The 144,179-nt window shown below is 43.7% G+C and overlaps 2 protein-coding genes across 2 annotated transcripts; one reads left to right on the forward strand and one right to left on the reverse strand.

Annotated features, from left to right (window-relative positions):
• Positions 1–1,933: 1,933 nt before the first annotated feature.
• Positions 1,934–84,605, reverse strand: LOC130042606 (NUT family member 2G-like; the record flags this gene model as incomplete). The annotated part of the gene is made up of 6 exons (XM_056134763.1): positions 84,585–84,605; positions 4,225–4,382; positions 3,640–3,768; positions 3,136–3,268; positions 2,433–2,633; positions 1,934–2,035 (listed from the first exon to the last, which is right to left on the reverse strand). Coding segments are annotated over exons 1-6 (744 nt in total), but the record flags the coding sequence as incomplete, so codon positions are not given.
• Positions 84,606–108,804: 24,199 nt separating this feature from the next.
• Positions 108,805–110,022, forward strand: LOC130042608 (transmembrane protein 184C-like). The gene has a single exon (XM_056134764.1). The coding sequence runs from the start codon at positions 108,805–108,807 to the stop codon at positions 110,020–110,022; it is 1,218 nt and encodes a 405-aa protein (XP_055990739.1).
• The last annotated feature ends 34,157 nt before the right edge of the window (positions 110,023–144,179 follow it).

The following is a 144,179-nucleotide window of genomic DNA, read 5'->3' on the forward strand; positions in this document are numbered from 1 at the left end:
AACCATTTTGTGTGACACTAAAACAAATCAAATTGAATGTTGAGAATTGGGAAAATTGTATACACATTAAGGTGCTTGTGTTGCATGTGCACAGCCCTCGTTCTACTGATGTCTAGCACCACGTTGTCCCCTGAGCTATACCAGGAGTGAGTCCTAGAGCAAGGAGCTCTGTAGAGCAGTCACTGTTGGGTGTGACCCACGAACTCAGGGAAGAAATAGAAAGAGTCTGTCTCCCACATCTGTGAGAGCTCCTTTGTGTTGCTCTCTCCCATGCTGTGATTTTTCCCAGCGTGTTGCCCTCAATCTTTGATGTGCTTTTTGATGCATTCCAAGGAAAAGGCAGCAAACGTGAGCCACGGCTATGTCCACAGAATTGGGTGGGTCTGCTGAAACTGAGCACATCTCCCAATGGGTGGGGAGGACTCCTCCCTGCTCCAGGGAGCACAATGTCTCACAGGACCCAAACCCTGTAACGCCCTTACCTGTTTTCATCTCAGAATTATCCAAGGAGCATGAGCGACAGGAGATACCAAGAGTGTTTTCAATGAAATGAAATTTATTAACTATTTACACAATTACACAAAGGGGCTGCTCCAGCACAACCCCACCACTGGGCCCGCCAAATTATACAGAGAAGTCCTAGCTGGATGAAGATCAGGTGGAAGACAAGTCTGCTAGGGGCAGCCAGGCTCAGGAGGGAGCCCCCCGGTGACCTACTGGATGCTGTACCCATCCTGTACTGTACTCCTCTGGGCTACAGCAGGCTGGAACCTTCTCTTTGGGGGCAGGGAAGGGCCCACCAGCTCCACAGTCAAGGCTGAGCCCCCAGACACCCTGGGGTGCTCCCCAGGGAAGGGGTTCTTCTCACTAGTGCCCAGTCCTGCGCTCCCACACAGAGGACGCTTCCTGGAAGGGGCAGTAGCAGGGGCAGCAGGATTGCAGGCCCTTCTTTGAGTGGGTTGGGTCTGAGAAACCCCCCAGGCCCTCGGGCAGCGGGGGCCAGTGTCTGAGCCAGGGCTCATGGGGAAGCCCCAGGGCAGAAGGCTGTGTTGAGAGGCCTGGAGGAAGCCCAGGCTGGGCAGCTCCTCCTCCTCCTCACTGGAGCCCTCTGCTGCCACATGTGGCCCCTGGCCAGGAGGGACCTCTCCCAGAATGAGGGAGACCCTGCTGTCCAGAGTAGGGGCAGCGAGGCCGGGACAGGGGGCCTGTTCTGCCTGAAGGGATGGGGATTCCAGGCTCCCCAAAGAGAGGACAGAGGCTCGAGGTGCCATCCCAGTGGCCTCAGCCTGCACAGGCCTTGAGGCGTGTCCAAAGTCAGTCTCAGGGGGACAGGATTCAGCGCTGGCCCCTGGCTTATGGCCCCAGGTAGGAGTTGGGTTGCAGTGACCTGCGGCACTCTCAGATGGACTTGAGTCCTTTGGAGTCAGCTGGTGTTGGGGACAAGCCTTCTGGACCTCCTTGTCCAGCGCAGTCTGTAGACGCTTTTCCACAATCTGAAGGGAGGAAGGAGAGTGTGGGCATGTGGGGGTGCAGGGAGGGACAGAGAGTGACCGCGACTCCTCCCAGAGTAGAAAACCCAGATCTCTGTCCCACTAAGGGCCCTCACCCCCACCAACCCTTCCCTCACCCCATATTCACGTCCTCATCTTCCCTGAGGACTCAAAGGGTGGCCTCTGGCCATGGCCTGGGCAGGGAGGGCATCAAGTGACTAGGCCCCAGTGCTAGGCGCCCCTCCCTGACTCATGACCCACCTGCTGCTCTGAGTGCCTTGGGACCTGTCCCCTGTGTCCCCTGCAGGGACTCTTTTCCAGCAATCACATGCAAAATGCCTCCGTGGGCCACTACCCATTGCCTTACAGGAAACCCTCACATAATTCCCCTGGGTCCTGCATGGATCCCAGAGACCTATGTGCCTCACCTGTGTGGGGGTGAGTCCTTCCTCCTCCTCGAGCTCCTCAGCCAGGTCCAGGAGATCCAGCTGGGATTCTGGGGAGAGCAGGTGCGCCAGGAAGCTGGGGTGAATGACTGCCTCGACCTGGGAGGGGGAAGCGGGTGTGAGGGTTCTCATACGGACTAGGAAGGAATTAAGATACAAACACACCCGTTCTCAGCACAGTGCAGGGTCTTGGACGGTTTCACATAGTCTCTGTCATGTACACACATGACACAAAGACACACACTCTTCCACCTCTAGGCACATGTACATGTATCCACACGTTTCTGCGCAGAGCCCACACAGTACACAGATGGAAACACACAGATGTTCACACATCCACCAAACCCAGAAATTCACAAACTAGGGCCAATGTTTGTACACAGGGAGACACATGTGCACACATACACACAAACACAAGTAGAAATATGTCACTACCAAGCCCTGGACAGAAGCAACCCTGCGCCCTCCCCACCCTACAGCAGCGCCCAAAACCCACCTTGGTAACAAAGGCCTCCTGGGAGCACAGCTCGTACACATAGCTCAGGAGCCCCGGGTCAGGGCATGTCCCGGCCTCCACCTGCTGCTCCTTACTGCCCGCTGCCCTTCGGCCAAGGGGCGCCCCGCAGACTGTATCGGGGGCCTTTAGCTGCTCGTCCATGATATCCATGTTCTCCTGAATGGTCTCAGGGGGGATCTCCTTGGGGGCCTTGATTTTGGGGGCCCGCTGTGATTTGTGCGTCTTGGGGCAGGCTGCCCGAGCCCGGGGTCTGGATTTCTTAGGGACACAGGCTGAGGAGGAAGAAGGGGAGTGGGACGTGAGGGGACCCCGCGTCCATTGCCCTTAGACACACAGCACTGAGCACAGAAATGGGGACGGATACCTGTGGGAAGTGTCAGGTCAGGTGTGTGTCTACATCTGTGTGTAATAGAATCCCATAACTGCGTGAGGGATGAGGGGACCCTCAAAGGGAGGAGGGGTCAACCGTGTCCCCAGGGTCTCCAAACCCACTTCAAAGGTGAGTCTGACGCCCTCAGGCAGTGTGCTGTGTTCAGGGAGAGGGAGAAACCCAGGAACAGGGCGCCGCTGAGCATAGGCCTGGGTGTCCCCAGGAGAGTGAAGGCTCCCTGGCAGGGCAGGAACCCTAGCACCTTCCTGGACCTATGAAAATTAGCTGGGGAACAGGGTCGGTACCTGGCTGCTGGCCTAGCGGTGGGCCTGGAGCCCCCTGAGGCTCAGGCCTGGGTGGGGCAGGGGTTGGCAGGCCCTGTACTCCGTTCATCCACTGCAGCTTCTGCGCTTCCATCTCTTCCTCACCCTCAAACTCCATGAACCTGGTATGGGGAGCACAAACCCCATTGAGTTGGGCTGGCCTGGACCACACTGGATGAGGCAGGGACAGGGAACACTCACGGCCAAGACCTCAGGAGGGTGGAGAATGGGTGGGCACAGACCCCAGCGCCCCCAGTGATTCCCCATATCAACCTTTTGAGGGTCACAGAAAATAAGGGACTGTGACCCTCAGAATGTGGTCAGGAGCCCCAGAGTGGGGTGGGGAGAAGTGTCCCGGCCCCAGGAGGGACAAGCTTCCACAGGGGAAGGGCCTCCGGGGATTCCAAGGACGCCTTGGCCATCTGGGAGCAGCCCCTGAAGGCCAGTCCTGCAGCCAGCCCCAACCCCCACTCTCTGCCCAGGACTGACTTACTTGGCAGCCATGTCGTAGTAGATCATGCGGTCAAAATTGCTCGTGCCCTCCCATTCCCGCAGGGCCCGGCGCAGGCCTTCCTCCAGGCTCATGGTGGGCTTCAGGCGGGCCAGGGTGCGCAGAACCGGGCTGCAAGGAGAGGCTCGGTCAGGGTCTGTATCTGCCGGGAGCCCCCGCTGCCCTACACCCATGCCTAGACCCCCGATGGCGGCCTGGTCTCCCCGCGCAGAGTTGACTCTGCCTCCCAGACCCCAGCTAAGTGGCCATGCTGGTGTGATCCCTCAGCTCTGGGGATACGTCATGAGATGCCAAGGCCGAGCAGCCATGGCCTGTCTGAACCCTGTTGCATCTGTGCTTTGTCTGGTCTTAGGAACAGAATGTCTCTCCTACAGACCACAGGTCAGGTCCAACCCTGATGAGCAGACTGAGTTGAAGCTTTAGGGCATGACTGGTCACTATGGGATTTGAGCCTAAATTCCGGGGTGACATTCCTGAGGTCACGCTGTCATGGACCCTACCTTGGGGGGTCACCCCTGTCCCTTCCTGTGAAGCTCCCATTAGGTCTAGGACACCCGAGGGACTTACATGAGGAAGCAGGAAACAGCCTCAGTGTCCGGAGTCTGAGGAAGGTACCTCCGGGTCAGGGCCTTGAATTTCTGCCAGCGCCGAAAGTTCTCGTAGACGCTACTGGGCCTGCTGGAGGTTTCAGGTGATGCCTGGTTCCGGGTGGTGGCTGGACCAGTCTCCCCACAAACCCACTGGGGCAGTGATCCACCACTGGATGGGAGGATGATGGGAACCACCTGGGCCACTGGCAGTGGAGCCTGAGGAGGATGGTCTCCTGTCCCAGCCTGGGTGACAGTAGTAGCTGGGGTCGGCATAACGGTCTCTGGCACAGATGACACCAAGTAGACGGGTGCAGGATGCCCATTCACGGCAGATGGAACTTCTGGGCCCCCCCAGTTGAGTGAAGCCTGTGTCAGGATGACAGGCTGGTTCTGGGCTGATTCCACAAGCCCCACCTCAGGGCTGACCTGGATGATGACCTTGCAAGGTTCAGGAACGCGGGGACCATGGCTTGCAGCTCCTGTCATCACAGGCACCATGGGGAAAGGTGACAGTACCAGAGGGTTGCCAGGAGCAATGGCCGAGGTCACCAGAGGGGGCATCTGGATGGGCTCCCAGGGTGGTGGCTGGGGGAGCCCTGGATTGAGAAAGGGCAAGACCCGGAAAGCAGAGCCGGAGACCCCAAGGTTCATGGTCATCTCTGGGAGCAGCACAGGAGACACTGTGGAGAGGAGGGAGGGGAGTGAGAGGGAGACGGTGTGGGGGGTCTCACTGGCCCAACCATCTCTAGATCAGGCCCTTTGAAAGGAATGAGGTGGTGTGCCCTGTCTCAGCCCTGAGTCCCGGGCACAGGCCATCCCTCCCCTCCAGCTGGGTTATACTTCGTGGAGATCCTAAGGCTAGGGTTCTTGTGTTCTGGGAGAGTTCCATCAGGGATGGCAGCAGGTGTGGAAATGGCCAGAGATTTCACCAGTCAGACACTTGGGGATGTTTCCAGAGTTCTGGAGCTGCTGATCATGTTAGATTGAAAATTGGTAACATCTTCTAAATAATCTAAGACTTTATCCCAGAGACAGATACAGGATAATTAACATCAGGCACAAACCAGGTGCCAGGAAAGAAAATTGTCTGCCACTATCGTTACTCAGGTGGAATTCACACAGAGACTCGCACTAGAGATGACCCAGAGCCTGTGTGCATCATGCTCAGGACAGAGGCCCTGATGTCTCCAACTGCTCTGACGATGCTCTTTCTGCCTCAGTACACTCCACCTCTCCTCAAGGAACAGACATTCACAGACTTTTCTCAGGAAAACCCCACATATCACACACACACACACACACAGAAACACACACTCATTCTCACAAACTCACACATAGACTCACACATCCATTTATTCCTTGTCTGTGAGGGAAGTATCCAATTCTCAATCAATCTTCACCTCAGAGCCGAAATGCTTGCTGGGGCTGCACCATGAGATGCCAGACCATGGAAGAACAAACTTCACCAAAAGGAGAACAATCCAGAACAACTCAGGAAGCTGAGTCGTAACTACGCTGAAGTCACATGTCTCCCAACCTGCTGACCCAAGGAAGCTGCTGGGCTCAGCCAGCAGAGAGTTTAAGTCTGCAGAAGTGTCAGGCTCTGACTGTGGCAGTTAGTCACTTGCAGCCCAGCTCTGTGGAGGACTCATCATGGCAAAATTACACACAGACAGCCTCACTCAACAAGGTTCAGGCTGAACCATCTGTGCTGAGCTGTCCACCTCAGGTTGAGCTCAGCCCAAGTCTAATTACTTCTAAACTTATTCTAGAGCACAGGAGGAGACATGGACTCAGCATGCCTGGGTCTTTCCTGTGCCACCACAAAACAGTCCCTCCAGACACATGACAAATGGCCCTGTTCCTCCATCCACCAGCAGGACACTCACATATAAAACAGCCATATGCCTGCTGCCTCCCTCTGTCCATACCAATGACCTTCCCCCAGGTAATTTGACACAACTCCAAAGATGCCCTCCCAGACCCCTCAGGTTCTCCTGGGCTCCCTTTGCTGTACAGGTGAGCTATCTATGGAGCCCAGGTCTTTCTCCTCGTTCACCCACTCAAAACATGTTGTTCCCAGTCAGGGTAACTATGAACCCAAATGATTTCAGTGTGACAGAGACTTTATCACATACACAGACACCCTCACAGGCTTACCTCCTCCTGACGCCATCGCCATAGACGAGGCCAGAGGCTACTGCAGTTTATCAGCCTTCACAACAGCAAAACTCAGGACTAGGATCAGAGAGTGAACTGCTCACGCAGACGCTCAGGATCCGAGTGGGTGAGGGTGAAGTTTGAATTCAAACCTCAGAATCTTGGGCTCAAGACATTCTGCAGTGGGGGAGGGGAGGGCCAGGAGGGCCTGGCTGGGGAAACATTCCATGAAGGGCTCTGATTGGACGGCCAGAACCAGAACTTTCCTTCAAACTGCTCAATGGCAGAGCAGCTCACATGGCCTCTTCCAGCCACTTAGACAAAGTTTCCCAATTCTCAGCACACAGGTTGGCTTGGTCTTCACTGTATCTCAATACTTTATCCACCAGTCTAGTTGTGTGCCCCTCAGATCTCTCTCCTTCCTCTCTTCCTGTTGACCTCCTTCAACAGAGTCTACGCTTTCTTTGCAATATTCAGTCATTTGTGACTTGTGAACCAATGGAGGTCAAAAATTAAAAGGAGTTTTCCCAAGCAAATGCAGTGGGTTTTGCTTTTTTGTTTCTTTGTTTTGCTGATCCTTCATTAGGGTCCAATCCCTAGGACTGAAAGTAATGTAGATTTGTCTAACATGTTTGACTAGCTTTTTCAAAGTTTCTTTCTACTGGAAGCTCTTATCCTTCCTGGAATAGCAAAGAAGTTTCATGTTAAAACAGCTACGAAGATCAAACTTACTTCTTTGCATTTGCAATACATTTTATGGATGATTTGCCTCCTAAATATAATGTTGAATTGAGGAATATCTTTAGTGGTTCAAAGCTAAGTTTTGCCAAAGGCTCAGTGATGTGTTTTTAATGCATAGCTGCGTGTTCCCTTCAACTTCGCCTTGTAATACAATGCTCTCTCCCACACCATACTGGTTTTCTGTTGTTAACATATTTCTATACATGTACTATGAACTGAAACCCCTAAGGATCTCATTTTTATGAACTCATAACTGATTTCCACTCTGGTTAAAAGTATATGTACGTTCTACCAGCTGGCATGTGTAGTGATTTCTTTATATTGGTCAAACGGCTTCTGTCCTGTTCAGGAGACTCCATCCCCACAGCATGAACTTCTGCAGTCCCTAACTGAATCCTTATTATGCCTGAAAAGCCACCAATCTCGTGCATGACTGGCCGACATTTGCATCACTGCAGCCTGTAGGTGCGCGCGCATTGGGGCTGTCCTGGCTCAGTTCTAAGCAGTTAGAGGTAACGGACACGCACGCGCACCTGCATCTCTCGCGGGGTCTGCAACTGCCAACGTCCTACAAGCTATGGGTGTAATGACTCCTCTTTGGGATAGTTGCACCCATTCCTATGTCAGGCTCAACAGAGGGGTATGTGGCACTTTCCAGCCTTCTGGGGGCGCGTCTCCTCCAGGCTCTGGCAGCGCCGCACACCTGTGCCAGATCGGTTCCGGATCTGGACGCTGAGAGCTAGGGTGGTAAAGGACTCCTGGGACCATTCAGACTGCTACTTGGGGTCGGAGCGAATGTGCAGCGGGGGAGGGCCATTGCCTTGCATATGGCCAACCTGGCTTCCATCCTCTTCATCCCAGATGGTACCCTGAGTACCGCCAGAGTAATTCCTGAGTGCAAAGGAATTCCTCAGCACAGCCAGTGTGGATTCAAACCAAAACAAAAGAATCCCAAAATACAACAGCAATAAAACAGCAGGAGCAAACGAAGTCCTACTACCATGTGGACCTTTTGTGTAGGATGCAAAAGCAAACACAAAGTTTTTCCTTATTGAAAACTTTAGCCCTTGAACATGAAAAAAGTCAGGTCATTCCTAAATGGGGAAAATGGGAAGCTCTGACATACATAGAAAATACATACATAGAAACGCTTCACCTTTGTTTCCCAAAACGTTTTAGAAACCAACAGTTAGGTTCCATCACTATTTCTTTGTCAATAATTGAAACAGTTTTCTTCACTTAAAATATTGAAACAATCATAATCTGACATCCAATTGTTGTGCAATTGGTAGCCTGTTTGGCAGGAGATGCAAGAATTAAGCAAATATCGACAGAGATAAGTAAGGTTCAGTTAAGCTTACAAAATTGACAGTGAAACTATGTTTTTGTATATTGTAATGCCTTAAAAACCTCTTAAATGTGTGTTCATCATCTGTAGTATTTTTGGACACAGACACTTCATTTATAGAGAACAGCTAGAGGTGTCCAGCCATTGTCAGCTCCCAAGTACATGGGTGTAATGCTGCAATCCCAGATCTGTTTGAGTTTATGCATGGTGATTACCAGTTGCAAGAAAGCAGTATGATGGCCAGATGACAGAGACAGGGATTTCAGATTGTTTACTTCAGGAAGCAGCTAGTGAAATTTTTGGCCCAGCAGAGCAAGCTTAGCTTGATGACCCCTCAAATATGAGGAACCTGTGGTGGTGGTGGTGGTTCTGGTATCATGGCTACACTAATTCAGTTGCCTTTATTCCACGAAGAATTTGTTTGGACGAGAAATATCTGCTTTAGAAAGGGGAGAGCAAAGAGCAATTGGAAAGAATCTTGAGAAATTCCAGAGCGAAGGAGGATGGTGTACTGGGCAGACAAGGCAGCAGCTTATTGAGTGTGTCCAATCTCTCCTGGGAGTAGCGAGTCATGGAAGCTCTTATGGATTCTTTCCCAGGGCACAGAATGAGGGGTGTTCTTCACCCTGAGTTGTGAAGGTCCAGTGTTGATGTGTTTGCAAAGTTAGGCACAGGTGTAGTGGTCATGGGATGTGGTTTTCTGCATGTTATATGTGCATCGCACAACTAAGGTCATATATGTTGTCATCAGTAACTCTCGACCTGGGTGCCTTTCCCCACCATTGTCCTCAGATCACTTTCAGTCTGCTTCTTCCTTGACTGAGGTTTGTTTTGTAATCAAAAGTCAAGACATCTTTTCATTCAGGAGTTTTTAATTACTTTCCTTTGTTTATATAGCATGCTGAGATCCTACAATATTTGTCCTTTCTCTGGATTCTTTTGCTTGTCTGCATGCCCTCCTTCCATCCAATTTGCAGGAGTCTGCAAGATTTTACCTTTTCTTGTAGCTGAGTAGTGCTCTGTTCTGCGTGTTTATACTACAACTTTATCTGTTTATGTGTCCACTTGGGGTTTTCCTGAGTATTGTACTTAGCACGGCAGTGAATATAGGAGTGCATATATCATTTTGATTTTTCTATCAAGGGGTTTTGGTGGGAACATGCAAATGTGAAGTCACTAGGTCTTTTGGAACCTATATTCTTGCTCCACTACCCAACTGCTGCAACACTCCATGCTGCTTTCCACACACTTGGGCCGAGCCTCACATACGAGTGAACATATTCGTGGCCACAACCCTACCCATTTTCCATCATTACCACACCATATTTGATGGGTTTCAGACAGTAGGCAACAAATGATAAGTAAAGTAAGTAAAGGCCCTCCCGTTGATCATCGATTTCCTCAAGTGGGCCCAGTAACGTCTCCATTGGACACTTTGTTGTTACTGTGTTTGGCATATCGAATAAATCCCGGGTAACTTGCCAGGCTCTGCCATGTAGGCGAGATACTCTCGGTAGCTTGCCGGGCTCTCTAAGAGGGGTGGAGGAATCGATCTCGGGTCGGCCCTGTGGGTTGCCTGCAAGGCAAATACCCTACCGCTGTGCTATCGCTCCAGCCCACAAGTAAATATATAATATTACATATATTACATTTATATTTTATATAAATATGTATTATATTTATTTAATTCAGAGAGTGCAGTAATCTACTGAGAGTATCCTGCCCACACTCCAACTTAGGCTATTCATCTTTGGATATTTTTTTCTTGTCAATTTTCTTTATTCTTCCAGAACCAACTGGTGAATTGGCTAATTTTTCCTTTCATTTGAGAATTTTCTTATTTCTTATTTTTAATTTTATTTTTATAAAATAGTTCACAATATTTGATTACATTTTATATTTGATCGCCAATCCCAACACCATTACACATTCCCACTACCATATTTCGGATGTTTTCATCCCAAACCCCCACCTCTGCCCCATAGCAGAATGAAAATAATTTATTTTGCATTATTTGTTATGAATAAAATGCTAAAAATGCTCCAAAATGTTTCTTTAGAGAAAAGTGTATGAAGATTGTTGTGTTTCACGCATTAACCACTAAACCCTTCTATAAGAGATTATGAGCATGTTGTTAAAGGTTCAGCCCTTTGTGCATAGATATTGGGCTGGAGCAATAGCACAGGGGTAGGGCGTTTGCCTTGCATGCGGCCGACCCGGGTTCAATTCCTTTGTCCCGCTCAAAGACCCTGCAAGCTACTGAGAGTATCTCGCCCGCAAGGCAAAGCCTGGCAAGCTACCCGTGATTTATTCGATATTCCAAAGAAAGTAACAACAAGTCACAAAATGGAGACGTTACTGGGGTGCTCAATCAAATCCATGAACAATGGGAGGACAGTAACAGTGATATACATATATATACATACATATATATGTAAAGATATATTTCCCTCGAGAATTGGTTGCCTTCATCAAATGTGGTGTGACACTCTTGGAAGATGGGTTGTGTCAGGTATGAAATGCAGCCGCAGGGTCGAGGAATAGGTTCAGTCATGGGTGAGGCTCTGCCTGAACATGTGAAGAGCAGCCGTGACCATGGCAGCGGTTGAATTCTGGAGGGTTTTGGCTGCCAGGTCTTGACGTAGGCCTTCAGTGCTGTGAAATTTCTCATAACTCTGCAGCATGTCACGTGTATTAGAAAGATGTGTTTCCTTTCTTATTTGTCTCTTTTTTTCCCCTCTAATTTCCACTTAACTTTCATTCTCGTACCATTGGCTGTTCAGTTTTTTTTTATTTTCATGCATATATGTAGTTCTAATTTTTCTTTATGATTAATTTTTACTTTCTTGCAATTGTGTTCACATTAGTTACTTGGCATGTTTTAGATATTCTTGAAATTGCTAAGAAAATTTTTGTGGTCTAACAAATGATCAGTCCTAGCAAATATCCCATGTGCACTTAGGAAGATTGTGATGCATTTATTGCTTTATATTTGTATAGTAAATAAGTATGCATGTATATTTTTCCTTCATTGCTTTGAATTTGATTTCTGATTCTCTGGCTCTGCTGTGTTGGTTGTGTTCTGGGTTATTTGCACTCCGACTCTATAGGTGGAGACCCCAGATAGATTGTTGTGTTCCCTTCCACCCATTCCGGGCTTGAATGAGCCCTAAATACACCAGGAGACCAGCACCCACTGCCATCTAGCTCCCAAGTGGGTTGAACACCAAAGGAGTTTATGGATGTCTAAGATGGTTAAAATAATAAGCCTGTGTGCATAGTTTGGGTCATGTGACAGCAAGAGAGAATTTTTCTCATTGCAAACCATCACTACTTCAGTCGGTAGCATTTCAAGTCCTCCTAAATGAGGATGATGAGTGACAGGCGTAAGGTTAATCTTTGCAGGTCATGTGTGCCTTCCCTGTTAACTTAGAATTAATAACCAACAGTTCTAACCACTGCTTTGTTGGGGGAACAGTATTTATTCTTACAGTTATTGCAGTTCATCCCACCAAAATGCACAAGACTTTCCACCACTATCCATGTGCTACTTCCAGCTTCACGTCTTGTTTTATCCCACTCCTCCCCCAAGTGTATGGTAATCTCAGGTTTGGAATTCAAGGATAAGGGGTTGCCATATTTGACACTTTCTATTTCGTTGTTTTCTGACTCCCAGTATCACACACGAGAGAGATTGTGTGAGTTTTGTCTTAATCTCTCTTACTTATTTCAACTAACTTACTTATTGAAATTAAGACTTTTGTCTTAATCCCTCTGATTTATTCCAGCTCCAGTCAGAGATTTCATTATTTTGTAATAGCTTAGTAAAATTCCATTGTGTACATCTGCATGTGTGCATGTGTGTCCTAACTTCTTTATTCATCCATCATTGATGTTTGGGTTGTCTCCATATCCTGGCTATTCTAATTAGGCTTCGATGAACACAGGTATTCATATATTTTTTCAAATTAATATTTTCTGTTTTAGTGGGGCAATGCCAACAAATGAAATCTCTGAAACATATGAAAATTATATTTTTATTGTTTTGGTGAAATCTCTGGAGTGTTTTCCCTAGAAGTTGAACGAGTTCAGTTTCCCAGTGAGGTTTCCTTTTTTACATTCCTGCCAACAGTAGTTGTTTCTACTCTTTGTGAAATATGCATTTTCACTGGTGGGTGATAATATCTCATTGTTTTGATTTGCAAAATCCTCGGGATAGTTGATACTGAACATGTTTTCATACACTTATTGATCATTTGTATGTCCTCTTTGTGGATGGGTCTCACTTCTCTCCTATTTGATGTGATGATTTGGGTTGTGTTGAGCTTTTTCATGCTTTATACATCTTGATATTGGTCCTTTATTTGTTATATGTTTGAAAATATTTTCTCCCACGCAGTAGGGCAGTTTTAAAATTTTATCTCAAGTTTCATTTGTTCTGTAATCACTTGTACATTTGCTTTAATCCCCTTTGTATTTTTATTTCTTTTACCAGTGAAATCAAACCATTGCACAGACCTATGAGGTTCCTTTCCTAGACAGGTCTGTATATGCTTTCAAAAATGTATTGTATGGATTATGGTCCTATATCAAAGCCTATAATCCACTTTGAATTAACTTTGGGTGGATATGAGATACGTATTTCCTTCTCTTTTTTTACATTTTATTTTCCAGTTTTCCCCACATGTTAGTTGAAGAGGACTTGCCTGCCCCACTTTATGTACCTAGCAACTTTGTCATAGATTTTTCAATAAATATGTGCGTTATATCTGTGTGCTGTCAATTCTACCCCATGGCCCTGAGAGTTTGCTTTTTTTTCAATAGATCATAATTTTGATTACTATATTGTGCAACGTTGCTTCTGACCTTATCTTTAATGCGCCCCCTTCCAATCTTGATTCTTCCAATATCTTCCTATCTTATTGGTTAACCCTATAGTCTTAACCTATCCCCACCACCACCACCGCCAGTTAACTAGTTTTCACCCATGGCCCTTTTGGGTATTTCTGGGGTCTCACTGACAGCCATACATCCTAAGAAGAGAAAATTTACTATAGTACAATATTAAGCCAGGAAATGCAATACTTCCCTCCTTTTTTCTTAAAATTGCTTTTAGTTCTCAGGGAGTTTTATGATTCTGTATTAATTTCACTAAAAGTTTTTCTAAATTGTTGATGAATGTCATCAGAATCTTGAACAACTGCATTAAATATGTATAATTTGGGTATTATCATTTGGGCAATGTTAATTTTTCATACCCATAAACATGTAATATTTTCCGATTTCTGGGGTTCCTTTCCTTTTCCTTTGTAAAATGACTGATAAAACTCATGTAGTTTTTTACATTTGTTGTGAATATTAGTTTGATTTCTAGGTTTTTGTTATTTTGCATCACTCCCAGAGGAGCTCAGGTCTTACTGCTGACTCAGTGATTGTGAGTGACACCCAGGGGGCTTGGGAAAACATGTGGGTGCTGAGGATCTAATTTGTCTTGGCTGTGTGTTAGTGAATCCATTTTGGATCTGTACTTTTGCTTGGGCAGGTTTTTTACTGATTTTTTTTTCATTCTAATTTTTGTTTGGGGTCTACACTAGCAGTGCTCAGGGATTACTCCTGGCTCTGTACACAGAGATCACTCCTGGTGGGACTTGGAGGATTCTGGGTGATATTGAATATTGGATCCAAGTCAGCGTCATTCAAGAAAGTACGTTACTCACTACACTATTGCATTTGTTTCTTTACTGCCCTTCTAGAAATTCTATAATTCAGTGATTTTTCTCTTCTGTTGTCAGTTAAATAGCTTACATTATTTATTTAAAAATTTTCTTTTCTAGACCTCTTTTTTATTTGTTTGTGAGCCACATCCACTGGTGCTTGGGCTTATCATGGCTCTGCATGCAGAGAACAATCCTGGCTGGCTAAGCAGACCACATGGGGAACAAGGGATCAAACAGATCAGTCATGTGCAAGTAAGTGCCCTACCTGGTTTGCTATCTTTCTGGTCTCTGTCTCTTGCTTATTGATGAGGACATGTGTACTGTCTTTTTAAAAAAAATTATTGAATCACTGTGAGACAGTTACAAAGCTTCCCTGTTTGAGTTTCAGTCATACAAGGATCAAAAACCCATCCCTCCACCAATGCACATCTTCCACCACCAATGTCCCCAGTATCCCTACCGTCCCACCCCTCCCCCTGCCTCTATGGCAGACAGTCTCCCCTATGCTCCTTTTTAAATTCCTTGTTGTGATTCACATAAGATGTCTCCTGGTCACAAGTGCCTTAGCGTGCTCTTGGAATTCTAACATTCTAGATAAGTCGGGTGTGTAAAATCTCTGCAGCAAGCTACTCGATTTGAGATTCTTTTGTGTGTCTGGATCATGGCCATTAAGAAGCTTAAGTAGCAGCCAGAGGCAGTTTGTGGGCATGACATCCAGGGTCCTATGGGGATGGGGGAAGAGAGGGACCCTACCATCCCCTATCCCTTGATAAGAGACAACAAGGAGTTTGTTGTCTCTGAACCCTCTTACCTGCACTTCTCTCTGGGTTCTGAAAGTTGGCAACCTCCAGGGAGGTGGGGCTTAGGGGGCAGGTGGAGGGACATTGCCTTCCGCCCCCCCCAAATCTGGGCATGTCAGTGAAGTTGGTCTGGCTTGAATTCTGGTGGCATCTCTGCAGTAAGCTGCTCTGTTTGAGACTCTTTTGTTTCTCTAGATCATGGCCCTTGTTTCCATCTTTTCCAGAGAAATTGGCATATGCCATGCAGGGCAAGCCTGCTCTCCCACAGTGCACCACCGGCCTTAACTATAGCTTTTGTTCTCTTTCAAAATTTATTGGCCTCTGAAAATAAGGCCAAGAAATGAGCCTGTATAGCTGAGCCAGCGGTGGTTTTTCTGTGTGGCTCCCACATATGTAACTTTTGTTGGTTTACTTTCCTGGTACACTTGGACCCAAGTTTTTGGGCTCCCACCAAAGGCACAGCAGCATTGAAGACACCAGCAGGCTGCTGATGCGCTCACCCTGAAGGAAAAGTTTGAACTTCTGGCAGAATCATATTCCCCCCACCCACCGCCAAGTGTGTCACTGATTCAATTTTGGCTTGTTCCATTCTAATACTGAGTCCTACTATTGTATTCTTTACCTCTTCTGTTCAATTACTTATTGTTTCTTCCCTCAGTCTATTTGTAGGTTCATTGACACTTGTGATGCTTTAGTAGTTCAGTGGTTATGAAGAGCATTTTGTTGCTTTAGGTCATGTGAGTCAGTGTCAGAATTTATGAAGCACTTGAGAAGTGTTCTGGGCTTCTGTCTCTGTCCAAAGAATGGTGAAATTTCTTAATTTTTTTCATTATTACTAGTGCTTCATGTGAGTTTTTGGTTTAACTCTGGGTTCAAGGTGGTCTGAGCAGTGATGTACTGTTCCCATTGGTGTCTCAGGCTATTTTGATATGTAAGGGTTAAATTGTACTTTTGCTCTACTTCTGCTGTACCACTTGAATTAAGAAATACCTTCTCATGATGTATTGCTATAGTGACAGCAAAGTTAGAAATGTGAGCGGGAGCTAAGCAAAGGCAACCAGGAGACAGCCAGAGGCAGGAACTCTGAGTGGCTCATTCTAGGAACCTAGCAGAGAAGAATAGGTCATCAGTAATAAGTCTTGGTTCAGAATGGAGCAGAAGGACCCAAACCCACCTGTTACCCGGGCGGAGAAGTAGGCAAGGGTCACAGAAACAATTATTCAATTAATAGATGTCTCTATGGGACCTAAAACAATGTGTCCATAACAAAGATTTCCAGCAACAGGTACCACAACTAAGACCCTTCCTGCTTCAGTGTAACTTGGTGTATTGTCAAAACACAACCAATTGAGAAACCCCATTTATTTGCTCCTTTTCTCTGCCCCCAGTGAGTGGTTTCAGGAATGTTCCTATGTCAAGTGCTCAGTGCTCCTGTCTGGCTACAATTCCAGCAGATTGCCTGGTTGCGGTCAGTCTTGACATGAAATAATTCACTCTCATTGCTTAATGTCCTAAAGTTTGTTTTGCTGTGATGGATTAATCGAACTATTACATTTGAAGGCCCTGGTACGATACTAAGACAACTTGGAATTCCTGGCTTTGTGGCTTAAATGAGACCTGGATCCTAATAGAAGGTGTCTAAGGGTACCAGCCTTCCTTAGCAGCCCACAGACTCCAGGAGAAGTTGGCCAGGCAGGCAAGGGATCAATTAGATTCACGGACAACAGGTACCTTCCCTAACACCTTCTTACCTGGACAGATTTCCAGGAAAACCCTTAGCTCCTCTCCCAGGGAGAGTTTGGATTCTGAGTCCTTTTCAGAATGTGGGGTGTGAGTTTCCCTTCTGGATGGAGTTTGATTCTCAGGTGCCAGGACTGGCCTGAAACGGACCACAGAGTGCTGTCTGTTCTGAACATTGCTTTCACAGTGGTTCTCACTCAGGTGCCTGGGAGAGACTGATCACCTACCTACTCAGTGTGGGGAAGGGTTAATCAGTCACCCATGTGTAGTGTTTGTCTTTTTCTTTTGGGGAATTCCCGAGGATCTGGTATTCATTTCCCTGCTCACCATCTTTTTCTCTTTCCTGTTACCACACTTCATCTGGTGAGCTGGGGCTTTCTTTTCGTATTACTCTGCTGTGGAGGAGTGAGCAACTTTTCTGTCTTAGGAGGCTGGGAGGAAATATTTTGGAGTTACTCGTCTTTCTTACCTATCCTCAGAAACTCACCGTTATTTTACCAAGATTTCCATTCCCCAGGAAGCAAGGGGTTAATAGCTTCCCTGGAATAAAGCATAAGGGGTCCCTGACACTTTGTTTTTTAGTGGCAAGAGAACCAGAACTCCTCCTCTCTGTTGGCGTCATCCAAGTTGCTTTGGTCGTTTCTCTGAAACTTGTTAGCTCACAGGTTCCTACATGGAACACTGAGAAATTCTTTTTCATTATAATTTTTTTAATTTTATAAGGTAGTTCACAATAAATGATTATATTTAATATTCAAACACCAATTCCACCACAATTACAACTTTCCACCACTCAATTTGGGATGTTTCCATCCCAAGCCCCAGCCCCTGTCCCAAAACAGGGTCACGGTCCTCCCATTGTTCATCGATTTGCTCAAGCGGCGGGCCCAGTAACGTGTCCATCGTGAGACTTGTATTTACTGTGACTGGCATATTGAATATATATTATATTCAATCTTGCCAGTGTGTACGAGATACTCTCGGTAGATTGCCAGCCTCTCCAAGAGGGGCTGAGTAATCGAACCCTGCTTGCACACGGGCTGGCTATGTGCAAGGCAAACACCCTACCTGCTGTGCTATCTCTCCAGCCCAAAACACAACTGAAATAATATATTTTGTATTGTCTGTTTTGAAAAACCACTGAAAATGCTACAAAAAGTCTCCAAAGAGGAAACAGTGTGAAGATCGTTCTAATTTTGCAGTGGCCATTAAAACATACATTAGGATATCACTAACATGTTATTAAAGGTTCAGTGATATGAGCTTTCGTTTATATATCTGAAAATATGTATATATGCATATATATATATATATATTTCACTCTGTGATTTTGTTTCCTATTTGTACCCCATCAAATGTGGTGTGGTACTTATTGAGAATGGGTAGGGAGTGTCTTATGATGTGTCACGTGGTCCAGGAATATGTTCATTAGTCTGCCTGAGCATGTGGGGAGCAGCCTTGAGTGTGGTGGCAATTGGGTTGGAGGCTTTCGGTTGTCGGGGCTTGGTCCCAGCTTTTTCTCCCTGAAGGGAGTAACATGACGCATGACATAGCCATGCCACCAGACTCTGCACCAGGCTGTTTTACTCAGGGCGTCCCAAGGGGAGCGGTGAAAGCCCTCCCTGCCCAAGGAACATTGAGAAATTCTTACTTTACACTTCTTATTCTCAAAATATATGGACTTATAGGGCTAATACAACACTTGAGCTTTTGAGCTTTTGGGTTTGTTTTGTTTGAAACACTGATACAGACCCAAGAAATAGGGTAAAAATGAGCTAATCTGAGACATGAGATAAGAGAACTACTTTTTGGCTTCCTCTCTCTGGAGAGAGAGGCGTCTATTTTTTTTTTTTTTAATTTTATTGAATGACCATGAGATAGTTACAAGCTTTCATGCTTGGATTACAATCACACAATGATCAAACACCCATCCCTCCACCAGTGCACATTTCCCAGCACCAATATCCCTGGTATACCCCCCCCCCCCTTCGCACCCTCTCCCTGCCTCCATGGTGTCAGTGGTGCACTGCCCTCCTTCCTTTTCAGCAGTCTGCAGCACCTCCGCCTTTGCACTTAAGCTGCAGAAAGACTGCCACCTGGAGTCTCCTTGTTTGCTGAGAAAATGTCTCTCTCAGAACTAGAAAAGCTGAGAATGCTTATGTACCACTGTAGTGGTAGTCACTTATTCATAATTTATCTTTGCCAATTTGATGCCAAGAGAGCACTTTTATGAACTGTTTCTCTAAGAGACAGACAGGGCAGAGGGGCATTTGTAGGTGAATGGTGTCTGAAGGGACACTGGATGGTCTCAGTAGGCCAGTAGGGCTCCATTTGCCCTGGGGAACACCCTGTCTTTCTTGGTCTACCCTGAAGTCCTCTGGCCATTTGGGGGGGATGGGCGGGGAGGGATCAGAGAAATAGCAAACTCATTCAATCTACTGTGAGTATGCATGTGTGTGCATGTTAGTTTGCACATGTTTGCAGTCAGTTTGTCCAACTGTCTGTTTGTAAAAGGCTTTAAAGTTAGAGCGAGATTGAAAGCAGTAGAAGCCCTCAAGGAAAGGTGCATCATTAATAAAGCTCAGCCTGTGAAGACATGAGTATCAGTAGCTTCTAATTTAGATTGAAGAAAATAAAGTAGACCAAAATGTTTAAAATATTTAGAATTATGTCAGGTTTTTGGAAACTTAAAATTTAATGACTCCAGGTTTACTGGATTAAGACTCAACTTTGATGTTTAGTGTTTTAATGGAGAAAAATATATACTCTGAGGACTTCTGTGTTGAAATAAATAAGTAGCTATTATTTTGTGGTAACTTTTGGAAAACAGGGCTTCCAGAACTAAACTCTAAAGAAAAATTTGAATTGGAAGAAAATAAAAGGGGGGGAGAGTCTGAGAAGAGTTTCTAACACAATCCATGAAATTTGCTATTTATAAATTCAGACGTGTTTGGAGTTTCATGGGAGGCATTGCCTTTTGGGGGAGAGTTTAGAATTATATAGCTATAAAATAAAGTTATGTGTTAACTAATTTCAGTCAGTTTCACTTAGTTGAAAGGCAAATGTCTACACCAAAATTGACCACACTTAGGAATAGTTTATTTTTGAGATTTTCTTGTAGTTTAAATTTTAGTTTTATTGAGTAAATTTAGAAGTAGCTCCGTTCTGTACTTCTCTCCCCTCCTGGCTAGAGAAAGTCTCCAGCTCAGGAATTCATTGTTTGCTAATTAAAACAGAAAAAAAGTAGTGACCTTTTTAAGCTCATTAATGACCATGATCCAGAGACTCACAAATAAATTTTGGAAGAGAGCCAACATGCTACAGAGATGCTTCCAAACTGCAAACTACCATCCAGTTAAAAATTTAACTTCAACTCTGGCGCCATATATAAAATTTTAGAATTCCTGGGCATTTCATACTGTTAGCCACTGATAAAACAAGAGTAGCACACCACATTTGATGGATTTAAGGTAGAAGGCAATTGATCTTGACAAAAAAAATAATTATATATATAAATTAGTGTACAATGCTCAACCTGTAACAACATGTTACTGATATACTACAGCATTGTAGCACTGTCCTCCCAAGAAGAGAATTTTCTCAAACGGGCGCCAGTAATGTTTCCATTGTGAGACCTATTGTTACTGTTTTTGGCTTATCAAATACACCTCGCAGAGTTTCCTAGGCTCTGCCATGCGGTCAGGATACTCTCGGTAGCTTGCCAGGCTAATAGGGAACCTAGAAAGGTAAGCAGAAGTATCAGGAAAAAAGATTTTAGTCACTAGGAAAGATAGATTAAGTCAGTCTCAAGAAAAAAATAAACACATTGCCGTGGGCTGAGTTCACAAAAAGGTGCAGAGTCTGGGTCTAGCCCTAGTTCCCTGAATGCTTCCTCCAGTTCCAGGGCTTCTCTGCTTCTCTTACCAGGAGAAACCTTATAGTCAACCTGATATCCACTTTCCCAAAACTCACTTACGTTTCTTCCCCTGCTTCCCTGAAACCAAAAACATCCCTCAAGCAAGGGAAGACCTGAAGGCTTACCTTTGACTATCACTACTATCATGAATAAAAGTGTTTAAACTTTTGGTCAGTCATCCAACTTTTTCAAAATATACTTTGTTATTGATAATTAAAGTTTTCCAAGATGTCTGGAAATAGTTTAGCTGGGATGGAATCTGTAAGACGAGAGATAGATATAGATAGATAGATAGATAGATAGATAGATAGATAGATAGATATCAGTGGTATATATGTGATTCCTGAAACTATGGGTGATATACATTTGACTAATTAGTATTTTTTCATTATTTTATAAGAAATAGGTATATTCTGGAATTTTTTAAAGCTGTATTTTATTGCCATTTAAAAGATTAGATGGGGACAGATGGACAGTAGAGGTTAAGGTGCATGCCTTATATGTGCCCAACCCTAGTTCGATCCCTGATAAGACATGGTCCCCAAAACAGGGCTGAATTATCTCAAGTCCTCATATTGTACTACCAGCCTACTTGTTACTCAGTGATATACATGAGTATATATGAATGATATACATGCTTGCAATGTATGAGGTACTGAGTTCTTTCCTTGGTAATCCCAGCTTCTCTCAAAAAATAATTAATTAAGAAGTTGAGGGGCCGGTCAGGCATATTAAAAAAAAGTAGATAGGGCATTTGCATTGAACACAACCAACCCTAGTTTGATCCCTAACACCATATATGGAAGCACAACATCGTGAGCACTGCCAGGAGTGATCCCTTGAGGAAAGTACCTAGAGTTGGGATAGAGGAGGATCCACTATGACAATGATAGTTGTAAATGATTACTCCGATAAGAACTGAGTGCTAAAAGTAGGTAAAGGAACAAATACAATAACCTCTCAATATTTCTATTGCAAACCATAATGTGTATGTGTGTGTGTATGAGAGAGAGAGAGAGAGAGAGAGAGAGAGAGAGTAAAACTGTCTACAATAGAGGTAGGCTGGGAGTTGACGGTGCAGTAAGAAACTGGGGGACACTGGAGGTGGAAGATATACACTGGTGGAGGGATGGTGGTCAGAACATTGTATGACTGAAACTGGGTCATGAACCGCTTTGTAACTTTGTATCTCATGGTGATTTAATTTAAAAATCATAGTAGTAAATCTTAAGCACTACTGGATATGATCCAAAAACCCAAATACCACCCCAACCACTGTCAAAAAAAAAATGTTGACTAACAGGTAAAATACAAAAATGAGTTCTTGCGTTGGAGAAATGGATCCAGTAGTAGAGAACATGCCTTGCACGTGGGAGGCCTGTGCTCATTCCCAACACCTCCTGACACCACACACTGCAGGGCCAACAGGTACCTCCAGCACAGGGTTGAGTACCACTAGGTACCTGGGCAATGCCAGGGACAGTACCCATAAACATACTGGTTATCACCAGCCATATCTATATCTTTCACCACATTATTTTGCCCTTTGTAGTTTAATTTCCTTGTGCATTTAAAGAAAATCATTTATTCTATCTAGAGGAACTAGAGAAATAAGGAAACGGGCCAAAGTTCATAACAAAAGGAACCACAAACTACAAATGAATACTAGCAAATCACCAATGGCCACAAAACCTGCATGTAAATAGAGGTCTCAATAAAGGAGAAGCCAGGGAGAATAAAAGGCTGCATCTGATAGGGTTTGCCACACCTTTCAAAAAGGAACTTTAATGAAAAATACAACCAGCAAATTAGAGAATAGTTTTTGGCACTGAAACGAGTGTACCCATGTCATGATGACATAAGAAATAGGCAGGATTAGAAAGACTCAAAAGAGGTGGTCTAGTCTAGTTCATGATCAGTCAAAAGTGACCTACCAAAGATCCCTCCCAGACCAGGGCCCACATGCAAAGTAAAAGTGCTAAGGATAAAAAAAATTGAATAGGATGGGGGGAATAAAAACAAAGAGAAGGCCCACAACAAACTATATGAAGAAAAAGAATGAGAGCATTTCAGAAAGCATCATTTCTAATACTCAAAAAACCCCACTAAATTGGGAAGCTTACCTAAACCTCGTCTCATTCTCAAAATTTAGTGCAAATCACCTCCCATAAATATAAGAAAGGATCATTAGGGAGATGGCTAAGAGGACTGTTGTGCATGTTTTACATATGTGAGCCCTCGGTTCTGTCCTTAGCAACACATGGTTCCCCAATCACCTGAACACTGAGCCAAGTAGCATCAGTTATCATTCCAATAAATAAAGAACTCAGAGATTTACATTTGATGGGATGTAAGGTAGAAGGCAAATGATCTGTACATATATATATATATATATATATATATATACAGAAGACTCAACCTGTAACAACATGTTAGTGATTTCCTATACAGGGCCTTAATGGCTGCTGGTGAGATACAACAAATTTCACACCCTTTCCTCTAAGGAAGTCTTTTTGGATAACTTTAAGTCTATATAATAATTTCAATTATTTATAATAATCAATACAATACATCTTATTATCTCATTCCTACTTTGGACAAACTGGCAGGCTACCAAAGGTAGCCTGTCCACACAGCAGAGTCTTGCAAACTCCCCGTGGCATACCCAATATGCCAAATACCAGTAACAATAATGGGTCTCATTTTCCTAAAGAGCCTTGAATATAATCTCAAGGCTAGGATGAAGGAGACGTTACTGGGGCCTGCTCGAGGCAATCGACGAATAACAGGATGGTCGTGATTCGTGACTCGTGAAGCAATACAAAATCAATTACTTAGCCTCTGCCTTTGGGGCAGGCTTGGGTAGGGGTGGGAAAATTCGAAATAATGATGGTGGGAAGTTGTAATGGTGGTGGGATTGGTGTTGAAATAGTGAATGTATGTAATATTGTGAACAACTTTATAAATATAAAATTTTTAAAAAATAATTGAGCAAGAACTGTGGGAACCTATTTTAATCAGTGTTAAAGATGATATTGCTAATTATTTTGCAAAGTACCTGAAAGTGCGATATATGAAGATGATTTTATTATGTGTCAGCTTTGTTACCATGTCCAAAACTAGTCTTGGTTTTTTTATTTTGTTTTCTTTTGTAGTTTTTCTTTTAATGTGTTTTTGGTTTTGTTTTTCCTAGCTTTTTGGATCACCTGGTATTGCTCAGGGTTACTCCTGACTCTGCACTCAGGAATTACTCCTGGCATTGCTCAGGGGACCATATGGGGTTCCAGAGATCCAACCCGGGCAGCCACATGCAAGGCAAATGTCCTGCTGCTGTACTATAGCTCTGGCCCAAAAGTCTTGCTTGTTTATAATCATCTACGTGAATGATTTATTAAACCCTTTAATATTTGTCTTCCTAGAAATTAAATTTCGAAGGCTGGAGAGTGTATCCCGGTTAATTTGCAATACAGAGCAGACTTTCTGCCTAGTTTACTCTGTATCATAAGATATTTAATTGTAAGTAAAATCGCTGATCCTTTGCAAAATTTATTGTACCTGTGTTTCAGATTTTAGCTTTTTACATTGGAAACTTGGTTTTGTTTCTTTTGCTTTACCACAATGTTGTCTTGTCTGTTCATGTGTTAGAATTTGAGAAAAGGTGGTTTTTAAAACAGGTTTCTAAATACCTTTACTATTTTACTATTAGAACTATGTTGCAAATATCTAGTAAATGCATGAGAGAACTTGTGACCAGGTTTTCATGTTATTTCATAACAACATTGCATGCGCTCATGTGGAAGGAGTTGCACTGCATGAGTAGAACGGGACACAACATTGTCCTGTAGCAAGCATTCTGCTACCCTGTCTTCGACATTAGATGGCCTACTCACCCACAAGAGATAAATTTTTTTCTACAAAGTTCTATTATAGAACATCTATGTAGTGTAGAACACAAGAAACCTCAGCAATAGCAAGTATTTTTACAGAGCCAAAAGAGATTCTTACAAATATCTGCAAAGATTATTCTTATGGCATTTGTAGTTTTATACTTGATAAAACAGTTTAAACAGATAAAAAATTGAAAAATTAAAGCAGAGCTTTTATGTTAGAAATACAATGGTACATAATTTAATCCTTACTAAATGTGTTCAGTAAGAAAGTGAAGATATTTTTTAAATTTTATAAGTTAGTTCACAATATTTGATTACATTTATTATTCAAACTGGCAAACTCCTCGTTGCATACCCAATATGCCAAATACCAGTAACAATGATGGGTCTCATTCCCCTAAACCTGAAAGGGCCTTGAATGTGGCACTTTTTCGAATCTCAGGGCTAGGACATAGGAGAAGTTACTGGTGCCTGCTCGAGGCAATCTATGAACAACAGGATGATCGTGATCGTGAATATTCAAACACCCATCCCACCACCATTACATCTTACCACCACCAAATTCAGGATGTTTCCATCCAAAGCCCCAAGCCCTGTCCCAAACACAACTGAAATAATATATTTCATATTGTCTGTTATGTAGTACTGTTGAACATGCTTACAAAAATTATTCATATAGGAAACTGTGAAGAAATATATATATACATATATATTTCCCTCTATGATTTGTTGCTACTATCTGAACCCCATCAAATGTGGTGTGGTAATTATGGAGACTGGGCAGGGGGTGTTTAATGATGTTTCCAGGAATATGTTCACTCATGTGAGAGACTCCGCTTGAGCACGTGGGGAATGACCCCACAGCGTCGTGGCGGTAGGGTGGTAGGGTTGTGGAGATTTTGGCTGTCAGAGCTGGGTCTCTTGGGGCAGGGAGGGCTCTCACATGCCCCCCTCTGAAGTGCTCCTTGTGAAACAGCCTGGTGCGGAGTCCAGTGGCATGGTTATGGGGGTCTCAAGTAATGCTCCTTTTCAGGAGAAGCAGCCTTTCGATCTGGCAGTGGCTGATGAAAGTGGAGATATTTATCTTCCCAAGTGACTCAGTTATTTTTATTCCCAGATAACTAATAGTTGATTCTCTCTCTACTACTGCTTTGATTCTCTTTCTACTACTGCTTCGTTGTCTGTCATGAGAACTCTTGTCTTCTGAATACTTGTCTGCTGAAGTAATATAATTTGTCAAGAGCACAATCATGGAACAGATTCTGACCCAAAGGAAACAAGTGACAAGACATTAAGGGACAGGAAAAGCTTAAACGAAACTGTCCTGAAGGTCTCTTGTATGGGAATATGATGGGATGTCCCCAGAAAAAATCACCCTGCTCTAAACTTTTACGTTGAGTCCAAAGAAACTAAGTTTTAGATGAAAGGAATTTGTGTATTTCTTAATGTGTTGATGCAAATAAGTGGCACTATTTATCAGAAGTAAACGTAATCCATTACTTTTTGGATTATTTCGTGAATTACTAGTAGAGGAGAAGAGAAAGCAATGTTTCAGTCATTTCCCTTTTTGTCATATTTAGAACTTGCATTCACCAAGTGTGTGAGTGTGTCTTAGTAGGTTTACTTCAAGGAAACCAGCAGACTCACCACTCAGGTTGAAAAAGCTACTCCTGAGGATTTCCAGGGACCGAAAAGATCTAGCGCTACCCCAGTCACATCCTGGGAACTATCTGGCCAGCAGTGGAGAAGCTGAGGAATGCCACGTTGACCGGAGGTCGAAGTCTGTTATCTCTGTGCAGTGAGCTGACACTGACTTTGGCTGTTGCATTAGCCCTGTAGCTAGCACAGAGCTGGTGGCCACTGCTCCTGAGGATTTGACTGGACAGAAAATGCTTTATTAGAGGCCTTATTTATTTGGTACCCTAATTTTCAATAGGTTTTGACTGGATTAGCACGATCCTTATTTCTTAGGTTCTTAATCAATGCTAGCTCATTGGTCAGTGGTGCATATTTCGCAAGTGCTGAACATGACTTTGATGTGGGCACTGCTTCACCCCTCCCTCAACACTGGGAGATAAATAGACTTAAGAGTCCCCTGGCCACCTCAAGGTGAGATGCTGGAGGCCCCAAGAGCACTAGAGCACTCACTGGGTGGACTGGTGGTCCCCAGCATCATAAAGACTGAACAATCCTGCACTTGGACGTGGAAAAAGCAAACACTGTGTTTTAAATCCCCGAAGGCAGGATGGAATGTCTCACAAGGGTTTAGACATTTCCCTGGCATGTCACCAGCTGCAGTTGATTCCCAGGCACCACATATGCTCCCTGGAGATTGCTCCCAAGCACAGAGCCAGGAGTACCACCTAAGCAAGGTGGGAGTGGACCCAACACCACCCACCTAAAAAAACTGAACTAGATACAGAGGAATTCAATACAAGAATAATAGTAGGTATAGTTAAGTTGGCATGTTGTAAAATGAGCAATTATTTTAGACAGCAAATTCAATATTAAAAAAAATTTTAAATATTTAGTGTTAAATTTTAGTTTAGTACTGTTTGATAATTTTACAATATTTTTCAACAGCAATGTTTCATACATAGAAAATTCTAACACATATCAACACATCCCCCCAATAATGTCTCATTTTCTTCATTTCTCTTTTTTAGTTTTTTGTTTAATATTAGTGAGACAGATATTGCAAAGCTGTTCATGATTGGATTTTAGTCATACAATGATATAACACCCACCTCTCTACAATTATACATTTCCACCACCAATATGCCCTGTTTGCCTCCCACTATCTGCCAATATATACCCCCTCCAGCCCTCCAGCTTCCCTCTATGGCAGACACTTTTCTTCTCTCTCTCCCTCTCCTTTTGTGCAATATGGTTTGCAATACATGTACTGAGGTCATCGTGTTTGTTCAGCGCATTTGGTATTTTTATTGGGAAGGTAAGGCTGGATTAGCTTTTTTATTTAATTTTTAAAAAATTTGTTAGTGAAACACCATGAGGTACTGTTGTAGACTTAAAACTTTTGTACTTGGGTTTCAGTTATACAATGTTCGAGTACCCATCCCTCTACCAGTGCTCATTTTCCACCATCACTGATCCCAGTATTCCTGCCACCCACCATCCCCCCATCCCACCCAGTCTCTGGCAGGGCATTCCCTTTTGTTATATCTCTCCTTTTGGGTGTTGTGGTTTGTAAAAGAGGCATTCAGTGGAAATCATATTGGGTCTATAATCTCTTTTCAGCATGCATCTCCCATCCTGGGAGGATCCTCCCAACACCCTTTACTTGGTGCTCCCGTCTATATATGAGCTGCCTTTTCCTCTAGCATGTGCGGCTGGCCTCCAAGCCATGGAGTGAACCTCCTGGTACCAATCTCGGCTATTCTTGTGTTTTAGTCTCCTGTAAATTTCATGACTTCATCTTTTCTAACAGCTACATAGTACTCCCATATGTAGATGTACCAAAGTATCTTTAACCAGTCATGTTCTCCAGCACTCAGGTTCTCTCCAGATTCCAGTATTGTAAACAGTAGCTGGAAGGAACAAACAAGTGCAGACATCACTTCGACTATACTTTTGTCCTCTCTGGGATATATGCCCAGGAATGATATTGCTGGGTCAAATGGGAGCTCAATCTAATTTTTGGAGAATCGTCCATACAGTTTTCCAAAAGGGATGAACCATTCAGCATTCCCACCAACAATGAAGGACGGTCCCTTTCTAGCCGCATCTGAGCCAACATCAGTTGCTTTTGTTCTTTTAGATGTGGGCCAGTCTCTGTCGTGTGAAATGATATCTCATTGTGGTTTTCATCTGCATCTCCCTGATGATTAATGATGTAGAGCATTTTCTCATGTGCCTTTTAGCCATTCAGATTTCTTCTTTGAGAAAGTTTCTGTTCATTTCCTCTCCCCATTTTTTGATGGGGTTGGGTGTTTTTTTCTTGTGTTGTTCAATCAGTACCTTGTATATCCTTGATATCAAACCCTTGAAGGATGTGTATTTGGCAAATATCCTTACCCATTCTGTAGACTGTCTTTGTATTTTGGTCACCGTTTTTTTTTTGAGGTGCAGAAGCTTCTTAGTTTAAGATAGTCCCATTTGTCTATCTCTGTTTTCACTTGCTTGGCCAGTGGTGTGGCATCTTTGAAGATACCATTAGCTTCCATATAATGGAGGGTTTTGCCAACTTTGTATTCAATGAACTTTATTGATTCCGGTCTGATATTGAGGTCATTAATCCATTTTGATCTTATTTTTGTATATGGTGTTAGGTAGAGTTCTGAGCCCACTGTTTTGCATATAGCCATCCAGTTTTGCCAGCACAATTTGTTAACGAGGCTTTCCCTGCTCCACTTCACATTCCTCGTCCCCTTATTAAAAATTAGATCATAATATGCTTGGGGGAATGTTGGAGTACAAGGAGCTTAGATTTATCAGGTTGCACCCATCACAGTGCTCCTGAGTCACTCCCGTTACTTTGTCTGTCTGTAATCACTTCTATGCTCTCTCCCCCAACCACTTTTTAAGGTCTCATCCTTCTAGGACACTGAACTTGTACCATAAGTTAATATTGCCTTTCTCCTCTCCTTATGTCTTTTGAATAGTTTACTTTAATATAATGTCCTTTTTGTATAGATACAGGAAGACCGTTAATATTATGCTTTGTAACTTAGGAGTTAATTGGCCTTGAATATTATTTACTCCTGGGCATCTGCCTTCTGAACTTAAGCCTCAGTTAACCTCACTTCCTAGCACTCCAAGGGCAGAGTCCCGACGTGGGACTGGATGGAACCAAGGGCAGGCCGGTAAGTTATGTGCTACCCTGGCATCGAGATGGGCCTGGCCAAGGTGCCACGATTCTTAACTATAACGTAAGAGTTTGATCATAGGCAAATGCTATCATGATCCAAAAGTAACGACGAGACTAGGACCCTGCTGCTAGGAATAGGATAGCTACCTGGCCTGAGCACTGCAGTCTGAGATTGAGATGGTCCTAGGAGAGCAATTCTATATGCTCAAAGTATTTCTTACTGTGTCCATACAAAATGATTTATATCATGTATGCTTATATGTTGGTCGGACAAGAAGAGGAGAAACACATCCAGGGAAATCTGTTCTAGGGGAGTTGATCTGCTAAATGAGAATCTGCCCTAGAAGCAGCTTTCCATTGTGTTCTGACTAGCTTTGGATGAGACTGAACTTTCTCCCCTTCAAAATGCCTTCAGTAAATGATTTCAGTATATTGAGGCAGTTTCTCTTATCTCACAGGAACCTAGCAGGCCTTAGGTATGCAGATTCCAGGTGCTAAGCCAGGCCTGATCTTTGGGATGTAGATGCCTGGCTCCAGGCTGGCTGATTTTGGAGATGTAGATTCCAAGCTCTAGCAGACTCATCTTTGATGTGCTAATCCCAGTGCTTGTATCTTGTAAAAGGTGAGGCCAGGTTTACTGGCCTGCAGATGTAAAGAAACAAAGCATGTTTTGCCACCTCAATGTTCTTTCTGTAACTCCTTTTGATGACATCACTATATTGTGCCCTTTAGAGGTACTATGATCTACATAAGGGAGATTTCAGGGCTCTCTGGGGGACACTGCATCAGAGAACCTGGGGAGATGAGGCTGAGGACAGAAGCTGAGAGAACAAAGGCGCAAGTACTTGAGAGATCCTGGGGCCTCCATGACATACATCTCTTCCATGTAATAAACCTTTGCTAAGACCACCCAGCCTGGCCCTCATTTCCTTCCTTCCCCTGACCATTGCCATCGACCTCCCAGGAGTGGGGAAACGGTCTGACCGCTGGCCTTTTTAGTTTTTGTGTGTTTACACAGGGGAAGATGTCAGTCTATTCAACTTTTTTCCATTGGTCTACAGCTCTGCCTTTGTTCCAGTGCCATGCTGTTTTAATTATTACTGCTTTATAGTAGAGTTTGAAGTTAGGGATGCTGATTCCTCCCATTTTCTTTTTCCCAAGAATTGCTTTAGCTATTCGTGGGGCCTTATTGTTCCATATAAATATCAGGAGTGTTTGCTCCATTTTTTTGAAGAATGTCATGGACATCCTTATAGGGATCGCATTGAATTTTTACAGTGCTTTGGGAAGTATTGCCATTTTGACAATGTTAATTCTCCCCATCCATGATCAGGGGATATTTTTTTAAAATTTTTATTAGTGAAACACAATGAGGTACAGTTGTAGATTTACAAATTTTTGTGCTTCGCTTTTGATTATGCAATGATCAAACACCCATCCCTCCACCAGTTCCCATTTTCCACCACCATGGATAATATCCCTCCTACCCACCATCCCCCCATCCCACCCAGCCTCTGGCAGGGCATTCCCTTTTGTTCTCTCTCTCCTTTTGGGTGTTGTGGTCTGCAGAAGAGGCATTGAGTGGCAAATATGTTCAGTCCATAGTCTGCTATCAACATGCATCTCCGCTCCTGTGAGGATTCTCCAAACACCCTTTATTTGGTGCTCCCTTCTCTATCTGAACTGCTCTTTCCCCTAGAATGCCTGGCTGGCCTCTAAGCTATGGAGTAATCCTCCTGGTGCTGATCTCAACTATTCATGGGTATTAATCTCATTGTTGGGATCCGGAGTTCCCTAGCCCTGGGAGGCGCGGAGAGACCAGATAGACACAATTCCTGCAGGAGTAAAAACGGGGTTTATTTAGACCAGCATGCTGGGGCTCCGCAGCATACCCCAAAAATGGGCAGTGGCTGAGAGCCCCGAACTTCTTCAAAGGGGATCTTATATAGGCCTTCACTGGCCGTTACAGCAAAGCCCGCGCATTTCATAGCCAATAGATTTGTAACAACATATACTTTCTTAACCAATCCATTTAAAAGTACCTCACTCCTTAGCCTATAGATTCAAAGATCAGCATTTACGTACATCGATTGTCAGCACAAGCAAGGTTATAGCTGGAATCATTAAGCCTTAGGTAATCTCCCTTGACCATCCTCATTTTGAGTTACCCAAGTCTGCAGGGTGCTTTAGTGAGACAATACATTCCAGGAAAGGGCAATTTCCCCCAACCACCAGCATCCTGAGTTGTCCTTTACCCAAATCTGCAGGGTGCTTTACTGAGACAATATATTTCAGGGACAGTAAATCACTTTCCAAGTCCCCTCTCCCCGAGGTGCAAAGCAGCCAAGCAGTTTTACAGAAAGCAATGTTGCAAGTTAGCTAAAGTACACAAAAATTTGATGCCCTAAGATGGATTCTTTCATTCCCCACTTCTTTTCATGAGCATCTCTAATCCTAGAGATCATGGGGAGGTCGGGGCCTAATTCGAGGACCCGTGGTTAAGAGTAGCTTTCCTCAGTGGGTAGAGTCCGGTATTGTTGCCCAGAATTAGGAGGATCTTCAAGACTCAAACCAATTCTCCCAGGCTTCTCCGACGTCGTTCAAGGCCTTCCCGTAGCTTGGCTATAGAGTCTCTGACAACCTCAGTGTGGTCTGCGTAGAAACAGCATCCCTCCACCAGATCAGAGCAAAGCCGTCTGTTCTTGAGGAAGAACAGGTCGAAGGTCGAGTCCTCTCAGGTTTTGGGAGACTATCTCGAACCGGGATGTGAGAGATTTCTCGATGAGGTCTTAAAAAGAGTTAAAGCAACAGAAACCAAAGCAACATAATGCCATACACATCTCTATCATTAAAACAATGAAAAGGATTAACTCTACAAACAGGTTTGGTTGATAATATAACTTCCTGTGTTCAGATTTTTCTAATGGTCACAGAAACACCAAGCCATACTCTGGCTTTCTCAGTACAGATTGGAAAAGCTTCTGCCCATATACTGAAGCTATCAATGAGAACCAACAGATATTTATACCTTGAACATATAAACATTTGATCATTTGTATAAGGTCAAGCTGCCAATTCACCTCTAAGTTCCTTGATGCTGAACAGGTGTTAGGAAAGGAGGCTCAGGATTTCCACTAGGTTCATTAATGGCACAGAAAGCACAGTTCTGAATTACTTCTACCTTACTTGCTGCTCAGTTCCTCCCAATGGAAGATGGTTCTCACTAGTGTTAAAACATAACCCTTTAATAATATTCCATTGCATTGGTCCAGGAGTTGTTAATCCCATGATGCAACAGAAATTAAGAGCTGATAATATTCTTGTTCTCTCCAAATGACTGTTCACAGAAAATGAGATGCAATAAAGTATAGAAAGAAAATTCACAGTATTTTAGAACTAGATATTAATCTACTCTAATTTAACCAGTTTAGATGCCTTTCTCGACACTTTGGCCAATTCAGACCGGGGGAAAGCAATTCTGCACTTTGAGATGAGCTTCACCCTAGTAAAGCTCTGGCTTTCAATGCTCGTATCAGATTAGTGACAGCATGTATAATATTGAGTTCCCTTTACAGATTAGGCTGTTTTACCTACAGACAGTAAACTAAGTTTTATCTAAATTTCCCCAAAGGGGGTACCTTTTAGATCAAGATTAGAATACATTTATTCAATCACCTCTGTAGAATTAGAATCTGATTCTTACAAAAAGCAAGTTACAGAAACATGGTTTTCTCTCCACCTTCATTTTAAAATGTTGCAAGATAGTTTAACAAACCTGGCTTGTTCTTTTGCATAAACACAGTAAGATTAGAGAACTCTCCATTTGGGATACCCAATTATTTACTGAGAAGTCCTGGGGATCAGCTAAAGACAGGAGACACAACAATAGTGGCATTAATCTTCATTAATCTTATCTGGCACGTCAGAGCTACCCAGGCCTGGCCAGAAGATGTCCGGCGATGTCTCGAGCCTTCGGGTTGTGGCTTTGGTCCTCGTTTTCCACAGAGATGTCCTGGCAGAAAGGAATCCATCCCTTCCCTTCTTCAGGGCTGGGAGAAATCCTGGTTTCTAGGTTTTTCCTTGACGCTGAGAGTAGGCCCAGACTGAGTTAGTCATTGCAGAGTCCTAGATTCCTCATTCTCCATAGCAGTGATGGTTTCCAGTCTTTTCTCGAGCCAGCCTGCCTCTAGGGTCGCCCTGAGGTTTGTAGGGTTCTTGAAACAGTACCTGTTAAATCCCTGCTCCTGTCATTTAGACAGATCCCCTGACTGTTTCCCTGGAAGAGGGCTTTGGGGTCCCATGGCTGGTTTTTCCTGTCTGCATGAGGGGTAGACCCTATTACAGAGAGGAAAGACTTATCTGGATTTATGCAAACCAACATAGTGCCATGAAACATTAAAAAAACATACTGAAGGTACAAAAGAAGAGAAAAGCAAGTATTTCACTGTACTCACAGAGATGTAATACGCCTGTTTGCTATGGGTCCTAGTCAGAGAAGCTAAAATCTGTAGAGATAAAGCATACCGTTTAACATGTTTTTAATCCCATGTCAAAACCCTTGATTTCCTGCAACTTTTGAAAAATTCAATGATCTTAAGAGCACTGTAACAGGAGTCCAGATGATCCATCAATCATCTTTTCCATAGATCTTACCACAAAGGTGCTAGAAGAATTCTGCATGTGATTTAAAGCGTTTCTTATAACAGTTTGACCAGTTCCTTTTCTTTAGAACAACCTCAAACCTTCTACACATACCTTTACATACATTCTGTAACTTTCATTCATTTAAAAATCAATTTCCACAGCCCCGAGACAGCCGGTTTTCAACCCCTGATCTGCGTGGGACGGGCACAGAGGCCCAGCTCTGGGCAACAAAGCTGAACGGCTCCAATTCCAACAGGTAAAGCCCGCCCCCAAGGGCCTGGGTTCCTCTCTGGGCACGCGCAGCTAGAAACAGCCCCGAGACAGCCGGTTTTCAACCCCTGATCCGCGTGGGACGGGCACAGAGGCCCAGCTCTGGGCAACAAAGCTGAACGGCTCCAATTCCAACAGGTACAGCCCGCCCCCAAGGGCCTGGGTTCCTCTCTGGGCACGCGCAGCTAGAAACAGCCCCGAGACAGCCGGTTTTCAACCCCTGATCTGCGTGGGACGGGCACAGAGGCCCAGCTCTGGGCAACAAAGCTGAACGGCTCCAATTCCAACAGGTAAAGCCCGCCCCCAAGGGCCTGGGTTCCTCTCTGGGCACGCGCAGCTAGAAACAGCCCCGAGACAGCCGGTTTTCAACCCCTGATCCGCGTGGGAAGGGCACAGAGGCGCAGCTCTGGGCAACAAAGCTGAACGGCTCCAATTCCAACAGGTACAGCCCGCCCCCAAGGGCCTGGGTTCCTCTCTGGGCACGCGCAGCTAGAAACAGCCCCGAGACAGCCGGTTTTCAACCCCTGATCCGCGTGGGACGGGCACAGAGGCCCAGCTCTGGGCAACAAAGCTGAACGGCTCCAATTCCAACAGGTACAGCCCGCCCCCAAGGGCCTGGGTTCCTCTCTGGGCACACGCAGCTAGAAACAGCCCCGAGACAGCCGGTTTTCAACCCCTGATCCGCGTGGGACGGGCACAGAGGCCCAGCTCTGGGCAACAAAGCTGAACGGCTCCAATTCCAACAGGTAAAGCCCGCCCCCAAGGGCCTGGGTTCCTCTCTGGGCACGCGCAGCTAGAAACAGCCCCGAGACAGCCGGTTTTCAACCCCTGATCCGCGTGGGACGGGCACAGAGGCCCAGCTCTGGGCAACAAAGCTGAACGGCTCCAATTCCAACAGGTACAGCCCGCCCCCAAGGGCCTGGGTTCCTCTCTGGGCACGCGCAGCTAGAAACAGCCCCGAGACAGCCGGTTTTCAACCCCTGATCTGCGTGGGACGGGCACAGAGGCCCAGCTCTGGGCAACAAAGCTGAAAGGCTCCAATTCCAACAGGTAAAGCCCGCCCCCAAGGGCCTGGGTTCCTCTCTGGGCACGCGCAGCTAGAAACAGCCCCGAGACAGCCGGTTTTCAACCCCTGATCCGCGTGGGACGGGCACAGAGGCCCAGCTCTGGGCAACAAAGCTGAACGGCTCCAATTCCAACAGGTACAGCCCGCCCCCAAGGGCCTGGGTTCCTCTCTGGGCACGCGCAGCTAGAAACAGCCCCGAGACAGCCGGTTTTCAACCCCTGATCTGCGTGGGACGGGCACAGAGGCCCAGCTCTGGGCAACAAAGCTGAACGGCTCCAATTCCAACAGGTAAAGCCCGCCCCCAAGGGCCTGGGTTCCTCTCTGGGCACGCGCAGCTAGAAACAGCCCCGAGACAGCCGGTTTTCAACCCCTGATCCGCGTGGGACGGGCACAGAGGCCCAGCTCTGGGCAACAAAGCTGAATGGCTCCAATTCCAACAGGTACAGCCCGCCCCCAAGGGCCTGGGTTCCTCTCTGGGCACGCGCAGCTAGAAACAGCCCCGAGACAGCCGGTTTTCAACCCCTGATCCGCGTGGGACGGGCACAGAGGCCCAGCTCTGGGCAACAAAGCTGAACGGCTCCAATTCCAACAGGTACAGCCCGCCCCCAAGGGCCTGGGTTCCTCTCTGGGCACGCGCAGCTAGAAACAGCCCCGAGACAGCCGGTTTTCAACCCCTGATCCGCGTGGGACGGGCACAGAGGCCCAGCTCTGGGCAACAAAGCTGAACGGCTCCAATTCCAACAGGTACAGCCCGCCCCCAAGGGCCTGGGTACCTCTCTGGGCACGCGCAGCTAGAAACAGCCCCGAGACAGCCGGTTTTCAACCCCTGATCTGCGTGGGACGGGCACAGAGGCCCAGCTCTGGGCAACAAAGCTGAACGGCTCCAATTCCAACAGGTAAAGCCCGCCCCCAAGGGCCTGGGTTCCTCTCTGGGCACGCGCAGCTAGAAACAGCCCCGAGACAGCCGGTTTTCAACCCCTGATCCGCGTGGGACGGGCACAGAGGCCCAGCTCTGGGCAACAAAGCTGAACGGCTCCAATTCCAACAGGTACAGCCCGCCCCCAAGGGCCTGGGTTCCTCTCTGGGCACGCGCAGCTAGAAACAGCCCCGAGACAGCCGGTTTTCAACCCCTGATCTGCGTGGGACGGGCACAGAGGCCCAGCTCTGGGCAACAAAGCTGAACGGCTCCAATTCCAACAGGTACAGCCCGCCCCCAAGGGCCTGGGTTCCTCTCTGGGCACGCGCAGCTAGAAACAGCCCCGAGACAGCCGGTTTTCAACCCCTGATCCGCGTGGGACGGGCACAGAGTCCCAGCTCTGGGCAACAAAGCTGAACGGCTCCAATTCCAACAGGTAAAGCCCGCCCCCAAGGGCCTGGGTTCCTCTCTGGGCACGCGCAGCTAGAAACAGCCCCGAGACAGCCGGTTTTCAACCCCTGATCCGCGTGGGAAGGGCACAGAGGCGCAGCTCTGGGCAACAAAGCTGAACGGCTCCAATTCCAACAGGTACAGCCCGCCCCCAAGGGCCTGGGTTCCTCTCTGGGCACGCGCAGCTAGAAACAGCCCCGAGACAGCCGGTTTTCAACCCCTGATCCGCGTGGGACGGGCACAGAGTCCCAGCTCTGGGCAACAAAGCTGAACGGCTCCAATTCCAACAGGTACAGCCCGCCCCCAAGGGCCTGGGTTCCTCTCTGGGCACACGCAGCTAGAAACAGCCCCGAGACAGCCGGTTTTCAACCCCTGATCCGCGTGGGACGGGCACAGAGGCCCAGCTCTGGGCAACAAAGCTGAACGGCTCCAATTCCAACAGGTAAAGCCCGCCCCCAAGGGCCTGGGTTCCTCTCTGGGCACGCGCAGCTAGAAACAGCCCCGAGACAGCCGGTTTTCAACCCCTGATCCGCGTGGGACGGGCACAGAGGCCCAGCTCTGGGCAACAAAGCTGAACGGCTCCAATTCCAACAGGTACAGCCCGCCCCCAAGGGCCTGGGTTCCTCTCTGGGCACGCGCAGCTAGAAACAGCCCCGAGACAGCCGGTTTTCAACCCCTGATCTGCGTGGGACGGGCACAGAGGCCCAGCTCTGGGCAACAAAGCTGAAAGGCTCCAATTCCAACAGGTAAAGCCCGCCCCCAAGGGCCTGGGTTCCTCTCTGGGCACGCGCAGCTAGAAACAGCCCCGAGACAGCCGGTTTTCAACCCCTGATCCGCGTGGGACGGGCACAGAGGCCCAGCTCTGGGCAACAAAGATGAACGGCTCCAATTCCAACAGGTACAGCCCTCCCCCAAGGGCCTGGGTTCCTCTCTGGGCACGCGCAGCTAGAAACAGCCCCGAGACAGCCGGTTTTCAACCCCTGATCTGCGTGGGACGGGCACAGAGGCCCAGCTCTGGGCAACAAAGCTGAGCAGCTCCAATTCCAACAGGTAAAGCCCGCCCCCAAGGGCCTGGGTTCCTCTCTGGGCACGCGCAGCTAGAAACAGCCCCGAGACAGCCGGTTTTCAACCCCTGATCCGCGTGGGACGGGCACAGAGGCCCAGCTCTGGGCAACAAAGCTGAATGGCTCCAATTCCAACAGGTACAGCCCGCCCCCAAGGGCCTGGGTTCCTCTCTGGGCACGAGCAGCTAGAAACAGCCCCGAGACAGCCGGTTTTCAACCCCTGATCTGCGTGGGACGGGCACAGAGGCCCAGCTCTGGGCAACAAAGCTGAACGGCTCCAATTCCAACAGGTAAAGCCCGCCCCCAAGGGCCTGGGTTCCTCTCTGGGCACGCGCAGCTAGAAACAGCCCCGAGACAGCCGGTTTTCAACCCCTGATCCGCGTGGGACGGGCACAGAGGCCCAGCTCTGGGCAACAAAGCTGAACGGCTCCAATTCCAACAGGTACAGCCCGCCCCCAAGGGCCTGGGTTCCTCTCTGGGCACGCGCAGCTAGAAACAGCCCCGAGACAGCCGGTTTTCAACCCCTGATCTGCGTGGGACGGGCACAGAGGCCCAGCTCTGGGCAACAAAGCTGAACGGCTCCAATTCCAACAGGTAAAGCCCGCCCCCAAGGGCCTGGGTTCCTCTCTGGGCACGCGCAGCTAGAAACAGCCCCGAGACAGCCGGTTTTCAACCCCTGATCCGCGTGGGACGGGCACAGAGGCCCAGCTCTGGGCAACAAAGCTGAATGGCTCCAATTCCAACAGGTACAGCCCGCCCCCAAGGGCCTGGGTTCCTCTCTGGGCACGCGCAGCTAGAAACAGCCCCGAGACAGCCGGTTTTCAACCCCTGATCTGCGTGGGACGGGCACAGAGGCCCAGCTCTGGGCAACAAAGCTGAACGGCTCCAATTCCAACAGGTAAAGCCCGCCCCCAAGGGCCTGGGTTCCTCTCTGGGCACGCGCAGCTAGAAACAGCCCCGAGACAGCCGGTTTTCAACCCCTGATCCGCGTGGGACGGGCACAGAGGCCCAGCTCTGGGCAACAAAGCTGAACGGCTCCAATTCCAACAGGTACAGCCCGCCCCTAAGGGCCTGGGTTCCTCTCTGGGCACGCGCAGCTAGAAACAGCCCCGAGACAGCCGGTTTTCAACCCCTGATCTGCGTGGGACGGGCACAGAGGCCCAGCTCTGGGCAACAAAGCTGAACGGCTCCAATTCCAACAGGTAAAGCCCGCCCCCAAGGGCCTGGGTTCCTCTCTGGGCACGCGCAGCTAGAAACAGCCCCGAGACAGCCGGTTTTCAACCCCTGATCCGCGTGGGACGGGCACAGAGGCCCAGCTCTGGGCAACAAAGCTGAATGGCTCCAATTCCAACAGGTACAGCCCGCCCCCAAGGGCCTGGGTTCCTCTCTGGGCACGCGCAGCTAGAAACAGCCCCGAGACAGCCGGTTTTCAACCCCTGATCTGCGTGGGACGGGCACAGAGGCCCAGCTCTGGGCAACAAAGCTGAACGGCTCCAATTCCAACAGGTACAGCCCGCCCCCAAGGGCCTGGGTTCCTCTCTGGGCACGCGCAGCTAGAAACAGCCCCGAGACAGCCGGTTTTCAACCCCTGATCTGCGTGGGACGGGCACAGAGGCCCAGCTCTGGGCAACAAAGCTGAAAGGCTCCAATTCCAACAGGTAAAGCCCGCCCCCAAGGGCCTGGGTTCCTCTCTGGGCACGCGCAGCTAGAAACAGCCCCGAGACAGCCGGTTTTCGACCCCTGATCCGCGTGTGACGGGCACAGAGGCCCAGCTCTGGGCAACAAAGATGAACGGCTCCAATTCCAACAGGTACAGCCCTCCCCCAAGGGCCTGGGTTCCTCTCTGGGCACGCGCAGCTAGAAACAGCCCCGAGACAGCCGGTTTTCAACCCCTGATCTGCGTGGGACGGGCACAGAGGCCCAGCTCTGGGCAACAAAGCTGAGCAGCTCCAATTCCAACAGGTAAAGCCCGCCCCCAAGGGCCTGGGTTCCTCTCTGGGCACGCGCAGCTAGAAACAGCCCCGAGACAGCCGGTTTTCAACCCCTGATCCGCGTGGGACGGGCACAGAGGCCCAGCTCTGGGCAACAAAGCTGAATGGCTCCAATTCCAACAGGTACAGCCCGCCCCCAAGGGCCTGGGTTCCTCTCTGGGCACGAGCAGCTAGAAACAGCCCCGAGACAGCCGGTTTTCAACCCCTGATCTGCGTGGGACGGGCACAGAGGCCCAGCTCTGGGCAACAAAGCTGAACGGCTCCAATTCCAACAGGTAAAGCCCGCCCCCAAGGGCCTGGGTTCCTCTCTGGGCACGCGCAGCTAGAAACAGCCCCGAGACAGCCGGTTTTCAACCCCTGATCCGCGTGGGACGGGCACAGAGGCCCAGCTCTGGGCAACAAAGCTGAACGGCTCCAATTCCAACAGGTACAGCCCGCCCCCAAGGGCCTGGGTTCCTCTCTGGGCACGCGCAGCTAGAAACAGCCCCGAGACAGCCGGTTTTCAACCCCTGATCTGCGTGGGACGGGCACAGAGGCCCAGCTCTGGGCAACAAAGCTGAACGGCTCCAATTCCAACAGGTAAAGCCCGCCCCCAAGGGCCTGGGTTCCTCTCTGGGCACGCGCAGCTAGAAACAGCCCCGAGACAGCCGGTTTTCAACCCCTGATCCGCGTGGGACGGGCACAGAGGCCCAGCTCTGGGCAACAAAGCTGAATGGCTCCAATTCCAACAGGTACAGCCCGCCCCCAAGGGCCTGGGTTCCTCTCTGGGCACGCGCAGCTAGAAACAGCCCCGAGACAGCCGGTTTTCAACCCCTGATCTGCGTGGGACGGGCACAGAGGCCCAGCTCTGGGCAACAAAGCTGAACGGCTCCAATTCCAACAGGTAAAGCCCGCCCCCAAGGGCCTGGGTTCCTCTCTGGGCACGCGCAGCTAGAAACAGCCCCGAGACAGCCGGTTTTCAACCCCTGATCCGCGTGGGACGGGCACAGAGGCCCAGCTCTGGGCAACAAAGCTGAACGGCTCCAATTCCAACAGGTACAGCCCGCCCCTAAGGGCCTGGGTTCCTCTCTGGGCACGCGCAGCTAGAAACAGCCCCGAGACAGCCGGTTTTCAACCCCTGATCTGCGTGGGACGGGCACAGAGGCCCAGCTCTGGGCAACAAAGCTGAACGGCTCCAATTCCAACAGGTAAAGCCCGCCCCCAAGGGCCTGGGTTCCTCTCTGGGCACGCGCAGCTAGAAACAGCCCCGAGACAGCCGGTTTTCAACCCCTGATCCGCGTGGGACGGGCACAGAGGCCCAGCTCTGGGCAACAAAGCTGAATGGCTCCAATTCCAACAGGTACAGCCCGCCCCCAAGGGCCTGGGTTCCTCTCTGGGCACGCGCAGCTAGAAACAGCCCCGAGACAGCCGGTTTTCAACCCCTGATCTGCGTGGGACGGGCACAGAGGCCCAGCTCTGGGCAACAAAGCTGAACGGCTCCAATTCCAAACAGGAGACATTCCCAACTCCTCGCCCAGTGCCAGGGACTCTTTCCGGAGCCGCGGCCGCTAACGCGGCCGCGAAATATTTTCCCACTACATATGCCATAGGAACCATAAGCTAACTTCTTAGATGGAAACTTCTCTATTTTAGCTCAGCCACTAGAAATACAGTTGCCAATAACTCATAAGCCTATCTTAACTCACACTGCATATCAAGCAGAATAGTAACACTGAACGTGAAGGACTAAACCACACCTCTCACAATGGTAAAGCAACGCAAAAAGCCCACCAAACATTCATATTGAAGAATCTAGCCCAGATGACACCAACAGTACTGTAGTGTTAGACAACCTCTCTGACAAGGAATTCAGAAGGGAGCTACTTAGGATGCTTAGGGAATTAAAAGAAACAATGGAAACCAATGCCAATAGAAGACAAGAGGATCTGAAGGCAGAAATGAGGAAAATGCAATCAGAAATGTCAGACCTGAAAAATCTCGTAGGCGAATTGAAAAGCTCAGTGGAAGGCCTCAGCAGCAGAGTAACAGCGGCTGAGAACAGAATCAGTGAGCTCGAAGATGAAGTTCAGAGACTCTCCCGAAAAGAGCAGAAAATGGAAAAGAGACTCACAATTCGGGAACAGATGGCAAGAGAAGATCGTGATGAAGCCAAGAGGGGTAACATAAGAATTATTGGAGTCCCAGAGGGACAGGAAGAAAACCTCGATGAAGAAGAAACTGTCAAAGACATCATTGCTACAACATTTCCAGAGCTGAAGAAAACTTGTGACCACATTCAGGAGGCCCGAAGGGTACCAGCTAGAAGAAATCCGAATAAAAATACCCCAAGACACATTCTGATCAAAATGACCAAAACCTTAGACAGAGACAAAATTCTGAAAGCAGCAAGATCGAAGAAAGAAATCTCTTACAAAGGAGCATCCTTAAAATTCACAGCTGATTTTTCTGATGAAACCCTCATGGCCCGAAAACAGTGGTGGGACATAGTAAAAAAACTCAATGAAATAAATGCCTCCCCCAAAATACTTTTCCCAGCAAGACTCTCATTCATAATAGAAGGAACAACACACAGTTTCACAGACAAACAACAGCTCAGGAACTTCATAGACTCAAAACCATGGTTACAAGAACAACTAAATGGGCTACATTAAGGCAAGAAAGGCCCCTCAAATACACCCAATTTTAACATAACAATGGGACAAAACCCCATAACAATAATCTCTCTCAATGTCAATGGGCTAAACGCACCAATTAAAAGACATAGAGTGGCAGGATGGATTAGAAAATTGAACCCAACATTCTGCTGCCTGCAAGAAACGCATCTCAATAGTCAAAGCAAACACAGACTCAGAGTCAAAGGCTGGAAAACAATCCTACAGGCAAACAGCTCCCATAAAAAAGCTGGGGTAGCCATCCTTATATCAGACCACATTGATTTCAGAGTGAGGAAGGTCATAAGAGACAGTGAAGGCCATTACTTATTGATCAGAGGATCTGTACAACAGGAAGAACTTACAATAATAAATGTATATGCACCTAATGAGAGACCAGCAAAGTACTTAAAACAACTTCTCATAGATTTGGAAAAAGACATCAATAGCAACACAATACTAGTGGGATACTTCAACACTGCTTTGTCACCTCTTGATAGATCAACCAGACTCAAGCTTAGCAAGGACATACTTCATTTGAGGGAAACAATGGAAGAAAGGGACTTAGTAGATATATACAGGACACTTCATCCACAAAAAGCTGAATACACATTCTTCTCAAGCGTACATGGAACATTCTCCAAGATAGACCACATGCTGAGCCACAAAACATGCCTCCATAAAATTAAGAAGGTAGAGATTGTATCAACAATCTTCTCAGACCATAATGCGCTGAAATTAGAAGTAAATCACACACAAAAACAGAAAACTAAATCAAACACCTGGAAATTAAACAGTGCACTATTGAACAACGAGTGGATTAGACAGGAAATCAAAGAGGAAATCAAAAGATTCCTAGAAACGAATGAAAATGAGAACACGAGTTACCAAAACTTATGGGACACAGCAAAGGCTGTGTTAAGAGGAAAGTTTATAGCTCTACAAGCATTCCTCAGAAAGGAGGAGCGAGCACACATAAGTAACCTAACCTCACAGCTTAAGAGCTTGGAGAAGGACCAAAAAAAGGAGCACAACCCGAACAGGAGAAAGGAAATAATAAAACTCAGAGCAGAGATTAACGAGATGGAAACCCAAAAAACAATCCGAAAGATCAATGAAACCAAGAGCTGGTTCTTTGAGAAAATTAACAAGATCGATAAGCCTCTAGCAAAACTCACAAAGAAAGGGAGAGAGAAAACCCTAATAAACCGAATCAGAAATGAAAGGGGGGTCATTACAACAGAAACCACAGAAATTCAGAGGATCCTCAGGGAGTACTTTGAGAAGCTTTATGCCACGGAACATCAAAACCTCGAGGAAATGGATAAATTCCTAGACTCCTACAGACTCCCAAGGCTGAACCAAGAAGACCTGGAATACCTGAACAGACCTATCACCATCAAGGAAATTGAAATGGTAATAAAAAGTCTCCCCAAGCACAAAAGTCCTGGCCCGGATGGATTCACTAGTGAATTCTTCCAAATCTTTAAAGAGGACTTACTCCCAATGCTCTTTAAGCTTTTCCACGAAATTGAAATATCAAAAACACTTCCAAACAGTTTCTACGAAGCAAATATCACACTGATACCAAAAGCAGACAGAGATACCACAAAGAAAGAGAATTACAGGCCGATATCCCTGATGAACACAGATGCAAAGATCCTCAACAAACTACTAGCAAATAGAATCCAACTACTCATCAAAAAGATCATACACCATGACCAAGTAGGATTCATCCCAGGGATGCAAGGATGGTTCAACATTCGGAAATCAATCAACATAATCCACCATATCAACAAAAGAAAAGATAAAAAGCATATGATCATATCAATAGATGCAGAGAAAGCATTTGATAAGATCCAGCACCCCTTTATGATGAAAACCCTAGCGAAAATGGGTATAGAGGGGACCTTCCTCAACATAATTAAAGCCATCTACCACAAGCCTACAGCAAGCATTATCCTCAATGGGGAAAAACTGAGAGCCTTCCCTCTAAGATCAGGGACGAGACAGGGATGCCCACTCTCTCCACTGCTGTTCAATATAGTACTGGAAGTACTTGCAATAGCGATTAGGCAGGAAAAAGATATTAAGGGCATTCATGTAGGAAAGGAAGAAATCAAGCTCTCACTATTCGCAGATGATATGATACTCTACTTAGAGAACCCAATAACTTCCACCAAAAAACTCTTAGAAACAATAGACTCGTATAGTAAAGTTGCAGGTTATAAAATCAATACCCAAAAGTCCATGGCTTTCCTATACGCAAACAGTGAGAGAGAAGAAAGCAACATGAAAAAAACAATCCCATTCACAATTGTGCCCCAGAAAATCAAGTACCTAGGAATCAGCTTAACTAAGGAAGTAAAGGACCTGTACAAAGAAAACTACAAAACGCTACTTCAGGAAATAAAAGAGGACATGAGGAAATGGAAAGATATCCCCTGCTCATGGGTCGGGAGACTTAACATTGTCAAAATGGCAATACTACCGAAAGCATTGTATAAATTCAATGCAATCCCTATAAGGATACCCATGACATTCTTCAAAGAAATGGAGCAAACACTCTTGAAATTTATATGGAACAATAAGCCCCCACGAATAGCTAAAGCAATTCTTGGGAAAAAGAAAATGGGAGGAATCAACCTCCCGAACTTCAAACTGTACTACAAAGCAGTAATAATTAAAACAGCATGGTACTGGAACAAAGGCAGAACTGCAGACCAATGGAACAGGGTTGAATACACTGACATCTCCCCTCAATCATATGCTCATCTAATCTTTGATAAAGGTGCAAGTAATGTGAAGTGGAGTAAGGAAAGCCTCTTTAATAAATTGTGTTGGCATCACTGGATGGCTACATGCAAAAAAATAGGCTCAGAACTCTGCCTAACACCATGTACAAAAGTAAGATCAAAATGGATGAAAGACCTCAACATCAGACCAGAAATCATAAGGTACATTGAAGATAAAGTTGGCAAAACCCTCCATGACATTGAAGCTAATGGTATCTTCAAAGATGCCACGCCACTGGCCGAGCAAGTGAAAACAGAGATAGATAAATGGGACTATCTTAAACTAAGAAGCTTCTGCACCTCCAAAGAAACAGTGACCAAAATACAAAAACAGTCTACAGAATGGGAAAGGATATTCACCGAATACACATCTGACAAGGGGTTGATATCCAGGATATACAAAATACTGGTTAAACTCCACAAGAAGAAAACATCCAACCCCATCCAAAAATGGGGCAATGAAATGAACAGAAACTTTCTCAAAGAAGAAATCCGAATGGCAAAAAAGCACATGAGAAAATGCTCTACATCATTAATCATCAGGGAGATGCAGATCAAAACCACAATGAGATACCATCTCACACCTCAGAGACTGGCCCACATTCAAAAGAACAAAAGCAACCGATGCTGGCGTGGATGTGGCGAGAAAGGGACACTCCTTCACTGTTGGTGGGAATGTCCACTGGTTCAGCCCTTCTGGAAAACAGTATGGACGATTCTCAAAAAATTAGAAATTGAGCTCCCATTTGACCCAGCAATACCACTCCTGGGAATATATCCCAGAGAGGCAAAAATGTATAGTCGAAGTGACATCTGCACTTGTTTGTTCATTGCAGCCCTCTTTACAATAGCCAGAAACTGGAAGAAACCTGAATGCCCAAGAACAGATGACTGGTTAAAGAAACTTTGGTACATCTACACAATGGAGTACTATGTAGCTCTTAGAAAAGATGAAGTCATGAAATTTACATACAAGTGGTACAATATGGAAAGTATCATGCTAAGCGAAATGAGTCAGAAAGAGAGGGATAGACATAGAAAGATTGCATTCATCTGGGGGATATAAAGTAACAAAGTATGAGATTAATACCCAAGAATAGCTGAGATCAGCACCAGGAGGATTACTCCATAACTTAGAGGCCAGCCGGGTATCCTAGAGGAAAGGGCTATTCAGATAGAGAAGGGAGCACCAAATAAAGGATGTTTGGAGGATCCTCCCAGGAGGGGAGATGCATGTCGAAAGTAGACTATGGACTGAACATGTTTGCCACTCAATGCCTCTTTTGCAGACCACAACACCCAAAAGGAGAGAGAGAACACAGGGGATTGCCCTGCCACAGAGACAGGGGGGATGGGGGGATGGGGGTGGGAGGGATATTATCCATGGTGGTGGAAAATGGGCACTGGTGGAGGGATGGGTATCTGATCATTGTATAATTGAAACCAAAGCACAAAAAATTGTAAATCTACAACTTTAAAAAAAATAAAATAAAATAAAGGGGAAAAAAAAATCAATTTCACTTTAACAGAATTCCTTTCCTTTCTTCCCACTGACGATATCTCCATCCATTATCTTTCTGACTTATGGCATACATCTATAGTAGTACAATGTACAATGTGATCTCCCAAATTTAGACACAAGTTACCAACCATCTCACTTAACATGACAAAACTGTACTCTGCAGTACTATTTCAAAAGCATTAGATCAGTTCCATAGATATTCAAAATGCCTTAAAAATGCTCACAATTAAAGCTCTTACAAGGAATATCCACTGGGCAAAAGATCACTTTACATTAGAAATTAACCAGGAGACATCTTAAAATTCTGATTTACAGGAAAACACAAAATACAAAAAGATTAAAACACTCATATATTACCATGAAACAGAAAGCATCTCAGGTCAGGGCTAGGTTGATACCTGGAGACAAAGCTTGGCATAAAATAAAATTATCAAAATAATAGCATGCACTTTCAAGCACTAGACAAGCAATGCTATGGCTTCAAATTGTCAGGCTGACATCTGAGACTAATTCAATACAACTTATTACTAAGTAGCCCTAGAAATTTTAGTTACCAAGAGTCTCAGAGATCAGATAGAGCACTGGTAGGACAAACTTTGTAACCAATTTTATAACTCTAGAAACTCATGATTAAACTAAACCATTACTTTTAAACCAGTTTTAATGTGTCATAGTTATTTTAACTCTTTCTAGGTCAAATATTCTAATCCAATGCAGATACAAATATGTACATTAACATAACAGCATAAGACCTATAAACAATCAATTTTTATAAAACATGATAAAACCTTCTTTGGCTTAATTTCAATAGTTCTTGTACCTTAATTATTTAAAATCATGAGCTTTCTACACCAGATACTTTTTAACAATTCCACAGAAATACAAACATGCTTTCAGACACAGAAAAAGCCCTTTGGATTTTTTTTTAACCAAACTTTGATATCAGCATAAGAAAATATTTGAATTGTTGTGTGAGCACAAAAAGGATGGCAACAATCTATCTTTCCCACCGCCAGCGTTCTGTAGTTTCCCCCACTCCAGGGAGGTAGATGGAGATGGGCAGGAAAAGGAAGGAAACCTTATGGCCAGGCTGCTTGATCTTAGTTGCAGTTTATTCCAATCCTCTCTCCACTCTCGTACCAAAGACTAGCCTGCCTAGAGCTGGGAATCTGCAACCCAAAGATCAGGCCTGGCTAGCACCTGAGATCTCCGTATCTAAGACCTGCTAGGTTCTGTGAGAAAAAGGGAAACTGCCTCTTACAAATTTTTCATAAAAGTTAGCTGAGGCTCGTAAGACAAGTTCTTGCTTTCTCTGAACTCTTATTTCACTTTAGTTTCAGGCTCTAGTTCCATAGCTCTTCTAGACAGTACAAGATTCTTAAGTTCAAAAAGGATTTCAACTGTTAATAATATAATCAATGTTCTTCTAACAAGAAATTTAGATTGAGAATTCTGCTTTCTCTGTAGGCTCAACCTTCTGATAAGGATTAACCCTTGTCTAACAGGTTCCTAAAACAACTGCATTTCTTAAATCACTGGGTTGCATGTCACTAACTTCTCTAAAATTTCTACTTCTGATTTCAGCCTGGTTCCAACACTCAAGTGTTCCACACAGACACACAGACAGACAGACAGTCAGACACAGACAGACGGACACAGACAGACAGACAGTGAACTGACGAAAACACCACACGTACATGTGCACATATCTGTAGTTGATTGATCAATCTGACCCTTCAAAAAAATGGCAGGGAGAAACTGATGGACTGAGAAAGGAAGGGACAGCTCCCAGGGCGGCTGATTGGGAACTCTGCTCCTCATCTCCCAGCCTAACTAGTCAGTCTCCCACTTGTTAAAAATGGGTCAAGAAAGCGCTTTTGTTGATATAAGCCGGCAAAATAAACTATGACAAAGATGTTACCATATTTTCGCCAAGGCTAATTCTGAGGCAGGGAACTAGTACCTTCCTATCAGACATGGGGATAGGCTTCTTTGTTTCTGATGTCAAACAGTTAATCATAAGATCTCGCATTTTCCTGCCTCCTCTGCTTTGATACTCTCCTATTTCTTTTGTTACCTGCAAAGATCTGACTGCAAAATGATCTGGTAATGCAAACTGCCATTCACTGGCTATCTTTCCCCAATATACTCAGGCCACATGGTGTTACAGAGGTCAATAAGATCTCCTTATCTAAAACTACCTAGTTGGAAGCTCCTCAGATGATTTCCTAATTGCAAGCAATAATCTATGAAAAGGGATGGTTCCTTGGCAAAACTTTTCTCCAGGTCTATCACTTTTGCCTCTCCTAAGGGGACTCTAACCTCCCTTAAATTGGCCTTTATTCAGAGGCTCATCTCCACCTGGGTGGGCCTGGCTTTGGGCAGACCCACAGCTGTGTGCCTGAGCCGAAGTTAGTGCTGTGGTCTTAAAAACTCTGCTCCTTAAAAAAACAGTTCTGCCTTCTCTCAGCTTGCTACATCTTCCCTGCTTTTGCTGGCTTGCTGCTTTTCTTAGGCTTCTTACCTGCCTTTTACCCCTTTTTTTTTCTTTCTGCCTTACATCTGGACTGCCTTCATTAGCATTTGAATTGACCTCTAGCTGAGACTGGGTGGGGAAAAGGATTTTCTGCCTGTAAATTGATCTGCCTTAGTTTCCCAGAATCTTCTCACTAGTGGGCTTTCCTCCCATCCCCCCAATAGTGGATGGTGATGCAAGACAGACAAAGGAGGGGTGCCTCTTTGCAGAGACTATTCAGATGCTTGCCTGGAGGAGAACTTCACAGCAGATCTTCCACAGATTACCTCCTTTATCTGAGCCACAAGGTTTGGAGAGAAGGAACCTCGTGGGGGCCAATCCACACCGAAGGAAGGTCATTCTGATGAACAATAAGTGTCAAATTTACCTTTCTTGATCATCAAGCCCAGATCCTGAGCTTTCCTGTGGATCTCAGAGAAGTGATCAATTCTGACCCGTATTAAACAATCTTAATAAACAGAATTAGGAGAAAGATAATAAATACAAACACTATGGATACACGCACAGATCACACTTAGGCACTCGCTCGGACCGGTCCACTCTTTCACACGGGTGTGCACCACACTCACCAGTCACCCTGGGACTCCCAAATATGCCCAAAGGGCATGCACATGATTTTTCACCTCCAGAGGATTTAGTTCTTCCAAGTGAAGAGATCGGAAGTAGGGAAAGGCCAGTGCTGGCCCGGGAGTGGCAATAGAGAGTTCGGGGTTCAGGGGCAGAGGAGGAGCAGAGTAAGTGGGGGCCCCTACTCTCCCCCCCCCGGCCTGGCACTCCTGCCTAAGGCTTCTGGTCCGGGTACCCCCGGGGAGCAGGCTGGTAGATGACTCCCTTGACCTGGAAGATAAGCGGCGAGTGGAACGATCCCTTGGGGGGCCAACCAATCTGGAACGTCAGCCATCCTGCAGAGCAAAAGGTCTGCCATTTAGGCTTTTTAACAATCAGAAAAGGATTCTGAGCACGAGAGCAGACCTCTGACCAGTGGGAGAGAGTGAGTGAGAGGAGTGGACGGAGATTGTCCCATGGTTCCAAAGACGGTGTCTCGGTAGAGAAAAAGGACGAGCGTGATCCAACCTACAAAAAAAGAATGACGCAAGCGCAAGGCCTTTTGGAGAGGAAAGAAGAATAGAGAAGTAATAGAGCGGCCGATGATTCCTGACACACCAGATGTAGCCTCTCCGAGGCTACCACAAAAGAGGCCTCCAGGCGTCCCTGGCCCTCATCCACCTCCGGGGCGTCCCCCAGGGCTGCGGCCCGTGTCTATTCCCGACACGTCTGTCAGACACAAGGCTCGCACACACAACAGTGTGCTGCACACCTCTGTCACTGTGCTGCACACCACTGTGCTTGTGCCACCGATCGGTTAAAATGGTACCGGAGAAACAAAGAGAAAGAAAGAGGCGCCTTAACTTACCCCACGGCTCAATCCGGCGTCCCTGGGGCAGGGTCCTCGGTGATCTCGGTGGGACCTCCAAATGTTGGGATCGGAGTTCCCTAGCCCTGGGAGGCGCGGAGAGACCAGATAGACACAATTCCTGCAGGAGTAAAAACGGGGTTTATTTAGACCAGCATGCTGGGGCTCCGCAGCATACCCCAAAAATGGGCAGTGGCTGAGAGCCCCGAACTTCTTCAAAGGGGATCTTATATAGGCCTTCACTGGCCGTTACAGCAAAGCCCGCACATTTCATAGCCAATAGATTTGTAACAACATATACTTTCTTAACCAATCCATTTAAAAGTACCTCACTCCTTAGCCTATAGATTCAAAGATCAGCATTTACGTACATCGATTGTCAGCACAAGCAAGGTTATAGCTAGAATCATTAAGCCTTAGGTAATCTCCCTTGACCATCCTCCTTTTGAGTTACCCAAGTCTGCAGGGTGCTTTAGTGAGACAATACATTCCAGGAAAGGGCAATTTTCCCCAACCACCTGCATCCTGAGTTGTCCTTTACCCAAATCTGCAGGGTGCTTTACTGAGACAATACATTTCAGGGACAGTAAATCACTTTCCAAGTCCCCTCTCCCCGAGGTGCAAAGCAGCCAAGCAGTTTTACAGAAAGCAATGTTGCAAGTTAGCTAAAGTACACAAAAATTTGATGCCCTAAGATGGATTCTTTCATCATATTTTGTTACTTTATATCCCCCAGATGAATGCAATCTTTATATGTCTACCCCTCTCTTTGTAACACATTTCGTTTAACATGATACTTTCCATGTTGTACCACGTATGTAAATTTCATGACTTCATCTTTTCTAACAGCTACATAGTACTCCATTGTGTAGATGTACCAAAGTTTCTTTAACAAGTCATCTGTTCTGAGCGCTCAGGTTTCCTCCAGTTTCTGGCTATTGTAAAGAGGAGCAGGGGATATTTTTCCATTTCCTCATGTCCTCTTTTATTTCCTGAAGAAGCATTTTGTAGTTTTCTTTGTACAGGTCTTTTAATTCCCTAGTTAACCTGATTCCTAGGTTCTTGATTTTCTGGGGTACAATTGTGAATGGGATTGTTTTCTTTATGTCACTTTCTTCTCTTTCACTCTTTGCGTATAGGAAAGCCATGAATTTTTGTGTATTGATGTTATAGCCTCCAACTTTACTATACAAGTCTATTGTTTCAAGGAGTTTCTTGGTAGAGGTTTTAGGATTCTCTAAGTATAGTATCATATCAGCTGCGAATAGTGAGAGCTTGATTTCTTCCTTCCCTACCTGGATGCCCTTAATATCTTTATCTTGATTAATTGATATTGTAAGTAGTTCCAGTACTATATTGAACAGTAGTGGAGAGAGTGGGCATCTTTGTCTCGTCCATGATCTTAGGGGGAAGGTTCTCAGTTTTTCCCCATTGAGGATGATGTTTCCTGTAGGTTTGTGGTAGATGGCTTTAACTATATTGAGGAAAGTCCCCTCTATCCCCATTTTGGTGAGGGTTTTCATCATAAACGGTTGCTGGATATTGTCAAATGCTTTCTCTGCATCTATTGATATGATCATATGATTTTCATCTTTTCTTTTATTGATATGATGGATTATGTTGACGGATTTCCGAATGTTGAACCATCCTTGCATAACGGGGATGAATCCCACTTGGTCATGGTGTATGATCTTTCTGATGAGTTGTTGAATTCTACTTGCTACTATTTTGTTGAGTATCTTCGTATCCGTGTTCATCAGGAATATCGGCCTGAGTTTTCTTTTTCTTGTGGTGTCTTTGTTTCCTTTTGGTATTAGAGAGATATGGGCTTCATAGAAACTGTTTGGGAGAGTTTCTGTTTTTTCAATTTCCTGGAAAATCTTGAGAAGAACCTACAATAGGTCCTCTTTAAATGTTTGGAAAAATTGGCTAGTGAATCCATCTGGACCTGGGCTTTTGTTTTTGGGAAGACTTTTGATTACAGTTTCAATTTCCTTGATGTGAATAGGTCTATTCTGGTACACTGTATCTTCTTGATTCAGCCTTGGGGGATAATAGGAATCCAGGAATTTATCCATTTCTTCTAGGTTCTCTTGTTTCGTGGCATACAGACTTTCAAATTAATCTCTGATGATCTTTTGAATTTCTTTGGTTGTTTGTTTGTGATATACCCATACTTATTTCTGATTCGATTTATTAGGGTTCTCTCTCTGTTTCTTTGTGAGTGTTGCTAATGGTTTATCTATCTTATTTATTTTCTCGAATAACCAGCTCTTGGTTTCATTGATCTTTAGAATTGGTTTTTTTTTTTTTGGGTTTCCACGTCTTTGATTTCTGCTCCAAGTTTTATAGTCTCTTTCCTTCTGCACAATTTGTGCTCCTTCTGTTGACCCTTTCTAAGATCTTGAGCTGTGAAGTCAGGTTGTTTAAGTGCATCCTTTCTTCTGTCCTGAGATATGCTTACAGAGCTATAAATTTTCCCCTTCAAACGGTTTTTGCTGCATCCCATAATTTTTGGTAGCTCGTGTCTTCATTCTCATTTGTTTCCAAGTATCTTTTGATTTCATCCTTGACTTCCCTCCTGATCCACTCGTTTTTAAGCATTGAGTTTTTTAATTTCCAGGTGTTTGATTTGTTTCTCCATATCTGTGTGTGATTCACTCCTATTCTCAGAGCATCTTGGTCTGAAAAGATTGTTGATACTATTTCTATCTTCCTGATTCTATTTAGGTATGTTTTGTGGCCTAGGACATGGTCTATTTTGGAAAATGTTCCATGCGCACTGGAGAAGAATGTGTATTCTTTCTTTTTGGGGTGCAAAGCCCTGTGCAGGTCTATACGACCTCTCTCTTCTATTTCTTCTTTGAAAGCCAACGTTTCCTTGCTGAGTTTTGTTCTTGTTGATCTATCCAGAGGTGATAAGATGATGTTGAAATCTTCAGCTACTATTGTGTTGCTAGAAATGTCCTCCTTAAAATCTGTTAGCAGTTGTTTTAAATATTTAGCTGTTCCCTCATTAGGTGCATATACATTTAAGAGTGTGATTTCTTCCTATTGTCCGTGTCCCTTCATGAAGAGAAAATAACCTTCATTGTCTCTTCTAATCTTTTTCAATGCAAAATTAATGCTATTGGATACTAGTATGGCCACCCCAGCTTTTCTGAGGTAGCTGTTTGCTTGTAGGATTGTTTTCCATCCTTTGACTTTGAGTCTGTGTTTGCTCTTGCTGTTGAGATGAGTTTCTTGTAGGCAGCAGAATGTTGGGTTCTGTCTCTGAATCCATTTTGCCACTCTGTGTTTCTTAAGTGGTGAATTTAGACCGTTGACATTGAGAGAGATTATTGTTATGGACTTTTGTGTCATCTTTCTGTAAGGGTGTGTTGTGGTTGTAGGGTTTGTTTTGTATTATTGTACCCCCTTTAGCCCTTATTTTATGTTTGGTTTTGAGTCTATGAAGATCCTGAGCTGCTGTTTGTCTAGAATATACTGTACCACTCCTTGAATTTTGAGTGAGAGTTTAGCTGGATAGAGTATTCTTGGTGAAGCATTCATTTCAGTGAGTTTTTTCACTATATCTTGCCACTGCCTTAGGGCTTGGAGGGTTTCCTCTTATGGATCTGCTGTGAATCTAAGGGGTACTCCATTGTATGTGATTTTCTTCTTTGACCTTGCTGTTTGCAGTATTGTATCTCTATCAGGAGCATCAATCATTCTAACTATGATGTGTCTTGGAGTGTTTTTGTTAGGGTCTCTTTTAGCTGGTACTCTTCGGGCTCCTTGAACCTGAATGGCTGCATTGTGGAGCTCTGGGAATAGCTCAGCAATGATTTGTTTCACCGTGTTTTTTTCATTGGGATTGTTTCTCTGAGCTTCTGGTAGTCCAATGATTCTAATGTTGTTCCTCTTGGAATGATCTCCTAGGACTCTGATTCTCTGTAGAGCTAATTTGAGGTTCCTTGCAACTATGTGTTGTTGCCTGTTGGCTTGGTGCAGCTGATCTTCCAGCTCACTGATTCTCTCTTCAGCTGCAGTCATTCTATTGTTGAGAGAAGAGACTGAGTTTTTCATTTCATCTACAGAATCTTTTATTCGTGACATTTCTGCTCTCATTTCCTCGCGTAATTTGTCAATTTTTTCTGTCATGTTACTGGATATCTGTATAACTGTCTGATTGAGTTGATTGAACATTTTCATGACTTCGTATCTGAATTTTTTGTCTGAGAGTTCCCTTAGGTAAACAGTATCGACAGAATCTTCTGCATTCTTTTTGTTGTCCTCCCCATGTGGTGGGGATTTGCGTTGTTTCTTCATGTTGCTGGGTTTGGGACCAGATCAGTGCTGTGTGAGTGGTGAATAGGGAAAGACTGAGTCTCAGAGCTACTTTTCTGCAGGCGTCTCTCTTTAAACACTTTAAAGATACAAAGTGCAAAAATATGGAAGACTAGTTAGAAATAAAAGTTCCGTTAACAGCAGTTATCTAGGTGATTTATAGATCTTTTTTGTCTTTCATATAATTTTCAATATGTTCTAGCTTTACCAATCAGTATATAAGACTTTCAGAAGTTAGGGGGGAAGGGTACTTTGAATAATTAAAATTATGATTTAAATCATATAAATAAATCTAAGGATTCTTAGAATAGGGTTTAGGGTACAGTACATGGATTAAGGTGCAAGCCTGCATGAAAGCAAACTTGGTTTGATCCCTGACATCACAAAGTCTCCCAACCATTTCCAGCTTCATCCCTGGGACCTGTAAATTCTGGTCTCGAGGCCCTTGACAACCAACAGAGTTGCCTGGCCAAACTCTCAGGGCCCAAGCAGCATCCTGAAATGAACTTCATGCCCAGCTGTCCAGGAAATGCCAAGAAGGGTCCCAGAACTTCAGAGCACCATTTGGGATGTAGTAGCAACATACATGCCCCCATATCCCCAAGAAATATCCTTAGAATGAGTTCAACAGAGAAACTTGATTTTTTCACAATACTGAGTGAGACTCATTTTAAAACAATTAAAACAGGATAAAACCATGAACATATCATCCTGAAAGCTAAGTTGTACTCCCACATTTCTTTACTTTCACTCTGGCTACTGGGAGAAAATGCAGCCAGAAATAAAACACTTCTCTTCTGCTAAAACAATGCCTGGGCATCAGCATACACACACACACACACCAAATATGGGTATTATTATTTGATTATTGCTTTTTATAATTGTTAATGTTCATGTTTAGCATGTATAAAGTTACTGTACTTCCTTCCACCACCATCAAACCCCCAAAATGGCTTAGAAATTATTAAATGGTGCCAGATCAAGTTCACCTGACACAGAGCTACATGGCTGTAAAGTCAGCCACTAACAGTACTCCAGAGTTCAGAAGTATATCTTATGTGGATGCACTGCAAAGGGGTACTTATGGATTACAAGGAGTCAAAGAAATTGAAAAGCCTCTAGAAGGATGAGAGAGTTAACTAACACTTCATTCCTATGGTGAAGTTACACTTCTTAGAAAATGTATAGATGGAGGAAAGAACAGGAGCACAGCTGAGATATTGAAACAAAAGCAAATGTTCCCCTAAGATGGGGAAACTACACAATCACATTAGTAAATACAACTCAAATTAGCCAGAGTCAGAAAGGCAAAACACTAAAGATGGAAAAAAACAATTGGTAACCCAAAAGGTGATTAATGCTCTACTTCAAACCCACTCACCAACCTACCACTGCTAAGGCAGTGAACTTGAAAAGGAGATGGTAAGTTTCACCTTGCTCTGTGTTAAATTTTACGTATCTGGTCATCTAACTCAGATAAATTAAGCTCCACTCTGAGAAATTGTTCAGAAATATCACCGTTTCACATGTCTACAAAATAATCCTTTGTCTAAGCAAGTCTCTACTGTCTCTGGCTAGAGCTCTACTATGGTGCAGTGATAACTCCCCCCAGTGGAAGATCCCTAGGATGTCATCTAACACATAGTCTCTCATTCCAGATAAGACAGAATCCACATCATAATAAATAATTTTGAGTTTATGGGGTTTTTTTGCTTTGTTTTTCAACATTATTCCTGGTAGTGCTTGGGGGCCTGGAATCTGTTCATGGACTAAACTTGAGACTCTTGCATGCACTCAGTCCATTATATTACTGATCCATAAAAGTACTTTTTGCTTGGTTTGTTTTGGGGGCCACACCTGGGAGTACTCAGGAATTAATCTCAGATCTGTGCTCACAAATCAGTCTTGGCCAGGTTGAAGGGACCATATGTTCTGCCAGGGATTGAACCTGATTCGGTTGCATATAAGACAAGTGCTCAACCCATTGTACTATTGCTCCAGCCGTCCCATAATGTTTCTTTCATCAATTACATTACAGAGGTTGTATAGATAAATAATAACCAATAAACGAGAAAATGTTAAAGGAAAAACTGATAAAATCTAGTAGAATAGAAGAGTGTTAAGTGACTCAATTGAGCTTTCATTCACCAAATACATAGTGAGAATCTGCTTCTCACTCACTCACTCATGAGTCCAAACGATATGTCCTGTAACTTAGGTAAAGGTAAAAAGGTAAAGGCCCTCCCATTGATCGTCGATTTCCTCGAGCGGGCCCAGTAACGTCTCCATTGGAGACTTTGTTGTTACTGTGTCTGGCATATGGAATACTCTCGGTAGCTTGCCGGGCTCTCCGAGAGGGGCGGAGGAATCGAACTCGGGTCGGCCATGTTGGCCGCTTGTAAGGCGAACGCCCTACCCGCTGTGCTATTGCTCCAGCCCTTATTAAAACACAGATATAAACAAAATTGATAAACTTAATAAAGTGTTTTATGTAACCAAGTAACACCTTCAGGAATTTATCATCATTTGATAGTGAAAGAGGAAGCCTCAGTTTCCCCTCGCCAACAAGAGGGGTGTCCACTCTTCCCCCTCACAAGCAGTTCCATTTTCCCCATTGATCTACTACAACTCATGTTCAAGGCCAAATCTTAAACATTCCCGAAGTTCCCCAGGACCATATTCTCCTGTCCTAGAATTGGGAGTCACAAGGCTAAGATAATGAACAATACCTGAGGCAGACGACCAGAAAGATAAACCAGCATGACCACCCTGTAGATTCCCTGCATTCTCTGTCACACAAAGACCTGGTTTTCCTGTCAAAGTCTCGCAAAAAGAGCCATAGACCCACACTAAGTTCCTTCCCATTTTGGGAATCTCCTATTTTTTCTCTTCTACTTATCAGTAAACTTTTCTACTTTCTAATTCTGAGAATCTTTATTAATTAATATTTTCATTCTTGAAAATATTGAAGAACCTGGGATTCGCGATTGAACATAGAAACCCTCTGCCCCCACTTCTCCTGCACCTGCATCAATAGTATTCGGGGGGCGGGGTTCAATTTGACCACGTCCAGCGGTGCTCTGATTTTTCTGCCTCTCATAGAACACACGTGGTGCTGTGGATCTGAACTGGATCTGCAGAATGAAGGCAAGCATCCTACTTCCTGCTCTTTATATTTTGGATTTTGGTTCACACCTGGCTTTGCTCAAGGATTACTCTTGGTGGACTCAAGCGACCATATGGGATTCCAGGCATGGATCTCGGATCCCTATGTGCAAGGGAAGCGCCCTACCCATTGAACTATCTGTCCAGTACTAAATCCTGTTGCTTTAGAGGATAGTGGCAAAAGTAATTAAAATACATTCTCTGACTTTAGAATGTAGTGCTGGAAGGGAAATTCTGGACCCCAACCGCCGCCACCCAATACAGGCAACTTTAATACGAGTTGAAATAAGTGACTTTCGGGGTCATCCCTGGTGGATGTCTCGGTTACTCCTGGCTCAGCTCCGCCACCTGGTGGTATTTGGGGGGATCGTGTGTTGTGCTTGACGCGCTGAGGGCGATTTTCCGAGTGCGAAGGCGCAGTGCAGGTACCGCCCCCTCAACGCATCTTCCTGTCCTGCTGCTGGTGCAGGGCGAGCCGGGCTCTATAGCTCTGGCTACACTCGCTCCGGACTGAGTGTGACCGGCCTCCGGTGTCCGCACATCCTGCGGGGATCTCCGCGAGACCCCAGGCACGCGGGCGCTCGCAGGAGGGGAGCCGAGGGTGCGCCCCTGAGTGAGGAGGGGGTGCCTGGAGCGAACTCCGGGGTCCGAGCGTGGCTCCCTCCTGTCCGGCTCCAGCCGCGGGTCTCCCTGTGCAGACCCCGGTCACCCAGTGTAGACTCCAGTCACGGTGCAGACCCCCGTCACTGGTGCAGACCCCGCTGTCCATCCTCCGGCAGGCAGTGCGCGCCTGGTGGGCGGCCTGCCCTGCTGTCACTCAGGGCTCCAATATGCTCTCCTGCCCTGGACTCCTCCCTGGGCTCTCCTGGGCTCCTCTCTGTGCTCTCCTCTCCTGGGTTCCTCCCTAAGCTCCTTTCCCTGACTGTAAAAACTCCTTTTACCCAGGTGTCGCTAGGAATGATCACAGATTAACGGATGTTCATGGACTCTCCTCGTGGCTCTCTCTCACTGTTCAGTGCTCTTGAACCGCTTCCCCACCTGGGATGACCATTGCCTGAGGCCGACAGAGGAGAAACGAGGGCCAAGCTGGTTGATAATCAGTTGCCTTATTCCATCTCTTGTCTCTCCCAAACTCTCTCCACCATTTTCTCCCCCTCTAGTCATGACTCCCCAATTTCCCCCAACTCTCTCCAACTCTCTCCAACCTCTCTTTAACACACTCCACAATTCTCTCTCCAACCCTCACTCGCTAACTATGTCTCTTGCTCTGCCCACATCTCCAACTCTGCCGACTCTACCTCTCTTTCTTTTTTCACCAACTCTCTGCAGCCACATTTTTTACCCTCTCTTCTCCAACCAAGCCTCCCAAACCGTGCCTCCCCCCACCTCAGGTACAATAAACAAGTTCTTCACGCCTTTCTGACCACCTGCAGCCCACCAGGCCAAAACAGCTCTTAAGACGTGTTTCTCCCCTCCTTAGACCAGAAAGTTAATTAACATCTTAATTCAACTTCCTAATAAGTGCCATTCTGTATGGACACAGGAATAGACACAATTAGGCTTGTAGGACAAGTCTCCTGGGGACATCTCACCACAGACCCATACTACAGTGCTCAGGCTGGATCAATCATTCCTAACCCCAACAGGACCCATATCTAGTTATTACTTTTGGATCATGACAGAATTTGTCCATGATCATGTTCTTAACTTATAGTTTAGTATTAGGCAACTTTGACCAGGCCCACTTTGATGCCAGGGTAGTTCACCGCTTGCCCTGGGTCCATCCAGTCCATCATCAGGGCCCTGATTTGGGGGATGTAGGCAGTAAGGGCAACTGAGGCATGAGTTGAGAGAGCAGATGTCTAGGAGGTAATATTATCTGGAGTCAATCATCTCCCAAGTTACAAAAGCATGTCTTTTTAACTGTCTTCCTGTGTCCATACAAAAAGCAATTGCTCTGAGGTAGCTAACTATGCAAAGGACAGTAAGAAGAGAAAAACAATATTTACAAGCCAGCAAGAGTCTGATCAGGAGGCAAAGGTAATTGACAGGTTGGGGGACAAATCAACAAACCCAAGCTCCCTGTGGCTGGCAAGGAAAAGCAAACCAATGTTCTCCTACAGGAGAGAAATTGGGGACATTGGTTGTCGAAATGTGCACTGGGGAAGGGATGGGTGTGGAACATTGTATGACTGAAACCAAATCATGAACAGCTTTGTACCTAGATCTAATGGTGATCCAATAAAAAAAAATAATAAAACAATGTGAATTGGGGTAGGGTCCGGTTCTGTAAAGTAAGTATTGATTTGACTATGTTTAAAGTTGAAAAGAGAAAATAATACATAGGCAATTGCTCATCTGAGGACAACAGGTAAGTTTAGGCCAAGTATTTGGTATAGGATATCATAACAATGTGAATTAGGACGTGGTTGGGGTTATTAGAGAAAGAGTGTTGGTTCATTTGAGGCTAATTAGGCAGAGCCTTTGGTGTGGGTTACTAAAAGAATGCGAATTGCATTCAGGTTTGGGTTTGGATTAAAGTTTTGTTTGATAAGGGTTTGACTGCTTTTAAAACTGAAAATGAAGGAAAGTCTAGGGAGATTGTTTGGTTGAGGCTAATAGGTAAGTTTATGCCCAGCCTTTAGGTTGGGGATTATAAGAATGTGGCTTTGCTGTTTTTGGTTTACTGTTATTAGGGTTTGGGTTCTGTTAGAGTAAGGATATAGACTGGGCTACTTGTACAAGTAAAAGCACTGTAGCACTATCCTCCAGTTGTTCATCGCTCGAGAGGACACCAGTAACGTCTCCATTATGAGACTTGTTACTGTTTTGGGAAAATCATATATGCCACGGGTAGCTTGCCAAGCTCTTCCATGCGGGCAGGATACTCTCGGTACTTGCTGGGTTCTCCTAGAGGGACGGAGGAATCAAACCCAGGTCAGCCACGTGCAAGGCAAATGCCCTACCCACTGTGCTATCACTCCACCCACAAGTACAAGATGCAAGTAAAGTATAGGGAGATTGTTCGCTAAAGGCTAATAGATAAGGTTAGGTCAAGCCTTCGGTTAGTGTTACTCAAGGATAATTTTTGCTTAGGACTAGTGTTCTGTTATAGTAAAGGTATAGTTTGGGCTATGTTTAAAGGTAAAGGTAAAGGTAAAGTCCCTCCCGTTGTTCATCGATTTGCTCGAGCAGGCCAGTAACGTCTCCATTGGAGATTTTGTTGTTACTGTGTTTGGCATATTGAACACATCAAGGGTGGCTTGCCAGGCTCTGCTGTGCAGGCGAGATACTCTTGGTAGCTTGCGGGGCTCTCCGAGAGGGGCGGAGGAATCGAACTCGGGTCAGCCATGTTGGCTGCGTGCAAGGCAAATGCCCTACCGCTGTGCTATCACTATGTTTAATGTTGAAAATTAAAGTGAAGTATGTGGTGATTCTTCAGTTGAGACTATCAAGTAAGATTAGACTAAACCTTTGGTATGGATTATTAAAAGGATTTTCTAAAATAATTGAACAAAACAACTTTTGAGTTATGGAGCTTCTCAAGAATATTCAAAGATATGACTGTAGAGATTCAAAAACTTGCCACCCCAAATTATGTCTTGGAGTGTCTGGAGAGTTGGTAGAGCAGAAAGACTGATCTGGGTTGAGTCCCCAGAACCCTATCTGGTCTCACCAGGAGTAAGCCCTGAATATAAACCAGTGTGGCCCCTCCAAAATGAAAAAGCAAAAGCAAAATATGTCTTGGACTGAAGGTGAACTTCATGGCAGGGATACTGAAGATATAATGTAGTTTACAGCTGAAGGGATATTTTCCTCACCAGATCAAATAATTCTGTTCACACTTCTTTCATGGTGATCTTCAGCATGAAATAAGCCAGATCTAAGTCAGCCCCTTAATTCATATCTGACAATGGAGGACAAAAACATGCATAAAAAAAGAAATATTAAAAACCCCCACCCCAGCAAAACTCCTATGGATGCAGACTGTTAAATAAGCATAGATCACCTGACTGCAATGAATGCAGAATTATTGGTGTGGATAAGATACCTTGAAACTAGGATTTTGATGGACGCACTCTTCCTGAGTCTCTAGCCCTGCGGCGTCTCCTGTGCTGTGGGCACACACATTTCTCTTCGAGAGCCAACAGGCATTAGGATGCTGTCTGGAGTATAAAACAGCAGAAGGAACTGTTTATTTTTAATACCTAAGTGGGGGCCTGAAGAAATAGTATAGCACGTAGGACACTTACCGTGCACATGGTCAACCCAGGCTCCACTCTAGGTATCCCATGTGGCTCCCTGAGCACTGTCAGGAGTGATCTCTGAGCCAGGACTAAGCTCTGAGCACAACTGAGTGTGACTCCAAAACAAAACAACCAGTAACATATCTCCATTTCTGTGAGAAGCTGAAACTGCACTCAAGGCAAGTCTTTCAATCTTGGTGGGGCCTGGCTTGAGCCACTTCTTCTGGGGTCTCTTGAGAAACTGTGTTCTAAATCAGGCAGGTGATGGGGCTGCTTCCAGGGGGAAGTTCCCTAACAGCCCTGAGTAGGCATGCTCCAGCAGGCTGAATCATCAGTGTTTAAAGGTGTGTGCTTGGTGAGGAAGGGCTCTCTGCAAGGAGGCAGCAAAGACCTTCTGAGGAAATAAAGAATCCTAATATAATCATGTATGAAAAAACATCAACGGCTAAGACCCAGAGACTATAAAAACCCAGCTCCTGGAAGCAGGTGACCACTAGTCTTATTATCTCGTTCTTACTTTGGAGAACCCGGCAGGCTACTAAGGGTGTCCTGCTCGCATGGCAGAGTCTGGCAAACTTCCCGTGTCATATTCAATATGCCAAATATCAGTAACAATGATAGGTCTCATTCTCCTAACACTAAAAGAGCATTGAATATGGCTCTTTTAAAATCTCAGGGCTAGAAAGAAGGAGACATTACTGGTGCCTGCTCGAGGCAATCGACCAACAACAGGTTGATCGTTATCGTGATCGTGATGGTCCTGGTACCTGTAGAACCGGTGTCTGAAAGCCATTCTTTATTTTCAGTGACAAGATATTTGAAACTCAGGATCTTATAGATTCTCAGGGAATTAGCCTACTACATCACTGTATCACTGTCCTCCCGTTGTTCATCGATTTGCTCAAAAGGGCCCAGTAACGTCTCCATTGGAGACTTTGTTGTTACTGTGTTTGGCATATCAGTACGTCACGGGTAGCTTGCCAGGCTCTGCGTGCGGGCGAGATGCACTCGGTAGCTTGCCGGGCTCTCGGAAAGGGGCAGAGGAATCGAACTCGGGTCGGCCATGTTGGCTGCGTGCAAGGCAAACGCCCTACCGCTGTGCTCTCGCTCTAGCCCAGACTACTACATAGTTTTTCAAAACTACTTACAACTCTAATAATTGAGAAACAGTAGGAAAACAACTCTTCAGTGTTAAACATTTTAATTATTTGCACTTATTACTATTAATGAGGGCTGAAGCGATAGCACAGCGGGTAGGGTGTTTGCCTTGCATGTGGCCGACCCAGGTTTGATTGCTCTGCCCCTCTAGGAGAGCCCAACAAGCCACCGAGAATATCTCGCCCTCACAGCAAAGCCTCGAAAGCTACCCGTGATGTATTCAATATGCCAAAAACAGTAACAACAAGCCTCACAATTTGTTACGAGACATTACTGGTGCCCACTCGAGCAAATCAATGAACAACGGGAGGACAGTGCTATAGTGCTACTATTTATGAAAAGTTAAGCATAAAATGTGTTTCTTAAAATATTTAGTGAATTTAAATTTATCTAAAATTACATTGCAGAGAGGGAAGGGACAGACAAGACAGGACAAAAATCAGTGGCGGAGGTGTTTGGACCCATTAGTGGAGATGCAAGTGAATAACATATACCCCTAAAGCAGAAATATTAAAACAATTTGGGGCAGTTGAGTCACACCCAGAAGTGCTTGGGCTCCTCATGGCTCTGTACTGAGGAGTTACTCTTGACTGCTCCAGTGAATGTACACTGTGCCGGGGACCAAGCCTGTGAGTTTACCCTACACTGCTGCTAAACCCTGGGAGACATCTGAAGCCTCCTGTCGCCTTATTGCCTCAGAAGGTGCCTGTCTGCTGCCCGATACAGGACTGCCCCTCTGTGGGTGCTGCACCTGGGCAGAGGCCCGGGGCACCTCGACTATGTTCCCCAGGAAGGCTATGTTGGCTGCTGGGCCTGCAAGAGGACAGGACACCCCCTGGCAGTGGTGCTGGGCTGGGCGTGTGTCTGGCAGCACATGGCCTTTGCGCCCCTCAGTACGCATGTGCGACCACTGGGCTGGTTCCAGGGTCTCTCTTGAGGTTGGGGAGACTCCCCCATGGGATGCTCAGGCGATCTTGGGGCGCCATGAGTGATTCTTTATATTTCTAAAACATTTGGTACCATGATTTCTAATGCTATTACAATAGGTTCCCATGGACAGAATGTGCCTCTAGCATACCAGCACCAGAGTATCTACTGCCCTCTGCTGTAGTGATAGGGGCCCATAGACACAGAGTCCTACACACCAGTACCAGGGCACCCACTTCCCACAACTCACTGTCCACTGCTACAGTGATAGGGGACCATGGACACAGTGTCCTACACATCAGACCAGAGCACCTGTCTGTCTGTCTGTCTGTCTCTCTATCTGTCTACCCCACCCCCTCTCATTTCCCTTGTAGGTAGTGTTGTTTGCAATACTGTTACGGAAAGGGTATCATACGTATCCCTTTACCTCCTTTCAGCACTGCCCACTGCTACAGTGGTAGTGGTCCATGGACACAGTGTCCCTCCACCACACCAGCACCAGAGGGCCCACTGCCCACCCCAGCCATGGCTCCAGTACCCTCTCCCCAGCCAGTTCCTCTCCTCCATATTCTCTTCCCCTGCCACCCAGGAAACTCCACTCTGTAGGTCAGTTCTTACTTTTTATAGTGTCTGGCATTTATTATTTCCTTGTTATGTCTATTTGTATGTCACATATGAGGGATAGATCTATGCACACCTACGTAAAGTTCATCAGTGGCAAGATTACAGCTGTCGCGGAACCGACCACAGGGTGATGGGTGCAGAATGGAGACACAATTGGGTGTGGGGACCGAAGAAACAACGGGTGAGGAGGAGGAGACCTAAAAAAGGTAGACAGAGGGAAGGCAGCAGCAGACCAGACACTGTACCTGTGCATCTGCTCTTGGCAAGGAAAGAGTGTAGTGAAGACTGAGGTGGAGAGCCTTTGTGCACCCAGATCAGAACACAACAATGGGGCACTGTAGGGGCGTGGAGAGATGAAGATGCAGGGGTGAGGGGAGTGGAGATGAGGACATGAACATCAGTGACTGCCATCCCACTGCTCTGTGTTCTCAAGAAGAGGCAGCGAGCTCTCCAGATGAAAGGGAGAGGAGGAAGTGGATGTGTCTCTTTTCTAAATGGAATCACCATGAGATACAGTTACAAAACTTTCATGTTTGAGTTTCAGTCATACAATGATTGAACAACCATCCCTCCAGCAGTGCACATGTTCCACCACCAATGTCCCCATTATTCCCCGAGCCCAGCCTCCCCCTGCCTCTTTGGCAGACAATTTCCCCCATACTTTCTCTCTAGTTTTGGGCATTATGGTTTAAAATATAAATACTGAGAGACTATCACATTCGGTCCTTTATCTACTTTCAGCATCCTGGTCGACCTCTCCAACCATCATTGACCTACTGATCCCTCCTCTATTCCAATTGCCTTCTCCCACAGCTCACAAGGCAGGTTTCCAACTGTGGAGCAATCCTTACTGGCTCTTGTGTCTACTATCCTTGGGTGTCAGTCTTGACGGAGCACAGAACCTGAATAAGATGGTGCAAACAATGTGACAAATTAAGCATCCCCATCCCTGCAACAAGGGACACATACCTATCATGGCAAAGGGACTCCATGATGGAATTGAGGACCGGGAAATTGGAGATGTTCCTGGATCATGTCAGTGGGTCCTATATCATCAGAGGGTCCTTCAACTGGAAGGAGGCTGGGGACTTAGGTGAGAGAACAGATGTGGTGAGAGGAAGACTCAGATATGTTCCCTGAGAGTGCCAGAAGGGGTACTGGGCCAGGAATGGGGGCAGCATCTGAAAGCTGGAATAACCAAAGCGACCATGTGCCATACACCATCCAAAGGAAGCAGAGGCTGCACCTCGATTTCAGACTTTCACTTCCAGCGACATCATAATGCATTTTCAGGGGCTGGAGCGAGAGTACAGCAGGTAGGGCTTTTGCTTTGCATGTGGCCAATCCGGATTCGATTCCCCACATCCCATATGGTCCCCTGAACACTGCCAGGAGTAATTCCTGAGTGCATGAGCCAAGAGTTTCCCCAGTGCATCACTGGGTGTGACCCAAAAAACATAATGAATTTCCACTATGTTAGTCACCTTATTTGAGGTGAGCTGTCACAGCTTCCCTGGTGCCTGAGTGTTGGGCTAATCTTGGAGAGTGGGAATGTGCCAATCATCCTTTTCCCTCAAAATCCCACCAGGAGTCCTTGTAACCTCCAACTCACTACCAGTGTCCGGCTCTCAAAGGACAGAGGAGGTTTTTGGCATTTCAGTTACCCCCACCTCACTCTGCCACTCTCTAGCACTCCCAAAGAACAAAGTTTTTCAGCCCAGCTGAGCCTCAAGCACTGCCTCAGTCCCCTACCCACCAGCAAGAAAAGCCGCCTCCTATTTCCCTATGCCTCCTAACTTATCTTACTTTGTCTATCTCTCTCCCATAAATAAATATTCAACCCTCTTATTACACATACAAAAAAGGCAAATTCCCCCACCAACGCATTCAACTCACAGGGCAGAACCACTCACCAGCAGATATCCCCTTTCAGGATCCATTCATTCTCCAAGAGTCAGTTTTCTCCCATTCTTCCAGATCAGCAGTCACCCTTCCATTGGCCTCTCTCTCCTCGTGTACATTCACTCACACACCCTCCTATCCCTTGGTTATCCATTCACCTTTGTCCATCTATCCATCCATTCTCCCATCATTCTCATAGAAATCCCGATCAGCCAATATATCTTCCCGTTCCACCATCCAATGACAGACCCACCATCTTTCCTGTTACCCTCCCACCTGGCTTCCAGTACTCATCTTCCATCGCATTAATACCTTTAGACAACAAAAATTCAGGAGAATATTTTTAGTTCAGAGATAAAAACGTAAGTAAAACAAAAAGAATTATTTTAGAGCTAGACCATGTAAGTAATGTGAAGAAAACTCAGTAAGGAGATGCAATTATAGGGGGAATATATTTAGCTGATATGAAAATTCAAGCTTCTTAGGAAAGGAGGAAAAGGACAAACTCAAAGGAATGATGCACTATTTCTTGAATAAACAACAACTCAGGAACTTCGTAGACTCAAAACCAATCTTAAAAGGACTAAAGGGGCTCCTGTAAGACAAGACAAATCCCTACAAGCACAACAAACCTCTACAGAAAGATGGCACAAAACCCCATACGATAATCTCTCTCAATGTCAATTAAGAGACAAAGAGTGGCAAAATGAATTTAAAACCTGAACCAAACATTCTGCTACCTACAGGAAACATATCTGAACAGCCAGAGCAAACACAGACTCAAAGTCAAAAGATAGAAAACAATCCTTCAAGCACACAAATCCCTCAAAGAAGCCAGGGTGGCCATAATAATATCCAACAACAAAGATTTTAGGCTGAAAAAGATTATAGGGGCCAACAAAGGACATTTTTTTAATAATCAAGGGATATGTACAGCAGGAAGAAAATCACACTCCTAAACATATACACACCCAATGAGGGACCACCAAAACACTTAAAACAAATTTTAAGAAACTTTGAGGAGTATATTGGTAGCAAAACAATAGTAGTTAGAGAATTCAACACCATCTTATCACCTCTGGATAGATCAACAAGATTAAAACTTAGAAGGAAGTCATGGAATAATTCCTTTGGAGGAAGAATGGCTTTGAAGAATGGCTTTGAAGGAAGAAATGGGAGAGAGAGAACTAATAGATGTATACAGGCCTTTCCATCCCCCAAAATGTGAATACACATACTTTTCTGCAAATGTGCACATGGAAGATTTTTCAAGATAGACTATGTGCTGGGTCCCAAAACATACCTCAATAGAATCAGGAATATAGATAGATGTATACAGGCCTTTTCATCCCCCAAAAGGTGAATACACATACTTTTCTGCAAATGTGCACATGGAACATTTTTCAAGATAGACTATGTGCTGGGTCCCAAAACATACCTCAATAGAATCAGGAAGATAGAAATTCTATCCACTAACTTTTCAGACCATGATGCATTGAAGTCTTCCAGCAAAACTTCATAAAGTTGTGTGGACACTAAATCATATACAGCATGGGGCTGGGAGAACTGTCTGGAGATATTGCCTGGACATAAGGATCTTGGGTCAGAGAGATTGTTGGGTCAAAGTGCTGAGCATATGTTCTGCATGCAGGAGTAAAAGGTCACTATCCAACACTGCAGGTCCCCTTAATGCTGAAGGAATGACACCCTCACCCCCAGAGACAGAAAATTCCCTGAACACCTCTTGGTGTGGCCCAAACACACAGAGAAACACATACAGAGAGATGTTGTCTATAAAATCATAAAACACACAGAAGAAAAGTTAGGGGATATATTCTGGGCTTTCAACATTAGGGATACGTTCAGACACATCTCCAATGGGGAGAGAAAAGCAATCAAGAATACATGAATGGTGTGAGTTGCCAAATAAAGGAGTGGGCACACATGTGGGACTCAAGTGTTTGGTGGCCGAGAGCCACCTTTCAGGCTAGATGACAGCAAGAGATGGACAGCAAGGATGTTTGTGGACAAAGGATTGAGGGAACAGGGGAACTGGACCCCAGAATTGTCAGTAGCCAGTTTCTCTCTCCTCCCCAATGTAGTCTGATCTCTCTCCTTACTGCACAACCATAGTTGTACTTTTGCTCGTAGTCCCAGTCATCATAGTTCCGTCATCCTAGTCTCCTCATAGATATCAACGTCCTCTACTTCCAGGCATTGTTCTTATATTCCTTGTCATCCTCCTAGTCCCCTCTTTCCCCTTACAGTATAGTAATATAGAAATCATGAAGGGCGGGGGTACACATAGGTGGGGTTGAACAATATCAGAACATCAAACAGAGATAAAGCTAGTCATTCAAGGGAAGTTCTAGGAGATTAACTCAAGGACAAAATCTCACCTGAGGGTTCAGCACTCCAGATAACTAGGAGCACTCCAGATTACTAGGAGATCCGTACAAGGGCGGGATTGCATCTAGGGTGTATTGCTTTCTCCTTTCCTTAGCTAGTAAGTAATCCATTTGAACAATCATAGTAACTTCTTATACAATTTCTAGTCATTTTTGTATGAACACAGTAAGAACTATATTAAGCTTAAAGGTTGGATCTTCCTGGGACATCTTGCTATATATTCCAAACCACAGTCCTCAGGCCAGGCTAGTTGATCCTAACCTCAGCAGGGTCCTTATTCAGTAACTTCTTCTTGGGTCATGACAGAGTCTGTTCCATGATGATGCTCTTAACTTATTATACTTCATACACTTAGCTTGTCCCTTTCCGGTGCCAGGGTAGTTTTCAGCTTACCCTGGGCCTATTCAGTCCCTTTGTCAGGATCCTGCTATTGGAGAGCTAGGAACTAAGGGAAACTGAGGCTTAAGTCAAGTAAATATGGATGCCCAGGAGTAAATATTATTTTGGAGCCAATTAACTTCCATGTTACAAAGCATAGCATCAACTGTCTTTCTTTGTCTATACAAAAAGGACAATGCTAAATAAGCTATGCAAATGACATAAAGGAAAGAGGAAAATAATATAGGATTATTAGTGCTTGATGGAATTGGGTGTGCTTCAGGGGCACTGTTGTGGGAGCAACTCAATAAACCTAAGCTCCCTGCGGGAGGAGCAAGGACAACCCATTGTTATTCAACGGAATGGGACAACATAAAACTAAAACGCATTTACAAAGAAAAGGAAACAACCATGGAAGCAAACAAACAAACGCAACTGAGTAACAGGCAAAAGCTATTTGATCATCTTTCAAAAGGAAGGATTAATATCCAGAATATATTAACTCATAAAACAAAAAAAGAAAAAAACAACACAATAAAAATTGTTCAAAAGACATAAACAGACACTTCCTCAAAGATGGCGCACAGACACATTAAAAAAGTCAAAATTACTTATAATTAGGGAAGTGACTCATATTTGGGAAAATGGTTCAAGAAGAAATGAGTGTTGGCAAGGATGTGGAGAAAAGGGCTCTGTTACTGGGAATGAAATTAGTGTAGTTGCTAGGGATAATGATATGCAGTCCTTAAAAAATTTTACGGAAATTCCGTATGATTCAAAAGTACCACTACTAATTAGTTATCCAAAGACAATTAACAAATTTTGCTCAGATGTACGAGATGATTTATTAAGGCAAGCAATCACCAAGAAATGACAACACTAACTTGTAGACCCAGTGAAAACAAGGAAGCTTCTAGAGAGAAAGGAGAAGGGGAGAGGAAGTAATGGGCAGAAGGATGTTTGTGGAGGCAAGCTGGCATGGGAGCACTGGTCACATCTAAGCCCATAAAAGTCAGAAGATGATTGTCTGAAATTCTATAGGGTGACTAATGATAAGTCTGCTCCTGGACCTCAAGACAAACACAGTATAAGCTTGTATGAATGAGAGTATGAGTGTGTCTGTGCGTGTGTGTTTGTGTGTGTGTATGTGTGCATGTGCATGTATAGTTGGGGGCTGGTTATGAGGAAGGTAGTGTTCCTGCCACTGAGTCAGGCAAGAATATGGAATGCTGCTGTACCCCATTTCCAGAAGATATGGTGTCTCTGAAATGCCTGTAGCACCTTTGAAGAGAAACAGTGTACCAAATAATGACCTTAGAAATAAAGGCAATTGGGGCGCTGGAGCAATAGCACAGCAGGTAAGGCGTTTGTCTTCCATGTGGCCAACCCACGTTCGATTCCCAGCATTCCATATGGTCCCCCGAGCATCGCCAGGAATAATTCCTGAGTGCAGAGCCAGGAGCAGCCCCCTGAGAATTGCTGGGTGACCCAAAAAGCAAAAACCAAAAAAAGTAAGAAAGTAAGAGAAAAAGACAGAAAGACAGGAAGGAAGGAAGGAAGGAAGGAAGGAAGGAAGGAAGGAAGGAAGAAAGGAAGTTGGAAAATTCAAAATAATGGTAGTGGAAAGGTTTATGGTGGTGGGATTGGTGTTGGAATCACTATCACTATCACCCTGTTGTTCATCGATTCGCTCGAGTGGGCCCAGTAACATCTCCGTTTGTCCCTGTCACGTGCTAGTGTAGCCCGATGACATATTGGGGACTCTTTCCAGATCAGGGGAATGACGACAATTCATTGTTACTGTTTTTGACATATTGAGTACACCACAGTTAGCTTGTCAGGCTCTGCTGTGCGGGCGGGATACTCTCAGTAGCTTGCCGGGCTCTCCAAGAGGGTGGAAGCTTTGGGGGCAGCCTCTAATCACTTTTACAGGTGTTCCTAGTCAGGCATATAGGCAGGTATGATATTCTCAGTAGCTTGCCGGGTTCTCTGAGAGTGAGAACTAGAGAATAAGAGGTCGTGCAGCTGGGAGCTTGGTTTGAGAGTCTCTGGATCCTGGCCATTGATGGGGTTACATGGCAGTTGGTGGCTGTCAACTGTCTAGCTACTGGAAGGTGGGGGAGCTGGGTGTAGGAAGCCCAGTCCCGAACTGAGCAGGCTTGGAGATCTCAGCCCCGGGTCCCGCATACCTGGGTTTCTCTGCCGGTTCCTCATCCAAGCGTGTGGAGAGTGGTCTCAGCATGGCTTTGGCTGGGTCCCGGAGGTCTTCAGCTGTCGGGACTCTGCTCAGGGTGGAGAGAAAAACTCAATCTGCCACCCTCTAAGGGGCCCCAGTGAGGACGGTCAGGTACGGGGGCAGGAGACTCAAGTGTTGGAATACTTAATGTAATAAATTATTGTGAACAACTTCATAAAAATAAAAAAAATTAAAGGAAAATAAATACTTTCTTTTCCCTAATCATTATGCCATCAACATTTCACTAAAGTATAAACACACTTCTCTGAACAAGTTCATGTTTATACTCAATGTTTATACTTCTCCTCATTTTACTGAAAACATCCACAAAGTTTTGCCCTGTATTCACCCTATTACTCCATTCACTTAACAAATCCAAGAGGTAGAGAGGAGATACAGGTTAGGAGAAAAACAAAACTTAGGTGATGGAGCTGAGATCATTTCAGGCCATGATTGTTCTTCCCCAGGGTTCTCCAAGAGCGTTTTTCTTTCTTTTACATGTTCCTTCTATGGCCATGGAAAAATCAAGATATTTCAAAGTAGAAAGAGAAACACTCAGACAAATTGAGTTGACAAAGTCATGTCTGATCTACATCAAATTGAAATATTAGAACCAAGGGGCTAGAAGAGAACAGAAGTGTGAAATACATGCTTCTCACAAAATTGTTGCCAGTTATATCTCTGGCATGACATGTTCCCTGAGCATCAAGATAAAGACCTACAGGCCCTTGAGCACAACCAGATGTGACCTAGAGGTTTCCCCAGCATCACTGGGGTGGCATGGTCAGCCCTGTCACTGCAGGACCTAACACTGTATCCTCAAACTGAGCAGGTGAGCCATACTTCACTGAGAGGAGTTCTCAGGCCACCTAAACAGCCACCTAAACCCTCCATCAATTCACTTATTAGTTAAATTTTTACACCCAAGACAGGGAAACATTGATATCCAGATACCTGACTCCAAAAAGCAAACGACCCCAGAATTTCAGTGTCTTTGACTTGAGTTACTTTGAAGCTTTCAGAAGGACACATTTTTCATAAGAGGAACTAGAAGAGTCCAGTTCTCTGGAAATAAGGCACAGAGGCACAAGGTCCATAGGCCTCCACGCTAACTAGAGATTTTGATGAGCTTGAATCCCATTCCCCGTCTCCCACCCACACCCACACCATAGCCACTCACTGTCCTCAAAGAGCTTTCGCCAGCCAGTTATCCAACAAGATGTGCCAAGGGGAAGCTCCATGCCAGGGGTTGGAAAGTAGACAGGGATGATATAGGAGCTGAAATTCACAGGTTGGTGCAGTTGTAACACCGCTGCAAAACAGTGGAGCTTCTTAAAGTCTGGATGGATGATAATGCAGCTCACAGCCACCCTCTTGGCATATTGGGTGTCGTGGTAGAGCTGGGTACTTCCCCCAAACACCCAGTAATCCTCAGGGGCATGAGACTTCCTGCAGGAGGGAAGGTGACAGTCATCATCCATCTTCTGTATATGGCAGCTTGCACCTCTCCACCATCATCTGACCCCCAGCACTGCCTTGTCTGCACCACCGCACAAAACTCTCCCTTTCTGTCATCCCTTCTCTCTGGAGACCAGGGGCAGTTTTAGTCACAGCTCAGCGCACACCCACTATTAAAGGAAAGGATCACAGAGGGCTGGAGGTCCCTTGGGGCTGGACAATCCTGACCCTACTTCGGCACATGCAGAGAGCTCTGGCTCCATCTTGGCTCTTGACAAGCCTTATGACCAAACTGCTCTCACACCACTCCTTTCTCTCACTCCTTCTTGGTACTCACCTGTTCTAAAACTGCACAAAATCATTGGTCAAAAGAGACCATGCGGGCAAAATGTCCTGTGTTCAGACCATGAGGGATTAAACATCCCACTTTCCCACTCACTCACCTGGAAATTCCTCCCCACACAGCTGGTGACCAAAATCTTGCTTTCACAAGCTGACCCATGCCCATGGGAGCCTGCCCATCTGACTTCCCCAATCCAATGGTGTCAGCCCTGCTCACCCACAGAGGAAACTTCTGCTCTGACTTAATGGAGACACAGTGAGGTGGGTCAAGCCAACCTAATCTACAGTGGGTCTCCAGTGGGACACAGCACAGAGCAGGTGCTTGTGGTCCTCTGTATGTACCAAAGATCCAGCTCCTGGTTACTGCCCCCAAAAATCTCTCGGAACACTCAACCAGACCCAGGACAGAGAGCAGCTCTGTTCTTCTTCAAGGTCAGGGACTCCATATCTAGTGTCCATGCAGCTGACCAATAGACCTGTGGTGAGCAGAGACCCCAGGCCAGAGATGTGCAGAACAGCAGCATCTGCCACTGCATCCTAGGTTCCAGCCTCTCTCTGACAACCAGGATTTCAGGGACATTGAGAGAATCCCTGGTGTGAGGTGACACAGAACCAGCTGACATTGCACCTGGGAGGCAGGATGAACACTGCCATCTCGGGTGCATACCTGTGTCTGGGAAATGCATAGGGATGAGGATAGAAGATGAGCAAAATCAGGTGAGGAGAGAGGACAATACAGGAGAGGACAGGTCACAGGCAGAAAGACTTGGACTAGAAGGACACAGATTGTCCCAGCACACAGCCCTGAGGACGCAGGGGCTCTAATCTTTTAACCCTCTCCCCCTGCCAGCCCAGCTGCTAGGACCTGAGAAACAACTCACTTTGTAAAGCAGTGGGCGGTAGAGAGCAACCAGTGGGAATGAATGAGCACAGCTCCACAGGGATGAATGCTCTGGTACTGCAGACTGGCCTGCCATGGCCACTGGTCTTCCACGGCCTCCTGGCCACCAGAGATCATCCCTACGCCCCTGGGCTTCCCGCACACTGTGATGACCAGCCCGATGCCATGTGGTAAACAGGAGATCCCCGTTTCCTCTCCGGTAGACCCTTGAGCACTTCTCAGTGGGAAAGCAGAAGCAGGGGTCAACCAGTCCCAGAGCGACAGGGCAGCTTGGTGTCTGATGTCCCTGTCTGCTGCCGAGGCAGCAAGAACCTGGACAGTAGAGAGAATGTGAGCAAGACCCATGGGGTGACGTGGAAGTGATATGATTGCCACAGTTGGTCACAGCTGCATCCCGGCAACCCCATGACCGCAGCGCGCCCCACCACCACCCCTGGCCCAGAAACCAGCTTTGTGTGCAGGTCTGTACTATTATCCTGTCTCCACCTCCCCTCTGTCTCCAGGAGGGGCGGTAGGCCATGTGCCCTGGAGAGGGTGGGCCAGGTGCCCCAACTGTGTGGACGCTGTGACCCTGTGACCGGCTGCCAGCATGAATACTGGGGAACACAGAGAGGAAATAAGGGAAGATGGCTGAGCCAGTCCACTCCAGGCTGTTCCCCGCCCACACCCCATCTGCTCCTCTGTGCCTAGGATGCCCCAGGCACCTGCTGGGCACGAGGGCTCTGGGGGCGGGATTTCCTGCCAGGGGCTCTCAGGCTCATTGGCCAGGGCCAGAGTGTTATCAGCCCTGGCCCCGCCCCTCTGACCTCTGACCCCACCCTGTCACTGCCCCCTGACCCTAATACATGATCTCTCTAATCCCATCCTCCCCATTGGACACAGCTCTCTCCTGAGCCCTCCTTGACCTAGGGCCTGCCCCTGTGCTGTGCCTGCCCTGACCCTGCCCTGACCCCGCCCTGACCCCCTCTGACCCCCCGCTCTCATACACCACGTTGGCCACACTCTGACCTGGTCAGGCCTTGGAGAGTTGGAGCAGGGTCCACAGAGCAGCTGAGTGCTTCTACTCACTCAAGTGAGGGACCTAGGAACTCCACTTGGCTTTTGGAAGAGATTTGGGCTGGAGAGGTCTACATCAGAGTTAAGTAAGGGCCGAAGGCGCAGCTGGAGCTGGGGGAGTGGATCTGTCCTTAGATGAGAACGTTGGAGCAGAACGGGAGACCCAAGGAGTCAGCCGAGAGGAGGGACCCAGGGAGGCAGGATAGTACCGGGGATGCTTAAACCCAGAGGCCTTACCCAGTTTAGGGAAGACAGATTGTAGAGTTGGTATATCTGCAGTGGCTTCTTGCAGCTTTGTCTTATTTCATTTCATTTCATTTATTTTGAGTTTGGGGTCACATGGTAGGGCTCAGGAACTACTCCCAGGGATCCATATGGTGCCATGATCAATCAGATCCTCACGGATGCAAAACGAAAGTATGAGCACCAGCCCTGTGAGCCAACTCCATTCTCCTGTAGCCCTCTTTTATGGGGGAGCGGGTGTTCTATCAAGTGGTACTCAAGAGGCCCTCGTGGTCCTCTTGGCAGTTCTCCACCAACCATGCAGGACATCCAATGTAAGGGACTGTGGATGTGGTGCTTGCTGCTGGCTAGGGTGTGGGATGACCTAGGCCCCTGCACTTGTACTTGGGCCCTCTAGAGCTCCACCTGTAGAGTCTTGGGGCCACTTGGTTCCTGGGATCAATCTGAGATCAACTATTTAAACCCTATACTAAATCTTTGGCTTCTACAGCCCTGTTTTAAAATGATTCCAGTTATATTACTCGTCACACCTCCCAGGTACTACGGAAAGGTAGGGGGATACCTGTACAAGCAAAGGAAATCCCTTCACTAGCACTGAACAAAGCCAAACACAAGTTGTCATTTCTTTTGTGTTTCTTTGGTTTTGGAGCTCTTCCTGGGTTACTCCTGGAAGTAAGCTCAGGGGTTTCTCCTGGTGGTTCTGAGGATCAAACTGGGGTCAGCCCTTGTGAGGAAAGAGTCTTATTATCTTCTCTGGCTAGCTGACATTTCTTTCAATGTTCATATTATAGACACACATATGTATATATATGATCATTTCTTGAAGCTGCCTGGTCCCCAGGGAAAGGATAATTTTTATTTCTAGATTTCATGGTCGTTACTCCTGTCTCCAATATACTCTTACCCACAGTTAACTGACTGAAACAACTGAGGAGCATGAGATGAACTTTAGAGTCAGGAGTAAACCCTGAGCACTTCTAGGTGTGGTGAGAAAGAAAGTAGAGAGAGCAAAAGGAGAGATGATGCTAACTCAAGAATAGAGAGGAGAGAAGAGAAGGGTGTGAGTGAAGAGGAATAGGGAGGGAGAGAGAGCAGAGAGGAAGAGGGAAAGAAAAGAAAGAGGATGGGGGAGAGACTGTGAGAGCGAGAGAGAAGTATAAAAGGTTAACTCCATGTGAAAGTGCTTCCACCTCTGCTTGACTCACCTTGGTCACCAGTGCTCATGGAAATGCCTGGTCTAGGTCAGGTCAGTTCTATTATCAGCATGGAAGTTCTGGGTCCATCACTTTTCTCTCACAGAAAAGAATTTCAGGAGGAGGTTAAATGTGAAGCATGATAGTCTTTATTGAAACTTATCTAGAAAGATGTGAGGGTAAAGATAGAGAGAAGTACACGCTCTAAAGAAAATGGGCTTCTCCAGAGTGGAAATAAACAAAGAGACAACTTAGTCAGGTATGTGCTCTAGGGCTTGAAGTATAAGCTCCCGTTGACTTTTAAACTTGTAAGTTTGTTCCCTTAAATGCCACCATTAGTGCTCTCCCATGTCCTAAGCACTCCCATATTGTTTGCACATTATTTACAGTAGACAAGATAAGAAAACAACTGTGTCTATAACAGAGGAATGACTTTTGAACAATATAGATGGAGATCTTAGGGTCTCATGTGAGGTAAAATAAGCCAGATAGAAAGAGACAAATACTGTTTGATGCCACTTACAAATGGAATCAGAAACAGCCAATCTCATAGAAATGGAACCTACAATGGTGGTTTCTAAGGGGTTGAAGATTGGGGAGACTTTTTTAGGGGTACACACTCACTTGCAACTCATAGCTAAGTTTATTCTAGAGATCTAGTGCATAGTTTAGTGATTAAAGACAATATTGTTTTATAAATCTCAAAGTTATGAAGAGTTAATAGTTCTCAACACAAAAATGATACTTTTGTAGAGGAATAGAGCTATGTTGGCAGTCACATTAATAATATTTCAATGTATTAAGCCAGGGTGCTGTAAACCTAAATGTACACAGTCTTACATGTCAAGCACAATAAATTTTGTTTGTTTTTGAACCACACCAGACTTGTGATGAGGGATCACTCTTGGTGAGATCAGGGGACCATATGTCGTGCTGGCAATCAAACTCGGGTTGGCTGCCTGCAAGATAAGCACCCTGCCCACTCTACAGTCTCTCTAGCTCCACAATTTTTGTAAAGTCAATTTTAATAAAAACACTGTGATTTGCAAGGTTATCCATTATACCAAGTACTGTTCCTTTGTCACTCTGCTTGCTGATGGCAAGGAATTTCTTGGACCTTGAGCACTTGATAAAGAAACAAAGAGAACTGAGGAGGAAAACCACTGCCCATGGTGTTCCTCTTCTAGTAGCTGGTGGGGGGCATCCCCAGGGCAGGCGTGGCATTTCTGCTGTGCCTGGCGTAGATAAGGTGAGCTGGAGGAGGTGGGTACAGAGGACAGGCAATGCACTGTGCCTCAGAAGAGCCTTCACTCAACTGTTTTCAGGTGCAGAATAAGGATGTGATGTGGGGTAAAAGTGAAGTGGAGTATGAAAGTGCCCATGTCACCTGATGTGACACACACTGCAACTTGAGCTTCACCCAGTGTTGATAAAGACATGCTGATCGAAAAAAGCCAAAACCTAACTCTAGTGCATTTGCAAAAAAAAGCCAAGTGAATTAAACTGATCTTTCCTTCTCTCTTCACCAACCTCAGGTTAGAAGTAGCCATAGAAAGGATCATGGCAGCAGAAACTATTTTCCTATTTGTTGTAGGCAGACTGGTAAGAGAATTTGGGAATGTGCTTTGGGCAAATAATACATTTTAAAATGAAGAGATTATCTAGCCCTGAAGGAACCCAAGGACAGGAAGACCTCTTTGAAATACAAACCCTGAGCTTTTTGAAGAGGAGAAACTGAGACACTATAGGAGATGGAGAAATCCAAGGTTCCATCCAGAGAAGGGTGGAGCCCTCAGAAAAGGGGCAGCTGCAGAGGAATCTGTGAGATTAAAAAGACACTGTCAGCAGTTCAAAGGCCGCAATTTCCAGATGATTAACAGTGCAAGGCTTTTCTGTGACAGCACTGAGGTTGGCCGCCTGCAAGATAAGCACCCTACTCAGTGTATTATTGCTCTAGCTCCAAAATTTTTTAAAAATAAATTTTTATTAAATGCACGGTGATCTACAAAGTTGTTCATTATACAGTTGTTTCAAATATTTAGTGTTTCATCACCACCAGTGTGTTCTTCCTCCACAAATATCCCTTGTTTCTCTCCCAATTTTTCCCCTTAGGCACATAACAAATTTACATTATGTTGCTTATTCCAAATAAAAAAACTTAACAGATGGCAAATAGAATGATCAGAAAATAAAACAGTAAGAGCTAATTTGTGATTACTGTATGAATTTGACCTATGTAAATACAAGAATCAAAATCATTTAATACAATGTAATAAAATGCCTATTCTCATTTCCATGTGTCTGTTTCCAACTATGGAATCTACAGTATCACTGTATCACTATATTACTGTCCTCCCGTTGTTTATTGATTTGCTCAAGCAGGTGCCAGTAATGTCTCCATTCGTCTCTGACATGTGCTAGTGTAGCCCGATGGCATACTGGGGCTCTTTCAGGGTCAGGGGTATGAGGACCATCATTGCTACTATTTTTGACATATGGAGTATGCCACGGGTAGCTTGCCAGTCTCTGCCATGGGGGTAGGATACTCTCAGTAGCTTGCCAGGCTCTCTGAGAGGGATGGAGACTTTTGGGGTAGCCTCTAATCACCTTTACAAGTGTTCCCAGTCAGGCATGTATGCAGGAAGGATACTTTCAGTAGCTCACTGGGTTCTCTGAGAGCGAAAACTAAACAATAAAAGGTCTAGCATCCTTGGCTGCACGCTTCTGGGAGCTTGGTTTTATAGTCTCCGGATCTTGGCCGTTGGTGGGATTACACGGCAGTTGGTGGGCACAACTGTCTAGCTACTGGAAGATGGGGGATCTGGGTGGACGAGGCCCAGTTCTGATCTGAGCAGGCTTGGAGATTGCAGCCCCAGGTCCTATACACCTGGGTTCCTCTGCCAGTTCCTTCATGCATGAGGCTCAACCGAGCATGTGGAGAGTGGTCTCAGCATGGCTGTGGCTGGGCCCTGGAGGTCTTCAGTTGCCAGGGCTCTGCTCGGGCCGGTAGGGAAACTCAACCCGCCCCACTCCAAAGGGCCCCGGTGATGATGGCCAGGTGCGGGAGCAGGAGAGTCTGCATTGTTCTCTTCCAGAAGCTTGGTTTTATAGTCTCTGGATCTTAACCGTTGGTGGGATTACAGGACAGTTGGTGAGCGCAACTGTCTAGCTACTGGAATCTAAAGTATATTACATTAAATTTTACTTTTTACATGGATCTCACTATGGTAATAATCATCTCTCACCTGTCATTAATAAAACCTTTCATGTAATTCTGTGTTAATATATTTTGGAGTTCGCATGGAATATGTAAAGCCTACATATGTAAATTTTCCCCTACACTTTATGTAAACACTGTAGTTTACAAAGTTGTTCATGTTGGTTCGTTACAGGCATTGAACATTCCAACACAATACCATCACCATTATACTTTTCCTCCACCACTGTCTCCAATTTTCCCAACCACCCCTTAAGCCTGTCCCCATAGCAGGCCCTCAACGATTTATTTTATATGCTTTTTATCAATAATTTGCTAACAATGATAACAAATATTTCTTTAGCAGAAAATTAGTATAAATTGTTGTATCTCGCCATGGAGACATTAAGTCCTTGTATGAGAGATTATTAAGATGTTATTTCAGCTTAAGTCTTTTATGTTTATGTTTTATTAATTGAGATTGATTGCCTTCTATGTTACATCCCATCCAATCTGGTGGGCTACTACTGGTTCATCTGTGTTGTGGAGTTTGAGATGTCATTCGCATTCAAGGCTGTTCACTCCAGGAAGTTCGGAATTTTTAATAGGGTGGTGCGACTGGAGTTAAATTTTTAACTGGGTGGTGGCTTTAGGGTGTGTAAGTGACTTCTGGGGCTTATGGAAGTACAGGAAGCGGGGCAGAAGTAGCCCATCCTGACTCTGAGAAAGCCTGGAAGATCTCAGTCACAAAACCCGCATGCCTGAGTTTTTCAGCAGACTAATTTCTCTATGAGGTTGAGTCCCAAGACAATGGAGTCCCGTAGGGAGCATGGTGGCTATTTTGAAGTGTGGGAGCAAGCGCGGGCTAGGGTTCTGTTTGGGTGGGTCAGCCCAGGACCCACCCCTCCTTCCAGGGTACCATGGACATCTCAATCATGTGTGAGTGTCTGGAAAAAATATCTTTTGTGTCTTGTTGTTCTCTTGAGATTTACTTATGAATCTCTGGAGCATGGTCTTACACGAGCTTACCTCTTGTTTTAGCTAATTGTTTTACCTACTTATTTTAGTTTTACCATTTACATTTAAATTTGTCACATAGGAAAGCTATGATTATTGTTTGAATTTATTGCTTTCAAAATATGCACCCAGAATAATATGCGTGGAATCTGTTACAAATTTTAATGTTACTGAGAATTAATTGGACACACTTGTGTGATTTCCTTTAAATAAAGCTGAGTTGTATAACTTAGAAATGCTGTGTGGTCCAAATATTCTCTGTTAAAAAGTCTGTGAAATTATACAGCTTATTAGGGGTTGAAAGGTACTTGAGAGCAGAAATGTTATCTCTCAGTTTCTTAAGTTTCTGACCAGTTTTTTTTTTTAATTGAATCACTGTGAGCTACAGTTACAAAGCTTTCACGTTTGAGTTCTGGTCATACAATGATCAAATACCCATCTCTCCACCAGTGCACATTTTCCACCACCAATGTCCCCAGTATCCCCCACGTGCCTCTATGGCAATTTCTCCCACACTCTCTACTTTTCAGCATTATGGTTTTCTTGAGTTTTTCCACCACCATTCAAGCCTGCCTGCCAGCGGCAGATGCTAGATACTTTATTTTCTATTGCTTATTATGAATAACACGAGCGGTCACATGACCACAAAAGCAACCACACACTTCTGGAATTCTAAAATTGTAAATGGTTGGGTCCAGAGACATCTCTATAGGGAGCTAATACATTTTGAGATTCATTTGGGAGTCTCTGAATCAAGACTGTCCATGCACTGAGATGGCGCCTGGAGGCAGATTGTGGGCATGACAGCCAGGATCCCAAGCAGGCAGGGAGACTGGGAGGGACAGCCCATCTCAGCTACTGCCATGTGGCCTGGAGTCTTAGTCCTGGAATCCGCATACCTGGGTTTTGATTCTGGAAACTCGTGGCCGTAGGGGTTTCATCTGGAGCGGGCAGAGAGGGCACGTCTCTTCTGTCTGAAGTGCCCCAGTAGAATTGGCTCAGTAAGAGGTCCGGAAAGATCTCCGGTGACCTGTTGCCTGACCAGTTCTTTCTGTAGTCTAGGAAACCATGTCATGTAAAGAAGTAGGGTTTGGTCAGTCCAGGCTAGGGACCTATAAAAGGAAATAGATATCTCTTAAAAGAAAAATACAGAGAAATTAGAAGTATAGAAACAAAACAAAAATTAAGCTGACAAAGGTATAAAAAGAATTAAGAATGACGAAGAACCTCCGGCTCCGGGCACATCTCTTTGATTCCACTGTTCTTCCTGCATTAACATATGCCTCAGAGACCTGGGCCCTACGCAAACAAGATGAGAACGCCATTCAGGTCTCCCAAAGAAGAATAGAAAGAGCTATGCTTGGAATATCACGTTTCACTCAAATGAGAGAACGAAGCCGGAGTTCTGACATCCGTCGACGATCAAGGATCAGGGACGCTGTCTCATTTGCCAAGGTATCAAAAATCAGATGGGCTGGTCACGTAATGAGATTTAAAGACGACCGTTGGACTAGAGCTGTTACTGATTGGATTCCACGGGATGTCAAGAGACCGCGTGGCCGCCCACCTACCAGATGGTCAGACTTCTTTGTCAAGGTCATGAACGATCGGTTTGAGGCCCTCCATGTTCCCGGAGCGAAGAGATGCCATTGGGCTACACTAGCACGCGACAGGGACAAATGGAGACGTTACTGGCGCCCGCTCGAGCAAATCGACGACTAACGGGAAGTTAAGTGATTAAGTGTGATTAAGAATAATAAGAGAAATATAGGAGATTTAAATATCACAGTCAAATACTATTTTCCTTTGGAAGCATCAAGATTACACAAAAATACTGTAGGCTATATATATATATGTATATATATATATATATCTCAGCACACAAGTCTCAACCTTTAACAACATGCTACTAATCTCTAATAGAAGGGCTTAATGGCTCCTGGGTGAAATACAACAATCTTCACACATTTTTCTCTAAGAAAACTTTTTTTGGATCATTTTTAGTGGATTATTCATAACAAGAAATACAAAATAAATTACTTAGGTTCTGCTTTGGGGGCAGGGTTTGGGGTTTGGGATGTAAACACTTGAAATATGGCTATGGCAAGGTGTAATTGTGGTGAAATTGATGTTCAAATATTATATATCACGGTATATATATATCACAGTCCCCCTGTTGTTCACCGATTTTGCTCGAGCGGGCCCAGTAACGCCTCCATCATGAGACTTGTTGTTACTGTGTTTGGCATATCGAGTACGTCACGGGTAGCTTGCCAGGCTCTGCCGTGCACGGTTCAAATGTTAAATGTAATCAATTATTGTGAACAACTTTATAAAAATAAAATAAAAATATTGTAGGACCTCAATATGTGGATTACGTTTTTATGCTAATAATTTTCTTAGGTAATTAATTTTAAGTAAAGGTAAAGGTAAAGGCCCTCCCGTTGATTGTCGATTTGCTCGAGCGGGCCCAGGAACGTCTCCATTGGAGACTTTGTTGTTACTGTGTTTGGCATATCGAATACTCTCGGTAACTTGCCGGGCTCTCCAAGAGGGACTGAGGAATCGAACTCGGGTCGGCCATGTTGGCCGCTTGTAAGGCGAAAGCCCTACCGCTGTGCTATCGCTCCAGCCCCATTCAACATAGTAATATCCATTCACTAAACAAACTTAGCAGTTTACAAAGAAACAATCTTTAATCTGATAAGCAACTATAAAAAGCAGTGAGATAGTATCATAAAAATAATATTCAATGAAATCATTTGAGGAAAAGGGTACCAATGTAAAATTAAAATGTCCACCATTCAGGAAAAAAATCTGTACTCAGAAGCTAATATAATGTACAAAATAATCTTGTACAAGTAAGTGATTCAACTAGATATGGGGCCCAAGAACTCAATATAGTAATTACTTTTTAAATTATTCTAATATTATTGCTATATTTAAACTTGTAATCATATACTTTATATGTATTCTAGCCTCTGACTTAACAGTTAGCTTAGACAAATGTATTCACCCATGTCTGTTTGTGAATATAGAAAAGATTTCTTTTAGCTTGCATCAGACAGAAATATTTATCTCAGAGGACTGAACTCACCTTGCTGGTGAAATCGGCCATTTCTACATTCAGACTCCTTCACCAGACAACCGAACGGCAGCTGTCATTTGAGAAAATGAAGGTTTTCTCAAATATTCAAATTTAGTGGGGTGACACAAAAGCAGACTTCTGAGTAGATGGTTACTATTTTTTACTGTTTTTGGACCATTCCTGGTGGTAGTTTATGACAACAGTAATAAATTCTTCAGGAATGTCTTCTTACCTTTCAATCTTTTCTAATTTTCTTTCTTTTCTATTTGGAGATATTCAATCCTGTATTATCTATTATATGTGCCATAAATACGTATTTATGCACTGTACTTTTGTCTTTAGTAATTTTACTCATCCCTGGCTTCACATGTTTTTCTCCACAGAATAAGCAAATTAGTCCTCCACTCCAACTCTTTATTTTGTCTCCGGAAGAGATCCCTGCAGAATTTAATTCCTTTTCACTAGATAACTGATCTACTTCCCAAGCTTTAAAAAGGTTTGTATTGTGACATATATAAAAGATAAAATTGACATCTTCAGGGGCTGGAGTGATAGCACAGTGGGTACAGCATTTGCCTTGCATGTGACTGACCCGGGTTGGATTCCCAGCATCCCATATGGTCCTCTGGAGAACCACCAGAGTAATTCCTGAGTGTAAAGCCAGGAATAACCCCTGAATATCACCAGATGTGATCCAAAAAGCAAAAAAAAAAATTGGCATATTTGTTCTTATGTGTTCAGCGATGTTAACTACAGTGATGATGTCGTGCAACCAACTGCCTTCCATCTTCCTCTCCCCTTCCTTCTGCAGGGTAGAGACTGCTCTGTAAATAATGCACATGCTTTTCCCCCTTCTCTCCAGGAACCTGCAACCACAACTCTGTTCTGTTTCTAAGATTCCAGCTACTTATTAGAGCTCCTGTCTAAGCTGATTCAATATGTGTTTCTCTGTTTCTCACTGATTTGTTCACTTAGCAGCATGTCTTTAGTGTTCACCATGTGTCAGAATTTTCTGAGAAGCTCAGTAGTGCTCTGTTTTATGTCTATACAGCATTCTGCTACTTCCTCTTCTACCACTAGACACTTGTGTTGCTTCTTCTATGCTTGTGCTATTGTGATTAATGCTGTGTGCTTGGTTGTAATATCTCTTTTTGACTCTTTTCAGTCTTTTGGGCATCTAACCTGAAGTCAAACAGCTGTACTATATGATAATCTTATTCTAATTTTTGTTTTTAGAATTTCATTTTAAATTACCACTATTATTATTATTATCATTATTTTGTATTTGGGAGATATGGGTCCTGGAAGGAAGTCAGATCAGAAGGGTCCGTATTTATAGGAGATGCAGAAACACTGACAGATATGGTGTCAGAGTATGTAGCTGATCTGGTATGTTTTCTACTGAATAAACCTTCCTTACGTGGGAGTCAACAGGATCAATGCTTAATGGTGTGTCTGGACATCAAGTCGTGGGCATGTGTCAGGATGGAGGTGCCTGCAATTCTTGGTCATGCCATGACCTGGAAGTACTGTGTCACCTGCTCCCAGGCTGCTGTCTTTCCCATCGGCTTTGTGAGGGTCCAGCTCTGACTCCAGGCTTTCTGTTTGTTCCCTTTTGACTTACTTGTGCTTTATTGACCTCTCCACCTATGAGCCCTTGGGGCTAATATTTTCCCCTCTCTCTTTGTTTATGAGCACTGAGGCTAGTAATGTGTATGGATTTGGTTTTATACATAATTAGGTTGTGGTGGCAGGAGTGGAAAGGGGGGTTGGACTACACCTGGTGGTGCTTAGGGCTTATTGCTGGCTCTGTGCTCAAGGATCACTCCAGGAAGTACTCTGGGGGACCATATGCGATGCTGGAGAACAAACTGGGGTCAGCTACACAGCCTTATCCTGGTTCTATCTCTCTGATCGTACAAATTTGGGTTTAAGATAAACTGCTCTTTAGTCATCGTATGACCGTTAACAAATGAACTTTTCTTGGGTCCATTTATTTAAAAATGCAAATTATTTAATAAGAGGTAAGTAAAAGGGATGCTGCTGGAACATAGTGTTTTGTGTGTTTGTGCGTGTGTGTGTGTGTGTGTGTTTTATGATTAAAATCAGTTCTTTTATTCAGGGAGAGAAGTTACTCCAGTGTTCCCTGGTGGAGAGAAAGGGGGAAAGTGGGAAGTCAAGTTTGCTGGTGAGAACTGAAGGCTCTGCAAACATTGTCAGAATCCAGGCTTTTCCGGATCTTTCCATGCCTTGTGTCTACAGATCGGCAAAGGGTTCCGGAGAACCAATTGAGAGGCTTCTTTCAGCTGTCAACCAAGAGGCTTTAGGTCTTCTCTCAGCCAAGGCATCCAGTGAAAATACAATTTATTTTTCAGAATCCTCTGGGGAATTAAACAGTCTCTTTCGCATCGCATTATCATGCTCCCTGCTCTTGATCCTCTTTTCCGTGCACTCTTTCTTCAAGCATTTTTCTCATCTCTCAATCAAGATCATTGCAATGACCAAACATTTCAGAGCTCTGATTTTTGTGACATTCCTCAAGCAAGTTTATCAAGATGTTGCACTCTTCAGTTGTGCAAGTGTGGAGATAAGTCGGGATGCATCCTTAGGAAGAGGTGAAGGACCCCAGCAGAACAACCCGGACAGCGGCCCGCCCAGGAGCCTGCAGCAGAGTCAGGGCGACCCGCTGAGCCCGGCCGAGAGGAGGCTCAGGGCGCATGCGCGGGCGTGCCCAAGTACGGCGGCCGCGAGGGCCCGCGGCGGCTCCGCTGGAACATAGTTTTGAGAAAATTAAATGTGGGGAACACTAGCCAATTAAAAATTATTATGATAATTCAGATGATATGATTATAATAGTGTAAATAGCATCTATGTTTTTAATGGATAGTCAGAACAGTTCCCTGAAAGCCATTGCCCAGTCCCCACCTCATGTGATACTTCTACTCTGTCGCTTTATTCCCCCCCTACATCCCTTGCCTGGTGACTGCAGCATAATACATATAAACATGTATATGTATATGTATATGTATATGTATATGTATATGTATATGTATATGTATATATTCCACAATTGTTAAGTAGATTGAGTAAATGCTAGAACTTTGTAGACCAGCATTACTCAACAAGGGATCAAATAACTCCTAGGGCCCTCCAGGATGTTACAAGGGGAACACAGGTTAAAATCATATAAATGGGTGATTTTTGCCTCTAGTCTTGTGACAAGGTTAGAATACCAACTGATAGAACGGGGTGCCACAAGAAGAAACAAGGCCCAAAGGGAGTTGTAGTCAGTGAAAGGGTGAGAAACAATGATTTGGGCCACTGGTTTTGTTCACTGGTTCTGGAGATTACTAAGGTAGTTCAAGTGTCAGCTCTGGATATTAAAGTATTTTTCTCTTCCATCAAATTTTACTCATATTGAGATACTATATTTGTGTTTATATATATATACATAAACATATGCATACATATGTTGCATTTTGATTATTAATGATTTGTGATTATTAATGGTTTTCTCTCTCCTTGGTGATTCTTCTTATTCTGAAGTACATCCTAGTAGCATTCTAGCTAATTTAGATTCCATTTTTTGGGGGTCACACATGGCGATGCACAGGGGTTATTCCTGTCTCTGCACTAAGGAATCTTGGAAAATATTCCCTGTGCATTGGAGAAGAATGTGTATTCTGCTTTTGAGGGGATGAAAAGCCCTGTGAATATCTACTAGCCCTTTCTCTTCCATTTCTTCCTTCAGCACCAGTAGTTCCTTTTTTAGTTTTAGTCTCATTGATCTATCAAGAGGTGATAAGGCAGTGCTGAAGTTTCTGACTACTATTTTGTTGCTAACAGTGTCCTCCTTGAAGTCTATTAGCAGTTGTTTTAAGCATTTTGCTGACCCCTCTTGGGCACGAGTAAATTTAGGAGTGCAATTTCTTCCTGATGTACATATTTCTTGATTATTGTGAAATTAAATAAATAAATAAATAAATAAAATAAAACCAAGCTCCCGGAAGCGTGCGGCTGCATTTGTGGCCTTGCGACCTCTTACTCTCAAGTTCTTGCTCTCAGAGAACCCAGCAGGCTACTGAGAGTATCATTCTCACATATATTACAGACTCGGAACACCTGTAAAGGTGATTAGAGGCTGCCCCCAAAGCATCCATTGCTCTCGGAGAGCCTGGCAAGCTACTGAGAGTATCCCGTATGGCAGAGCCTGGCAAGCCACCTGTGGCATACTCAATATGCCAAAAACAATAACAATGATGGTCCTCATTCCTCTGACCCTGAAAGAGCCCCCAATATGTCATCGGGCTACACTAGCATGTGACAGGGATGAATGGAGACGATACTGGGACCGCTCGAGCAAATTGATGAACAATGGGGTGATAGTGATTGTGAAATGGCCTTTATTGTCACTTCTTATCTTTTTCATCCTAAAATTTACGTTGTCAGATGCTAGTATGGCTACCCTGGCTTTTTTGAAGAAATTGGTTGCTTGAAATTTTGTTTTCCTTCCTTGACCTTGAGTCTATTTTTACTATGACTGTTTGTGTTTTGCTTATAGACAGCAGAATGATAGATTTAGATTTTTAATCCATTTTTCAGCTCTGTGACTCTTTATTGGTGCACTTAAACCATTGACGATGAGAGAGAATATTTTCATTGGGTTTTGTGTCAACATTCTGTAGAAGATTGTTGTATTTTGGGGTTTTATTTTGTGTTACACTAGCACCTTCAGTTTTTCATTTAAGGTTTAAATCTACAAAATTCCTGAGCTGTTATTAATTCATGAAGTAGTATATCATTCAAATCTGAATGAGAGTCTAACTGGATACAGTATTCTGAGGAAATCATTTCATTGAGTTTTTTTTAACTATATCCCAATATCTTTGGACCCGGAGGGTTTCGTCTGATAAATCTGCTGAAAATCTACAAAGTTCTCCTTTGTATGTGATTTCTTCTTTGATCTTGCTGCTTTCAGTATTGTGTCTCTATCTTTGCTATTTGTCATTCTCATTATGTTTCTTTGATTCGTTTTATTAGGGTCTTTTCTAGCTGGTACCCTTCGGGCTTCTTGGATCTGGAAGCCTGCATTCTCCAGCTCTGGGAACTTCTCAGTAGTGATGTCATTAACAGTTACTACCAATATTGGTAGTAATTGGGCTTGCCTCCCTGTTCTGGTACTCAGATGATTTTTATGTTATGCCTCTTGAACTCATTCCATATATCTCTTACTCACCATTGAGCTATTTTGAAGTCTTTTTACCATATTCTGTTATTGCCTTTATGTTTTCTGGAGCACATCTTCAAGCTCACTGATTCTGTCTTCAACAGTTGCCATTCTACTGTTGAGGGCATCCCCTGAGTTTTTTATTTCGTCTACCAAAATTTTTATTAGTGACTATTTTTTTGTAGCTTTTTTTAAATTTATGCTGTCATTTCTTTCTGTATTATATTGACTGCCCCTTCCACCATTTCTTTCATATCCCCTCTATTTTATTGGATGTCCATTCCACTGTTTCTTTGAGCTCAATAACATCCTCTTAGCTTCACCTCAGAATTCTTTATCAGAGAGATTCTTAATGTGGGTATTCCCTGTTGAGGCTTCAGCTTGGTCAATAGTGTTCTCTTCTTCCCCCTTCAAGTATAGTATCTTCCTCTTTCAAGTATAGTACTTTGGTGCTCCTGTGCGAATTCTGTGGGACCTCTAACACTGATCCAGGCAATATTTTCTTTTAAATTAGGTTTGTACAGATTCTTGTGTTCACAGTTATTTTGTTGAATTTTGATTGGAATAGAATGGCAGACTACTGGCTTTATGCAGCTGAGGTAGCCAGGCTTTAGTCATAAGAGTTCTGTAAAGGAAGCTGAGATATGGGTCCAGTGCAGCATGAAAGGGAAATTAATTGTCAGATGCATGATCTGCAGCAACCCAAGAGGTCATGCCCCCTGCCACAGGTATACCTGGAGGGAAGGGTCCCTGTGTTGGTGCAGATCCTGGTTTACAATTAAAGTCTCACTTCTAGAACACTTGTAAAACCGCAGGTGTCTGCTCTCACATAGTTGCTCATTTGGGCCATGACATGTTTTTTAAAACTATTTTTGACAAGAAACTCGTGTGGAAATTTGAGTCAGATTAGGAGCGTTGAACGGGTTCTGAGATACTGTTTTCATTAGCACAGTGCTGCTGCACATTCCTTCAGTGCAACCTGAATATTAAGATGGAGCTTTGTTGCTGAAATTCTGCTCGGAGCTCTACTTCTCACTGTTTTCCTACTCACTGCTGTACCTGAAAAATTTTTCTTCCTACACTCTGGGCTCCCAGTGTGTGCTTGTTTCTGCTGCTGCTTGTTAGCTATGAGTATGCAGCGGTCTGTGCACAGGTGAGATGTCCAAGTAGGATCCAAGCTCCCCACACCTGTTTTCTCAGAGTATCAGGACTTGTTGTCCTTGTGATCCTTCTTTCCTCTGCATGCCCTTAGATTCTACCTTTCCCTGCCCCGGTAAGTGGGTAAGCGGTGAGTCCTAGAGTTTCTTCCCTCAAGTCAGTTTAGCAGTGTTCTCTTGTTTTTACCCTTTGGTATTGTGTCTTAGTCTACATCCCTGTGGCTCTGGTTAGGGCCTTTCTCCAGTTCGATGTCATGAAGAGAGAATATTCCTGGTAGGACTCTGTAGTGAAAGTGGCTGCCCTTACCAGAGTTTCGAAAAAGAAAGATTTCATTGGGGCTGCCCAGATTTCTTAAGAGTTCCCAGCAAAGGACACCACGAAGTGTTTGTAGTTGAGGGTGAACTGAACTTGCATTTGTATCTCTAACACTATTTCTATCTTGCATTACTAATATAATCCTTGCAATTTTAGTGTCCTATTCTACCTACCTTATATCTCTCTGATCCCTCATTACACAGGCGAGTAGTTTTATGCTCTTTCCTTCTGAAAGTAGCTTTTGGGAGAGATGGGGAGCTGCTGGTTACCCCAGATTTCTCATTGCTTGAATAAACTTTAAAACTTTGTAGATCATATACATATTTTTTGTTTTGTTAAGGTTTCGAATGACTCTGTCTCCAGCATTTTTTTCACAGTAGAGGTAAGTAGAACTCCTATAGTCTCAATTTGAATCTTTTATTATACTTCAAACTTCAATGTCCATGTTCCCTGAGGTTTGCTGATTTGTAGAAGAAGTTACTAGCTTTATTAATTAATGATTCTTCGGGCTCGCCACTATACCACCAATGCAGTGGTAGGGCATCTGTCTTGCATGTGGCCAGCACGGCCGAGTCCGGTTCGATTCCTCTGCCCCTCTCGGAGACCCCGGCAAGCTACCGAGGGTATCTCGCCTGCATGGCAAAGCCTGGCAAGCTACCCATGACATATTCAATATGCCAAACACAGTAACAAGTTTCACAATGGAGACTTTACTGGGCCTGCTCTAGCAAATTGATGAACAATGGGAGGACAGTGATTCTTCAGGCCTCTGTCTTTCATCTCGCATCTATAAAAGTCAAAAGTAAAAACGTGAATTAAGTTTGTGCATATTCTGCTCTGCTTATCTGAAGTATTTTTAACCTTTTACTTTTGATTTTGTTTATACCTTTTTTTAAAATTAATTTTTATTAGTGAGACACCATGAGGTACAGTTGTAGACTTACAAATTTTTGTGCTTGGGTTTCAATTATACAATGATCAAGCGGCAGATAAACTGACCTGGGTGGGGGAGACCAGCTTAGCTTAGGGGACGAAAAGGAAGAGTCAGAGGCTCAGGGTTGCTTTGTCTCCCAAGGTCTGAGAGGACGCCTGGGGGGCTTGCAGGGAGAAATCCAAGTCCCAGGTTTGAGAAGTAGCAGATAAACTGACCTGGGTGGGGGAGAAGACCAGCTCAGCTGGGTGGGGGAGAAGACCAATTTAGCTTGGGGGATGAAAATGAAGAGCTGTTTACACCTTTTAAGAAGAAGCTTTCTTTAGTATATATTCATATATAAACCAAGAGGTACTTAGACTTACTCCTGACTTTGAACTCAAAAGTCTGCTTCTTTGGGATCCCAGAGAGATAGAACCTAGGTTGGTAGTGTCCTAGGTAAGTGCTTGATGTTCTACCTTTTTGGCTTCTACCATTTTAAACTTGCATCACACATGGTGTTTGACAAACGAGTACACAAATAGGACACTCCTTTAAAGAATCTGATAAATTACAAGACCTATTTAGTTAAGTTTATGACTAAAGAGGGATATGCCACCGCCCTTTATAAAATTACCTTGGAGATTCTAGTAAAGGTGTTCAAATTGTTTCCTTATTTTGTAGGATTAAGTTGTAGAAAGATCCTTTGCATCTGAGTGGTTGGGGGAAGGGATTGCTTTATTTTGCCCTTGACATAATTTTATAAATGGATTTTGAGAATTTAAATTTCTCTTATAAGTCATTTATATCACTAAAATTATTTTCAACTTCAAAATTCTTTTTAATGTGAATGCAATAGTTGGTGCTTCATACACACACAAAAAAAGAATGTGGTTGACCTTCAACTAATTTCAAAATTGAAGTTTTTGCTGTTAAAAAATTTCTATATTCTCTATTGGTAAGTAATTTTTTGTTCTTTCATACCGGTTTTAAAATTTCTAAATATTAAATATATTTGGAAGATAATAATGACGATTTTGTTTTTCATAATTTTTTAGTATTTTCTGCAATTTATCATGACTGAAGTGTTTAGCATTGTATGGTACTATGGAACATCATTTTCACATGTAAGTTTACTAGTTATTTAGAGAATATATTTTATATATTTGAATACTAAGTATATATGTATATATATATATATATATACTATATATCACTGTCACTTCACTGTCACTGTCCTCCCGTTGTTGATCGATTTGCTCGAGCAGGCCCAGTAACATTGTGAGACTTGTTAGTGTATGGCATATCGAAAACATCATGGGGAGCTTGCCAGGCTTTGCCGTGAGGGCGAGATACTCTCAGTAGCTTGCCGGGCTCTCTGAGAGGGGCAGAATATATATTAATTATTTAATATCATAAGCTAAATAACGTTTACTCGACTTGTACTTATACTTAATTGAAGTTTGTTTTAGTTTCACACACGAAGTGTTTGTCATTGACAACTTCATTAAGGAGCGGTACAAGCACTCCTTCCTCCTGTCTGCTGTACCCCAGAGGAGAGAAAATGCTGTTCTATTGCAAGAAGAGTATGCTTGCCATACATCATGATAAGACTGCTTGTCACCATCATCAGTGACATCTGAGAGCAGGTCCACATCTACAGCAAAGGAAACATCAGCCTCTCCAAAGCTTGGAGCTATTTGGTCGTCATTAACACAGTGTCCCAGTTCTTTCCCATGTGTTTCCTCCTACTGGTTTACGAAGTACTAATGGAGGGGCTGAGTCCCAGCCAGTTGATGGAAAATTTCCTTGTTGCAAAACCCAAGGTTTTCATTTCCTCTGCGAAGCAATGGCGATTGCATTGTTGAAGGAAACTTGGTATTGTTTCCCAAAAGCGAACCTGGGAATGGCAGGCAGTGTAGGCAGTGGCTATGGGACTGCAGAACTTCATAATCTGCCTTGAAATAGTCTTTGCCATTATAACCCATCATTATACTTTGCCCTTTACATTCTTTGTAGGAGGTCAAGAACTAGGAATGTGCACTTCTCCGTGCATAGCAATGTTGGTTTGTCTCTGATGTCAGATATGTCTTTTCTAGGCAGGTAAAGAATACTGGAAAAATGTAAGGGGACCACTAAAGGTCAGAAACATATCACAGGGTGAAGATGATTATGAACAAACAAACTTGCTGTGTATTCATTATTCATTATCCAAAGACATGGGAGTTGTGAATGCAGGAACTCCAGCCAGTGTGTTCTGAGGCCCACAGCTCACAAACTAGTGAGCCCTGGAGAGCACACAGGTAGTAGCCCCTTGCCGGCATTTGCTGGCATGTGTGTGTGTGTGCGGGGTGTGTGGGTGGAGGTGATATGTGATGCCCATACATCACAGCAGCAACAAAAGGAGGAGAAAGAGAAAAAACATTTTCACGTGGACCTTTTAGGTTCTTGGCTAAGATGTCCTCATAACAAAAGAGATAAACAGGAGCAATAAACAACTGTCATGTCATGTGTTTCTCCTATAGATGGGAGATATTTACAGCATGGCCTACTCAGCCACCTTATATATCATCTTAAGCCAAACCAAAAAGGTATGAATGAGGGATGAGATGAGATACCACATGTAGGAGGCTATCAAGAAAATAATAGTACACAGAATAAGGTTGTTTATGCATATCTAACTTGGGTGTCCATTCTAGTGACAAGTTTCTTGGGACTTACCATCATCCAGGGAGATAGGGTAGTTGCAAATGATCCTTTATCAATGCACATGTCTTATGAAAGGTTTAAGTCTCAGTTTCCAGAATTTTCTCCCATCAGCAATGTTATTTTCTTTCACATACAATTCAGGATTTCCCTGAGAACTCTAAATTTCATTTATGAAATAGGAACTTTTTTGGTGTTCAAAGATTACCCCAAGTCTTCTTTTGGTTTTTTTAAATTTAGAGTTTAAATAATCCTTACGCCCAAATGGCATATAGTCTCTTCCTCCCCTCATCTTTCTTTGTGAGGCAACATTGTATCATCCTACTGAATTGGGTTCAGCTCCTTAGTAACTGGCTCCATAGACAGAAGCAAAATCAATGTGGTAAGCCACGGTATGGTATTGAAATTGCCATTTTTGGGGGGCGTGTGGGTGTCTATGCTCCAAACCCAGCATTCACTTTGGGGTATTTGTACTTAGCTTAAATTCCTTAGCTGAAACCAGTGCACAGAAGATGCCCAGGTTAGTCACATCTATCACCAGTGAGTGTCTGAAGTCCTTGCATTGCACCAAGTCCCACTTTGTTGGGACTGCAAGTTCTCACTGTGCTCCCACCTCTGTGCAGAGAACAAGAAACTCCCAAACTCTCTTGACTCTTACAGGCTAGATATGTAAGCAAAACATGTCCAAATGTGGTGGCCAAAGAGAAATGCATTTTCTAGCATGTATTTAGGAGGACAAGCACTGGTTTTGTCTAGCCCGGCTGTTCCAATGCTGTGGTAATAATTTCTAAAGTATAGTGAGGAGGACCAATGATAGATGTGGACATGAGGAGAGGGACTCTATTATTTACTCACAAAGTCAAAAGGTTATTTCCTCAGAAAAGAAGGAATAGTCATAGAAGCAAATCTACTCATGCCTGGATGATGCCCCAAACCCACATCTACATTCTCAGGGGTCATGAGGAAGAAAAACCATGGTTAATCTGATTGAAGAAAGGGCGGGAATGGGAAAGGACAAGAGTGACTTAGCGTGCAGGGCCTTGAGTGCTCTGAGAAGAGACCAGCAGCATCACTCAGTGAAGGGGATAGAGACCCCATAGCATGGATGGGTGTGCAGGAGAGAGTTGGAGTATCTGCTCAGCAGGCCGTCAGCCACTGGTCTGGTCTAACCCAGCTGTTTCAATGCTCTGGGAAGGTACTTCCAGTTCCCCAAGCCTCCCGTGGAGGCCCCATACTGGCACATCAGGTATAGAGAGGTTGGCCAGGTCTCTACACCCTTTCTGAAGTGCTTGTGAACGTCTCAATGCCCCCAGATGCTTGAGTGGTGGTGGTGGCATAGACATGCCCAATGCTCTCCTATGCACATCCTGAGAAAAACCTGAGTATTTGGGGAGTGACTAGCCGTGTGTTCAGGGGATCAGAGCATCATGCTGGAGAGGCAGAACCTATATTTGTGAAGTGGTACCATTGAAATGTGAAGCCTGAGAAAACAAATCTGCAGCAGAAAATGAGGAAACCATGGCAACTCCCCTGATGAACCAATTGGACTCAAGGTTTCTGCATGGCTCTGAAATAATCCACCATCACCATCCACACACACACACACACACACACACACACACACACACACACACACACACACACACACTTTCCTGGAGTGCTTTAGAGCTTATGCACTCCACAACTTCATAACCTTCCTACTCAACTACCTGAAGAGCTAGTTCCCACCCTCAAGGCCAATCTGAAAGGCAAATAGCAGTGCAATATCTTCACCTCGCTTCCTCTGTTTCCCACCTTGCACCCTAGGAGAGACATTGCTGTCCTCGTGCAAGGTGAGCATGCTGCATTACGTCATGATCACTCTGATCACCATCACCGTGGCAGTCATCTGTGAGCTATTGCACGTTTACAGTGAAGGAGTTTTCATCTTGTCCAGAGCTTGGATTTAATTATCTTCAGCAACGTGTCCCAGATCTTTTTCATGTATTTCCTCCTATTATTTCACAAAGCACTGAAGAAGAGCTGAGTCCCACCCAGCCCACAGGGAAGCTCGTTTGTGTGAAGCTTGTGGTTGGTCGTTAAGTTCTGGCATGCAGTGGTGATTGCTTTGTTGGTGAAATTTGGTGTGATATCCCAGAGCTCCATCTGGGAATGGAAGATTCCATCTGGGAATGGAAGATTCCATCTGGGAATGGAAGATGGCAGAGACATTGGCCATGGGGCTGCAGGACTTCATCGTCTGCATAGAAATGTCCATTGCCACCATAACTCACCACTACACCTTCTTCTTCAGATCTTATGTGGGAGATCAAGGATGATGGGAATGATGCTTCTTGTTACTAAAAATATGTGACATCTCTGATAGCATAGAAGACATTTCTAATCAGTCCAGCAACATTGGAAATACTATAAGAGAATCTCCAAAAATAAGCTCTTACTGAAACATGAGGACAGTCGTGAAAAAAGAAACCTATTGTCTTGTTCACAAGGCACACTATCACTTCTTCTGTATCATCATCACACACTGGTAGTTACCAAACCCTTGGAGACACATTGCTACCACAGACCGAGCCTAGTACAGTTATTGAGATACCTGATGCCATGGGAAATGACTCAGCTGAAGATACAGAAGAACCTGAACCTTCTGAATGAATCCATTTTCAATGCTGTGTATAATTACTCAGTGCCTTCATTAGCTCTATCCTGTTGCTGAGAACCATGTGTTTTTACAAGCAATCATCTATGAACACTTCAGTCAGAGGAACAGTGCAATCCTTTTTTATGTACCAGTTCTTCCCAGACTCATTAGGCTCACCCTGACCTGTCTCCAGTGAGACTCTCACAGTCTTGCTCAGAGAGGGAGTGTCCCAGTGTCTGCCCACAGGAGCTGAATGGGGAAAAAAGTTGCAGGCACACTGCACAGGCCGATGCAGGCTGAAGGGTAGGTGCACCTGCTTCTTGGGGGCTGGGTGAGGGAGGGATGAAAGGCTGCTGGAAGCTGATCTCACTGTCCTTAAGAAGAAAGTATAATTACTGAAGTGTTTCAGCCCTAAGAGCAGGTGTGGAGAAGCCTAAGTCAAAATGGTTAGGCCAGAGAAACTCCCTGCAAAGGCAAGGAATGGGAAGGCGTTGTAATGAAATTTGCTTAGTTAATCACACTGAAACCATGGTTAGGCAAAAAATCAAGATGTTATTAGCATCTAAATGGACCACATTTAAGCCAACTGACTTGAAGCTGTGACCCAGAATTAGGATACAGAGAACCTTATGTAGGCATTTTCTTGGCCCATATTACAATTGTTGGACAAAGAGGATCAGAATTATGGAGTTTCTTGGTTGGTTGCATTGTTACTATAAAATCAGGGTGGGAGGGCACGCATAGGGCTACCAATGAGCCCCAGTGCTGGGCATCTTTGTGTTGGATGCATTCTCTTTATGTTTCATTTTGTCATAGATTGTTTCTGCGTCACTCCCAACTTTATCTAGCTAATCAGGTCCTTCTTTGACATCATTGTCCAGTTTCTAGAATGGGTTACTCTGAGTTCCTACCTCCAGCTCCCTGCCTAGACTTTTACCTTTCCCACTATGACTACAATACATCAAGATAAGGAATTTCTTAATTCAATGAGTACACGAAGATCAAAGCGAAGCTGCAATTTAATCCTTACATACCATATTTCCTCTTTTATTTCTTGTGCATATCAAATCATTGTTACCATTTTCCATTAACATGATAGAATTATAATGAATTCATATACACACCAATGTTACCGATGAAATTAGTTGGTTAACAAACTTAATAAGCAATGAAAAATATAGGTTGAATCAAAAACCCAAGCAAAGGAAATAAGTGTCCTGCTAATCCAGTCATCACCAATTGAATTTAGCATACCAAAGAAGTGATGCCACTAATGAGATCTTTTTTATTCAGTTCCAATCTTCAAGGGCACTGGCCACCATTTCTATGTGGTAGCAGCAGGGCTAATTGCAGCAGCCAAAGTCACTGCAGAGTTGATGAGGTACCAAACTGCAACTTCTGGTCCATTCTGCATTCCTCAAGCTAATAAGCCCAGATAATGTGGAACTGGACTGTGCAGCTGTGCGACACATTATAAGACACTTCCTACCCATTTTCCACTATTACTACACCATGTCTGATGGGTAGGCAACAAATCATAGAGAAAAACATAAATATATGCCTCTCAGAGAGCCCGGCAAGCTACCAAGAGTATCCAGCCCACAGAGGCAGAGCCCTGCAAGCTCCCTGTGACGTATTTGATATGTCAAAAACAGTAATGACAACAGGTCTCATTTCCCTGACCCTCTAATCACTGAGAAAAGACAAGTAAGAAGAGGCTGCTAAAATCTCAGGGCTGGGAGGAACAGAGATATTACTGGCACTCGCTTGAGTAATTCGATGATCAATGGGATGACAGTGATACAGTGATAGCACAGTTGATAGGGTGTTTGCCTTGCACGCGGCTGACCTGGGTTCGATTCCTCCGTCCATCTCAGAGAGCCCAGCAAGCTACTCGGAGTATCCCACCCTCATGGCAGAGCCTGGCAATATCCCCATGGCATATCTGAAATGCCAAAAACAGTAACAACAAGTCTCACAATGGAGAAGTTATTGGTGCCCACTTGAGCAAATCGATGAACAATGGGAGGACAGTGCTACAGTGCAATTTAATATTTGATGGCGATATTAAATGTTATATTGAAATGTACAGCAAAATAGTTGGCTACTTCTTTTCAACAAGACTGCTTTAAGGGTTTAAGATAACTTTTACCTTATATTTATGTCACATAAAGGAGTAGATTTGGACAGTCTAGGTGGAGGCTAGGGACCAACATGAAACCTGCATTCCTGAAGCTTTCAGAAAACATTGGGCTCTTTCTAGTTCTTAGAGATTTTGAAAATATGTTATTATTTAATTTTTTAACTTTTCTGTGAAGAATTTTAGCATATTGTAAATGTAATGAGTTTGAAACTTTGTGGTTAAATTGCAGGTTTATTTATTTTATTATCATATTGAAAATACTAAAACTTTTATATTCACAACTATTGTGTATTTGGTTTCTAAGATTAAGTTGAAGTTTGCCGATTAAATATTCTTTTTTGAAAAACTAGGTCATCATGGTTTGAAATTTCATCAATAAATATTTTCTCTTGTGTTTCTGATAGCATTTTTATTTTTGATTGTATCTTCAGATTCTGGATAAATTTTCTGAGATACTTTTGTATTTTAATATGGTATGCAGCGATAGCACAGCGGTAGGGTGTTTGCCTTGCACGCAGCCAACATGGCCAACCCGAGTTCGATTCCTCCGCCCCTCTCGGAGAGCCCGGCAAGCTACCGAGAGTATCTCACCCGCACGGCAGAGCCTGGCAAGCTCCCCATGACGTATTTGATATGCCAAACACAGTAACAACAAAGTCTCCAATGGAGATGTTACTGGGCCTGCTCGAGCAAATCGACGAACAACGGGATTTGCCTTTTTTTACCTTATGGTATTTGGTGAAGATGATGTTCACTTAAACTTTTTGTAGACTTTGAATGTTTTATTATTATCAACCATTTTTTTGACCTGAGAATATTTACAGTGGATGTAATTTTCATTCCTTTAATGCTTACAAGGCAGAGTCTCCTGCCCCCATGCCTGGTTGTCCTCACTGGGGCCCCTTGGAGGGGGGAGGGTTGAGTTTCCCTCTATGCTCTGAGCCGAGCCCTGGCAGCTGAAGACCTCCGGGACCCAGCCACAGCCATGCTGAGACCACTTTCCACACACTAGGACAGGTCTCACTCATGAAGGAATCGGCAGAGAAACCCAGGTGTGCAGAACCTGGGGCTGAGATTTGCAAGGCTGCTCGGTTTGGGACTGGGCCTCCTCCACCCAGATCTCCCATCTTCAAGTAGCTAGACAGTTACACCCACCAACTGCCGTGTAACCCCATCAACAGCCAAGATCCAGAGACTATAAAACCAAGCTCCCAGAAGAGAACAACACAGAACCTCCTGCCTCCGTGCCTGGCAGTCCTCACCGGGGCCCCTTGGAAGGGGGAGGAAGCTTGAGTTTCCCTCTCTGCCCTGCGCAGAGCCCCGGCAGCTGAAGACCTCCGGGACCCAGCCACAGCCATGCTGAGACCACTATCTACACACTAGGACTGGCCTCAAGCATGAAGGAACCGGCAGAGGAACCCAGGTGTGCGGGACCCGGGGCTGAGATCTCTAAGCCTGCTGGAGCTGGACTCGGCCTCCTCCATCTAGATCCCCCATCTTCTAGTAGCTAGACAGTTATACCCACCAACTGTCGTGCAAACCCATCAACAGCCAAGATCCAGAGACTATAAAACCAAGCTCCCAGAAGTGCACGGCTGCATTTGCAACTGTGCAACCTCTTATTGTCTAGTTCTCACTCTCAGAGAACCCAACAGGCTACTGAGAGTCTCTTTCCTGCATGTATGCCTGACTGGGAACACCTGTAAAGGAGGTTAGAGTCTGCCCTAAAAGCCTCCATTGCTCTTGGAGAGCCTGGCAAGCTACCGAGAGTATCCCGCCCCAAGGGCGGAACCTGGAAAGCTACCTGTGGCATACTAGATATGCCAAAAACAGTAACAATGATGGTCCTCATTCCCCTGACCTTGAAAGAGCCCCCAATATGTCATCGGGCTACACTAGCACGTGACAGAGATGAATGGAGATGTTTCTGGTGCCCGCTCGAGCAAATCGATGAACAATGCGGTGATAGTGATAGTGATAGAATGCTTACAATGGTCCTAAAATATCATTCTATAGAAGAATAAAAATAACATGCAAAATATAGAGAAATAAAATGTATTGATAATGAAATTAAAAATTAAGCTGAAAAAGTTATGGAAACAATAAGAGAAGTGCAAGATACCCAAATATCATGTTTGGTCCATTATCTACTTTCAGCACACATCTCCTATTCCTACCGGTTCCTCAAGCCATTATTTTTTTCTTTTTTCTTTTATTTATTAATTAAAAAATTTTATTAGTGAAACACCATGAGGTATAGTTGTAGACTTACAAATTTTTGTGCTTGGGTTTCAATTATACAATGATCAAGTACCCATCCCTCCACCAGTGCCCATTTTCCACCACCACAGATCCCAGTATCCCTCCCGCCACCCATCCCTCCCATCCCACCCTGCCTCTGTGGCAGGGCATTCCCCTTTGTTCTCTCTCTCCTTTTCGGTGCTGTGGTTTGGAAAAGAGGCATTGAGTGGCAATCATGTTTGGTCTACAGTCTACTTTCAGCATGCTTCTCCCATCCTGGGAGGGTACTCCCAACACCCTTTATTTGGTGCTCCTTTCACTCTCTGAGCTCCCTTTGCCCCTAGCATGTGTGGCTGGCCTCCAAGCCATGGAGCAAAACTCCTGGTACTAATCTTGGCCACTCTTGGGTGTCAGTCTCCTATTTTGTTACTTTCTGTTCCCCAGATGAATGCAATCTTTCTATGTCTATCCCTCTCTTTCTGATTCATTTCACGTAACATGGTACTTTCCATGTAGTACCACTTGTATGTAAATTTTATGACTTCATCTTTCCTAACAGCTACATAGTACTCCATTGTGTAGATGTACCAAAGCTTCTTTAACCAGTCATCTGTTCTCGGGCACTCAGGTTTTTTCCAGATTCTGGCTATTGTAAAGAGTGCTGCAATGAGCAAAAAAGTGCAGATGTCACTTTGACTATACTTTCTTGCCTTTCTGGGATATATTCCTAGGATTGGTATTGCTGGGTCAAATGGGAGCTCAATTTCTAATTTTTGGAGAATCGTCCATACTGTTTTCCAAAAGTCAAGCCATCATTTTCTTAGTGATCCCTTCTCTATTCCAGCTGTCTTCTCCCCTTTGCTCATGAGGCTGGCTTCCAGCTATGGAGCAATCTTCCCGTCCCGTGTATCTACTATTCTTAGGTGTCAACTTCATGTTATGTGGTTTTATACTCCACAAATGAGTGCAGTCCTTCTATGTCTGTCCCTCTCTTTCTGACTCATTTCACTTAGCATGATACTCTCCTTGTCTATCCACTTATTACAAATTTCATGACTTCATCGTTCCTAACAGCTGCATTGCAAGCCATAGTGCCTCAAAGTAGAGAGAGAGTATGGTTAATATTGTCTGCCACGGAGGCAGAGGGAGGGTAGGAAAGGAGGGGTATACTGGGGATATTGGTGGTGGGGAATGTGCACTGGTGGAGGGATGGGGGTTTGATCATTGTGTGATTGTAACCCAAACATGAAAGCTTGTAACTATCTCACAATGATTCAATAAAATTTAAAAAAAATCTAAATATGACAGTCAAATATTTTTTTCTCTGGAAGCATTGAGATTACAAAACAAACACTGTAGGAGCTTAATACATGGATTATGTTTTTTAATGTTAATAAAATTTTCCCTTAAGTAGTTATGTAACTAATTACATCTTGTTCCTTTGAATCTACATTTCAAACCATCTCTCTATCAATCAAGACAGAATGAATCTTCTAGCAATGTGGAGTTTCTGTCCACATAATTCATTATGACAAAAGAGTTTTATGTTCACATGATTGTATACAGAAGGATTATTCGACATAATAATCCTCATTCAGTATACAAATTTCACAGTTTAAGAAGAAATAATCTTTAATCTGATAAAAAGCAACTATGAAAAAGCAGTGAGATAGTATCGTAAAAATGCTATACTGTAAGAATAATTCTGTACTCAGAAGCTAGAATAATGTACAAAATAATCTAGTAAAGTAAGGGATTCAACAAGATATGGGACCAAAGAAATCAAAATAGAAATTTCTTTTTAAATTATCCTAATAATGTTGCTACATTTAAATTTGTATTCAGAGCTTCATATGTATTTTAGCCTCCAATTTAACAGTTTACTTAGAAAAATGTATTCACCCATGTCTGTTTGCGAATACAGAAAAGACTTCTTTTAGCTTATATCATACAGAAATGTTTATCACCAAGGACTGAGCTCACCCTGCTGGCGAAATCGGTCATGTGCACACCCAGACTCCATCATCAGACAAACAAACAGCAGCTTTCATTTGAGAAAATGCAGCCGTTTTGTCAAATGTGGCTTTTTTTGAATGCAGCGGGTGGGGGTGGGATAGTGGTACAGAAGCAGCCCCTGGAATACAGACTTCTGAGTAGACAGTTACTTTTTTTTTTACGCTGTTTCTGGACCATTCCTGGTGGTAGTTTGTAATAACAGACTTCATCAGGAAAGTCTTCTTACCTTTCAAGTCTTTTCTAATTTCTTTCTTGTTCTTCTAACCATTTGGAGATACTTGTTATCGTTGTATCTATTACATGCGCCATAAATATGTGTGTAGGCATTTTAATTTTGTCTTTAATAATTTTTATTTATTCCTGGCTTCTCTGGTTTACATGTTTTCCTACACAGAATAAGCCAATTAGTCCTCCACTCTGCCTCTTATTTTGTCTCCAGAAGAGATCCCTGCAGAATTTCATTCCTTTCCACTTGATGACTGATCTACTTCCCAAGTTTTAAAAAGGTTTGTATTGTGACATATATGAAAGAGAAAGTTGGCATCTTTGTTCTTAGTGTGCAGCGATGTTAACTACAGTGATCATACTGTGCAACCTTCTTTCTGCCTTCCATCTTCCTCTCCCCTTCCCTCTGCAGGTGGAGACTGCTCTGTAAATAAGCACACGCTCCTCCCTCTTCTCACCAGGAACCTGCAACTCTTCATTCTGTCTTCAAGATTCCAACTCATTAGAGTACCTGTCTAGGCTGAATCAACATAGCATTTCTGTTTCTTGCTGGTTTATTCACTTGGTAGCATATGTTTAGGATTGACCATGTGTCAGAATTTCCTGAAAAACACAGGTTTTTTTTTGGTCTTTTTAATTTTTATTAGTGAAACACCATGAGGTACAGTTGTAGACTTACACATTTTTGTGCTTGGGTTTCAGTTATACAATGATCGAATACCCATCCTTCCACCAGTGCCCATTCTCCACCACAACTGATTCCAGTATCCCTCCCACTCCCCTTACCCTCCATCCCACCCTGCCTCTGTGGCAGGGCATTCCCTTTTGTTCTCTCTCTCCTTTTGGGTGCTGTGGTTTGCAAAAGAGGCATTGAGTGACAATCATGTTCAGTCTATAGTCTACTCTCAGCATGCATCTTCCATCCTGGGAGGATCCTCCCAACACCCTTGATTTGGTGCTCCCTTCTCTATCTGAGCTGCCTTTTCCCCCAACACGTGTGACTGGCCTCCAAGCCATGGAGTAAACCTCCTGATACTTATCTCAGCTATTCCTGGGTGTTAGTCTCTTATTTTGTTACTCTATGTTCCCCAGATGAATGCAGTCTTTCTATGTCTGTCCCTCTCTTTCTGACTCATTTCGCTTAACATGATACTTTCCATGTAGTACCAATTGTATGTAAATTTCTTGACTTCATCTTTTCTAATAGCTACACAGTACTCCATTGTGTAGATGTACCAAAGTTTATTTAACCAGTCATCTTTCGGGCACTCAGGTTTTTTCCAGGTTCTAGCTATTGTAATCAGCGCTGCAATGAACAAACAAGTGCAGATGTCACTTTGACTATACGTTTTTGCCTCTCTGGGATATATTCCCAGGAGTGGTATTGCTTGGTCAAATGGGATCTCAATTTCTAATTTTTGGAGAATTGTCCGTACTGTTTTCGAAAAGAGTTGAACCAATTGGCATTCCCACCAGAAGTGAAGGAGGGTCCCTTTCTCTCCACATCTGGGCCAACACCGGTTGCTTTTGTTCTTTTGGATGTGGGCCAGTCTCTTTGGTGTGAAATGATATCTCATTGTTATTTTGCTCTGCATCTCCCTGATGATTAATGGTGTAGAGCATTTTCTCATGTGCCTTTTAGCCATTCGAATTTCTTCTTTGAGAAAGTTTCTGTTCATTTCGTCGCCCCATTTTTGATGGGGTTGGATGTTTTCTTCTTGTGGAAGAGTTAAAGGGGTCAGTGCTTAATGATGTGCCCAGAGGAGGGAGGTGTCTGCAAGTCTCTGGCCATGCCATGACCTGGGGTTACTGTGTCACCTGCTCCGGGCTGCCGTCCTTCCTGCTTTCTCAAGGTCCAGCTCTGTCTCCAGGCTTTTTGTTCCCATTTGACTTGCTTGTGCTTTATTGACTTCTCCACCCAGGAGCCCTTGGGACTAATATTTTCCCCTCTCTCTTTGTTTATGAGCACTGAGACTAGTCATGTGTATGGATTTGGCTTTTTACATAATGAGGTGTTGGTGGTAGGAGTGGGGAGCGGGGGTTGGGTCACACCTGGTGGTGCTTAGGGCGAATTGCTGGCTCTGTGCTCAGGGATCACTCCAGGCAGTGCTCAGGGGGACCATATATGGAGCTGGAGATCAATCTGTGTTCAGCTACACAGCTTTACTCTTGTTATATCTCTCTGAACTTACAAAATTGGGTTTAAGATAAACTGCTCCTTTGTAATTGTAATAGCAAATGAACTTTCCCTGTGTCTGTTTCCGTAAAAATGAAAACTAAGTATTTATTAAGAGGTAAGTAAATTGGTTATTGCTGGAGCATAGTTTTGAGAAAATTAAAAGTGGGGAACACTAGTGAAATTTAAAAAAATATGACATTTTAGGTGATATGCTTATAATAGTTTTAATACCAGCTATGGTTTTGACATACAGTTAGAACAGTTCCCTGGCCAACAATTGCCATGTCCCCACCTCCAGAACCATGTTATACTTTTAGTCCATCCCTTCACTATGCCACCACAACCCTTGCTAGGTAATTGCAGTATTATGCATAGAAGCATACATATTTTAATAACTTTTTGTATCTTGAAATGCTGTAAACTTGTGCCTGTTTCTTGTTTTCACAAAGAGCTTGAAATCAGGTTGAATATGGAAGCTATTTTTTGAAAGTAATTTATTCATATGATGCTTACTTGTATAGCCTTTATGTCTATTACATAGAGTAGGTAGGGACTGAAGGAGATTTTGTTACTGGGTTTAGGTTTGTAACATTCTTTAACTGTTATGGAATTGGAGAGTTACAGTTAAACCAGAGCCCTTAGGTAAGATTTTCAGTTGTAACTGTAGTCTGACAGTGTATGAGATGAGTTTCTAGTTCTCATCTGACAGGGTAGGAGATAAGTTTCTGTTGTTCTCGGTGAGTTTGTCTTGAGATTTCTCAATTGTGTTAATATTTCAAAGAACTGCCTTCTGTGTCAGCTGAATCATGTCTTTATTTCTTATTTCCTTCATCTACTTTTGATATGGTAGTTCTTCATGGCCTACTTTCTTACTTTTGCTGGGTTCTCCTCAGAAATTCTCCAGAGTCACTCCTGTAGTACTCAGGGCCTCTGGATGGTGCTGGGCACCATGTGGTTGTTAAGGATTAAGCCCAGGCCGTGCCCATACAAGTCATGCCTTCCATCTTGTGTAGCTCATGCCCAGCCCTTTCTCTAGCTTTTAAGGGTAGAAACTTTGGGGATGTATTTGAAGACTTGCCCTTTGGGCTCAGAGAGTCCACAAGTCCCTGGTGGTACTTATTGACTACTCCTGCCTTAGTCTGTGTGTGTTGCTGCTGGCATTTCTGGGGGGCATATGTGGTGCTGGAGGTCAAACTAGGGTTGGACATGTGCAAGGCCAGTCTCTTAACCCCTGTGGTATATCTCTACACCTCACTAGAAGTGCATTAATAAGTTTTTTTTTCCTGGAGAGACTGCATTAATCACACTAATTTGTTTCACATGTTTATGCAACTAAAAATGCTGATTTGAATTTTGTATTCCACATGCCTATGCTTCTTTGGAAGTTTACTGTTTTACTTACAAGTATATTGATGCTTTTCCAACATCTGTCTTTTCCTAATTTCTACTTTAAGCCAGGTTTTTCAGAGGATAAATTTTTGAAATCTTTTCAATCTTGTTACATTTTATCAGCATTCATTATGAGCTTTGGAGAACAAAATCAGTGTTTTTTTTTTTCCCATCTGAAAGTGCTCTGGGTGTACTGCAATCCATATGATCAGGCATCATTCCTGGTGGAGGTCAGAGCAGCCATACTGTGTATCGGGGATCTAAGCCAGGTCAGCTATCTACAAGGCAAGAATACTTTTGCTGTTCTATCAATCCAGCCCTTGAAGTCAGTATTTATATTGGATTGTTGCTGGGTTTTATGTTCCAAACTAGGCTTCTGCAGCGATCACACATTCAGGACATACCACAATCATTAAGAATGCCAGGATGATCAGCTTTAGGGGAAGGATTAACTCCCTCCACTTATTTAATTGCTTAATGTGCTTAATGAGACAGGAACACTGTATGTAGTAGATGATTCCACAAAAACCTGAGGCCGGGAAAGCAGATCTGCCCGGGAATGAGGCAACCAGGGCGCTCTGCTCTGATGAACTGGACTCGGGGTTTGCGGCTCCAGGCAGATTTCCTGAGAGCCCTGCAGAAGCAGCTCCAGAGCCTACAAACAGTTCGGGGAGTTCCCAGGGAGTGAGGGACCCTCTTGGGCCTCACCCCTGTACATCATCAGCAAGATTGGACCAGGAGAGCCAGGGTGGAAGCTTGGCCCCGAGAGAAGGGGCCGGGACCATCTCAATGTAGGCCACTGCTCTCCTTTAGAGGCCAGACAGAGTGCAGGGGTTCAGGGACAAGGGGTCGCGCCAGGGGTCCCAGGACTTTGTAAGGGGCCACATGCAGGCAAGCAGCGAGGATGCTGCCCGCAGCGCCCCCGGCGGCCATCAGTGGTACAGCGGGGGCGGCGCCCAGCGGTACCCCTGACATCACACTGCTGCTTTGTTACATGGAAAGTGCATCCACCTATATAACCTTGGACCTCAGCGCAGGGGCCTCAGAGACTTTCTGCGCTCTTTGCCTTCAACCTTTGAGAAATGTTCGACGCTTGCGTGCCTAAACTTAAGAACTGGAGACGTTGGATCCGGCCCTTAGTGCTGATCCTCTATCTGCTGGCCGTGGTCGTGACCATCCCCCTGGGTGTGTGGCACCTGCAGAAGCTGGAAGTCAGTATCCACACCAAGGTGTGGTTTATCCCCGGGATCTTTGTGCTGTTCACCATCCCCGTGACCTTCTGGGAGATTCTGCAGCACTTGGTGCACTACACGAGGCCCGAACTCCAGAAGCCCATCATTAGGATCCTCTGCATGGTGCCCGTGTACAGCATAGACAGCTGGGTGGCTCTGAAGTGTCCGTCCATCGCCATCTACGTGGACACCATGCGGGAGTGTTACGAAGCGTATGTCCTCTACAACTTTATGAACTTCCTATTCAACTACTTGAAGAGCCAGTACCCCGACCTGGAAGCTATGATAGAAGGCAAAGAGAAGACGCAGCCCCCCATACCCTTCTGCTGCTGCCCGCCCTGCCCCGTGGGAGAGGTGTTGCTGTACCGGTGCAAGCTGGGAGTGCTGCAGTACATCGTGATCAGACTAATCACCACCTACGCCGCCGTGATCTGTGAGATATTCGAGGTGTACAGTGAAGGAATCTTCAACTTGCACAGAGCCTGGGTGTACTTGGTCATCATCAACAACGTGTCCCAGTCCTTTGCCGTGTATAGCCTCCTGCTATTTTGTAAAGCCCTGAAAGAGGAGCTGAGGCCCATCCAGGCAATGGGAAAGTTCCTTTGTGTGAAGCTTGTCGTTTTTGTCACATTCTGGCAAGCAGTGTTGATTGCTTTGCTGGTGCAATTTGGTGTAATTTCCAAGAACTCCACCTGGGAGTGGCAGACAGAAGAGACAGTGGCCACGGGGCTGCAGGACTTCATCATCTGCATAGAAATGTTCATTGCCGCCATAGTGCACCACTACACCTTCTCTTATACCCCTTATATGGGAGAAGAAGAACGAGGAACATGTTGCTCTTTGTTCCTAGAAATATGGGATGTCTCTGACATCAAAAGTGACATTTCTAAGCAGGCGAAGAACATTAGCAAAACGTTAAGGGGGAATCCAAAAAGTAAAAGTGTTCCAATGGACGAAGATGAGCAATTCAACCTGTTGTCTTCATCACCAGACACTTCAGTCACTTCTTCCACATCACTGCCACACATTGGTAGTCACCAAGAGCTTGAAGAAGTCCTGGTAGAATAGAATGTGCCTAGTACAGTTACATATACGTAAGTCATGTAAAATGACACAGAAGAACACATGGAAGAAGCTGAGACTTCAGAATCCATAATCCATAATCCATAATCCAGTGCTGTACTTAATCCTTTTTATTTCTCTGTGTTCCTCTTTCTTCCCTTCTTCATTTCCTCCTACCATACTCCCCTCTCCCTTTCTCCTTTTTCTTTTATTCTTTTTCCTCCCTCCCATCCTAGAGCAATGCAGAGGACCATCGCTTGGACAGCCAATCTATGGAGAAGACATCAGACATAAGGACGTTCGGTCCAGGTACAAGTTCCAGTTCTGCACAGACTCATTAGGCTCACCTTGACCTGCCTCCAGTGAGGCTCCCACACTCCCACAGGCAGAGAGGGAGTGTCCCAGTGTCTGCCCACAGGAACTGAGGGGGGGTGTTTTCTTTCTTTCTTTTCCTCCTTCCTTCCTTCTCCCTCCCTCCCTCCCTCACCTCCTTGCCTCCTTCCCTCCCTCCTTCGCTCCCTTCCTCCCTCCCTCCCTTCCTCCCTCCCTCCCTCCCTCCCCTCCTCCTATCCTTCCTTTGTTCCTTCCTTCTTCCCTCCCTCCCTCCCTCCCTCCCTCCATCCCCTCCTCCTATCCTTCCTTTGTTTCTTCCTTTCCTCCCTCCTTCCCTCCCTCCTTCCCTCCCTTCCTCCCTCCCTCCCTCCTTCCCTCCTTACCTCCTTTCCTCCCTCCATTCCTCCCTCCCTCCGTCCCCTCCTCCTCTCCTTTGTTCCTTCCTTCTTCCCTCCCTCCTTCCCTCCCCTCCTTCCCTCCTTCCCTCCTTCCCTCCCTCCCTCCCTCCTTCCCTCCCTTCCTCCCTCCCTCCCTCACTCCCTCCCTCCCTACGTCCCCTCCTCCTATCCTTCCTTTGTTCCTTCCTTCCCTCCCTCCTTCCCTCCTTCCCTGCATCCTTCCCTCCCTTCCTCCCACCCTCCCCTCCTTCCCTCCCTCCTCCCTCCCTTCCTCCCTTTCTCCCTCCCTCCCTCACTTCCTTCCTTCCTTCCTCCCTCCTTCCCTCCCTCCCCTCCTATCCTTCCTTTGTTCCTTCCTTCCCTCCCTCCTTCCCTTCTTCCCTCCCTCCTTCCCTTCCTCCCTTCCTCCCTTCCTCCCTTCCTCCCTCCCTCCCTCCCTCCCTCCCTCCCTCCCTCCCTCCCTCCCTCCCTTCTTTCCTTCCTTCCTTCCTTCCTTCCTTCCTTCCTCCCTCCCTCCCTCCCTCCCCTCCTTCTATCCTTCCTTTGTTCCTTCCTTCCTCCCTTCCTCCCTTCCTCCCTCCCTCCCCTCCTTCGATCCTTCCTTTGTTCCTTCCTTCCCTCCCTCCTTCCTCCCTCTCTCCCTCCCACCTGGCTCTCTCCCTCCCCTCCCTCTTATCCTTCCTTTGTTCCTTCCTTCCCTCCTTCCTTCCTCCCTCTCTCCCTCCCCCTCTCTCCCTCCCTCCCTCCTCCCTCCCTCTTCCTTCCTCCCTCTCTCCCTCCCCCTTCCTCCTTCCATTCCTTCCCTCCTTCTATCCTTCCTTTGTCCCTTCCCTTCCACCCTCCCTCCTTCCTCCCACTTAAGAAAGCATTTTATCAAAGACTATTTTTACTGTTATTGATATAGTAATTTTAAATATTTTTAAATTTTTAAATTTATTTATTACTTATTTGTGGTGTTGAATCATTATATGGACCCCAGCCATGTAAGACATGGGCTTGAGCACCGAGCCAACTGCTTGTTCTGATATTTTAGTTTTATATTGTCTATGCATAAAATAAATTTAAGGTTATAATTTTTTCTAGACCTAAAGATAATACAGAATGCATTTGGGTATTTGATGCATGTAATAAATGTGTGAACATTTTGTTTTCATAGGCAGCAAGTATTCAGCGTATCTTTCTGAATCTCTAGATGTTGATTGAATATTATCCACACTCGATAACAGCTAAATTTTTATAAGAGCAACAGTATGTATCATTTATTGAAAACTTCAATGGAAAAATAGTTCTACACTTTCTTTTTGTGAAATATTTGTGTAGATCATTGTGTCTATATGAATAGCTTGAGAAACTATACATGTATAGCAAGTAGAATAAAGCTCTGTATACACATTTCTTCATAAATAGTCTAATTGATTTTTTCCTTTTCAGATAGACTGTACAAATTATACCCTAGCTGAAAAGTACCTCTAAAAATGTCATTCAACTGATTAAGGTATGAATAAATATCTTTAAAATGAAGTGTAAATATAAATTCTAATTATAAATGTAATATCCTTCAAAATAAAATAATATAAATTATAGATTTATACCACAATGTACAGTAATTTATAGGGAGCAGAAAAACACATACTTGTTGACCCATTACTAAAATTAGGTGAATTTTTATTCCTTGGAATTCATTTGCATGCCAAAGCATTCACGAGCACAAGAATTAGCTTTAATAATTTTTTTTATACAGTTGGAGGAAAGAACAGCTTCACTGTATTTTGTGGATACTAAGACAAAGACATCATTAAAAATTTTGTATGTTTCCTTAAATCACAGCATCAGGATATTTACCAGTAAATTAATACATTTTGTCTCTGGTCTTGTATACAATTGAATTCAGAATTTTGTAACCTAGATTAATATTTAGAAATGCATCATATTACCAGGTTAAACTTGAAACTAATAGTAAAAGATGGTCAATACTCATAAAGAAAATAAAACTTTTATCATATAATTTATTTCTTTAATTATTCAATTTAATTTGACTTTGGGACACATCCCTGGCATTGCCTAAGGCCTGCATCTGGCTTATGACTCAGGCACGTTCCCAGGCACTTGGGGATTGTGGAACTGGGAATGGATTGAACCTGGGCTAATTGCATGCAAGACTTGTGTTCTAGACCTTTGAGTCATCTCCGCCTGGCATATCAGTTCTTCCAGTTGAAGACTGTAACATACAAGTACTTGCTTTGTGTTAAAAGCCATGAATTTAATAATATTTTAGATTACAAAAATAAGTCGTAATCTTGCATATTTTAGCAGAATTATCAAGTTTACAGATCATTACTGAGGATAAGAAACAACATTTCTGAAATTAAGATTGAAGGTAATAAAGTCTCAGACAAGCAAGCTGAGCACTGTTCAGGGAGAGACAAGGCATTCAATCACCCTTTCATTCTCCTAGGACTGCACTCTGAGTAGTCATGAGGCTGTTAGTAATGGAAATTACTGCAAAGCTGTAAATATTCTTGTTTTGGATTCTGATAGAAGAGCCATGTACATAAAGGTATGAACCTTTTTTCATGAATGGTACATTTGAGGAATAGCTTCTCTGTTGACCGGTGATCCTGGCCATAACCCTTGCTTCAAGTTTCCTGGAAACTCATTCCAGGTCACCCTGCCAGTCAGGTGCAGTGGCCCTGGGTACCTGGTCTGTAGACACAGAGAGCTGCAGGCCTTGGGAGTGTGGTGTGTCTCTGGTTCTCTCCTCCTGTAACACATCACACACACACACACACACACATACACATGCTCACACACACATACACACACATATAAATTTGAATGAATTTGATAATGGACAGTTGTTGGGAATAAGTATTTAGCTTAGATTGTCCTTAGATTTGAGTTAAACCTAATTATCTCATGGTGCTGGGAGTGGGCATGGGTCTTGGGCCACACCTGCTGATGCTTTTGGCTTACTCCTGGCTCTGTGCTCAGGAATTACTACTGCAGGGGATAAGGATCGGGAGGGGATGTGGAATTGTGGATCAAACTGGATTCAGCTTTACAACCTTACCCTTATCTTAGCTCTCTGACCATAGATAACTGGGTTTAAGGTAAACTGCTCTGTTGGTTACCATTAGCAAATGAACTTGTCTTGGGTTTTGTTTTAAAAATTAGGATGAAATATCTGGGGAACATAAAGTAACAAAATAGGAGACTAACACCCAAGAATGGCCGAGATTAGTACCAGGAAGTTTACTCCATGGCTTGGAGGCCAACCACACATGCTAGGGGAAAAGGGAGCTCAGATAGAGAAGGGAGCACCAAATAAAGGTGTTGGGAGGATCCTCCCAGGATGGGAGAAGCATGCTGAAAGTAGACTATAGACTAAACATGATTGTCACCCATTGCCTCTTTTGAAAACTACAACACCCAATAAGAGAGAGAGAACAAAAGGGAATGCCCTGCCACAGAGGCAGGGTGGGATGGGGGGATGGGGGGTGGGAGGGATACTGGGATCCGTGGTGGTGGGAAATGGGCACTGTTGGAGGGATGGGTATTTGATCATTGTATAATTGAAACGCAAGCACAAAAATATGTAAGTCTGCAACTGTACCTCATGATATCTCACTATAAAAAATAAATAAATAAAATTAACACACACAAAAAAGATAATGCAAAAAAATTAGGATGAAGGGTAGTTTAGGTGTCATGCTTACAATAGTGTTACTATTATTTATAGTTTTGCTGTACAGTTTGAACAGCTCCACTGATACCAGGTGCCCAGTACTCTCCTCCAGGGTCCTTGGGATACTTTAGTCCATCCTTACATCCCTCTTCACTTTGCTTGATAATTGCTTGGTAATTATACATAATATTTGTGTGTACTATAGCACTGTAGCACTGTTCTCCCATTGTTCATCGATTTGCTCAAGGGGGTCCAGTAACGTCTCCATTGTGAGGCTTGGGCTGGAGCGTTAGCACATCAGATAGGGCGTTTGCCTTGCAAGCGGCTGACCAGGCCAAGCCGAGTTCGATTCCTCCGCCCCTCTGGGAGAGCCCGGCAAGCTATCGAGAGTATCTCACCCACACAACAAAGCCTGGCAAGCTCCTCGTGATGTATTTGATATGCCAAACACAGTAACAACAAGTCTCACATATGAACTATAATTGTTATACAATTGCTTATATAAATATATTTTATTATATTATGATTATATATAATAATTGCCTTGTTTGGTAATTATACATGACTTTGACTTGATATTTTGAGACACTGTGAACCTTGCACTGCATTTTTTCATTTTGGCTGGCAAGATCTGAAATCAGATTGCATAGATGAGATATTTTAAGGAATGTGTTCATGTGGCATACTTGTATAACTATTATAAGTTTTTAATTAAGTGACTAGTAACAGAAGAATCCTTTGTTCCTGGATATTTTGTTACTCAGTGTATGCTTGCAACATTCACTGACTTCCATAGAACTGGACTGTTACAGCTAATTTGACCTAGTATTTGGATAAGATTTCACTTTGTAGCCGAGTCTGATGCTCTGCATAGGATATGTAAATGTTTCACTTACTTTTTCTTGGGAAGCTTTGCTTGAGATTTCTCCAGTTAATTAAAATCTTTCAGAAAATAAATTTCTGTCAGTTGAATTTTATTTTCATGTGTTCTCATATTTATTTTCTTCTTTCATCTCACTTTAGATTTAGTAGTTCTTACTGACTTACTTTCTTACTTTTGGTGAGTTTCTCCCCAGCAATGCTCAAGGACAATTCCTGGCAGAGCTTAGGGCTATTGGGCTTGTGCTGGGTTTTAGGGCTTGAACTGGGACCCTGCCCATATGGGGAGTGCCCCCCACCACATGGAACTTGCTCCTAGCTCTTTTCCTAGTATTAGAAGTTTAAAATTTGGGTAATTTATTAGAAAACTTGTTCTTTGGGTGAAGACAGTCCTCCAGTCCCTCATGGTACATAGGGACTACTCCAGGCTTTGTATAGGGGTGCTGTTTCTTGCATTTCTAGGGGGCATATGTGGTGCTGGGGATGGAACTAGGGTGGTGCTCATGGAGTCCAACTTCTTAACCTCTGTGCTATCTCTGTGCCCCTATGTTTTCAAATTGAAGCATTTGCTTTTCTGGCACGTGTGTTATAGTCAAATCTCATTTTGTTGATTGTTTTTTGTTCCTATTTTCTTGGGTATGATAATTATTGCTTGAATGTCAGATATTTGTACAAGAAAGAGACATTGATGTGACTGACTTTGTATCTAAAAATCGTTCTTTTTTCTGACAGGTTATTAATATGAGAATTTTGAGTCATTTCAAGTTATCTGCTGAATATTTTCTTCTTAACGATGCACTTCAGAGAGAGGACATATACAAAACTGATGATGTACCAGAAACTAAATTGATATTATCTAACCATGCTGAGAAGCAATTAAGAAATAGCTAATGAAGATTTTGGTGCCTTTCTTTCATTTATAAAAGATGACTGATTTTTATAAATAAATTGCATTTATTTATTGATGTATGGGACTCAGCTGCTCTTTCAGTAATGGGTAAACTTATTCATAAAGAGCTTTGAACATTGTTGATGATTACCAAGTGTGTCCAAGAATTGGACAAGCTGAAAAGTTCCTTCATGATAGACATGGAGCACAGCTCACAGATGCGCTGATGGTGGCAGTCGTGGGTCCTACCTCTCTGTCCTGCAGCATGGCCAGCTTGCACCAGAGCAGCGGGATCTCTGGAGCGCTCAGAGATAGAGGAACTGCCCACTCTCTCATCTTCTGGGATGTGCTCACACACCGCGTTGGGTTATGGTGAGCTGCAGGGCAGTGGGGGCCTGTGCTTCTCTGTCCTTCCAGGATGGCTTCCTGGTCAGGGTATTGGCTTTTCAGGATGTTGGCCAGGAAGTTCATAAAGTTGTAGGTGACTAAGGCTTCATAACAGTCTAGGAAGTTGTCAACTGTACGGTTATAGTAGGATATTCCAGTTATCTAATTTGTAAACAGCACTTCCCAGAGGTCCCTGTTGATGGGCTTCTGGAGCTCAGTCACCACGCAATGCATCCAGAGGAACCCAGGATAGTGAATAGTACATCCCTCTTTGGTGTGTATTTCCAGCTTCAGTAGCTGCTACACAAAACTGGCCTTGATGTCAGCTGGGAGATTATACCTGAAGGGGGTGTCAGTGTGCAGAGTTTAGGAACTGTGAAGCTGGGCCCCTTGAAAATGAGAAGGTCAGATGTTGCAAATATCCTTAGCTATTCTTGCAAGCAAGAGTTGAGGTCCCCTCTACCTACTTTCCCATGGAAATCCAGACCCAAACTGCAGTAAAAAATCTTGGGTCATTGGGTTCTATCAACAACAACAACAACAACAACAAAAGAAATAATAAAAGGCAGGGTCTGGTGTATGTTGCCTCTTGTTTTATTTTTATCTCACTTATTCTTAGTCAAAATTCTGAGAAGCAGTTAAGAAGCAACTCGGAGCTTCGGGTAGTGTCTTTTATAAAAAAGAATTTGATTCATTATTTGTAAATCATAACTGTCATCAATGTCATCCCATTGATCGTCGAATTACTCGAGGAGGCACCAGTAACGTCTCTATTCCTCCCAGGACTGAGATTTTAGCAGCCTCTTCTTACACATCTTTTCCCAACGATTGGAGGCTCTTTCAGGGTCAGAGGAATGAAACCTGTTGTCGTTACTGTATTTGGCACATTGAATATGCCACAGGGAGCTTGCCAGGCTCTGCCCATGTGGGCAGGATACTCTTGGTAAATTGCTGGGCTCTCCAAGAGGCATATATTTATATATTTCTTTCTATGATTATATTTTTCTTTCTGTGATTAATATATTTCTTTCATAGAAAGAAATATTTGTAAATAAATTATATTTATTACTTGAAGGATGAGACTTAGCTCACCCTTAAATAATTCACAAAAAAACTTTGACAAGTGTGTCCACTAATTGGACAAGCCAAATGTCCCTTCGTGGTAAACATGGAGCAAGGTTCACAGAAGCAAAGGTGATGGCAGTGACGTGCCTGACCATTGTGTCACAGGAAATCTGACAGGTCTGGTCACAGACCATGGTGAGCAGTACAAGCTTTCCCTAGATGAGCCATGCCTTGCTGTGCAAGTGGAGTTCCAGCTTCTCTAGCTGCCACACACAGAGGGATACGGCCAACAATAAGGCTACGATGATGGTCAGTGCTAGAGGCATAATTAACACCCTCCACTTACTGCACAAAGAAAAGGTTTCTTGGCATCACTGGTTTTGCCTCAGCACACCCATACCCTCTCTCAGGGCTGAAACACTTGCCAACTCTTGCCAACTCTACTTTCTTTTCTAAGTCATGCCTCAGGCAGCAACCAAGCAGCCTCTTCCCCACCCCACCCCACCCCCAGCTCTGCAGCAGGTGCTCCTGCCCCCTGGGCCTGCATCACTGTGCAATGTGTCTGCACCTCCCTCCCCACTCAGTTCCTGTGGGCAGACATGGGCACAGGATACAACTCATGAACCTCTGGGTACTTAGGCAAGTGCAGTACTGGAACACGTACTGGATGCTGAAGGGGACACGTTCTTCCATGTATTCAGTGGTGTCACTTTACACGTCCTTCGGTATCTCAGTAACTGTACTTGGTATAGATTGCAGTGTCAGAGTGTGTCCAAGCCTTTGTAGTTACCACGGGGACAGTGATGAGAAATCATGGAAAGTGTGACTGGTGATGAAGACGAGTATATGTAATCATGATCATCCTCACCCGTTGGGACGCTTTTATTCTTTGATTGTCCTCTCGAGTTTTTCTAGTGGATTTTGCCTGTGTGTATGGACAAGCAGCTTGTCACAAACAAGGGCATGACAATGACTGGACAACAGGGGGCATGCTAGGAACAGGATACACCATCTCCAGCTCTTGTAGGGGCCCGAACATGTGCCAAGCAACTTTCCACAAAAAATAATTGCAGCTCTGTGGAGCACCAGAGCACGAAGGGAATCTGAGGGTTGCACAGCTGTGCTGGGGTCTGCTGGGATGAACACACATCCCACCTGAAAGAGGAAATTGAGGATATCCTTGTACCAGGATGTACCTAATCCCTCCATGTGTTTAGAATGTACATAATACCTCCATGTGCTTTGAATGTACCTAATTCCTCCATGTGCTTTGAAGCTGTGAATTAAGCCCTGTATGCATGAGGCTTTAGACCTGGCTCTACCATATAAGCCATGTTGAGTCCACACATGTAAATGGAAACATGCTTCTCTCTCATCTTTTAAATGTAGACTATATTTTTGGTCAGATTTCTATAAACGTTTTCCTCGCATTCCCTAGTCTGCTCTTGAGCACATAACACATTTACCTCCTGTTGCTTTCTCCATCAAAACGAAGGAATGGCAAATGGAATTATCAAAATATAAAGCAAGAAAAGTCAGTTTGTGGTGACTACTAAATTAACTTATGTAAGGAAATTAAAGTCATTTAATATGGTGCCTATTCTCATTTACATAGACATGTTTTCAATTCTGTCCCCCAAATGCATTGCTTTAAATGTTATTTTGTACTTGGGTCATTGTGGTGATAATTATGTCTTCCCAGGCTTTAGTAAAACTTAAAAGAAATTCCTTGCTAATGTATTTTAGGTTTTACATGTACTTGTTAAAGTCTAACATATGTAAAATTTAATGAGTGAAGAGAACTAAGAAATATAAAGGTGAAAATATGAACAGATCTTTAAATATTTAATATTTAAATTTAAGAAATAAAATATTGATTTTCCATTTAAAAATTACATTACAAATACTGATTGTCTACATTAGCAATTGTAATAAAAATCTCTGGATGTGAAAACAAAACCCAGTAAGACAAAGAACATTCAATATAAATGAGTTTATTCTGGAAGCTGCATAAAATCCCTTAGCAAGCTTAGAGTAAACAGACGTTTCTGAATCTAATAGAGGGTAAATCTAAGCACCATGAGATCATATCCAATGTCATGTGCTGGGAAGTTTGTCCTGTCCTTAAAAGAAGCTTCTTTCATGCTTCTTATAAAACTGATTTCAAGGCTATGAATTCTTCAAGTTGTTTACTGTCCCTGAAGCTTTGCATTATTCCTTCAAATATGACTGATAATCTAGAATATGAAGTATTCTTGGTGAGTTGTACATTTTTTCCAGATATTAATCAGCTCTTTAAGTGAATTTTAACTTGAATGCTGATGTGGGTGTGTTAGGGTATGTTCAACAAAGTACTAGCAAAGTCTCTCTAGAGAGGCGCACTTTTTTTTGTTTATTTTTATTCTTATTTATTTATCAAGCTACCGAGAGTATTCGATATGCCAGACACAGTAACAACAAAGTCTCCAATGGAGACGTTACTGGGCCCGCTCGAGCAAATCGACGATCAACGGGAGGGCCTATTTATTTATATCTCTTTTTATCTATCTAATTTTTTTTGATTATACAATGATCAGATACCCATCCCTCCACCAGTGCCCATTTTCCACCACCATGGATAATATCCCTCCCACCCCCATCCCCCCATCCCCCCTGTCTCTGTGGCAGGGCAATCCCCTGTGTTCTCTCTCTCCTTTTGGGTGTTGTGGTCTGCAAAAGAGGTATTGAGTGGCAAACATGTTCAGTCCATACTCCACTTTCGACATGCATCTCCCCTCCTGGGAGGATCCTCCAAACACCCTTTATTTGGTGTTCCCTTCTCTATCTGAGCTGCCCATTCCTCTAGAATGCCCGACTGGCCACTAAGCTATGGAGTAATCCTCCTGGTGCTGATCTCAGCTATTCTTGGGTATTAATCTCATATTTTGTTACTTTATATCCCCCAGATGAATGCAATCTTTCTATGTCTATCCCTCTCTTTCTGACTCATTTCGCTTAGCATGATACTTTCCATATTGTACCACTTGTATGTAAATTTCATGACTTCATCTTTTCTAAGAGCTACATAGTACTCCATTGTGTAGATGTACCAAAGTTTCTTTAACCAGTCATCTGTTCTTGGCATTCAGGTTTCTTCCAGTTTCTGGCTATTGTAAAGAGTGCTGCAATGAACAAACAAGTGCAGATGTCACTTCGACTATACATTTTTGCCTCTCTGGGATATATTCCCAGGAGTGGTATTGCTGGGTCAAATGGGAGCTCAATTTCTAATTTTTTGAGAATCGTCCATACTGTTTTCCAGAAGGGCTGAAGCAGTGGACATTCCCACCAACAGTGAAGGAGTGTCCCTTTCTCGCCACATCCACGCCAGCATCGGTTGCTTTGGTTCTTTTGAATGTGGGCCAGTCTCTGAGGTGTGAGATGGTATCTCATTGTGGTTTTGATCTGCATCTCCCTGATGATTAATGATGTAGAGCATTTTCTCATGTGCTTTTTTGCCATTCGGATTTCTTCTTTGAGAAAGTTTAGAGAGGCGTACTTTAAGCGGAATCTGATTTTTTTTTGTTCAAAATCTTTCCTGATTAAAAAAAAGTTTGTTTTGTTTATTGAATCACACAATTATAAAGTTGTTCATGATTTGGTTTCAAAATATATTCATCCATACAATGTTTCAGTCATGCAATGTCCTTATACTAGTGTACATTTCCCACCACCAATGTCCCCAGTTTCCCTCCCACCAGCCCCTTGCCCCTCCAGACCCCAGCCTCTCTAAAGCAAGTCCCCCACTCTCTCTCTCCTTTTGCCATATATATTTCCTATAATCAGTTTAACTGCTTTGTTGCATTTCATTACGTGCTCTTATTTTATGTGGACCTTTGTATATAATTTTATTTCAAAACTTGTTTTGACTACAAGCAACATAAATCCAAACAAAAAGTTATTAATGTTGAGTGCGATAAACTGTCAAATGCTGTTTGTTTGGAAAATAAGGGTTCTCCAAAACATAAAAACATCAATTCAAAACAATATGCACTACACCAATGTTCATCAGTTTACTTAATACAATAGTCAAGATATGAAATCAACCAAACTCCCCAATTATACACAAAGGGATCAAGAATTTGTAGGGATATATACACAATGGAATTCTATGCAACTCTTAGAAAAATCAAAATCATGTAATTTGCTGCAACATGGATGGGAACTAGTGGATATCATGCTGAAAGAAGTCAAATGAAAGGGAGAGATACAGAATGATCACTCTTATGTGTGGAACTTAAAGATACATGTGAGGTACCAATAAGGTGGAAAGGAAACATAACTTGAGAACTCATCCACATAATTGAGTGGCAGGGGATAAGAGAGAAAGCTTTGAGTATCCTTAGGAGAGGGAGCAGTTATGGCCTTGGCCTTGGAATTATGTATATTATAAACCACTATTATTAGCTTTGCACACCATATCATCTCAATTTAAAAATCCCCCCCAAAAAAAGGACTGCTACAAAGGCAGGGTGGGATGGGGGGCGGGGGTGGGTGGGAGGGATACTGGGATCAGTGGTGGTGGAGAATGGGCACTGGTGGAGGGATGAGTATTCGATCATTGTATATCTGAAACCCAAGCACAAAAACTTGTAAATCTACAACTGTACCTTATGGTGTTTCACTAATAAAAATCTAAAAAAAAAATCCCCTCAAAAGAAAATTAAGAGAAATAAGCACAACAAATTACTGGATTTGGCATTACAATGATCATTTATAACTAAAACAGCTGTGCTTTGACAACTTTGAAGGTGTACCTTGTAAACTTGTCTCCTATACCAGACCTGACCAATTACAGACTCATGTTGGAGCTTAGCATATGCTTTATTTATTTTTAGTTATATTTTTAAATTTAATCACCATAAGATACACAGTTATAAAGTTATTTATGACTGGATTTTAGTCACACAATGTTCCAACACTGTCACTTTACGAGTTGTGCATTTTCCATCACCAGTGTCCCCAGTTTTCCTTCCCATCACCACACCTGCCTGCCTCTATGGCAGGAACTTTTCTGTTTTTTATATTATTTTTTCACTGAATCACCGTGGAAGTCTATGAAGTTACTTCGCTGCTGTTTATCTGTGAAATGATGTATCATTCCTTTGAGTTTGAGGTTAGCTGGATAGAGTTTTCGGGTGAGGCATTCATATCATTGACTAAAAAACCAACCTTAAAAGAAGGGACTACTGTAAGACAAGACAAACCCCACAACACAACAAACCTCTACAGGAAGATAGCACAAAACCCCATGACAATAATCTCTCTCAGTGTCAGTAGTCTAAAATGCACCAATTAAAAGACACAGAGTGGCAAAATAGATTAAAAACTAAACCCAACATCCTGCTGCCTACAAAAAACAGTCAGAGCAAACAGAGACTCAAAGTTAGAGGATGGAAAACAATCTTTCAAGCAAACAACACCCTCAAAAAGGCTGGGGTGGCTATACTAATATCCGACAACATAGATTTCAGGCTGAAAAAGATTAGAAGCAATGGTCATTTTTTAATAATCAAGAGATATGTACAGCAGGAAGAAGTCACACTCCTTAACATATATATGAATCAAATGAGGGACCAGCAAAATATCTTTAAAAACTGCTAGTAGACTTCAATGATGACATTGGCTGCAACACAATAGTAGTTGGTGACTTCAACACCACCCTATCACCTCTTGACAGATCAACGAAACTAAAACTCAGCAAGGAAGTACTGACTTTGAAGGAAGAAATGGAAGAGAGAGGTCTAATAGATGTATACAGGACTTTTTATCCTCCCCCCAAAGAAACTGAATGCACATTATTTTCCAGTGCAACATTTTCCAAAATAGACCATATACTGAGTCACAAAACATACCTCAGTAGAATTGGGAAGATAGAAATTCTATTAACTATCTTTTCAGACCACAATGCACAGGAGATAGAAGTTAATTACACACAGACAGGGAGAATCAAATCAAACATCTTGAAATCAAACAGCTCAATGTTGATTGGGTGGGTTTGAGAGGAACTCAAGGAATAAATCAAAAGATTTCTGGAAACAAATGAAAATGAAGACATGAACTACCAGAACTTGCAGGACACAGCTAAAGCAGAGTTAAGGGGAAAATTTATAGCTCTGCAAGAATTTCTCAGGAAGGAAGAAAGGGCCCACATAAAAAAGTTGACTTCACAGCTCCAGATCTTACAAAAAGACCAACAAAAGGAACCCAAACAGGTAGGAGGAAAGAAATAATAAACCGTAGAGTGGAAATTAAGACTTTGAAGTCCAAAAAGCAATCTGAAAGATCAATGAAACAAAGAGCTTGTTCTTTAAGAAAATAAATAAGATTGATAAAGTACTAGCAAGACTCACAACGAAAGAGAGAGAGAGAACCCTAATAAAACGAATCAGAAATGAAAAGAAGGGCATCACAACAGAAATCAAAGAAATTCAGAAGATCCTCAGAGATTACTTTGTTAGTCTGTATGCCACGAAACAAGAGAAACTAGAAGAAATGTATAAATTCCTGAATTCCTATATCCTCCCAAGGCTGAGTCAAGAAGATTTGGAATAACTTAATAGACCTATTACTATCAAGGAAATTGAAACTGTAATCATAAGTTTTCCCTCAAACAAAAGCCCAGGTCTAGATGGATTCAGTAGCAAATTCATCCAAACATTTAAAGAGAACCTATTGCCAGATAATTTCAAACTTTTACAGTAAATTGAAGAAACAGAAACACTCCCAGTTTCTATGAAGCACATATCACCCTAATACCAAAAGCAAACAGAGACACCACAAAAAAAGAAAATTACAGGCCAATATCCTTGATGAACATGGGTGTGAATATCCTCAACAAAACATTAGCAAATATAATCCAACAACTGATCAAAAAGATCAAAAAGACCATAACCAAGTGGGATTCATTCTGTGGATGCAAGGAGGGTTTAACATTTGCAAGTAAATCAACATAATCCATAATATCAATAAAAAATAAAAACCATATGATCATTCAATAGATGCAGAGAAAGCATTTGACAAAATCCAGCACTCATTTATGATGAAAACTCTCAGCAAAATGGGCACTGAAGGAAAGTTCCTCAATATAGTCAAAGCCATCTTTCACAGGCCCACGGCCCATGGGAATAAACTAAAAGCATTCCCCCTACGATAGTCCAGCTCAGTGTAGAACTTCTCAATTTCTTCTTCATCGTAGTTGGATGTTGGTGCATAGACGATGAAGATAGAAACTGCCGGCAGTAAGCCACATCTATTCAAGTGTAATCGTCCTATTTGGGTTGTTAGGCATTCGAATGAATCAATGCTCATGGCCAAGTTCGTGTTGAGAAGGGCACCAACACCTCTGACGCCTCTTTTGTCGCATGTTCTGAGGAACAGTTCTTCTCCATTTTCAAAAATGGCATGATGTGATTAATGCCTTCTCGTCTTGGTCAGACCAATGATGTTGTACTTGATCTTTCACGCTTTTACCATCAGGTCCTCAATGGGTGCATCTGATGCCAGCGTATGTGCATTGAAAGTACAGACAATCCATTTTGTCTTTCTTCATTTGGGCAACCTAGTTCGGCCTTAAGATTTTATCAGCCTCTCCTTCCACATACTTCTTATCGCTACCATAATGCTGAGTCCTTCAGGGTCAGGGGAATGAGACCCATTGTATTTACTGTTTTTGGCATATCGAATACACCACAGACAGCTTTCCAGGCTCTGCTGTGTGGGCGGGATACTCTTGGTAGCTTTCAGGCTCTCCGAGAGGGATAGAAGCTTTTACAGCGGCCTCTAATCACCCTTGTAGGTGTTCCCAAGGTTCAAACCATATTTGAATCCTATCAATTATGGTGCGGTAATTATATATATATATATATATATATATATATGATAACCTTTCAATAGGTGTATTGCAAACAACAATGCCCAGAAGGAGAGGAAGAGAGGAAGAGGGAGAGGGAGAGAGAGAGAGAGAGAGAGAGAGAGAGAGAGAGAGAGAGAGAGAGGTGCCTGCCATAGAGACAGAGGAGGTGGGAATGGGTGGTGGTAGAGAAAAACTGGGGACATTGGTGGTGGGAAATATACACTAGAGAAGGGATGGGTATGAAGCATCTTGTGCCTGATACCCAATCAACTATTATACCTCTCTCTTCCATTTCTTCCTTCAAAGCCAGTACTTCCTTGCTGAGTTTTAGTTTTGTTGATCTGTCAAGAGGTGATAGGGTGGTGTTGAAGTCTCCAACTACTATTGTGTTGCAGCCAATGTCATCATTGAAGTCTACTAGCAGCTTTTTAAAGATATTTTGCTGGTCCCTCATTTGGTTCATATATATGTTTAGGAGTGTAACTTCTTCCTGCTGTACATATCTCTTGATTATTAAAAAATGGCCTTTGCTTCTAATCTTTTTCAGCCTGAAATCTATGTTGTTGGATATTAATATAGCCACCCCAGCCTTTTTGAGAGAGTTGTTTGCTTGAAGGATTGTTTTCCATCCTCTAACTTTGAGTCTCTGTTTGCTCTGACTGTTTTTTGTAGGCAGCAGAATGTTGGGTTCAGTTTTTAATCTATTTTGCACACTCCATGTCTCTTAATTGGTGCATTTTAGACTATTGACATTGAGAGAGATTATTGTCATGGGGTTTTATGCTATCTTCCTGTAGAGGTTTGTTGTGCTTGTGGGGTTTGTCTTGTCTTTCAGTAGCCCCTTTAGTCCTTCTTTTAAGGTTGGTTTTTTAGTCTATGAAGTTCCTTTGCTGCTGTTTATCTGTGACATGATGTATCATTCCTTTGAGTTTGAGGTTAGCTGGATAGAGTATTCTTGTTGAGGCATTCATTTTATTGAGTTTTTTCACTATATACGACCATTGTCTTCTGGCTCAGATGGTTTCCTCTGATAATTCTGCTATAAATCTAAGGGGTGCTCCTTTGTATGTGATTTCCTTCTTTGACCTTGCTGCTTGCAGTATTGTATCTCTATCTGTGGTATTCATTATTCTTATTATAATATGTCTTGGAGTCTTTTTATTAGGGTCTCTTTTAGCTGGTCCCCTTTGGGTTCCTTGTATCTTGAGGCATGCATTCTCCAGCTTTGAGTACTTCTCAGCAATGATATCTTTAACTGTTTCTACTTCACTGGGCTTGCCTCCCTGTCCTTCTGGTACTCCGATGATTCTTATGTTGTTCCTCTTGAGTTCATCCCCTAGATCTGTGATTCGCTCTAGTGCTGTTTTGAGGTCTTTCCCATTGTATGTTGTTACCTGTATGCTTTCTGCAGCTCATCTTCAAGCTCACTGATTCTGTATTTGGCTCTTATTGTTCTACTGTTGAGGGCACCCACTGAGTTTTTAATTTCACCTACTGAGTCCTTTATTAGTGACACTTCTGTTTGTAGCTTTCTTATTTCTGCTCTCATTTCTTCCTGTATTTTATTGGCTGTCCGTCCCACTGTTTCTTTCATGTTCTCCTTTAATTTACTGGGTGCCTGTTCCACTGTTTCTTTGAGTTAATTAAAAATACTCAACATTTAATTCATCTCTGAATTCTTTTTCGGAGAGATTGTATTTGTTGTTATTCCCTATTAAGGGTTCTGGGCTCCTTTCTTCATCCATTTCTCGTGGTGTGGATTTGCGCCATTTCTTCATGTTGCTGTAGTAGTCTGGAGGTGGGAACTTCCAGTTCATTATCAGTGAATGAAATGAAATGAAATCCTTTCTCACAGCGAGAAAGGATTCTGGATGAGTTCAGCCAATAGTGGTCATCTTTATCTCCTTCTAGAATACTAACTTCCTTGGTAATCTCCTGGAAATTTCATCCCTCCCCGGAACCACTTCATCACCCCCTGTCCTGGTCCTGGGAGCATTTTCACAGTGCAAGCAGTCCAGTATGTTTTGGAGCTTTGCCAGTGGGAACTCCAACAGGAAAGTAATAAATACATGGTCTGGTGAGATAATACAGTAGCTAAGGTATTGGCTTTGCATGTTCCCAATCTGAGTTTGATGCCAGGTACCCTATATGGTCCTTCTAGCTTGCCAGGGGCTATCCCTGAGTGCAGAGGCAGTAACTCTACCAGTCACTGAAAGGTTGAAATAGCTGAGCATTGGCAAATAGCTTCTACCTGGACTCTGGCCCATGGGCCCTGTTGTCTAGGGATCACAAGAGTAAGCGGGAGTTTTTGGTGAACTCAAGTCGAAGGGAATCTGAAAGGGTGACTGGGAGCTAACAGCATGTCTTAGTGGATTTGGAAACGAAATTTTTCTTCAAAAAATAATGATAAAGGGCTGGAGTGATAGCACAGCAGGTAGGGCGTTTGCCTTGCACACAGCTGACCTGGGTTCAATCTCCGGCATCCCATATGGTCCCCCAAGCACCGTCAGGGATAATTCCTGAACGCAGAACCAGGAGTAACCCTGAGCATTGCTGGTGTGACCCAAAAATTTAAAAAAAAGATAAAAATACACATTCATTTGCATAAATTGTAATAGAAATATAAGAAGTACTTTAGAGAAATTGGAATAAAGAAGAAGCACTGCTGGCACTTGAAAATTGATAATAGTGTAGGGGAGAGAGTGTAAGTGTTAGAGTGAAAAGTCCTGTGTTCTATCACTGGCAACACTTCGTCCACTGAGCAGCCCTAATGTAGTTTTCCTAACCCTAGGGATAAGACATCAGACCGGCATATAAACATATATATGAACCCCAGCACTGGCCCTAGGGATAAGACATCAGACCGTCAGGCTCAATCACCGGGCAAGTCAGGCTCAATCACCGGGCAAGTATCGCCAGAAATGGACTTGGGTCCCCTGAACTACACTGGTGTCGGATCCTATGCAAATAAAATAAAATCGCTGATACAATAATGCGTGAAAGTATGCTTCCTTCTGGTGGCAGAAATAGGACATAACTACTGTGTTTAGCGGAAGGAAACAGGTGAGAGCAGGGATAAGGTTATTATTAACACAGTTCTCCAAAATAGAGTTTAACCAGGATGTTCTTTTGTAGAGAAGAATCTGAGAAAACTAAAACATTACAAGGACAGGTTTATTTACAGAAAGGGAAGTAAAAATAGTAAGGACTTCTTTCTTTAAAATGAAATCTCACACAGAGATAGAGGAGATGTTTTGGTACTTGGGGATAAATCCCAGGGCCTCATACATGTCAAGTATGTACCATACGATGAGCAATAAAGAATATTTGAAATTCATAGGATTTGGGGAGATGGAAAGTAATTACCCTTGACTCTAAATTGGTCCACTGAAAAGAATTTAGTGTTTAGTAGTTTAACTTCAGTTTTTACAGCAGATTCCTTTATTACTAGAAAGATGCTTCATGTTAAAAACTTTTGGTAGCAAAGAAATCACATCTTATCTTCCTGTACTGTAATCTTTTATTTTTTTATTTTTTATTTTATTTTTTGTGAAACACCATGAGGTACAGTTATAGACTTACAAATTTTTGTGCTTGGGTTTCAGTTATACAATGATCAAGTACCCATCACTCCACCAACACCCATCCTCCACCACCACGGGTCCCAGCATCCCTCCCACCCTCTATTCCCCACCATTCCACTCTGCCTCTGTGGCAGGGCATTCCCTTTTGTTCTCTCTCTTTCCTTTTGGGTTCTGTGGTTTGCAAGAGAGGCATTGAGTGGCAATCATGTTTGGTCTATAGTCTACTTTCAGCATGCATCTCTCATCCTGGTAGGATCCTCCCAACAACCTTTGTTTGGTGCTCCCTTCTCTATCTGAGCTTCCTTTTCCCCTTGCACTTGTGGCTGGCCTCCAAGTCATGGAGCAAAATTCCTGGTACTAATCTCTTAAATGTGAGAATGGTTCCTGGATCTGACACATTTCCTCAGCAGTTTCACTAATCATACCTAATCTTAATTATAGGGCACAAAAAACGAACTGAGAACTGATTCATTGACTCTGAAGTCTTTGTTCTCAGCCTATTGCCACTACCACGTGGGGGGGGACTGAAGCCCCAGGCACCTTGCTAAAGAGAGAGGAGAATGACAGAACAAGGCTGTCATCAGTCAGGAACATGCTATTAGAAGCTGGTGAACTCAAGAAAAGCGTGTGTCTGGATGGATGCTATAGGAATGCTTTCTAATTGCATTACGTACCCCATCTCAGAGTAAGACTAAAGTTCTGGCTAGGAAGGTGAAGAAATTGTTGATTAGTAGAGAACTTTAAAGACCTAGGTCCCCCCTCAGTATCCTCTAGGTCTTCTGTCTTGGAAGTTCCATCTTTCAGAGCTTACAATACCAGGATAGACCCTGAGATGCAAGTACAATAATACAATGGTTTTTTTATTTCCTTGTTTACTGGTGTTTGTGCTCAGGCATCCCAACTCATTGTGCTGGTGGTTGCAAGGATGGGATAGGGAACCATGTGTGCTGGGGCTACCGCACACAAAACTCCAGCCTTTTGGGCCATCTCCCTGGCTTTCTTTAATTTTTTAAAATTAATTAATTAATTTTCCTTTTAGGTCACCTCTGGCAATGCACAGGGATTTCTCCTGGCTCTTTAATTTTTAGAGGAAGAACACCTTTCCTTTAAAGGGCTTTCGTTATCTCTCATTCCAATTCTTCATGTATGGCTCAATATTAAATACTAAAATGGACTCACAATAAATGGGTACATTCTTCAACGTTTCAGTGAACCAGCATGAGAATATTCTCATAGAACCAACTAGCAGACAGAGGACTTTAAAGGCACTTAGAAGAGTTGTGCCATGGGATAAAAAAAATAGAATATTGGGGCTGGAGGAATGGTAAAGTGCATAGGAATTTTGCCTTGCACATGGCTGACTTGGGTTCAATCCTCAGCACCCCATATGGTGCCCTGCCCCTGCCAGCAGTGACCCCTGAGCAGAGCCAGGAGTGTGCCCTGAGCACTGCCAGGTGTGCCCTAAACACCCCCAAAGTAAATAAATCCTACCCACACCAAAGTAATTTATTAATGCTCTGTGAAGTAACCTGGAGATTTTAGAGACCTTATTGTGTCTAATAAAACTAGAGGACAAATATTTTGGTTCTATGAACAACCACAAATTTGGGGGCAGTTATATTGATTTTTCTCTACTATTATATATAAGGCAGAGTTTGTTACATTTATCACTTTTCTGTGAGTCAAAAATTTAGAAAGAGCTCTCTCAATGATTCTGAGATTAAAATATAAAGTAAAATGTCCCTGCAATCTCTGCAGGCCCATATCTGCACCCCAGAAACTGCTTGCTCCTTAATTTTCCCGGTGAGGCTGACCTCCTGGTCTTTTTCAGAGCTGGAAGTGGTTTCCCTTCCCTTCCACCTCACATCCTAGTAGCCCCTGTGCCTGCCCTCTGCAACCCCACATCCACGTTCCATACACGTAACTCAACTCCCTGCTTCTGAGCCTCATGACTGTGCATAGCAGATTCACTCATCACACCTTACATTGTGCACACTTATCCCCCTATTGCCAGGAGAGGATGAGCAGGAAAGGAAAAGACGACACCCAGCCTAACCCTCACAGATTACCATGAGGGTGGACTACAGAGATTCACTCTCATAGCACGGCAGACACAGTGAAAAAGCTGTGTAGAAACCCACCAGGCCCACTAAGTGAAGGGAATAGCATAGGAATCTCTGCCAGTACCAACCAGCTCTATAGCCTTTCAGAGCCAACACGATGAGGATGTTTATGGTTTTTGGTTTGTTTTGGGGACAGATCTGGCTGTGCTCAGGGCTTACTTCTGAATCTGCTCAGGGATCCATCCTGGAAGAGTTTACAGGATCATAGATGGTGCTGAAAATCAAATCAGAGTAAGACACATGCAAGCAAGTGTCTCAATTCCTGGACTATCTCTCTGGCCCCAATCAGGATGTTCAATGAGCTCAAAGAAATTATGGTACAGGGAAGTAGCACTGTCCTCCTGTTGTTCATCGATTTGCTCGAGTGGGCACCAGTAACATCTCCATTGTGAGACTTGTTACTGTTCTTGGCATATTGAATATGTCACGGTTAGCTTGCCAGGCTTTGCCGAGGGGGCGCGAACTTGGTAGCTTGCCGGGCTCTCCAAGAGGGGTGGAAAAATCGAACCAAGGTCAGCCTGGGTCAGCTGTGTGCAAGCTCCAGCCCACAGGAAAGTATGAGAGCAAAAATTGAGATAACTGCAATTAGATGAGAGAAATGGAGTATAGTAGGTAAAATTTAAGACTTAAGGGCATCAGCAACAAAAAGTAGCTAAGGAAAAGCTCAGTGAGCTACAACATTAGATTCAGGAAACCACTACAAAACAAAAAATATGGAAGAATGTTCGAAAAGAAGTGAACTATGGAATTAGTTCAGATGACCAATATAAGATTCATTGGAGTCCCTGAATCGTTAAATTAATCTCAGATGAGAATATCCTCGAATAGTTAAGGAGTGCAAGCACTTCTATTCAAGGGACTCAAAGGGCACCAGAGAAAATAAGTCCAAATAGAAAAATTCTAAGATATATTGTAATCAGAATGACCAAAACCAGACAGAAACAGAACCCTGATAGCAGCAAGATCACACTGTCATACACTGTCCCACTGTCCTCCCATTGTTCAGCGATTTGCTTGAGCAGGTCCAGTAACGTCTCCATTTTGAGACTTGTTATTGTGCTTGGCATATTGAATAAGTCACGGGTAGCTTGCCAGGCTTTGCCGTGTGGGCGCGATACTCTCAGTCGCTTGCTGGGCTCTCAGAGGGGTGGAGGAATCGAACCCGGCTTGGCAAGGCTGGCTGCGTGCAAGGCAAACACCCTATCACTGTGCTATCGCTCCAGTCCCAGCATCAAGATCAAACAAGGAAATATATACAAAGGAACTCCCATAGGATTTATAGCAAATCTATCAAATGAGACTCAAAGGGCCAGAAAAGAATGATGGGATAACTCCTCAGAATATATTCTGGAGAAGCAAAAAAGTACAGTTGAAATGACATCTGCACTTCTGTGTTTATTGCTGCACTATTCACAATAGCCAAAAATATGTAAAAAACCCGAGTGCCCAAGAACAGATGACTGGTTAAAGAAACTTTGGTACATCTACACAATGGAGTACTATGTAGCTGTTAGAAAAGATGAAGTCATGAAATTTACATATAAGTGGTACTACAAGGAAAGTATCATGCTAAGCAAAATGAGTCAGAAAGAGAGGCACAGACATAGAAAGATTGCATTCATCTGGGGAACATAAAGTAACAAAATAGGAGACTAACACCCAAGAATAGCCGAGATAAGTACCAGGAGGTTCACTCCATGGCTTGCAGGCAGCCGCACATGCTAGGCGGAAAGGCAGCTCAGATAGAGAAGGGAGCACCAAATAAAGGGTGTTGGGAGGATCCTCCCAGGATGGGAGAAGCATGCTGAAAGTAGACTATAGACCAAACATGATTGCCATTCAATGCCTCTTTTGAAAACCACAACACCCAAACGGAGAGAGAGAACAGAGAGAAATGCCCTGCCACAGAGGCAGGGTGGGTTGGGGGGATGGGGGGTGGGAGAGATACTGGGATCCGTGGTGGTGGGAAATGGGCACTGGTGGAGGGATGGGTATTTGATCGTTGTATAATTGAAACCCAAGCACAAAAATTTATGAGTCTACAACTGTACCTCATGATGTTTCACTAATAAAAATTAAAATAAAAAAGAATGATGGGATAAAACTCAATGAAATGAAAATTCCACTGAGAACACCCTATCCAGTTAGATCATTCATATTTTAAGAAATAATTAAAATATTTATGGACAAGCAATAGCTTAGGGTATTCATAACATTGAAGGCAGGTTTGCAAGAGCATTAGAGTTTCTTTAAAAGATGAGACAAACTTCAAAAAACACTCATAACTTTTTAACAAATGGTGGCAAATACATTTGCTCATCTCAATTATTTCACTCAATGCAAATGCCCTGAACTCACCAACAAAAAGTCACAGAGTGGCAGGATGGATCAGAAAACTCAACCTAACTTTCTGCTGCCTACAATAGATACCTCTAAATAGTCAAGGTAAACACAGATTCAAAGTAAAAGGCTGAAAAATAGTCCTACAGGCAAATATTGACTTTGAAAATCTGGTTGAAGAGTATAATAATAATAACAGTGGGTAGGGTATTTGCTTTGTATGTACCCAACCTGGTCCAATCACCATTACACCATATGTTCTCCTGAAAATCGCTAGGAGTGATCCCTGAACACAGAGTCATGAGAGTAACCACTGAGCATTGCTAAGGGTGACCCTCAAACAAACAAACTAACAAATAAACAAAGACTGGGGTGGCCATATCTATGCCAGACAACAAAAATTTCAAATAAAAAAGGCTATAAGGGACAGGGTTCATTGTGTTCATCAATACATCAAAAACTCACAAACCTAAAGACAGCCTCCTCATCAAATGGTGCTGGCAAAATTGGACAACTACATGTAAGAAAATAAAGCTGGATCCATATCTACATCTCACATAAAAGTCAATTCAAAGTGGATCAAAGACCTTGAGATCCACCTAGAAACTATTAAGTACATTGAGGAAAATATAGGCAGAATATTTCAATATTTGGGCCTCAAAGGTGCCTTCAATATTCTGATAACTGAGCAAATGCAAAAAAAATTAAAAAATAAATGGAACTAAATGAATTTCAAAATAAATGGAACTACATGAAGTTTTGTTTTGTGTTTCATGGCAAAACAAAACAAAGAAAATCATGGACTAAAACTTAAAGACAGCTAACTCAATGGGAAAATATTTGCATTCGCCTCAAACAGATAAAGATTTCATATCTGTAATCACTTGTCACTTGTCAGCCCGTTGATCCATCGATTTGCTCGAGTGGGTACCAGTAATGACTCCATTCATCCCTGTTGCGTGCTAGCAAAGCCCAATGGCATATTGGGGGCTCTTTCAGGGTCAGGGGAATGAGACCCATTATTGCTACTGTTTTTGGCATATCTAATACACCATGGGTAGCTTGCCAGACTCTGCCGTGTGGGCAAGATACTCTCAGTAGATTGCCAGACTCTCTGAGAGGGATGGAAGATTTTGGGGCGGCCTCTAATCGCTTGTACAGGTGTTGTTCTCTTCTGGGAGATCCTCCATATTTGTAGTATATTAAATATTCACAAAGACCAACAGCAACAAAAAAATGCGAAAATTCTATCAGCAAATGGGGAGAAGAAATGAATAAGCCATTCTCAGAGGAAGACAGTAGGATGGCTACTAGGCACATGAAAAAAAATGCTCAGCATCATTTATCATTGGAAAAATCCAAATAAAGACCACAATGATATACCATTTGACACCAGAGAGAATGGCATGTATCAAAAACAGTAGTTATACTTAATTAAATTTATGGCAATTAAACTGTAACTCTCACTTCACAGGGTGTATTTAAATGTCTCCTATATTTTGTGAGTTGTGAAAATAGCACTCAATGAGGTATTTTGTGTTAATTTGGTCAACATTACATTCTCATTTTGTGAGAATGGTTTGCTTACCTGCTTACATATATTTAGATTATTTCCATTCTAGTAATGACCTATCATAGTTGGGTCTTTTAACTTCGATTTTATAACTGTCACCAAGAGTTTTACTTATTATCTCTCTAGTATTTTATCAAGATACACTCTATAACCAAGCATAATGATCCAAGACAACTATCTCCAGGATTTAAGGTTAAAATCTGTTGATCTTAGAAGACCTCTCCTAACTAATAGAGCTGGTGTTTTCACTATTTATTATTCTACTAAATGATAAATTGATTCTCCTGAAAATAAATGTGTTTATATAGTGTTTTTGTGTGTCTCCATATGCTGTAGTCTGCTTTGTGAATTGGCAATCTTTTCATTTCAGAGGTAGCTAGTCAGCTCATAAATGATTCACATGGTGCCCAGAGGTACAGTTAAAGAGGACAAACTGATGTCATGAATACATGTCTGCATAAAACTCTATTAATAATAAATTAGTTCTCTCTTGTAGTGTTACAATACAGTGCCACAGTGCCTGTGTCTAATAAATACAGAGCATAAAATTAAGCAATTCTTTACAAAAATGCGTCTTATAGAAAGACAATGTGTGTCTTTTTGCTCTTTGTAATAGTTACCTAGAAAATTAATAGTAAAAGTACAATGTAACATTTTAAATAAATTTTACTCTATATAGTTGAAAAAAATAGTAGTTATGTGTTGATACATTCTATTTCCAGGGCTTAAGAATAGTCTCTCAAAAGGACATATGTACATGCATAAGAAAAAAGGACATATTCATTCTTGCACTTAGTACTATAGCTAAAATATGGAATCAGCCTAGGTGTTCAAAGACAGATAAATGGATTATTAAGATGTGACTAATACACAATGGAAGACCATGCAGTTTCAAGGAATTATGAATTCATGCAATTTCTTGCAACTTAGTTGGAACTGGAAGCTATCAGACTGAGTGAAGTAAGCCAAAAGAAGAAAGAAAAACACAGGATGATCTTACTTCTGTATGCAATTATAGAATATTGGATGAGGAAATGTACTTTATTAAAGGGAAGATGCTTATATCACACTTGAGCCCAGAATTTAGAGAGGAGACACACAGAGAAGGAAAGAAATCAAGGAGGAAGAAGAGGACAAGAAGTAAGGAGTTAACAGGCACTGGGCTTCATTTATACCAGTGATATGAGTGAGAGGTATATCCATATACCCAAAACACAGATTCAACAGAACTGAAAGTATGAGATCTAAGCAGCAAATTTGTAATGGCCTGTCAGGTTGACAGGTGGGGGTATTATGGGGGGTAGGTGAAGGGATTCTAGGAGCACTGGCGGAGGGAAATTGACACTGATAGAGACATTGGTGTTTAGTTATTGTATGCCTAAAACGCAACTATCAGTAACTTTGTAAATCATGGCTTTTTAATAAACAGGCTGGAATGATAGCACAGAGGGTAGGGCGTTTCCCTTGCACGTGGCCCACAAGGTTGACCAAAGTTTGATCCCTCTGCCCCTCTCGGAGAGCCCAGCAAGTTACTGGGAGTATCTTGCCCACACGGCAAAGTTTGGCAAGCTACCCATGACGTATTTGATATGCCAACACAATAACAAGTCTCACAATGTTACTGGGCCCACTCAAGCAAATCGATGAACAACGGAAGGACAGTGACAGTGACAGTGATTTAAAAAAAACCCTGACACTCCTAATTACATATGCACCTAAAGATAAACTATCAAAATATTTAAAACAATTGCTAATGGAACTTGAAGGAAGATATTGACAGTAACATAATGGTAGTAGGAGATTAATACACCCCATATCATCACTCAATTAATACTTAATGACATGAATTGAGCATCAATACAAAGAAAAGAAATTCTACCATTAAAGTCACTGTCACTGTCACTGTCCTCCTGTTGTTCATTGATTTGCTCGAGCGGGCCCAGTAACGTCTCCATTGTGAGACTTTGATGTTACTGTGTTTGGCATATAAAATACATTACGGGTAGCTTGCCAGGCTTTGCCGTGTGGGCGAGATACTCTTGGTAGCTTGCCAGACTCTCCGAGTAAACAAACCATTTTCACTTCTCTTGGGATACAGACTTGTCCACACATTTTCAAAAACTTTTATTTTAGTGTAATCTGAAGACATGACACCTTCTTGTCCAGTTTTTCTAATAATAAATCATAAATACACATACATAATATGCACCGATTTTAAAATCATTATTAGTACTATTTCAGTACGTGGAATGATAAAATTATGAGATACTTATACTGACTATTTCTTTATCCTCCACGCAAATGAAATCTACGTTCATCACAATCAACAGGCAAACAAGCTCCACCCTTGCTGCATTGTCTTTCCCCATGACACCACGTCCTGCTCAGATCCAGTCCTTCTCCTAGAGCGCACCTGCCCTCACACTCTGAATGCAGCTGGAGTAAAAGCCCACAACCGTCCTGACCTGCCTCACTTCGAATCCCCAAGAGCGCTCTAGAGGCTGCAACATTCACTTTATATTTCCTGAATCTGGCCATGCTCCCATTCTTCTAAGGGGTTGTTATCCCATTCTTTTACCGCAAATCTCTAACATGAACTCCATCAGGTCCATCTCAGCAGAGGACCTTGCACTTTCTTTCCTTGAGAAAGCAAACAACCAAAAGAGAATTCCAAGCGCCCCCATTACTTCTTATTTTCCTTTATTTGTCTCTATACATTCTTCTTTTTCTCCTATGACTGAACTAATTGAGCTCGCTCTTCCTTGAGGCTTGCTCTTTGCTCACAGCGATTCTACCATTTTACGAACTTAGTGACTTCTCTCCTGCAACTTCCTATTACCCCCACAACCCCCATTTTATTTTTGTCTGTTTTACTGACTCTTTGTATGGCATAGCCTGGCATAGCAAGCTCCCCAGGAGTATTCCAAAAACAAATATATACCAAAAACAGTAACAAGTCTCACAATGGAGACCTTACTAGTGCCCACTCAAGCAAATCGATGAACAATGGGAGGACAGTGCAATGCTACTGACTCTTTTAATTATAATACAAGGCGGCATTACTTTCCCCCATTACAATTTTACGCAATTATATTAAACTTCTTCATTACCGTTGACTTTTTACCTAAAGCTCCACTTTTTTAAAAAAAAATTTTTATTAGTGAAACACCATGAGGGACAGTTGTAGATTTACAAATTATTGTGCTTGGGCTTCGATTATACAGTGATCAAATACCCATCCCTCCACCATTGCCCATTTTCCACCACCATGGATAATATCCCTCCCACCCCCATCATCCCATCCCACCCTGCCTCTGTGGCAGGGCATTCCCTTTTGTTCTCTCTCTCCTTTTGGGTGTTGTGGTCTGCAAAAGAAGCATTGAGTGGCAAACATGTTCAGTCCATAGTCTACTTTCAACATGCATCTCCCCCCCTGGGAGGACCCTCCCAACACCCTTTATTTGGTGCTCCCTTCTCTATCTGTGCTGCCTTTCCCCTAGAATGCCCGGCTGGCCTCTAAGCTATGGAGTAATCCTCCTGGTGCTAATCTCAGCTATTCTTGGGTATTAATCTCATATTTTGTTACTTTATATCCCCCAGATGAATGCAATCTTTCTATGTCTATCCGTCTCTTACTAACTCATTTCGCTTAACAAGATACTTTCCATGTAATACCACTTGTATGTAAATTTCATGACTTCATCTTTTCTAACAGCTGCATAGTACTCCATTGTGTAGATGTACCAAAGTTTCTTTAACCAGTCATCTATTCTCGGGAACTCAGTTTTTTTCCAGATTCTAGCTATTGTAAATAGTGTTGCAATGAACAAACAAGTGCAGATGTCACTTCAACTATACTTTTTTACCTCTCTGGGATATATTCCCAGGAGTGGTATTGCTGGATCAAATGGGAGCTCAATTTCTAATTTTTGGAGAATCGTCCACATTGTTTTCCAAAAGGGCTGAACCAGTCGACATTCCTACCAGCAGTGAAAGAGAGTCCCTTTCTCACCACATCCGCGCCAACACCTGTTGCTTTTGTTCTTTTGCATGAGGGCCTCTCTCTATGGTGTGAAATGATATCTCATTGTTGTTTTGATCTGCATCTCCCTGATGATTAGTGATGTAGAGCATTTTCTCATGTGCCTTTTAGCCATTCAGATTTTTTCTTTGGGAAAGTTTCTGTTCATTTCATCACCCCATTTTTTTTTAGTAAAAGTAAAGGCCCTCCCGTTGATCATCAATTTGCTCGAGCGGGCCCAGTAACATCTCCATTGGAGACTTTGTTGTTACTGTGTCTGGCATATGGAATACATCACGGGGAGCTTGCCAGGCTCTGTCGTGCAGGCGAGATACTCTCGGTAGCTTGCCGGGCTCTCCGAGAGGGGCGGAGGAATCGAACTCGGGTCAGCCATGTTGGCTGCGTGCAAGGCAAACGCCCTACCACTGTGCTATCGCTCCAGCCCCATTTTTTAAAAAAATTTTTAATAGTGAGACATCATGAGGTACAGTTACGGACTTACACATTTTTGTGCTTGGGTTTCAATTATACAATGATCAAATACCCATCCCTCCACCAGTGCCCATTTCCCACCACCACGGATCCCAGTATCCCTCCAATCCTCCCATCCCCCCCATCCCACACTGACTCTGTGGCAGGGCATTCCCTTTTGTTCTCTCTTTCTTATGGGTGCTGTGGTTTGCAAAAGAGGCAATGGGCATCAGCCCATTTTTTTGATGGGGTTAGATGTTTTCTTCTTGTGGAATTCAACCAGTGCTTTGTATATACTTGATATCAACCCTTTATCAGATGGGTATTGAGTAAATATCCTTTCCCATTCTGTAGATTGTCTTTGTATTCTGGTTATTGTAGCTTTTGAGGTGCAGAAGCTTCTTAATTTAAGATAATCCCATTTGTTTATCTGTTTCCACTTGGTTGGTCAGTGGAGTGTCATCTTTAAAGATACCATTCACCCTCAATATCATGGAGAGTTTTGCTGACCTTGTCTTCAATGTACATTATGGATTTTGGCCTGATGTTGAGATCTTTAATCCATTTTGATCTGACTTTTGTGCATGGTGTTAGGTCGAGGACTGAGCCCATTTTTTTGCATGTGGTTGTCCAGTTATTCCAGCACCATTTGTTGAAGAGGCTTTCCTTGTTCCACTTCACATTTCTTGCTCCCTTATCAAAGATTAGATGTTCATACTTTTGGGATTTTGTGTAAGGGTATTCCACCCTGTTTCATTGGTCTGCGGCCCTGGCTTTGTTTCGGTACCATGCTGTTTTAATTATTAACGCTTTGTAGTAGAGTTTGAGGTTGGGAAGGGTAATGCCTCCCCAGGTATTTTTCCCAAGAATTGCTTTAGCTATTCGTCGGCGTTTGTTGTTCCATATGAAATTCAGGAGTGCATGATCTATTTCTTTGAAGAATTTCATGGGTATCCTTATAGGGATCGCATTGAATCTGTATAATGCTTTTGAGAGTATTGCCATTTTGACGATGTTGATTTAAGGACGCTATTTTAATTACGCTAGGAACATCCTTTAACAAATCTGCAGGCTGAGAATCATTTGCAGAATAAAAGTCATTTTAATTCAACCATTCTTTTACTTTGAATGCCAACACACTTTGATATAAAAATAGTGTGGTACTTGTTCTTATGCTTCCTGGAAGGCTGGAACCATTCAGTGGTTTAGTAGTGTGATTGTATTATTATGTACTGAGGGGTTTGTAAATTGCTAGATTCTTTATGTATTCTTTATTCACAATTCAATTCAGAGCTGTAAACATTTACAAATGAGATGAGAATTTCTCTCTGCATGAAACCAAGATTTCAGATAAAATTTGTGCTGTGTAGAGCCTCATGAGTGCACGAATACTTGCAATGTTTTTGTCATGTTTCATCACAAAATCTTAATTTATTACTCAATGATTCATCACCAGTCATCTTGATATAGCAGGAGCAGAAGGGTGGAACGCCAGATGAATTTAGCCCTTACTTTAAATCTCACCCTTGGAGCAGGTAACCAATCAGAATAGATGATGGGATGACTGGACATGGCAGCAATAAAAGGAAGACCTCAGTTCCATCTCTGTCTCCTTGCTTCCTCTCAGACCCTCCCTCTCTTCAGTGTGCAATATCAGGTAGACTGAGTGCCCAGACAGATGCCCCAAAATGCTCAGATTCAGGCAGGGCTCAGACACCCAAGTAGTGACAAGGTGCTGAGCACAGAAGTCTTATCCAAGTGAACCTGACTGTGGCTGGAGACTAGGAAAGTTGGGACAGGATGACAAAAGACAGCTGGGGTACTGTTGGGAAGCCCGGTCTGAGGACACGTACAGAGCATAAGAATCTCACCAACGTATACATGGCCATGGCTGGAGACTTGGGGAAGCATACCTGGGTTAGAGAGTGATGCAGGGATGAGACGCGGCCTTCATTCATGGGAGGTGAGTAGACTGCATGGGACCAGACAGGTATGGGAGAGTGTCAGGGACAAGATAGGTGAGATCATTCATGCATTCATAGGGTGGGAGAGTGTTAGAAATAGGACAGGTGAGATCATTCATGGGAAAGGAAGGATAAAGGAGATGTATGAACATCTGGGGAAGGACCTGGACTGTATGCTTTAATGTACAATTTTAACTTTCTGAGTTTGTGTACAAATCATTCATACAGTTCCCAAGAGGCCAACAGCATAGGAAAAGCCACCTTTTTTTTGCTTTTTGAGTCACACCTGGTGATGCACAGGGGTTACTCCTGGCTCTACACTCAGGAGTAACTCCTGCCGGTGCTCAGGGGATCATATGGGATGCTGGGAATCGAACCAGGGTCAGCCACGTGCAAGGCAAATGCCCTACCCGCTGTGCAATCTCTCCAGCCCCAGAAAAAGCCACTTTGATGCTAGCAGTCTGATATGGTGCTTTGCAGAACAAATAGATTTCCTCAAGTATTTTATTCAAGCCTTCTAATACAGCTAAGTGGAACAGTTACTGATAGCTGCAGTAATATCAGTCAATTGATAAATTGAATCAGTATTTTTTCATGATATGGAATGGCATCTGTATTTATCATTATAGAATTACGATGATATTCTAAAGAGTAGCATATAATAACATACCATTTTTCCTTTCAGTGGTCCACTTAGACTGTTTCTATGCAAGAAGATAAAAGAACAGTTCTGAATTTATGTGATGTGAGGCATTTAAATTTTTCTAACTTTGTAACCAATATTCTGCTCTTGTTACCAATCTTATGCAGGAGCCCTTTTTAAATTCTTTTTGCAATAATCTTAGAAAGAATTGAAACATGTGACATATTCTATTTTACTAGTAGATGTTGGGCTGAGTGGTATTGCAAACAAGCAAGCCAGCGAGCAATAGAGACTCTGTCTCATTCTCAATATGCTTATTTCTTAGATACTCTCATTCTCACTGGTCTTTGCTCTGCGTCTAAGACCTCAAGGGTGCTTTCATTTCACTTGTGTGTTTAATGTTTAACCTTGTCTAGCTATGGATGGAAGGAAAAAAGAAAACACCAAACCCTCCTGAGAGACTCCTGAACTTTGTCATACAGTCCCCTAGAGGTGGATGTTTGATGATATTATCTTGAAGTTTTACAGGAATGGACTGCCATTTCTTAGGGATGTGTTAGACCACAGAGTAAAAGATAATGAAACCAAAGCCTCTGGAAACTGAACGCACTTTCACCTCATCCATACCAGATTTTTATTTTCAACTTATTTTTTTCTACCATCCCTATAAACCTCTAATTACAAACTGGGAGTAAACTGGTTTGGGTGAAGAAGAATTCCCCCATGCTCTAATATTGCTAATACATAAGCAAATCAAGGATATTTTTGGCACAAACCTTTGTCTTCCAAGTTTTGACTTTCAAGCTAATAGCAGCCACATTTGGGTTTATAGTAATAATGATATTGTTATTTGCATGGAGATATTGGTTCAGTTGCTGATTCTAAACATGAGATTTAAGTTAAACAGAAGAAGAAAAAGCAAGGCAAACAAAACCAGTTTGAGGAATTCATAATGAATTTCTAATTAGTGACCCTGATTTTTTACTGCTGTATTTTATGAATTTTTTAAAAAAATTATTAGTGAAACACCATGAGGTGCAGTTGTAGACTTACAAATTTTTTTGCTTGGATTTCAATTATACAATGATCAAATACCCATCCCTCCACCAGTATCCATTTTCCACCACCACGGGTCAGTATCCCTCCCGCCCCCCATCCCCCCATCCCACCCTGCCTCTGTGGCAGGACATTCCCTCTTGTTCTCTCTCTCCTTTTGGGTGCTGTGGTTTGCAAAAGAGGCATTGAGTGGCAATCATGTTTGGCTATAGTCTACTTTCAGCATGCTTCTCCCATCCTGGGAGGATCCTCCCAGCAGCCTTTATTTGGTGCTCCCTTCTCTATCTGAGCTGCCTTTTCCCCTAGCATGTGTGGCTGGTCTCCAAGGAGCTTTTTAAAGTTTAACTCAAGGCAAAAGTATGTTCTAGAAATAAACATGTCTAAAATTTTTACATACAAAAATGGAATTAGATACAAGTATGATTTAATTATATCTTTTGATCAATATTGTTATAGGCTACATTTCCTCTTTATAATGTTCTAAAACAAATTGTGGGGAAGAATCCAGGGACATGGCAGAGGAGAAAGTACCAGAAATCTCTCTGCATAGATAGTAATTGCATTGACAGATTCTGTTTGGTGTAGCTATTTTGGAACTCTAAATTCTGTAGAGATTTTTTTCAACTTCCAGAGGAAGTTTCTCTCCGGGTAGGGCGTCTGCCTTGTACGCAGCTAACATGGCCGACCCGAGTTTGATTCCTCCGCCCCTCTCGGAGAGCCCGGCAAGCTACCGAGAGTATTCGATCTGCCAGACACAGTAACAACAAAGTCTCCAATGGAGACGTTCCTGGGCCCGCTCGAGCAAATCGACGATCAACGGGAGGGCCTTTACCTTTACCTTTTAGTATTATCTTTGTG

Source organism: Sorex fumeus, unplaced genomic scaffold, assembly GCF_029834395.1.
Source record: "Sorex fumeus unplaced genomic scaffold, SorFum_2.1 ptg000106l, whole genome shotgun sequence".
Taxonomy (NCBI): Eukaryota; Metazoa; Chordata; class Mammalia; order Eulipotyphla; family Soricidae; genus Sorex; species Sorex fumeus.

What these genes read in the sequence shown, in the direction of transcription:
- LOC130042608 (XM_056134764.1), top strand. Translation starts at nt 108,805, where the DNA reads ATGTTCGACGCTTGCGTGCCTAAACTTAAGAACTGGAGACGTTGGATC.